This window comes from Budorcas taxicolor, chromosome 4 (genome assembly GCF_023091745.1).
Source record: "Budorcas taxicolor isolate Tak-1 chromosome 4, Takin1.1, whole genome shotgun sequence".
In the NCBI taxonomy this organism is placed as follows: Eukaryota; Metazoa; Chordata; class Mammalia; order Artiodactyla; family Bovidae; genus Budorcas; species Budorcas taxicolor.
The window spans coordinates 101347492-101491670 of record NC_068913.1 but is presented as its reverse complement, the minus strand read 5'-3'; the positions used below and the strand labels follow the sequence as shown (position 1 = coordinate 101491670).

The window sequence follows — 144179 nt, the reverse complement described above, 5'->3', positions numbered from 1 at the left end:
AATTTTTTAAGGAATCTCCACACTGTTCTCCATAGTGGCTGTACTAGTTTGCATTCCCACCAACAGTGTAAGAGGGTTCCCTTTTCTCCATACCCTCTCCAGCATTTATTGCTTGCAGACTTTTGGATTGCAGCCATTCTGACTGGTGTGAAATGGTACCTCATTGTGGTCTTGATTTGCATTTCTCTGATAATGAGTGATGTTGAGCATCTTTTCATGTGTTTGTTAGCCATCCGTATGTCTTCTTTGGAGAAATGTCTGTTTAGTTCTTTGGCCCATTTTTTGATTGGGTCGTTTATTTTTCTGGAATTGAGCTGCATAAGTTGCTTGTATATTTTTGAGATTAGTTGTTTGTCAGTTGCTTCATTTGCTATTATTTTCTCCCATTCAGAAGGCTGTCTTTTCACCTTGCTTATAGTTTCCTTTGTTGCACAGAAGCTTTTAATTTTAATTAGGTCCCATTTGTTTATTTTTGCTTTTATTTCCAGTATTCTGAGAGGTGAATCATAGAGGATCCTGCTGTGATTTATGTCTGAGAGTGTTTTGCCTATGTTCTCCTCTAGGAATTTTATAGTTTCTGGTCTTACATTTAGATCTTTAATCCATTTTGAGTTTATTTTTGTGTGCAGTGTTAGAAAGTGATCTAGTTTCATTCTTTTACAAGTGGTTGACCAGTTTTCCCAGCACCACTTGTTAAAGAGATTGTCTTTACTCCATTGTATATTCTTGCCTCCTTTGTCAAAGATAAGGTGTCCATATGTGTGTGGATTTATCTCTGGGCTTTCTATTTTGTTCCATTGATCTATAGTCCTGTCTTTGTGCCAGTACCATACTGTCTTGATGACTGTGGCTTTGTAGTAGAGCCTGAAGTCAGGCAAGTTGATTCCTCCAGTTCCATTCTTCTTTCTCAAGATTGCTTTGGCTATTCAAGGTTTTTTGTTATTTCCATACAAATCTTGAAATTATTTGTTCTAGTTCTGTGAAAAATATGGCTGGTAGCTTGATAGGGATTGCATTGAATCTGTAGCTTGCTTTGGGTAGTATACTCGTTTTCACTATATTGATTCTTCCGATTCATGAACATGGTATATTTCTCCATCTATTAGTGTCCTCTTTGATTTCTTTCATCAGTGTTTTATAGTTTTCTATATAGATTCCAACAACACGTTAAAAAGATCATACACCATGACCAAGTGGGCTTTATCCCAGGGATGCAAGGATTCTTCAATATCCGCAAATCAATCAATGTAATTCACCACATTAACAAATTGAAAAATAAAAGCCATATGATTATCTCAATAGATGCAGAGAAGGCCTTTGACAAAATTCAACATCCATTTATGATAAAAACTCTCCAGAAAGCAGGAATAGAAGGAACATACCTCAACATAATAAAAGCTATATATGACAAACCCATAGCAAACATTATCCTCAATGGTAAAAAATTGAAAGCATTTCCCCTAAAGTCAGGAACAAGACAAGGGTGCCCACTTTCACTGCTGCTATTCAACATAGTTCTGGAAGTTTTGGCCACAGCAATCAGAGCAGAAAAAGAAATAAAAGGAATCCAAATTGGAAAAGAAGAAGTAAAACTCTCACTGTTTGCAGATGACATGATCCTCTACATAGAAAACCCTAAAGACTCCACCAGAAAATTACTAGAGCTAATCAATGAATATAGTAAAGTTGCAGGATATAAAATCAACACACAGAAATCCCTTGCATTCCTATACACTAATAATGAGAAAGTAGAAAAAGAAATTAAGGAAACAATTCCATTCACCATTGCAATGAAAAGAATAAAATACTTAGGAATATATCTACCTAAAGAAACATCAGGAGTCTTAAATGTTCCTCAGGTGATTCCATTTGGCAGCCGAGTTAGAAAACCCCTGGTCTAGGTTCTTGATGCTTAGTAAAGACCTCTTCCTGTGGTTTTTCACTAAAGACTTGTTCCTGATTGGTTAAGGGACCTGGAGCTCTCCCAGTTGGCTGCTGCCTACTTCCAGCTACGTTCACCCCTGACTGGGTGCTCCATTCTCAGGTGAAAGATGCCCCATTCTAGTTACTGTCCCCAAGGGCTCCTGTCTCCTCCTTCTAATCCAACCCTCCAAGCTGCCAGGGTCCAGTCACCATCTCACTGTGCTCTCCACCTACCTCACGATAGAAACTGCTGCCTAAATCTCTTCTACTCCATCCTAACTTCCTCGCAAAGTATTAGGACAATGCTTTGCTCTCGGGAAAGGTCATTCCCAGTTCCTTGGCCCCATCTCTCTTTTAGGCCTCCAGCATCCAGCAGAGCAGCCTCTGAAACACCCAGAGGGTGGAAGCGAGGACATGGAAGGAAACACAGGAAAAACACAGCTGCCTAAGATCTTAAGAATTGAGAGGTTAGTTCCAGACAGTGTGTGTGTGTGTGTGTGTGTGTGTGTGTGTGTGCATGGGTGTTTTAAACTGCATGTGTAAAAAGTACAAGTGATTATCATTTTGAATAACTCATGGGAAGAAAAACTGTAACATCTCATCTTGATTCCATAGAAAGTAATACCAAATGATTTTCATGAATTGTTTTTTACTTGCATAATCATTGCATAACATGAATATTATATATAATTTTATGCTGCATAAATATGTGTATGTATATATCAGATAAACTTCACTTAACAATAACCCTTATAGCTCCTTGTATTACGTATGCTACAGGTTTTGGTTTGTAACATCATACAGGAAATTTTGGTATATGAGATTCAGTTTTGAAGTCCATTGTTTGATCAACAACATACCCATTTAATGCCAAATGAGCCCTGTTCTATCCAGTGATTCTTCACGGAGCTTGTTACAATGTTCTGTCTGATAAGATGCCACCTTTTCCTGTGACCTGGTGTAGAAACAAGACTGATTAACTGAAATATTTTCAGTACACTGAATAGGTACAAATAGTGTATAGAATATTCATTCTTCCAGCAGGGGGCTGTCTCACCATTATAAGTGTAGCTGGGAAAAATTATTTAAAATTATCCACTCCACTGTACATTCAGGTACCCATCCACCAAAATATCATTAAGTGCCTACTAACTGCCAACCTCTGTTACTTTCCAGGAATACAGTAGGAAGGCCTTGGTCTCAGGGAAATTAGAATCTAATTTCTAAATTTTAGCTACCCTTAATAAAAGTAATCATTGTTTCTTAAGTAAAGGCTGTTATTACTAGGACATTCATTTGGGGATTGGGTGATTCTGGTTGCTGAGAAAGTACTTGGAAAAGATTTGGAGTATACGTTAAATTTGATTTGGTTCTCCTCTGTGCTCTGAGAGATATACTTCCTGTGGCAACTAGAAAGAGAAACTGCCTCTGTTCCTTTGATATACTCTCCTGAGATCCAGTCAATGTTCGATTCTGAGAGAAAATGACTGAGCTAAAGGTAGAAGCTTCCTATGCCAACAATTTCAAATTGCTTGTTTTAGAATCAATTATTCTTAAGAGCTGGTGGTTTCCCTGGTGGTTCAGTGGTAAAGAATCTGCCTGCACAGCAAGGGACACAGGTTCAATCCCTGGGTGGGGAGGATCCCCTGGGGAAGGAAATGGCAGCCCACTTCAGTATTCTTGCCTGGAAAGTTCCATGGACAGAGGAGCCTGGTGGGTTACAGTCCATGGGGTTTCAAGAGTCGGACATGGCTTAGCAACTAAACCACCAACCACCACCATTCTAACAGCAATGAGAGAATGAGAAACAATATTCAAGATGCAGAGACCATAAACTTTCTCTAGTACAATGCTTGTCAAGCAGTTTTATATATTGACTAGTCAAGAAAACTCAAGATTTTTCAGGTTACATTTCTGTCTTCCTTCCCAGTGAAAATGGCATCATTGCTTCTTATGGGAGAAAACCATTCCTACAACTTGGATTTTCCACTTTAATGAGTTTTTTAAATGCAAATGAGAAGATTGGTACTGTTTTAACAACCAGTAAAACATTAACATGAGAACATATTTGAGAGGTAAAACATATTGGCAGCTTCTAATCTTCCTTCTTAACATTTCAGGCTGGATGCAGCTTCAGGGCCACAGAATGTACCTTGATCCCATATGCAACCATCTCATCTTGCAGATTAAGGTCTAGAGCCCAGTGACAACTCAGGATTTGTCCACATTGCACAGTGAGTACACAGGACATCATTTTTTTTTTTTTTCAGAATTAGTTCTTAAAAATTGTGAAACCAGAGATTCTGTGAGTTAAAAAAGCATCTTAGGAAGTCAACCAATTCAACCAGCCCAAAGTGAAAGCCAGTTCAGTAACCCCTCTGAAAAGACATCACTTAAAAAATGACAGATTGCTAACTGCCTTCACCCCCTCACACCCTGAGAATTCTCATCTTATAAAATCACACTTTGGGCCCAAAGACAACTTCTCATTGTTTCTAGTTTTGTTCTCTGCATCTGTATAAAGGGTTTCACTATAATTATTTAAGAACAACCATCATAACTTCAGTTCTCTTTTCCAAGTTCAGTTCAGTTCAGTTCAGTCGCTCAGTCGTGTCTGACGCTTTGCAACCCCATGAATCGCAGCACACCAGGCCTCCCTGTCCATCACCAACTCCCAGAGTTCACTCAGACTCATGTCCATCGAGTCAGTGATGCCATCCAGCCATCTCATCCTGTCATCCCCTTCTCCTCCTGCCCCCAATCCCTCCCAGCATCCAAGTTAAACATCCTCAATTTTTTCAGGCATTTTGCATTTCCAAAGTTTCTCCCTAAATCCCACCCAGATCCTAACATGTGATGTCTAATGTGAAGTTATTTCAGAAGAATGTGACAAGCAGTGAGTACAAAGCAGTGAGTGGGATAATCAGAGAAACAAAATATTTCCATTTCCCAGAAAATGTTTTATCTACAGATGAGAGAAAAAAGAATAATCACTCTGAACAACTAAAGGAAAAAATTTTGCCTTTCATGCCATTTCAATCAATAGAAGGGCTTTTTCAGTTTAGCCAGTTCTTCAACCTTAAGAATGAGGTTTTTTTTGGGGGGGGGGGGGGGGGGGACAAGACATTTCATCCATATGATAGCAATTTACAAATCAACCCAGAAATTCCAGACACCTCTCCTTCCACCCGAAAATCCCAGAGGGGTCCAAAGGGATCAATGTGTACCTGGAGGTTCAGTGCTCTTCTGGGGATATTACATTGTCCTGAAACACATAATCTCCACTGTCTGGGATATAAGAGGTCTTTGGATTAAAATAATAAGCATACCAGAAAAACCACCAAGGTGTCATCTTCTATTGGTAAGTAATTCTAGATGTGTTTATGCAAATCAATGAGTAAAAGATACTCTTTGCAACAATTTCCAAATACAGTTCCTAAAACTAGTTTTAGCTGATTAAATATGGTAAAAATGAATCCATTGTCCTCGGTCGGGCTCTTTCATCATTGAGCGAATCAATTGTCACTCAGAATAGTCCAGCTTAAGGCCAGCAAATCTGTATTGACAGGTGTTCAAATTTCACACTAGCCCCTAACAACTTACATGATTTGTCCTTTGAATATTTTTAATTAGAAACCAGCCATGTGTTCATCTTGTTACCTGTGTGTCAAAGCAGAGTTTCTTTTCAGAGACTTACAGTGATCATATTCACTGTACTGAATTGGAAGTCAGAAAACTGCATTCTAATTCTACCCTCCCCAACTACTCCTGTGGGTAAGTAATTCCTTGGAATCTGTTGCCTAACAGAAAGCCCTCACGTAAAAATAACTGAACTAGTTCAGTTCAATTCAGTTCATTTGCTCAGTCGTGTCCGACTCTTTGCGACCCCCTGAACTGCAGCACGCCATGCCTCCCTGTCCATCACCAACTCCCAGAGCCCACCCAAACTCATGTCCATTGAGTCGGTGATGCCATCTAACCTTCTCATCCTCTGTGCCCTTCTCCTCCTGCCTTCAATCTTTCCCAGCATCAGGGTCTTTTCCAATGAGTTAGCTCTTCCCATCAGGTGGCCAAAATATTGGAGTTTCAGCTTCAACATCAGTCCTTTCAATGAACACCCAGGATTCAGTTCCTTTAGGATGGACGGGTTGGATCTCCTTGCAGTCCAAGGGACTCTCAAGAGTCTTCTCCAACACCACAGTTCAAAAGCATCAATTCTTTGGCACTCAGCTTTCCTTATAGTCCAACTTTCACATCCGTACATGACTACTGGAAAAACCATAGCCTTGACTAGACAGACCTTTGTTGACAGACTAATATCTCTGCTTTAGAATATGCTATCTAGGTTGGTCATAACTTTCCTTCCAAGGAGTAAGCCTCTTTTAATTTCATGGCTGCAATCACCATCTGCAGTGATTTTGGAGCCCCCCAAAATAAAGTCAGCCACTGTTTCCACTGTTTCCCTGTCTATTTCCCATGAAGTGATGCAATCAGATGCCATGATCTTCGTTTTCTGAATGTTGAGTTTTAAGCCAACTTTTTCACTCTCCTCTTTCACACTTTCATCAAGAGTCTCTTTAGTTCTTCTTCACTTTCTGCCATAAGGGTGGTGTCATCTGCATATCTGAGGTGATTGACAATCTCCTGGCAATTTTGATTCCAGGTGTGCTTCCTCCAGCCCAGCATTTCTCATGATGTATTCTGCATATAAGTTAAATAAGCAAGGTGACAATATACAGCCTGACGTATTCCTTTCCTAATTTGGAACCAGTCTGTTGTTCCATGTCCAGTTCTAACTGTTGCTTCCTTACCTGCATACAGGTTTCTCAAGAGGCAGGTCAAGTGGTCTGGTATTCCCATCTCTTGAAGAATTTTCCACATTTTGTTGTGATCCACACAGTCAAGGCTTTGGCATAGTCAATAAAGCAGAAATCAAATTCCTAGAGTTGTTATAAATATGCAGTAAGAATAATATATGTGAAAAATATTTCTCAAAATCCTACATGAGACATTGTTATTATTATGCTTTGTATTTACTTGATTTTCTCCTTTATTTATAAGATATAACCACCTGGAATATTTTCACATTTCCATCTTTAGCAATGGCACCCCACTCCAGTACTCTTGCCTGGAAAATCCCATGGATGGAGGAGCCTGGTAGGCTACAGTCCATGGGGTCGCGGAGAGTCGGACACGACTGAGTGACTTCACTTTCACTTTTCACTTTCATGCATTGGAGAAGGAAATGGCAACCCACTCCAGTGTTCTTGCCTGGAGAATCCCAGGGACAGGGAAACCTGGTGGGTTGCTGTCTATGGGGTCGCACAGAGTCGGACACGACTGAAGCGACTTAGCAGCAGCAGCAGCATAACCAATGTGGAATATTTTCACATTTCCATCTTTATTATAGCTAAACAATAATAAAACATCAACACAGTGAAGTACTTTTCAAATGTTAATTTTCATAGTTTGCCAAAGTTATATAACAATGCTCTACCTTTAATGTTCCTACCATTTCATTTTACTTTTTCTAACAAGTACAGAGAATGATGAATTTAACTAAGAATGATTTCAGATTAACTTCTCTAACATAAAGCCCTCAACTTTTATAATATATGTAGAGCAAGTATAATAAGCACAGAAAAATGTAATTGCTTTTTAGGAAATATTTGTTTCCAATTTAGGCTTCAGAGTAATGTGGAAGACTAAATCATATCACTTTTAATGGCTATCAGGTAAAACTCTCAGGATCAGTAGTAGATTAAGAAATAGAAGGGCAATTATAGAAAAAAGAAAAATAAACTTTAAAAGCACTGGACCTTAGGCTCTACCATTATTCCATAAACCACAAGAAGACCACACCATTATTGCTGAAGTAATATTATCAGTCATGCTTTATAATATTCCTGTATACAGCTAGTTGTACCCTGTTATAACATTTGTAAGTGTAGATTTTAATCCCATGTTTTCATTTTTATAATCAACAAATAAATCCATATATGTTCATTTTGATGATAATTTATAATTTCTTTCATCCTGTATTTTATCTTCATTTTTTAAAAGTCATATTTAGCAAATGTTGTTCAATGTACACCTGTAGGGTCTTTCTGGCACCCAGGTTTGGGTGTCCCATTCCCATTTTCTCTGACTGAACTAAATTCTCAGAATTTCCTTACTCAGTGTGTGTTAGTCTCTCAGTCATGCCATCTGTTTACAACCTCATGGGCTGTAGCCCACCAGGCTCCTCCATCTATGGAGTTCTCCAGGCAAGAATACTGGAGTGGGTTGTTATTTCCTTCTCCAGGGTATCTTCCCATCCCAGATTGAACCCAGGTCTCCCACACTGCAGGCAGATTCTTTACCATCTGAGCCACCAGGGAAGCCCCAAATAATTAGAAAGTAAAAGCGACTAGGTTCCACCAAGACTTGAACTCAGATCGCTGGATTCAGAGTCCAGAGTGCTAACCATTACACCATGGAACCCCTCAGCTACTCAACTTCTGCTGTGATTTGTAGCATGCCCCTCCAGCCACTTCCTATCCTATTCCAGCTACATCCAGCTGTTTGGTGTGTGCATCTAGTTATCTGCAAGCCAGCTGCTCCCTTCATGGATCCAATGAAAGACCAGACAGGATGTCTTCATCCTCAAAAGAAAAATCTGAAAATACCCTTAGCATGCTCCTTGTCCAAAAGTAGGGACACCAGTTCAGTTCGGTTCAGTCGCTCAGTCGTGTTCGACTCTGCAACCCCATGAGTTGCAGCACGTCAGGCCTCCCTGTCCATCACCAACTCCCGGAGTTCACTCAGACTCATGTCCATCGAGTCAGTGATGCCATCCAGCCATCTCATCCTCTGTCGTCCCCTTCTCCTCTTGCCCCTAATCCCTCCCAGCATCAGAGTCTTTCCCAATGAGTCAGCTCTTCGCATGAGGTGGCCAAAGTTCTGGAGTTTCAGCTTTTGCATCATTCCTTCCAAAGAAATCCCAGGGCAGGGGGTCCTTAATTGTTTGTGCATGAGTTCATTCATTTAGAGATGTTGTAACAAAGTATCAGAGCACCACCTCTAGAACAGCTTCCATTCCTAACTCTGCTACTTATTAGCTATGATCTTGGGTGACTTACTTAAACTCTCTGTGCCTTAATTTCCTCAACAAAATGTGGGAAATCATTGGACTTACTCATAGAGTTCTTGCAAGAAGTAATTGAGTTAATATGTGTGAAATACTTAGTTCTTGGTACTTAACATGTGTCCTGTTTGGTCCTACTGGTCCCTACTAGTGCTGTTACTTGAGGCATTATCATACAACCCTGAGCAAAGGAAACAAACAACCCTTGTGGAACCTAGACAAATGCAACTCAAATAATTTCACAAATATATAATAACAAACATGATATAAATACATAAGGGAAGACTGCCCCCCCCCCCCCCCCCGAGAATCATGAGTCTTATTTACCAGCTTTCTTTCTTTTTTTTTAAGTTTATTTGGCTGCATCGGGTTTAAGTTACGGTCCGTGGGACCTTCTTTGCATCATGTGGGATCTTTCGTTGCAGTATGAGGGCTCAGTAGTTGTGTCTCACAGGCTTAGTTGTCCTGCAGCACAAGGGGTCTTAGTTCCTTGACTAGGGATCGAACTCACGTCCCCTGAATTGCAAGTAGATTTTTAATCACAGGACCACCAGGGAGGTCCCTACTGAATTTCTTAATACCTGCAGTTGTTCCATTTTTTCCCAGGTGACAGGAAGAAGCCTGTTCAGTTACAGACTAGTGAACTAGTATGACTTATCCTTTGTGCTCTAGTTCCAAGAAAAGGCCTAGTTCCCATTCCTCTCCATCTTGTTTTAGAATACGTCTATTTGATAGTACAACCCATATGTCATGATTCCTGCAACAGAGAACTCCCCTTTTGAAGCTCAGCCCAGGACCTGATTCTATTTAAACCAGCAGCCCTCCTGGGCTCTGCCACTCAGATAGCAGTGGACTCTCGTTGTTTGGAATGTTGCCCATCTTCCCACAACCTTCTACTGCACACACTTTAGGATACCTGTATCTGGCTTCAAGGGCTTCCCAGGTGTGCTAGTGGTATAGAACCTGCCTGCCAATGCAAGAGATGTAAGAGACACAGGTTTGATTCCTGGGTCAGAAAGATCCCCTGGAGGATGGCATAGCAACCTACTCCAGTATTCTTGCCTGGAGAATCCCATGGACAGAGGAGCATGGTGGGCTACAGTCCAGGGCGTCACACAGAGTCAGACATGACTGAAGTGACTTAGCACACAGGCATGCATCTGGGCTATGGTAATCATCTCTTACATGACCTACCTATTTCCCCCATTAAGCAATTGTTTTTTGAATAATCAGTTGTTGGTTATTATTTCCAACAATCAATTCTTCACATACCAAAGTGAGAGAGCATGAACACAAATCCTATCATGTTACTCCCTACTTAAGACTTCTGGGGCTTCCTGCTGCACTTAAAACATAATCCAAGCTCCTGACCCTGGACATGAGCCTATACCACTCGGCCCCTTAGCTCCCCTCTCCTGCCATACCTTCCACTCCTACTCCTCCTCTCCTCCTTTAACACTAAGCTCCCACCACACTGTCTTCAAACACACCACAATGGCTTCCACCCAAAGAGCTGCATGCATCTTACTTTCTCTGCCTCACGTCGTGAACCTGGTCTTGGCAAGACTGGCTTTCTCTTCTTCCTTCCAGTCATACTGAAACACTTCTGTCTCAGAGAAGCTTTCTCTAGCTTCTCATTTAGAAAAACAAGTCCCTCAAACTTCGCCAGTCATTCTCAGCAAAGTCCAACAGGACTTCCTGTGATGGGAATGTTGGAAATGTTCTATAATCAGTGCTAATCAATACAGGAGCCAAGACTCACATGTGGCTATAGAGCACTTGAAATATGGCTCCTGCAGCTAAGGAGCTCAGTTTTTTATTTTATTTCATTTTAATTTATATTAATATGAACAGTCCCATGTACACTATAGCGCCACTATATTTTCTTTTTCTCAGTGCATCAGTAACTACTTAAAGTTATGTTCATTTCTTTCATACTGTTGCAGGAAGAAGAGGGGCATGGGAGGAGAGTCATATCCCAGGACTTGAGTGAGTCCCTGGGACTGGCCGCCAAGTGTGGGTCCTTGGTTTCATGCCGGAAAGAATTCAAGAGTGAGCCATAGTAAAGTGAAAGCATGTTTATTTAGAAAGCTACATATTCCAAAAGCAGAACACAGTTTATCTCAGAAAGTGAGAGGACCCTTGGGAGAAACACATTCTACAGAGTGTGGACCATTTGAGAAGGCAAGAGGCCCCAGGGTACCTGGTTGTCAGTTTTTAATGTGCTCAGATGCTTGATCGTGTCCGACTCTTGCACACCATGGACTGTAACCCACCATGCTCTTCTGTCCATGAGATTCTCCCAGCAAGAATACGGCAGTGGGGTGCCATTTCCTTCTCCAGGGGATCTTCCTGACCCAGAGATCAACCCCACATCTCCTACGTTGGCAGGCGAATTCTTTACCACTAGTACCACCTGGGAAGCCCATAGTTTTTATGGGGGTAGGTAATTTCATAGGCTGTATGGGAGGATTATTCAAACTATTTTTGGAAAAGAGCAGGGATTTCCGTGAATTAGGCCATCACCCACTTTTTTGGCCTTTCATGGTAGGCCTTGGAATAGCCATGGTGCCTATAGATACGTCATTTAGCCTGCTGATGTGTTACACTGAGCAGATTCTGAGGTTCAAGTTCTAGCGGAAATTGACTCATCCACCATCATGGACTTAGTTGGTTCTAACCGGTTTATGTTGTGTCCTCAAAGGCTGTCATTCTTTTAAACATTGTGCCTCACCTCCTTCCTGTCTCAATAAGTTCCATAAGGGCAGGGATCTGGTCTACCTAGAAAAAGTGCTGGATACACTTTCTTTTACAGTATCAGTAGTCTATTTCTGCATAACAAATAACCACAAACTCAGTAGCTTAAAACAGCACTTATTTATATCACAGTTTCTGTGATTCAGGAATTCTGACATGACTTAACCAGGAAGCTCTGCTCCAGTGTCTCTCACAGGTCTGCAATCAAAGTGTTGGCCAGGGCTGGGGTCTCACCTGAAAGCTTGACTGGGGAAGGATCTGCTTCTAAGCTCATATGGTTGTCAGCTGAGTTCAATTCTTTAAGGGCTCTTAGAAGAAACGTCTGTTCCTAGCTGGCTTTTTGGAGAAGGCAATGGCACCCCATTCCAGTACTCTTGCCTGGAAAATCCCATGGACGGAGGAGCCTGGTGGGCTGCAGTCCATGGGGTCCACAAAGAGTCAGACACGACTGAGCGACTTCACTTTCACTTTTCACTTTCATGCATTGGAGAAGGAAATGGCAACCCACTCCAGTGTTCTTGTCTGGAGAATCCCAGGGCTGGCGGAGCCTGGTGGGCTCTCGTCTATGGGGTCGCACAGAGTCGGACACGACTGAAGTGACTTAGCAGCAGCTGGCTTTTTGCCTGAAAGCTGACCTCAGTCCCTGTCTGTGTAGGCAGCTCTTCCATTCCAGTTCACTTTATCAAACATGCAAGCCAAGAAGGAAACAGAGAGACTGTGCTAGCAAGAGAAAAGTTGCAATCTTACGTAAACTGATCATGGAAGTGACATCGCATGACCTTTGCTGCACTCTGTTGGTTAGAAGCCAGTCACTAGGCCAGCCTATATTCAAAGGGAGAGGAATATGCAAGTGCATGAATACCAGGAGGCAGAGATCATGAGGGGCCATTTGGGGGGGGGGGGGGGATCTGCCTGCTGCAGGAGGTTCTTAAACCTCTTAAGCCTCATTCACTCCTGAATGAGTGAATGAATGAAGATTCTATTCTGGCTGAGTGGTTGTTCCAGGTGTAGCACTTCTATTCCTCACTGTGGAGTGTAAAGTCTCTTGAAATGATCAAAGGAAAGATAAGGAATCCTTCCCTGAAGAAATATGAAAATTAAAAGAGCAATGGAAAAGGAAAGTTTTCACAAATTAGGCATATGTCTACTTTATTAGGAGGACAGGCCCTGACATCAAATAGCTCAGATTCAAAGCCCAGTACTGCATCTTCCCAGTCATGTCCTCAAGTTCTCTGTGCCTCAGCTTGCTCATAGCACACAGCTGTCAGGAATCAGTGAGTTAATAGATGTAGTGAATTTAGAACAGTACTCGGCAGAGAATAAGCACTCCAGTTACTATTATTATTATTACTGCTACTGCTACTACCAAGTTTTGTGTTGAAAATGAATTTTCTGCTTTTATAGTTGTTAATGAGATTCTTATAAGTTAATAATTATATCATTTAGGGTTCTTAGTTGCAGGCAACAAAACCCAACTCCAGCTGACTTAAACATGAAATGAAGTTCATTAAGGAGTGACTCCCTGATTCACTGGAAGAATTAAAGAAATGGCATGGGGCTATGTAATCAATAACAACACCCCAAATCATGAGGCAGAGCCTGTCTGGTGAGGCCCCTCTTACCTCTTTCCCCACTATGCCACTGTCATCTCTGAATCTCAGGTTTATGGCTTGCACTGCTGGCAGCCCCAGTTCCAGATGCTGTCCTGAGGAACTCAGTCTTCCTTCAGCTGTCACAGCCACCATATCACTGGCTGTGGGCTCCAACTGGCATCATCTAACTGATGGAGGCTAGGTCTCAGAGAGATCCCAGAAGAGCAAGGATATAGCATCTTCTTCTATGGTTGTGGCTAAGCCCACCTCCTTCCAAGATTCATTAGAAGGGGGATTTCTAAAACCTAAGATGAACATCTTAATAGTTGATGGCTAAAACCATTTTTAAAAGTGAATGTCCACTAAAGTGGTCATTAATGATTTCTCCCTGATGTTGTTCAGTCACCAAGTCATGTCCAACTTTCTGCAACCTCATGGGCTGCAGCACGCCAGGCTTCTCTGTCCTCCACTATCTCCTGGAGTTTGCTCAGACTCATGTCCATTGAGTCAGTGATGCCATCCAACAATCTGTCACCCTGTTCTCCTCTTGCCCTCAATCTTTCCCAGCATCAGTTTCTTTTCCAATGAGTTGGTTCTTTGAGTCAGGTGGCCAAAGTGAATGATTTTTTTAATACATGGGCAAATAATCTGCTTGCAATGCAGGAGACACAGGAAATGCAGGTCTGATCCCCAGGTCGGGATGGTCCAGTGGAGGAGGAAATGGCAACCCACTTCAGTATTCTTGCCTGGAGAATCCCATGGACAAAGGAGTCTAGTGGGCTACAGTCCTAAGGGTCACAAAGAGTCGGACATGACTGAGTAGTTAAACACATATTAAGATTTCAGGATGTTTCTGCAGGAAAGTTCTCTTAAGGATTTACATCCCTCTTTAGATTCTTTTCAAAGTTATAATGGTATTCTTGGAGCTGAAATGAAAGTTTGGATCAAAATACTAATTGTTTAATTTATTTGCATTACTATTTTTTCACCAATGGATTTTCCTTCATCAGGAAATCATTAATTGCATATTATACTTCTCCAGCAATCCTTGTGTTCTTTCAGCACTCAGAAGCTGTGATATTACAAGCCTCTTGCCCTGTAAAAATTAGGTGGTCTTTATTCATGACTTCCTTGGAAGAAGTTCAAAATCTTATTGCTTATGGTATTTTAATTTTATTTTTCTAGGAGACAGTCATAAGGGCATCTCTCATCAGAAACTTTGGAAGAGATGGCTCTGGGCTGTTGTAATTCAGTACTAAAGTTAAAGTTAGTCACGCAGTCGTGTCCGACTCTTTGTGACCCTATGGATTGTAGCCCACCAGGCTCCTCTGTCCTTGGGATTCTCCAGGCAAGAATACTGGAGTGGGTTGTCATGCCCTTCTCCAGGGGAATCTTCCCAACCCAGGGATCAAACCCAGGTCTCCCACATTGCAGGTAGACGCTTTACTGACTGAGCCACCAAGGAAGCCGTGATTCAGCACTAGTGAGCTTGATGTGAAGTAGAGACTCCACATGGTAAAAAAGGAGTTGCTGACACCAACATCAAGATCATTTTACATGCCTACCAACAGCTTACATTTAATGTAAAAGAGGAAGACAAGATATTTCTTCTCCAGGTAATATTCTACTGCCATTATCTCAAGAATCTGGAATTTTTCTCTAGTCTTTTACCTTGAGACCATAATTTCCTCTTTTATTTATACCTGATTTTTTGTTGTTGTTTAGCGACTTAGTCTCTAAGTCTTAGTCTCTTAGAGACTAAGTCATGTCCATTTATTTGCCACCCCATGGATTGCAGCCCACAAGGCTCTTTGGTTCATGGGATTTCCCAGGCAAGAATACTGGAGTGGGTTGCCACTTCCTTTTTCAGGGGATCTTCCTGACTATAGAGGGTCACCCAAAAAGCACTTGACAAGTTAATTGCATTGCTTTCAAAAATACTTTACAATAGTTTGAAGCAATAAAAAAAAAAATACTAAAATGCAGTTCATGTGCAGGCTGGTAAACACGAAGTTTAAATCTTCATTATTTAATTCAGCTTGACTCATCTTAAATAGTGGCTCAACCAAGGCAACTTTGTCCCTTGGGAGACATTTGGTAATGTATGGAGATATTTTGTCACAACTAGGGATATGGATAAAGCAGAAATAGATGTTTTTCTGGAATTCTCAAAAAAGCAAGAGAGTTCCAGAAAAACATCTATTTCTGCTTTATTGACTATGCCAAAGCCTTTGACTGTGTGGATCACAATAAACTGTGGAAAATTCTGAAAGAGATGGGAGTATCAGACCACCTGACCTACCTCTTGAGAAACCTATATGCAGGTCAAGAAGCAACAGTTAGAACTGGACATGGAACAACAGACTGGTTCCAAATAGGAAAAGGACCCCGTCAAAGCTGTACATTGTCACGCTGCTTATTTAACTTATATGCAGAGTACACCATTAGAAACGCTGGGCTGGAAGAAGCACAAGCTGGAATCAAGATTGCTGGGAGAAATATCAATAATCTCAGATATGCAGATGACACCACCCTTATGGTAGAAAGTGAAGAGGAACTAAAAAGCCTCTTGATGAAAGTGAGAGAGGAGAGTGAAAAAGTTGGCTTAAAGCTCAACATTCAGAAAACAAAGATCATGGCATCCGGTCCCATCACTTCATGGGAAATAGGCAAACATTGGAAAGTGTCAGACTTTATTTTTGGGGGCTCCAAAATCACTGCAGATGGTAACTGCAGCTGTGAAATTAAAAGACGCTTATTCCTTGGAAGAAAAGTTATGACCAACCTAGATAGCTGCGGGGGGCGCTCCGCAGAAAGAGAGAGGCAGTGGAACTTCCCTCAGCAAAGCCAAGGGGTCCCGAGGAGAGGTGAGCCTACTGCCCGCCAACCCAGCCCCTCGGCGAGCGAGAGACCATCAGACGCGACAGGGGGTCCATCTGAGCAGTTCCGCTTTATTGCCACAAACTCTTGGTTTATATAGACAAGCAAGGGGGTTCTGCGAGGGACCTCCCATAGTTGCACCAATCACGTTAAAGGTCAAATTACAATATGCCATAGTTACACCAATCACGTTAAAGGTCAAATTATAATAAGCATATAAGGTCAAGTCATCATGAGCTTGACAGGAGCCTATGGTAATCACGCACTGTCCACATGTATGGAAGTCAAGAGAGCCAATCAAAAACTTTAACGTAGACCACGCCCCTATCTCTTCCGCCAGACGCCATGTTGGCTTCCAACCGCAAAAGCTAGCCCCTTTTTTTTTAAGGTTTCCCACGTAGGGCCCCACAGATAGCATATTCAAAAGCAGAGACATTACTTTGCCAACAAAGGTCCGTCTAGTCAAGGCTATGGTTTTTCCAGTAGTCATGTATGGATGTGAGAGTTGGACCGTGAAGAAAGCTGAGCGCCGAAGAATTGATGCTTTTGAACCGTGGTTTTGGAGAAGACTCTTGAGAGTCCCTTGGACTTCTTCTGGAGATCAGCCCTGGGATTTCTTTGGAAGAAATGATGCTAAAGGTGAAACTCCAGTACTTTGGCCACCTCATGCAAAGAGTTGACTCATTGGAAAAGACTCTGATCCTGGGAGGGATTGAGGGCAGGAGGAGAAGGGGACGACAGAGGATGAGATGGCTGGATGGCATCACTGACTCAATGGACGTGAATCTGAGTGAACTCCGGGAGTTGGTGATGGACAGGGAGGCCTGGCGTGCTGTGATTCACGGGGTCGCAAAGAGTCAGACATGACTGAGTGACTGAACTAAACTGAGGGATGGGGAAGGGCAATGTTCCTGACATTGGTAGAGGCCAGGGATTTTGCTAAACACCCTACAAACAGCTGCCTACAACAGACAAAAAAATCATCCCACCCAAACGCCCAGGTCAAGAAACCCTAATATGAACACAGTGACTTTCCCCGGCATTTCCAGTTTTCCTTCCTCACGTCATAGTCCTCTCCCTTCCTGGTCTAGAGATATCTTGTGGCTCTCAGGTCTTTAAAGAAGCAAGATTCTCTCCAGATGGTCGCCCCAGAGCCCAGCGTCAAACTTGAACTGTAGTAGATGAAGCCTGCTCTTCAATTCTGAAAATTCTTTGGGCAAATTTGCCTCGGTAAATACCCCTTCAGTTCACTTCAGTTCAGTTGCTCAGTTGTGTGTGACTCTGTGACACCATGGACTGCAGCTCGCCAGGCTTCCCTGTCCATCACCAATTCTGGGAGCTTGCTCAAACTCCTGTCTATCAAGTTGGTGACGCCGAAAGATTTTTGCTGAATCAAGCAAAGACGCTGGGATTCTTGGCCACCCGAGAAGAATTCAATCCGGGGCCAGAGAAGAGGCTTGATCGCTCAGAGCTTTGTGTAATAAAGTTTTATTAAAGTATCAAGGAGACAGAGAAAGCTTCTGACATAGGCATCAGAAGGGGGCAGAAAGAGTACCCCCCTGCTAGTCTTCAGCTGGATGTTATATAGTCACTAGCAGTTTGTTAATGAAAGAAAGGAATGTCTTAAAACTCAGAATGGCACCAGGTCCTCAGCCATAAGATGTATTTTCAGATAATCTTGGCACCAAATGGTTCATCCTGGGCCATAAAATGATTAACTTGAATCTTAACGGACAGATTACCATACGAATAGTTTCATTTACATAGATTAGGGGAACAATATCTGAGTATAACATACTGGTTTGTCAAGTAGGTTCTGAGCCCAAAAGGCAGAACTGACTTGAAGACAGAGTTTGGGGTAAATGTATGGTACATTAGCATAGCTTAAGACAAACTTTTCCGTAAGAAAAATGCATTGATTATCTCAAGGTTTGAGAGCAGTTAACTTCAGGTGAAACCAGGTGTCATTATGGCAACACAGTATTTTAAGAGAAACCTCCTTTTAAATTTGTATAGAGAAGGAAAAAAATATTGCTAGTTTGTTTCCTTCTGTCGCTTAAGAGAGATAAAAATGTCTGACACTTGCAGGCTATTTCCTCCTTTAGGAGACCCCTGGCCTTCCTGCCTGTTACCCTCTCAATGCCAGTCAACCATCTCATCCTCTGTTGTCCCTTCTCCTCCTGCTTTCAATCTTTCCCAGCATCAGGGTCTTTTCCAATGAGTCAGTTCTTTGCATCAGGTAGCCAAAGTATTGGAGCTTCAGGTTCAAGACTAATTTCCTTTAAGATGGACTCCTTTAGGACTTAGGGGTAAGTAATACGGCTTGGTTTTGAGCCTTTTCTGAAACACTCAGTTATGTATATTTGAACCTGAGATTTAACACACTTAACTGCTGTTCTCACCAAAGATGCATGTTTGTACACCCACCCCTGCAGTTTCTCTGAACAGTATCATCCTAAAGCCCTGATGGGCTTCCAGCTTCTCCACCTAGAGCTCACGTGGCCTTGGAAAGTCAGACAAGCTCTCCCTGCTTCATTTCCACATCTGCAAGATAATATAATGAAACTATTAATAACTATTAACAACAAGGTAGTTTTATGGTCAGATGAAATAATACAAAAGCATTTCATAATCAGTGAAACAGTAGAATGCTTTTGCCATTATCCTTCTTTTTCTTGCCAGTTCTTTTGCATACCTTACTCCCCTGTGGTTAATCTGTGTAGCCTCCCTGATAAGGATGTCACACAGCATGCCAGTCAAACATTTCCTTTTAGCCACAAAATCAGCATATCTATAACATGAGTTTTTGTTGCTCTTGCTCCTACTCATAGAGACAATGAATCTATTGATACATAATTACATATTTTAAAGCATAGAACAGAGATGACAAGGGACTCACTTCCCTGGCAGCCAGTGGTTAAGACTCACCTTCCAAGGCAGAAAGTATAGGTTCAAGCCCTGATTGGGAGCTAAGATACCACATGCCTCCTGGCCAAAAAGACAAAACATAAAACAGAAGTAATACTGCAAAAGGACAATAATGAAATTGCCCCCTCCCCAAATCTAGCAGAAAAAAACATTATAGAGATGGTTCAGGATTTTTACTAAAAGATACCTGGGGATAGAAAATAAAATGAATTATCACAAAATACCATATTTTCTATTAGGCACAGTCTTATGATTTGTGGTTAGGGAAAAAAAGAAAAGCCACCATCAAATAAATCTAAGAAAGAACAAACAATAAACAAAATTCTATAATCTCTGAAACAGAAATTTACTCCAGCCCATAGAAAATAAACATAAATGTGTCAGACAGATCAATACATAATATTTGTGTTAGGCTTAACATTTATACGGAGAGGGCAATGGCACCCCACTCCAGTACTCTTGCCTGGAAAATCCCATGGATGGAGGAGCCTGGTGGGCTGTAGTCCATGGGGTCGCTAAGAGTCGGACACGACTGAGCGATTTCACTTTCACTTTTCACTTTCACGCATTGGAGAAGGAAATGGCAACCCACTCCAGTGTTCTTGCCTGGAGAATCCCAGGGACGAGGGAGCCTGCTGGGCTGCCATCTGTGGGGGTGCACGGAGTCAGACACAACTGAAGTGACTTAGCAGTAACATTTATAAAACTTTTTTCATTGATGACTCAGTTAGTTTATGTTATAAAAATACAGCTCATGGAAGTTTGAATTAGCGTCTTCCTTGTCCCTTAGGATGTTTCTCAAAACTTAGTATAAATAATCCATTTACCTTGGAAAGCCTTACAGTGTTAACACCATTGTTCATAGAGTCATTGCTGTATCTAAGCATTTGAAGCTTTTCCAAAGAACTTGAGTTCCCCATTGCCTCTGTCCTCCAGTATTGAATGGGAAAACAAGCCACATAAGGAAAACTATAAGAAAATGAGCGATGCAAAGGACAATCCCAGTCCGCTGGCTGTGAACATTGTGAACATTAATGAGTTGACTGTTGAAAAAAGGTCAGTTTTCATTCCAATCCCAAAGAAAGGCAATGCCATAGAATGCTCAAACTACCGCATAATTGCACTCCTCTCACATGTTAGCAAAGTAGTGCTCAAAATTCTCCAAGCCAGGCTTCCACAGTATGTGAACCATGAACTTCCAGATGTTCAAGCTGAATTTAGAAAAGCCAGAGGAACCAGAGATCAAATTGCCAACATCCGTTGGATTATCAAAAAAGCAAAAGAGTTCCAGAGAAACATCTGCTTCTGTTTTATTGACTATGCCAAAGCCTTTGACTGTGGATCACAACAAATGTGGGAAATTCTTCAAGAGATGGGAATACCAGATTACCTGACCTGCCTCCTGAGAAATCTGTATGCAGGTCAAGAAGCAACAGTTAGAACTGTACATGAAACAACAGACTGGTTCCAAATCGGGAAAGGAGTACATCAAGGCTGTATATTGTCACCCTGCTTGTTTAACTTATATGCAGAGTACATCAGGAGAAACACGGGACTGGATGCAGCCCAAGCTGGAATCAAGACTGCTAGGACAAATATCAATAACCTCAGATATGCAGATGATACCACTCTCATCCCAGAAGCGAAGAACCAAAGAGCCTTTTGATGAAAGTGAAAGAGGAGAGTGAAAAGGCTGGCTTAAAACTCAACATTCAGAAAACTAAGATCATGGCGCCTGGTCCCATCCCTTCATGGCAAATAGATGGGGAAACAGTGGAAACAATAAAAAGACTTTATTTGGGGGGAGCTTCCAAATCGCTGCAGATGTTGACTACAGCCATGAAATTAAAAGACGCTTGCTTCTTGGAAGAAAAGTTATGGCCAACCTAGAAAGCATATTGAAAAGCAGAGACATTACTTTGCCAGCAAAGGTCCATCTAGTCCAAGCAATAGTTTTTCCAGTAGTCATATATGGATATGAGAGTTGCACTATAAATAAAGCTGAGCGCCGAAGAATTGATGCTTTTGAACTGTGGTGTTGGAGAAGACTCTTGAGAGTCCTTTGGACTGCAAGGAGATCCAACCAGTCCATCCTAAAGGAGATCAGTCCTGATTATTCATTGGAATGCCTGATGCTGAAGCTGAAACTTGAATACTTTGGCCACCTGATGCAAAGAAGTGACTCATTGGAAAAGACCCTGATGCTGGGAAAGACTGAAGGTGGTAGAAGGGGACGACAGAGGAAGAGATGGTTGGGTGGCATCACTGACTCAATGGACATGAGTTCGAGTAATCTCCAGGAGTTGAAAATGGACAGGGACGCCTGGCGGGCTGCATCCATGGGGTCACAAAGAGCTGGACATGACTGACCGACTGAACTGTTAATGACAGAGCCTTTTGAGCAGCAGGTCTTAAAGACCCATCCTCTCCGCTTATCATGCTGCTCCCCTGAGTTACCTCCCAGACTTTACAGCAGCATGAAACACTACCTCAGAGACTGCAGAGTGACTGAGTCTATTCACGTCAAGGTGAATCCTGGGTGTCAACTGTCCAGCTACCCACATTTGATATATACTTGTATTTCCTAGTAAACCACCTTTCAATTTTATAAAATGTGATTCCTTCACACCATATGTATTCTTTGGTTCAGTTCAGTTCAGTCGTTCAGTCGTGTCTGACTCTTTGCGACCCCATGAATTGCAGCACGCCAGGCCTCCATGTCCATCACCAACTCCCGGAGTTCACTCAGACTAACGTCCAGCGAGTCCATGATGCCATCCAGCCATCTCATCCTCTGTCATCCCCTTCTCCTCCTGCCCCCAATCCCTCCCAGCATCAGAATCTTTTCCAATGAGTCAACTCTTCGCATGAGGTGTCCGAACTACTGGAGCTTCAGCTTTAGCACCATTCCTTCCAAAGAAATCCCAGGGTTGATCTCCTTCAGAATGGACTGGTTGGATCTCCTTGCAGTCCAAGGGACCCTCAAGAGTCTTCTCCAACACCACAGTTCAAAAGCATCAATTCTTCAGCACTCAGCCTTCTTCACAGTCCAACTCTCACATCCATACATGACCACAGGAAAAACCATAGCCTTGACTAGACAGACCTTAGTCGGCAAAGTAATGTCTCTGCTTTTGAATATACTATCTAGGTTGGTCATAACTTTTCTTCCAAGGAGTAAGCGTCTTTTAATTTCATGGCTGCAGTCACCATATGCAGTGATTTGGGAGCCCAAAAAAATAAAGTCTGACACTGTTTCCACTGTTTCCCCATCTATTTCCCATGAAGTGATGGGACCAGATGCCATGATCTTTGGTAAGTATGTATAAAGAAGACATTTCAGGATTACTTAGTCAGGAATGTTATATATGCAGATACTTTGATGTGTGTATCCTAAATGGAAATCCACTCCCCTGTAGCTACAAGCATGTTTTTGGAAATTATTCTTGATGTATATGAAGGGAAGTGTTAGACACTCAGTAGTGTTCAACTTTTTGCGACCCCATGGACTGTAACCTGCCAGGCTCCTCTGTCCATGGGATTCTCCAGGCAAGAATACTGGAGTGGGTTGCCATCTCCTTCTCCAGGGGATTTATCCAAACCCAGGGATCGAACCTGAGTCTCCCACATTGCAGGCAGATTTTCTTTACTGTCTGATCCCCCAGGGAAGTCAAATACTGTGTCTCTGTATTGTTACTGGAATCTGCACTGACAATTAATGGTGCCTGCTCTTGAACACATATTGTTGTTTAATAGTCCAGTGAGATTTCAGCTCTTCAATAGGTCATTAGTTGTATCATGGACTCAACCTAATGTGGCAGACTTTGCAAGCTAAATCTCTGATTCTTAATCCACCCTGCCTGGTCTAGTTCCATAAGGATCCATTTCAGCATTTGGTATCACTTGTGGCAGCATGACCTTTGCCTTTTCTATCTTAGGTTCAGGATTGCAAAATTGACGCCTCAGAGACTGTTCAGGAATATGCCTGAAAATTCAAGTGCTGCCAAAGCTGAGTAGAAGTCCCTGGCACTAGAATCCACATCAGTTCAGTTCAGTTCAGTTCAGTCCCTCAGTCGTGTCCGACTCTTTGGAATCCCATGAATTGCCGCACTCCAGGCCTCCCTGTCCATCACCAACTCCTGGAGTCCACTCAAATTCATGTCCATCGAGTCGGTGATGCCATCTAGCAACTCATCCCTTCTCCTGCCCTCAATCCCTCCCAGCATCAGAGTCTTTTCCACTGAGTCAACTCTTCACATCAGGTGGCCAAAGTATTGGAGTTTCAGCTTTAGCATCAGTCCTTCCAAAGAACACCCAGGACTGACCTCCTTTAGAATGGACTGGTTGGATCTTCTTGCAGTCCATGGGACCCTCAAGGGTCTTGTCCAACACCACAGTTCGAAAGCATCAATTCTTCGGCGCTCAGCTTTCTTCACAGTCCAACTCTCACATCCATACATGACCACAGGAAAAACCATAGCCTTGACTAGATGGACTCATCTCTTTCACTTTCAAGAAGAGGCTTTTTAGTTCCTCTTCACTTTCTACCATAAGGGTGGTGTCATCTGCATATCTGAGGTGATTGATATTTCTCCCGGCAATCTTGATTCCAGCTTGTGCTTCTTCCAGCCCAGCATTTCTCACGATGTACTCTGCATATAAGTTAAATAAGCAGGGTGACAATATACAGCCTTGACATACTCCTTTTCCTATTTGGAACCAGTCTGTTGTTCCATGTCCAGTTCTAACTGTTGCTTCCTGACCTGCATATAGGTTTCTCAAGAGGCAGGTCAGGTGGTCTGATATTCCCATCTCTTTCAGAATTTTCCACAGTTTATTGTGATCCACACAGTCAAAGACTTTGGCATAGACAATAAACAGAAATTGATGTTTTTGTGGAACTCGCTTCCTTTTTCCAAGATCCAGCAGATGTTGGCAATTTGATCTCTGGTTCCTGTGCCTTTTCTAAAACCAGCTTGAACATCAGGAAGTTCACGGTTCAGGTATTGCAGAAGCCTGGCTTGGAGAATTTTGAGCATTACTTTACTAGCATGTGAGATGAGTGCAATTGTGCAGTAGTTTGAGCATTCTTTGCTATTGCCTTTCTTTGGGATTGGAATGAAAACTGACCTTTTTCAGTCCGTGGCCACTGCTGAGTTTTCCAAATTTGCTGGCATATTGAGTGCAGCATTTTCACAGCATCATCTTTCAGGATTTGAAAGAGCTCCACTGGAATTCCATCACCTCCACTAGCTTTGTTCATAGCGATGCCTTCTAAGGCCCACTTGACTTCACTTTCCAAGATGTCTGGCTCTAAGTGAGTGATCACACCATAGTGATTATCTTGGTCGTGAAGATCTTTTTTGTACAGTTCTTCTGTGTATTCTTGCCACCTCTTCTTAATATCTTCTGCTTCTGTTAGGTATATATCATTCCTGTCCTTTATCGAGCCCATCTTTGCATGAAATATTCCCTTGGTATCTCTAATTTTCTTGAAGAGATCTCTAGTCTTTCCCATTCTGTTGTTTGCCTCTGTTTCTTTGCACTGATCGCTGAGGAAGGCTTTCTTATCTCTTCTTGCTATTCTTTGGAACTCTGCATTCACATGCTTATATCTTTCCTTTCTCCTTTGCTTTTCACTCCTCTTCTTTTCACAGCTAAATGTAAGGCCTCCCCAGACAGCCATTTTGCTTTTTTGCATTTCTTTTCCATGGGGATGGTCTTGATCCCTGTCTCCTGTATAATGTCACGAACCTCATAGGTATGAATTAATAAAAGGAAAAACAGCATATTTTCCACTTGGTTGTATTTTGTTCATAACAATATATTTGTTTCTATAAACCAAGGTAGTAACAATAAATTATCCTCTAATAATTAAATATAAAGTGAAACATAATTCAGAACAAGGAAGAAATTCACGCATCTCAGTAAATTCTCACAGATATCTGCAGTAAGTCAGGATCGTCCCATGTCTCTAAATATCTCTGTTTGGTCAAGTTATCTCACCACCTTCCTAAAATGGCCAAGGCTGTTTAATCTCAAATGACTCCCATTCTAAAAATGACTCTAGATCCTATGAAGTGGTGGTACCTAGCTCTAGCACTGTATTTGACAACTCAAGCTGTGTGCCCAGCCCAGACGTTGTGACCATCCAGATTCACAGCCATCCCCATTCACGCATCCACAAGCATACACAGCATGGTCTGTATGCTGCCCCCAGGCCCAGCTTTGACCTTGGATATCATCAACACTTGCTGATACCCAAGCATTAATTTGTGAGTGCTTAATTGGGACATGAAGAATAGAGTTCTTTGAAGCCTCATCTCTCTCTCTCTCTTTTTTAAAGGTATTTGAACCATATGCAAATATATCCATTCATATTTTTTATAAAATTTTTTATGAGTTTGTTACAATATTGCTTTTGTTGTTTATGTTCTGGTTCTTTTGGCCATGAGGCATGTGGAATCTTAGTTCCCTGACAAGGGATCGAACCTGTGCAGCCCATGCATTGGAAGGTGAAGTCCCAACCACAGGACCATCAGGAAGTCCACCTTGAAACCTCATCTTGAAATTGTTTACATATAAGGTTCTTAATTCTTCATGACGTGGAATCTAACTGAGGCATGCACACATGCTCAGTCACTCAGTTGTGTCCAACTCTTTTGTGACCCCATGGACTGTAGCCCACCAGGCTCCTCTGTCCTTGGGATTCTCCAAGCAAGAATACTGGAATGGGTTGCCATGCCTTCCTCCAGGGGATCTTCCCAACCCAGGGATCTAATCTGCAGCTCCTGCATTGGCAGGTGAATTCTTTACCACTGAGCCACCAATATAATCTAAATAAAAACTTGACCATAGCAAGAGAAATAGGAAACTGAATTTTATGCTCATTAGACTATCTGTGTGATGTTAGTGCCATCTTAGCACTGCATTGTTTTCACCACATTTTCAGTAATATTCTATAGGTCATTCTTTCATCTCCTCCAAGAAAACCCCCACAGCATGTTCAGCAATCCACAATATTGTTGGGACTTGCCCTGGCTGTTCATATTCACCTACCTACTAGCTGAGCCCACTCACCTCCTGATTCTGCCAACCCTATACCCACCTTGGCCTTTGCAATTGCTGTTCCTTCTTCCTGGAAGTTTCTCCCTGCAGAAGCTTCAGTGGCTCACTCCTTCTCATCCAAGTCTCAACTCAAATATTCTGCTTCAAAGAGGCTGCCTTTCATCACCCTACTTTGCAAACTTTGCCCCCCTCCAGCAACATTCACTATTATAACGCCCTTCTCTCGTTTCTTCATAGCACTAAACACTACCTAAATTAGCTTACTAATCTACTTGTTTATTATCCTCCACTAGACTATTGATCCACCTGAGAACAGGGATCTTATCTGTTTAGTTACCACTTCCTTCTCAATTTCCCAAACAGTGTCAGGCACTGAATAAATATTTATTGAATTAACTACTTGTTGTAAATTCATATTATGTTTGAATATCTGATAGAACTATGTCTACCTCATTGCTCTTTCTTGTCACCTACCTTTATAATATTTTTATATTGCAATGACTGCAATTCATTTAACTGAATTGGACATAAGCTCTACTCTAAATATTGAACATATGTAGATATGCTCTAGATATTAGATATCTGCTCTAGATATTAGATATTGTCACCCTGCTTATTTAATTTATATGCAGAGTACATCATGTGAAATGCCAGGCTGAATGAAGCTCAAGATGTAATCAAGATTGCTGGAAGAAATATCAGTAACCTCAGATATGCAGATGACACCATCCTTACGGCAGAAAGCGAAGCGGTATTAAAAAGCCCCTTGATGAAGTTGAAAGAGGAGAGTGGAAAAGCTAGTATAAGACTCAACATTAAAAAAACAAAAATCATGGCATCTGGTCCCATCACTTCATGGCAAATAGATGGGGGAACAATGGAAACAGTTAGAGATTTTATTTTCTTGGGCTCCAAAATCACTGTGGGTGGTGACTGCTGCTCTGAAATTAAAAGACGCTTGCTCCTTGGAAGAAAAGTAATGACAAACCTAGACAGCATATTAAAAAGCAGAGACATTACTTTGCTGACAAAGCTCTGTCTAGTCAAAGTTATGGTTTTTCCAGTAGCCATGTACAGGTATGAGAGCTGTACAATAAAAATGCTGAGCACCAAAGAACTGATGCCTTCAAACTGTGGTGCTGGAGAAGACTCTTGAGAGTCCCTTGGACTGCAAAGAGATCAAACCAGTCAGGCCTAAATCAAACCAGTCCTGAATATTCACTGGAAGGACTGATGCTAAAGCTGAAACTCCAATACTTTGGCCATCTGACATGAAGAGCCCATTGTTTGGAAAAGACCCTGATGCTGAGAAAGATTCAAGGCATGGGACAGCAGAGGATGAGATGATTGGATTGCGTCACCAACTCAATGGACATGAGTCTGAGCAAACTCCAGGAGATGGTGAAGGACAGAGAGGCCTGACATGCTGCAATCCATGGGTTCACAAAGACTTGGACACAACTGAACGACAAGAACAACAACTACTTAGATATATGACTTAATAAAGCTAATTCAATTTTTCTGATTTTTAAATTAATATTTGTTGATAGAAAACTTAGAAAATATGGGAAAATATACAGAAGAAACCAAGATATCAACCATACTCCCATAACTCAGAGTAACATGATTAATCATGACATGATTAATATTTGATTCCTTCTAGTTTTTTTATATGCATACACACACACAGTTAACGGTTTTGCACCCAATTCTATTGTATGTGGAGAAGAGACTGGGAGAGTGTGAGAGGGGTTTCTCCACACCAACAAGAAACGTTCAGATATCAGCTGGATGTCCTACAGCTCAACCCAGTTATGACACTATCTAAAATGGCAACCAACTCCAGTATTCTCGCCTGGAGAATCCCGTGGACAGAGGAGCCTGGGAGGCTCTCCCCACCTCAGTCTCAGATGCTAATCACAAGCCCAGGTTGTTATCTGTGCCTTTGAATGTTCCATCCCTCTAATCACGTGGTTGGTTTTACAGGCAACCAGCCCCCATCCATAGATGGGATCCCAAAGTTATTTTATTAACACTATAAAATTCACCTTTATAGCTCTCAGCACTTAGGAGATTCTAAAGGTTTTAGGAGCTTTGTGTCAGAGACAAAGACCTAATATATATTTCTAATGAAAAGTCACAATGGCACCATGATACTCCTTTTAAACATTTCTTTCTTTCTTTGTTTTTGACTGTGCTGGGTCTTCACTGCTTCGTGGGCTCTTCATTAGTTGCGGCGAGCTGGGGCTTGTTTCTGGTTGCAGTGCGTGGCCGCCTCATGCGCTGGCATCTCCTGTTGCAGACCACAGGCTCTGGGGTGCACAGGCTTCAGTAGCTGCGGGCACTTGGGCTCAACAGCTGTCATTCCCGGGCTCTGCAGCGCAGGTTCAATAGTTGTGGTGCATGAGTTTAGCTGCTCTGTGGCAGGGATTGAACCTTTATCTTCTGCGTTGGCAGGTGGATTCTTTACCACTGAGCTATGAAGGAAGCCCCCCAAATACTCTTATAAATCCATTTCTGTATGTTTTTATTGTCTCGAATTTAACACACATACCATAGTTCCCCAGTACTGCTGAACATTGTTAGTGCTTACCTGTGGGAAAGTAAGTGGCGTGGTTTAAGAGAGAGATCAGAGACTGCAATAAAGACTGTTTTCACTTTATTACTCTATGTGCAGTGGTGTTTCCTTAAAATTTTAAAAACAGGCATACATTCACATAGTACTTTTGTAAATGGAAATTGAACATGGCCCTCCTACGATCATGCTCTGGTAGCTCAGATGGTAAAGAGTCTGCCTGCAATTCAGGAGGCCCCAGGCTTGATCCCTGGGTCAGTAAGATCCCCTGGAGAAGGGAATGCCAACCCAATTCAGTATTCTTGCCTGGGAAATCCCAGGGACAGAGGAGCCTGCAGGGCTATAGTCTGTGGGGTCGCAAAGAGTTAAACATGACTGAATGACTTTACTTAAGATTATTCTTTTTATGTGTTATTTTGAAGCAACCTCAAAATTTGTTCTGAAAACTCTTTAGGCCTGTTTATTATTGACTCATCACCATGCAAAATTGAGGTGACTATTCAGACACAAATTTTGGCTAATCAAGGTCTTTCTTTAATTATGCTAAGAGATTTCACCCATATATTAATTCATGAAATATTTATTGAGCACCTACTATGAGCCTGTGAAATGAAAATATTTCCTGCCATATCAGGAGACAAGAAATGTCACAGGCATCAGTGATTTCTGGCCTCCAAATGTGAAAGTGTGTGCTCTGTGCTGTCACTTCAGTCTGTCCAACTCTTCACACTTCCTGCATTGGCAGGCGGGCTCTTTACCACTAGCGCCACCTGGGAAGCCAGGCAAAACGTTAACGAGGGCTCCCCAAACTGATTCAGCAGATGCTGCAACCCTCTACATTGATTGCTGAGGAGCGGAGGCAATGCAAGAAGCAAGGTGAACAAAGAAACAGGATTGGCCTCAGGTAGCTAAGGTAAACATGAAAGGAACAAATTCAGTGAGCCCAGAGAATTGCTTCTTCCCATACAAAGAATGCTAAATTCCTTAACTTGATCCTTGATTGTTCAGACTGCCTGCTCCCTTTGTTGCAAACTCATATATAGCCTGACTTGCCCTCCTGCCTCCGGAGCAGTTTCCTCAGAGCTACTGAGATCCTGTCTCCTGGGTTCAGAGTCCTAACCATTACCCACCAAATAAAATAGCTCTCTACTTTTAGGTTGTGACTATCGTTTTTAGTCAACAAGCCAGTGTTGTGATAAATATCTGGTATATACCTTACGGCAAGATAGACAGGATTCTTATCCTCATTAAAAGCAGACAATAAATAGGTATCATTCAGGATAGGCTAGATTATTCTGCAGTAATATACAACTCATTGATATGATACAACTCTACCACACATTGGCAGGGGAATCTGCTTCTCATAGTTGCTCAAGAACTCAGACTGAGGGTTTCTTCTCTACTGGAAAAGGAACATCAGAGGAGACCCCAACGGCAATTAAATGTTTGTGGGAATTCTCTGACTGTCCAATGGTTAGGACTCTGCACTTTCGCTGCTGAGGGCCTAGAATTAAGAGATCTCGCATGCCATGCTGTCTGGCCAAAAAAAAAAACAAAAACAAAAACAAAAAACTCTTAAGGCCCAAAAGTGATATATCACTTATGTTCCTGGCTCATTTGCTGAAACTAGTCACATACCCCTACCCAATCACTAGGGGGCCAGAAAGTGCTCCAAAAGGGGATGACTGCACAAGCAAGACCAATGACTACCACAGTCATCCCTGCTCATCAGATATTAGGTTTACTTTTCTTCCCATGTGCAAAAATACACGTATTCTCTTCCAGAGAAATAACACAAAAAATTTCATCCTATCACAACATCAAGCTCAAAGTCCAGGATCTGACAGTAGTCAAGCCTAGATCTGTATCTTCTCTGGATCTGGAGACATATGAAAAAAAGTTTGCGCCACACCCCTTACCTAATAGATAATGACAGAGGAGAAACTGGGTAACTGCCATAAACACTCCCATTTGAAATGGAGAAAAATGGGAGAGAGATAGCAATCAGTGTCCTGCAACTGTGGAATCCTACCAGGCAGACACTGCAAGGGTGTTGCCTCCTAGTCTTTCCACTAGGGTGGGGGGTGTTACTTGTTAGGCCTCAGTTCTGATCCATGGTACACTCCCCTCCCCCACTGCATTGTTCTTCTCAGATCCTTAGCTCCATCATCTACCTTCTAGGGAAGGTCTTTTCCTTCATTCCCCTGTGCCCTATAGACGTTGTTCAGTCACTCAGTCGTGTTCAACTCTTTGCAACCCCATGGACTGCAGCATGCCAGGCTTCCCTGTCCATCACCAACTCGTGGAGCTTGCTCAAACTCATGTCCATTGAGTCCAAGATGCCAGCCATCTCATCTTCTGTCGTCCCCTCCTCCTCCTGCCTTCAATCATTCCCAGCATCAGGGTCTTTTCTAAGGAGTCAGCTGCTTGCATCAGAGTATTACTTTGCTATTAATGGAGCTTCAGCTTTAGCATCAGTCCTTTCAATGAATAATCAGGACTGATTTCCTTTAGGATTGACTGGTTTGATCTCCTTGCAGTCCAAGGGACTCTCAAGAATCTTCTCCAACACCACAATTCAAAAGCATCAATTCTTTAGCGCTCAGCCTTATTTGTGGTCCAACTCTCATATCTATACATGACCACCAGAAAAACCATAGATTTGACTATACAGAACTTTGTTGGTAAAGTAATGTCTCTGCTTTTTAATATGCTGTCCAGGTTTGCCATAGCTTTTTCTCCAAGGAGCAAGTGTCTTTTCATTTCACTGCTACCACCATCTGCAGTGATTTTGGACCCCAAGAAAGTAAAGTCTGTCACTTGTTTCATTTCCCCATCTATTTCCCATGAAGTGATGGGACCAGATGCCATGATCTTAGTTTTCTGAATGTTGAGTTTTAAGCCAACTTTTTCACTGTCCTCTTTCACTTTCATCAAGAGGTTCTTTAGTTCTTCTTCACTTTCTGCCATAATGGTGGTGTCATCTGTATATCTGAGGTTATTGATATTTCTCTTAGCAATCTTGATTCCAGCTTGTGCTTCCTCCAGCCCAGTGTTTCTCATGATGTACTCTGCATTTAAGTTAAATAAGCAGGGTGACAATATACAGCCTTGACGTACTCCTTTCCCAATCTGGAACCAGTCCGTTGTTCCCTGTCCAGTTCTAACTGTTGCTTCTTGACCTGCATACAGGTTTCTTGGGAGGCAGGTAAGGTGACCTGGTATTCCTATCTCTTGAAGAATTTTCCACATTTTTTTGTGATCCACACAGTCGAAGGCTTTAGCATAGTCAACGAAGCAGAAGTAGATGTTTTTTTGGAATTCTCTAGCTTTTTTCTGTGATGTTGGCAATTTGATCTCTGGTTCCTCTGCCTTTTTAAATCCAGTTTGTACATCTGGAAGTTCTCATTCACGTACTATTGAAGCCTGGCATGGAGAATTTTGAGTATTACTTTGCTATCATGTAAAATGAGAGCAGTTGTGCGGTAGTGTGAACATTCTTTGGCATTTCAATGAAAACTGACCTTTTCCGATCCTGAACATAAAAAATAAGTCCTCAGGTTTTGAGCAGTTTTCTCAAACTACCCCCTGACCACAGAAAGCTGAGGACCAAGGGTCATTTTAAGTTTCGCTTACAGTTTCTTTTAGCACTCACTGGTAGAAATTTTGGCACTACCCTAAAAATTTTAGTCATCTTCTTTATTTGATTCAAGTCATCTGAGACACAAATTTTTATTTTATATCTCTCTTGTGGGTAACTTGAGCCCATGAGGCTTTGTTAACAGGAAGTGTATCCAACTTACTGGGCACCACTGTAATCCACTCAGAGGTTTAGTCATGAATGTGACAGGCATATCCTTGATCTGATCCTTGACATAAGACTGAGTTCTAATTAGCCTTTGTTGTTCATCTCATTTAAAGATGAGAATCATTTGTATCTTCCAACAGTGCAAGTTTCCAAATTTTTGGATTCTTTATAATCTCTTCCATTTCTAACTATAAACTCAACAATTACTCTCTGATTCGTCTTTTCCTATAATGTCTTATGTAATCAATAATTACAAACATTCAAGTGTACCTAACAAACATATACAGAATATTCTATCCGACAGTATCAAAATACACATTCTTCTCAAGTGTACATGGAGTATTTTTTCAGATAGATCATATGAAAGTGTTAGTCACTCAGTCATGTCCAACTCTGTGTGACCCCATGGACTGTCGCCCACCAGGCTCCTCTGTCCATGGGATTTCCCAGGCAAGAATACTGGGGTGCCTCACCATTTCCTCTTCCAGGGGCTCTTCCCAACCTGGGTTTCCCACATTGCAGGCATATTCTTTACCATATGTAAAGGGGAAGAAGCCCTTACGTAAGGCAACAAAACAAGTCTCAAAAAATTCAAGATAGAAATTATATCATGTATCTTTTCTAACATCAGTGGCATGAAACTGGTAACAGGAGGAAAGCTAGAAAATTCACAAATATGTGGAAATATTTTTCATTAACTTATTTATTTTAATTGGAGGAGAATTTCTTCACAATACTGTGAAGGTTTATGCCATACATCAACATGAATTGGCCATCAGAATACATATATTCCCCCTAAAATATGTGGAAATTAAACAACACAATTCTGAACAACCAGTGGATCAAAGAAGAAATCAAAAAGGAAATTTAAAATATCTTAAAACCAATGAAAATGGAAACACAGCATACCACAACTTATGGGATATAGCAAAGCAGTTATATGGAGGGCATTATGCAAGATGAAATAAGTCAGACGGAGAAAGACAAATACTGAATGGTCTCATTTAAATGTGGAACCTGAAAAATCCAAACCCACAGAAATAGTAGATAGGTGGTTACCAGAGGCTGTGAGGTGGGGGAAATGGGTGAAAATGGTCAAAGAGTACCAAATGCCAGTTACAAGATGAATAAGTTGTGGAAAATCTAATGTACAGCATGGTGATTATACTTAACAATACTGTTTTGTATACCTGAAAAATGCTGAGAGAGTAAATCTTCCAAATTCTTGCCACAAGAAAAAAAGTAACTGTGAAGTGACGGTTGTGTTAACTATCCTTGTTGAGGCAATAATTTTGCAGTATATACATATGAAATCATCATGCTTGTATATCATACACCTATTCAATGTTATGTCAATTATATCACAGTAAAGCTGGAAAGAAAATAAATAAAAACATGTCCTTCACCTCCCCAGCACCCCACCCCACCCTCACCAGGCAACACATAAAAATAGTTACCAACACATGCCACCAGCTTTCCATTTCCCATTCTCTTCCACCAGAGCCACAAGTTTACAGCATACATTCATTATCTGCCTTCCATGCCTCACCATGCTATCACAGGAGGTTGTTTTGCCAAATGTTTCTTTCCTGTGAATATGAATCACCATCCATATGGCTTCCAATATCACTTCCTTTGTTGTGTACCACCTAGTCCCAAAATCAATGCCATCTATTGAAGATTTTTGTTCTAGTAATAGCTCACCACTGTCAGTCGAGATTGACTCAGTGTTGCTGCAGTCATAAACACCACAATCTCAGTGGCTTGAAACAATGAAAGTTTAATTACTATTTTATTCATTATCGGGTGGCAGGGGAATTCTGCTCATTGTGGTCGCTCAGGAACACAGCTGACTGCAGCCACTGTTTCTAATGTTGCTGGTTGCTGCAGGAGAGAGAAAAGGGCCCTCTGAAGGGTCTTGCATTGGCAAGCCTGGAAGTGACTCATGTTACTTCTGCTCATAACTAATAGGCCAAAATAAGTTACATGACATTATCCAACCACAAGGAAGCCAGGAAGAGCAATTCTCTCTTGTGCCTGGGATGCCAGACGAAAGGAAAAATTGCTGAATGCCTGCCAAAACAGGTAACCAAAAAGCAATGAATATATATGTGATAAGTGAGCTAAATTTTAAAAGAAAAAGTAGGTTATAGGCTAGACACAATTGAGGGGCCTATTTAAAGCGAATAGTGTGGGAGGCCTCTCTGAAGAAGTCACATTTGCGTTGAGACCTCCAAGTGAGCATGAATTAAGAGAACATTCCAGACAGGAAGCAACAAGCTTAACAGCCCTAGGGTGGAATAGGCTTGATTTTTACTGAAACTGCCAGAAGATGAGATCTATGAGAAACAAAAAAGTAAAGGGATGTGAGGGGAGTGTTATGGATGGGAGAAACCATCAGGGTCAAATCACAGAGGACCCTGAATGCCACAGCAAATAAATAGAATTTATTCTAAAATGCAATAGAAAGTCATTGAAAGGTCTTAAGATAAGAAATACATGTTTGATTTATGTTTAAAAAAGTAACTGGCTCTGTGGTAAATTACTCGGAAAAGGGTGAGAGTGAAAATGGGCATGCCAGCTGGGATGCGATTGTAGCAGTGAAGAGATGACAGGGTTAGGAAGGGCCATAGCGGGGTAGTCAGCAGGGAAGATGCCAAGAAGTGAACCACTTAAGATATATTTTGCAGAGCTTACTGATGGATGAAATAAAAGAAAAGTTGGGAGTGGCAGGAGTTGTCTATGACTCGCATTGTCAAGGATGAACAAAGCAGGACATTAGTTAATGTGGTAAGGACAGATTTTTATTAGTAATAACTATTGCTGTAAGGAAAAAAGAGTCCAACATGAACTGAACAAAACTTCAATCTGTACAGAGATGAATAGGTGTTTTAAAGGGAGAATGAAGGAAAGGTGGGGGAGTCAAGTCAGGGAAGTAAAAAATTACAAAAGCTTAGTTAGTGTCAATGTGTCTGAGTCTTTCAATCCCATGCACTGTAGCCCGCCAGGCTCCTCTGTCCATGGAATTTCCCAGGGAAGGATACTGGAGTGGGTAGCCATTAGGAGGGCATGGCAACCCATTCCAGTATTCATGCCTGGAGAATCCCAAGGACAGAGGAGACTGGCGGGCTACAGTCCTTAGGGATACAAAGAGTCAGACTCAACTGAAGAGACTTAGGACACATGGACGCAGTCAGTTTTGATGCAATTAGGCCTGCTGTGTCTGCTAGTGGTGATGACTGGAGTTAGGATTCTACCCTCCTGTAGAAGCTGGGAGAGAGAGGTCCCAGTCTTGGGTGTTGACTGGAATAAACAGGGGCTTTGGCACCCTTGAATTTTCTCGTGCAGGCACTTTAAGAGGACTGGGATTATTTTAGGATGTGGCCTCGAGAGGACCTATGTTCCTGTTTGTTCGAGTCTTTATAGACAGAGGTTGAAGCCTACTCAAGAGGGCTCATAGGAGTCTGACTATAGTTTAGTCGAGGAGAGAAAATTTGTCACTATGTTTTTGGTTTTAGTGGCAGGGTGCTTGGTGATGTCATTCACAGAGAAGGGATGGTCTAGGGGACAACTAAATTTAGAATACCGAAGAGACCAAATCCTATTTTTGACACATAAAGTCTGAAACATTCAAATGAGTAAAAAGTTAAACATCAGAATGGATCACATAAGAGAAGTCTGGGCTAGAGATATAAATCAAGAGGTTTCAGCAGGATGTAACTCAGAGACCACACAGGTGGGAGTTAAAAAATACATAGGAACTTTAGGAGTTACCCAACAAACTCATCCTTGAGATTTGTTTCCAGAAATGTATCATCGTTAGGTATGTGAAATTGTATTTCTAATCGTCAGAAAGGAAAATTAACAGAATAACAATCAAGGTAGCTATTAAATATTTGGAGATTTTTTTCTATTTTTCTTTTGGTTTGAATCCTATCCCTATTTGCTATTGCTAAATCATAGGGCTTCCCAGGTGGTGTGAGTGGTAAAGAACCCACCTGCCAACTCAGGAGAGGTGGGTTCTATCCCTTGTTTGGGAAGATCCCTTGGAGGAGGGTACGGCAACCCACTCCAGTATTCATGCCTGGAGAATCCCATGGACAGAGGAGCCTGGCAGGCCACAGGCCATGGGGTTACAAAGAGTTGGACACAACTGAAGCGATTTAGCCACACACGCACAAATCATAGGTAATATATATGCATGTATTGAACACTGTTCTCATACCCACTTAACATACATGGAAAACTGTACAAAGAAGGGTTAAATAACTTGCCTGAGGTGACACAAAATTAATATAATTTGGGTCCTTTATTAAAACTAAGCATTCTGGTTCTAGTCTGCTTTCTGATCCCCTATTCTCTACAGCAAGCCTAGAAAAGTAGCTTGGTTTATCATTTATCAGTTTCAGTTCAGTTCAGTCACTCAGTCCGACTCTTTGCAACCCCATGAACCACAGTACGCCAGGCCTCCCTGTCCATCTCCAACTCCTGGAGTTCACCCAAACTCATGTCCATTGAGTCGGTGATGCCTTCCAACCATCTCATCCTCTGTTGTCCCCTTCTCTTCCTGCCTTCAATCTTTCCCAGCATCAGGGTCTTTTCCAATGAGTCAGCTCTTTGCATCATGTGGCCAAAGTATTGGAGTTTCACCTTCAACATCAGTCCTTCCAATGAATACCCAGGACTGATCTCCTTTAGGATGGACTGGTTGGATCTCCTTGCAGTCCAAGGGACTCTCAAGAGTCTTCTCCAACACCACAGTTCAAAAGCATCAATTCTTTGGTGCTCAGCTTTCTTTGTAACACAACTCTCACATCTATACATGCCCACTGGAAAAACCATAGCCTTGATTAGATGGACCTTTGTTGACAAAGTAATGTCTCTGCTTTTCAATATGCTGTCTAGGTTGGTCATAACTTTCCTTCCAAGGAGTAAGTGTCTTTTAATTTCATGGCTGCAGTCACCATCTGCAGTGATTTTGGAGCCCAGAAAAATAACCACTGTTTCCACTCTTTCCCCATCTATTTGCCATGAAGTGATGGGACTGGATGCCGTGATCTTAGTTTTCTGAATGTTGAGCTTTAAGCCAACTTTTTTACTCTCCTCTTTCACTTTCATCAAGAGGTTCTTTAGTTCTTCTTCACTTTCTGCCATAAGGGTGGTGTCATCTGCATATCTGAGGTTATTGATATTTCTCCTGGCAATCTTGATTCCAGCTTGTGCTTCCTCCAGCCCAGCATATCTCATGATGTACTCTGCATATAACTTAAATAAGCAGGGTGACAATGGGTCATAAATAATAGACTATACATATATATGTATAATATAATAGACTATATATAAATATATAGACTATATAAAATATATAATATAGTCTATGTATTATATATAATATATAGACTATTATATATATTGTATATATAATAGACCATATATATATACACATATAATTGTTCCAATAAGAGTTTTTATTGTCTCTCTCTCTGTTGGTATGTGCACGCCTGGATCATTAGGGTTAAAGCACAATTCACCTAGCGGCTGTGCCCCAGGTTATTAGAGTCAGTCTCTAGGAAAAGTGGAACCGGTTTTGCTAGAACGGTCCTGAAGCATCAAAGCAAAAAACAAAAATTCTTAAAACAATTTTTTTTTTTAAATACAAATTGCAGCGGTCATCAAACTAAGGCATCAAACTAAGGTCTTAAGTCTCTGGACAGCATTTGCCGGTTAGGGAGATGAGTCAATTTTCCCTCCACAGAACATTATGTGTAGTATTTACACACAGCATTCACTTCGTTGTCTTGAGTATAGAAGAGTTCCTTGAGGGCAGGAATTGTTTTATGCCACCTTTTTTTTTTTTTAATCTCCTTGGAAGAAAAGTTATGACCAACCAAGACAGCTTATTAAAAAGCAGAGGCATTAATTTGCCAACAAAGGTCCATCTAGTCAAAGCTATGGTTTTTCAGTACTCATGAATGGATCTGAGAGTTGTACTATAAAGAAAGCTGAGCGCAGAAGAATCCATGCTTTTGAACTGCGGTGTTGGAGAAGACTCTTGAGAGTCCCTTGGACTGCAAGGAGATCCAACCAGGGAAATCAGTCCTCAATATTCATTGGAAGGACTGATGCTGAAGCTGAAACTCCAATACTTTGGCCACGTGATGCGAAGAACTGACTCATTTTAAAAAACCCTGATGCTGGGAAAGATTGAAGGCAGGAGGAGAAGGGGACGAGAGAGGATAAAATGGCTGGAGGGCATCACCGACTCAATGGACATGAGTTTGAATAAGCTCTGGGAGTTGGAGATGGACAGGGAGGCCTGGCGTGCTGCAGTCCATGGAGTCGCAAAGAGTCCCACGCGACTGAGCAACTGAACTGAAGCTTTTTTTAAAAAATATTCTCTGTGCCTAGCGGAGCCTGACATGTAGTAGGAGCCCAAGGATGCTCGATAGTGGAGGAAGGAAAGGAAAGAGCAAGGAAGGGAAGGAAGGAGGGAAGGAGGGGAAAGAAAAGGGAAGGAATTCAATTTCTACTGAACACTCAGAAGGTGAGCAGGGTGCGCTCCAACATTATGAGTTGTTACTTTAAGTTTTTCCCATTCACGCTGCTCAGTTCCTCCACTAGCGCTCTGGCCCTTCTCGACCTCCAACCCAGTCGTCTGGTCTCCCAGACAGGCCCACTACTCCCCGACCCGCGTTCGCCCGGCGGCTCAGTCACTGCGTCTGCGCACGCGGAGCGCACCGCCGCGCGCCTTCGGGGCGGGGTCCCGAGCAGGGCGTTCCGCCGCGGGGAAGAGGAAGAGGAAGTTGGGGGACGGCCCTAGCCGGGAGTGAACCGGAAGTGCAAGCGCTCCTGCTGCTTTTCGGCCAGGCGGAACCTGCTCTGCTGGGCCCGGTGGCCGCAAAAAAAAAAAAAAAACCAACTTCTTTCTCCCGCCCTAACGGTCGCCGCGGCCAACTGCCTCGCCCGCCTGGCCGCCTACCCCGCCTTCTCTTCTGTGCGGCTACCGCGCGGCCCTGTGTCCCTCTCGCCCGGCGGGATCCGCTTGCTGCCACCGCCTCCTCGTCTTGCTGTCCGGCCAGCCGGCCCGCCCCGCCCCGCTGCAGTGATGTGCGACAAGGAGTTCATGTGGGCCCTGAAAAACGGAGACCTGGATGAGGTGAAAGACTATGTGGCCAAGGTAAGTGGGGGGAATGAGTGGAGTCGGCGAGAGCACGGAGGTGGGATGGAGAGGAGGCCGAGGAAGCGGGGGCGACCTCCTGGATGGAGGTGGCGCGGAGAGAGGGGGAGGCCGGGAGCGTCTAAAGCCGAAAACTGGGTCCACAGGAAACGGTCGCGTTCTGGGTCCGATAACTGCCGTGATGACACAGGGTCTTGTCTTCCTGGCTTCTCGGGGGAGGGGAGAGTGGGTGACCAGCTCTTCTAGAGTCGCTTAAGAGCACTGAGGACTTGAGTTCGGCCCTGTTCGACGCCAGCATTACTTCCAATCTTTGGATGAGGTAATTCTCCATCTTGGACCTGCCCACTAATGAACGAAGTAACTTAACTGATTAGAACCAGAGTAACGTTTTCTGTTTAACTTTGGGTCTGTTATGAATTTAAAGTATTCCTTGACCGTGAAAGAAAAAAAGGAGTACCGAAGATAGCAGTAGTTAAAATTCTGAAACTTGGTGTCACTTCACTGTGAACTCTTAACTTTGGGTGTGGCCTCTTTTCCTCTCCCCCGCTGCAACGAATAACTTAATTTGCTTACAGTGGTCAAGTTGTCAGTTAGCATCTGGGAGTGTTTATGATACTTGAGCAGTTTTCAAACCAGCGGGTTAACTTCAGTGATTACATCTTTCTCCTAGATTCCATCAGAAGTGCTTACATGTGTAATAAAAAGTAATGTAGTTTAGTCACAGTACATTTAGAGGGAAAATCATGATGAAGAAAGCTAGTCTCAAACCTAAACCCAAATGTGAATCCATGTTGTGATGGAGTGGTAAACTTAAAATTCCAACGGCCTACCTTTGGACCCTGAAATTACCCCTGGTGTAATTATGAGAGAACTTATATGTGATTCTAATATGGTGGTGATCTAAAAAGAAATCTTCCAAAATAAAATAGGACTTTATTACATAAATATGGAGCACATGTTGTTTCTGAAATGTGTAACTTTGTGATACGATCATGGAGGGCATCTTGCTCAACTTCTAAAAGCTTGAGAATCTGATCCAGCTTCTAGTTCTTCAAAGGCTGTGACCACTGGTATATGATGCTGTGTTTCTGCTTCACAGTGGACTGTTAGAAGCAAGTAAGCAAAAGCAGAGTTTCTTAAACTTACAGGATTGTGCAGGGCAAGCTACTGTTAGTTTTTACTCTGTTTAATACCATTACAATCTAGACTTTGAGAATGCAGATTATCTTCTTAGTCCTTTGAGGTGGATTTTTAGGATACTGTTAACTGCCTTCAGCTAGTGGGAGTCTGAAACCAGTCTTCTTGGATGTTTCAATGTAAGGTTAAAGGAAAAAAGTTACTTGGAACTTTTCATGGTATAATTCCAGTGGTGAGACACTGCATGCAGTACTCTGGAAGTGAGTGGCCTTGTTTTTCTGCTAATGGTGGCACCTAGTTTATTTTATATTCTTGAGATTTGAAAAGTTAAGGACTGAGCTTGCAGCTTCAAAAATAACATGCTTTACATAGTGTCTTCCTGTTACATTATCCTTGTGCATCTTGTGAAGTAAATCTTTTTATTAGTCCCATTTTACAGATAAGATTACTGAGATACAGGGTGCATAAAGGGGGGAAAAAAATCTAGTTACAGAGATAACAAAGGAAGGCAGAACTAAACTGCTGACTCCCAGACTTAGACTCCTTCACTGCTCCATGCAGTCTCACAGTCTAAACTGTGATTGTGAAAATTTATGATACCAAGATCTCTAGCAGGACATTTCCAAGGTCCACATCCAGGCAGATTATGCAGTTTTCAGTCACACAAAAACATTTGTGTAAAAATAAGTGCTAGTAACAATGGATTGATTTGTTTTCGGTTTTTAAGTTAGGTCATTCTATTCCGTTTAATTTTGATTTTTCCCTAATACAACCATACTGCCTACACTCATTAACAAAAAAGATGTACATAAGAGGGAAGGGTAGACATCAAAAGAAAGTATTGAGAACTGATTTATCCAAAAAAGTAATTCTTTGAACAGATCATGGAGCTTTTTCTTTTCTTAGTGTTTATCGAGTAAAAACTAAGAGACTGTTGAGTCTCTTAAAATATCTTTTGCTTTGTTAATGAAAAATGATAAAACAGCCAAAAACTAGCCCTCCATTTTTCACTGACTGAGCTCTCCTGTTGTGCCTTTTTATATTTCAAGTCCTCCTAACATGGTTTCTTCTGCCCAGCTTCCATCTTCCCTGCTTATTCATAGATTTACCTTTTTCATCTGATGGGCAGTCATTATTATTTTCTAAGTTGATGTGATCTGCATTTATCTGAGTTGTGTACAAAGAAAGTACTTAAAGAAACGTATTCTCTAGTTTTCCTTCTAAGGGGTGAGAATCTTTAAAATACTCTTCCTGAGTACACCTGTGAAGATCTCTCACATTGTTAATGTATAAGAATGGACCTGTAGGTGAAGCAGTTTAGTATTTTTCCTTAAAATTAATGTTTTAAAAAGCAATAATTGTACTTTTCTACTGACTTCTGTACAGAAGTCTGGAGTATGGATAGGCATAAATTGTTGGCTTGGGGTGAATTTTAGAATTCTGAAAAATAAATTCAAAGTTCCAAAACCATTGAAAATTATATGTTCCTAAATGAAAAAAGCAACATATAAAGAAAAACAGATTATTCCATGTTACATGCTTATCTGAATCATTATTAAAACAGTATCTGAAGCAGTTTGGTTTCTTGACTATAAGAAATTAAATAGAAAGACTATATTAATTCTTCCATTTTTATTGGGTACCGTGCAGGCCCCCAACACTTTGCTAAATTTGGCAGGATAGTGATGCTCAGAAAACTTAGACATTAATGTTCAGCTGACCTCGGGAAAAAGCATTCATACTGATAAGGTAGCATGTAGATTAAAAGTAACATCTCACATGTAACAGTTTGTTCAATTGGAAAACAAGTGAAAGACACAAAGTAGGATATTCATCAGCAGTGGTAGTAGTATTCACCGTTTTCAATCTGTGTGATTCATCTGAATGCCTTTTTTTTGCCTTCCATTTCTGCCTTTATGTTAATTTCTCCCATTGGTGTTAACTCAGCCTTCATTTGCACTGCAGACTTAGTAAATAACTGCATTCAGATAAATCCTGAATGTTTCTATTTTTCTTGTCCACCTTCTAATGACTTCATGACCCACCCATTTGCCCAAACTAGAAATTGGGGAATTTCCCCAAAGTTTTGAGTGGTATCAAGACTACCTTCTTAGTTCCTTTCTCTTAACATCATTACTTTAAATTAACTGCTACTTGACCACCTGGACTATATTTTCCTTGACTGTAGTTTCTCTCTCGTCCCTGGTCAGCTGGAACGTCTCAGCTGGAGGAATCTCTATGTAATAGGAATCTGAGCGTCTTTTTCAGCCATCCTCCTTCATTACTCTTATACTTTTGTGATTCCCCATTATTTATTTTTAAAAGGGCCAACTCCTCCTTGGTTTGGCATCCCAGATCATGAAGATCTGGCCTATGCTGGCCTTTTTAAACTCTGCTCTTTACACGTGCTCTGTTCCAGACCTCACCAACCTGTTTCTTACTTGTATATTTTCTTCACCTGTGATCTTTCATCCTTCCTGACCAAGTCAGTTCACCGCAGTCCCTAAGTCCTACCTGGTGATCTATTTATCCTCTTAGCTTAACTATCACCTCCTCCAGAAAGGCATTTTGACTTCAAATGGAGTGCTGCTTCTACTGTTTCACTTACCAAATTGCTATGATTTTGTTAGTGTGTCTGTCTTTAATTAAAGGCTGTGAGCCTCTGGAGGATAGTTACATTATCCTTTTTCATCTTTGTATCTCCAGTATGGTGCCAAGGAATCTCGCATATTAAAAGCATATGTTCCAAATAAATCCTTTATATTCTTAAGTTCACTGTAGTTTTAATATCCTGCATTAGTTATGTAATAATAATTATTGACAAGATGACTTATTTTGGCAGGTACTGGAAAGTAAGATTTGGCAGGTACTGTAAGATTTTTACCTCAATTTTTATTTGCCTTTTACCACAGCATTTCAGTGTAGATAATTGCATTCCCATTTTAAAGATGAGGAAATTGAAGCTAAAGAGAAGTAATTTGACAAGGTCACAAAATAAGTAGCATACCTGGGATTTAAACACAGAGCTGTCTTTACAGCCCATATATTTTTCACCGGATCGGTCTGTCATGGAATGGTTATCTGGCTTCTTAGCTCACAGTAACTTACTTAGCGTGAGCACCTTAGGAAGATGAGAAAGGGGCTTGCAAGAGGCAAGCACAAGTTATTTGATTGTGAATAAGGCAATGGCATCCCACTCCAGTACTCTTGCCTGGAAAATCCCATGGATGAAGGAGCCTGGTAGGCTGCAGTTCGTGGGGTCGCGAAGAGTCGGACACGACTGAGTGACTTCACTTTCACTTTTCACTTTCATGCATTGGAGAAGGAAATGGCAACCCACTCCAGTGTTCTTGCCTGGAGACTCCCAGGGACGGGGGAGCCTGGTGGGCTGCCGTCTATGGGGTCGCACAGAGTCGGACACGACTGAAGCGACTTAGCAGCAGCAGCAAGGATATAGTAAAACGGCTATAGTTTTTTAAAATTTTAGCTGTTTCCTTTTAAAATTGTTACATTTGGAAATAATTAGCATGGAGACTTCTCTATAAACTTTAAGTCTTGTCAGGTGCTGTCTTCTCAAAAGTGTTCCTAAAGAAACTGATAGCTTCTGGAAATGTGTGCGTGCACGTGCGCATGTTCAGTTGTGTCCGACTTTGCTACCCCGTAGACTGTAGCCCGCCAGGCTCCCCTATCCATGGAATTTTCCAGGCAAGAATACTGGAGTAGGTTGCCATTTCCTACTCCAGGGGATTTTCCTGACCAGGGATCTAACCTGCGTCTCTTGCATTTCCTGCATTGGCAGGCAGATTCTTTATTGCTGTGCTGCCTGTGAAGCCCTCATAGTCATACATAATCTTATCATTTGTATTAATAATTATCCTATGGAAAAAGTTAAGTTGTGTCTGTTTGCTTTAAGAAGAAACAAAAGTTAACTGAGGTATTGAGATTTCTATTCAGAATGGTTTAAACACATGGCACTTTTTTCAAAAAGTATGTTCTTAAAACTTTATTTGAATACTGTGAAGCCATGTGGAAGTGTAACTGTTTTTATTTATCGCACCAACCCATGAATGCAGTTGATTTGTTAACCCAATATTAGAGGTTTTAGAGATGAAGAAACAAAGCCAGAGGTTAAACAACTTGCCCAAGGTCATAGAGCTCTTGATTGACAAAGCTGAGATTTTAAGTCAGTCTCTCTGACGTCAGAGCTCTTATTACGTAAGCATAACATTGACTTTCATTTTTCAATGATGCTAGATAACTCAGGGATGATATATTATTGAGTATAATTAAGTATTAAAAATAATCACAGCAAGATGGTAATTATCCATTGAGACTACTTAGAGGTGAGCTTTGTGTTTAGTTTTGAGACTCCAGCTCTCAGGTGAACCCTTGTGAGTGGTATGGTAAGTAGTTACCTTAGACTCTCCAGCAGGTCTGATATATGTACTCTTGTTTACATGTGCTTCTGTTTCACTTGCTGTGAAACACTAGACATCAGGTCTCTAACTTCTTTTTCTCTGTGGTTTTCTTTCCCACTCCAGCCCCTTTCTAGTTACACCTGCCTTTGACATTCTGATAGGTTGAAAAGCAACAATTGTTCATCTTGTGAGAGAAAAGGATCTCTTGAACCTGAGGAAAAGTATCAACTCTAATCTTTAGAAATTGCATAACTTATTGGGATCATGTTTCACTTTCCTAATAAAATAGGCAATTGAAAAGAGGTCCTGATTCAAACTATCTTGCATATATCAGTTTTACATAGTTTCCTCTTTTTTGTTTCTTTTTTAAATTACCAGTTTGTTTCTTATAAAAATTTGTCACCATGTTTAGGCCCTTTCTGCAGTAGGGCTTGTGACCCAGTCAGAAAGCCAGTAGGTCAGCTTGTGTAAAAAGGTGCTCTCAGTAGATACAGAATAGTTTAGATACTTTTCTGTGTGTCTCTTACTTTGAATTTAAAATGAGACGATCTTTTTTACATTGCAGGAGGAGTGTTTACTCATATGTACATCAGCTATTTGTCATGTTGCACTTTGAGAATCTAAACATTATACAAAACTAGGGCAAACAAGTAAAAGTGTAATAAAGCTGATTTAAATTTTAAAATAATCTACTTATTATTTAAAGGATATAGCTGTATTGATAGAATTATCAGTTCAGTTGCTCAGTCATGTCTGACTCTTTGCGACCCCATGGATTGCAGCATGCCAGGCCTTCCTGTTAATAAAATACAAAAAAGTACCCCTTGCCCGTTATCCCTACTGGAGTGTTTTTTTATTTAAAATAAAGATTTTATTAGGTTTTTTAAAGACAGAAAAGTATAAAAGACAACATTTGGTCTGTAATTCTGCTCTCTAGATAATTACTGTTAACTTTAACAAGTGAAATTAACTCAGGTACAGACTAGAAAATACAGCACCTGTGGCTCTCTGTGCCAGTACCTGTGAACAAAGTTAGCCATTCTTAACAGCTTCCTGTAAGTAATTCCAGAAAAACATTGGGAAACCCACTTACTCATCCATTTCTCCACTTTAAAAAATTTCTAGGCACACTTCTGCACTTTGCTTTTTTTTTAATTCCCTAATAATTTATCTTAGGTTCTACATTACATTTAGTCATCCCTCCTTTTTAAGTGGTGCATATTATTCCATTTTATGGCTATACCAACTTTAACTAATGCTCCATAATAAACATCTTTTTTCTGGCTCATGTTATTGTGATTACCTTTATATATATATATATATATATATATATATATATATATATATATATATATATATAGACATGTTTGTATGTGTGAACTCACCTTGACAGTTTCTGAGGCCATAGCTCTATGACCCTCCGAATGAGTTTTATCAACTTAGACGCAAGTCAGTAGCACGCGAGACTGACCATTCCCTAATGACATTGCATTTTTGCTATTTGAATAGGTGATTTGCATTTCTTTAATGAGGAAATGAAACATCAGAACTTTTAGCATTTGTATTCATTTCCTCAGATTTCTTGTTTATACCTTTCTTTCATTTTTCTAGTAGGTTATCGGTCTGGTTTTTTAAATTGATTTGTATGAGCCTTTTATAAATTAAGTTAGTTTTTATCATACGTTTTGCAAGTGTTTTTCCCGGTTTGTCTCTTGGCTTTATCTTTTGTTTTCAGTTCAGTCGCTCAGTCATGTCCAACTCTTTGCGAGCCCATGAATCACAGCACGCCAGGCCTTCCTGTCCATCACCAACTCCCGGAGTTCACTCAAACTCATGTCCATCGAGTCGGTGATGCCATCCAGCCGTCTCATTTGGAATAAAATTCTGGCTAGCTTATTAACCTGATCACTTTCAGTGAGGTCGTTAACTGCTTAGAGCTTGAATTTCCTGAATTGGAGAAAGTGGGGATAATGATACCTACTTAATATATGTAAACTGTATACTATTTTCCCTGGATTATAGTGAGTGCCAATAAATATTAACCATTGTTATTAATAACAACCCAACATTTGTTTAGAAGTGAAACTACTCAAAGATCATCTAGTCTACCTTCCTCATTTTGTAAATGAGGAAAAATTAAGATATTAAAGGACTTGACTCAGATTATACTGCTAATTAGGATTAGGGCTTCAGTTCACTTTTTCTGTCCTGAACAGGTGCCTGTTTCATTGCATTGCACTGTTTTCTAATGAAGTGCTTTATATAGCTATTACCACTGTTATATTCTTTTTTTGTTCCACTCTATTTGCTTGGTAAATTTCTGCTTATTTTTAAAGTTTTTGTTTTGCATAACATTTCCTGTATTATTAATCTCTCTTTTAAGCCAGTGTAGTATGCTAATAATTTAGAGCTTTCTTATTGTATTATGTTTTAATGTAGAGTTGCTTTAACTTAAGACTTATGGGCTTTTGGCTTGACTAACAAGTCATTGGATTTGAGTTTGAAAAACTGTGTGTGGCTTAAGAAACCCTTTCTCTGTGGAATATATCTCTTAAGTTTTGAATGTTCCAAGAGTTTTGTCTTAATGAATGGTTAAAAAAGCAAAGGTGCCAGGTATAGGAGTTTATCACTTGTTATTATTTAAGTATTTGACTAATGCCTTTCAAACTGAGAACACAGAGACTCCTCAAAATATTTCTGCAAGTCTCGATTTAATTTACAGTGTTTGTAGAGAGGCGTTTGTTTTCCTGGGGGTGGACCTCGCAGCCTTTGAGCCCCTTCCTGTTTTTGAAGACTGCCCTGCTATGTATATGGCTTCCCTGGTGGTCCAGAGGGTAAAGCAGTCTGCCTGCAATGTGGGAGACCTGGGTTCGATCCCTGAGTCAGAAAGATCTCCTGGAGAAGGAAATGGCAACCCACTCAAGTATTCTTGCCTAGAGAATCCCATGGACAGAGGAGTCTGGTGTAGACTATAGTCCATGGGGTTGCAGAGTCAGACACAACTGAGCGACTTCATTTTCTTTTCTGCTATTTATATATAGTATGAATCTTAGTGAAATGCAAGGCCTAGCTCCCACTGCACAAGCAGAAAAGGACACATAAATTGCTTTCTTATTGCCCAAAGTTTAGGAAATGGGCCATAACCCAAATATGGCTAATTGGATGCTTTTATCTGGAGCCAATACTTAGGCACAGGAAAAGATGAAGTGTCTGCAGTAAAGCATCCAGTTTCCAAAAGGAGAAGTAGTGTCTGTTGTGGTATCTTTTCTCTACCCAGGTGGTTCATGTCACAAATTTTGATTTTGATTTCTTGCCTTTAAGCCTCCTCACTTGGTTCCTACCCATTTCCTGAGTGTGGTTCTTCAAATGTCTCAGCAATTCTGAGAGCTGCTTTTAATATCTGTACGTTTCTGTTCATCAGTGTAAATTGGTTTCTGTTGCTTGCAGTTAAGAACCCTATATTAATTTTGCCTGCCTGTCTACCCTGTTATGCTATATAGTTTTTGAAGTTAGAACTTATCTTTGTATTTCCAGTATTTATCGCATTATCTCTTACCCACCTGTAGCTTAGTTAAATTTGAAGTATCTCTAACAATTGACCCTTCCTTCGTTTTTTCCAAAGTTTTTTTTTAACCATATTCCTCTTTAAAACATATGTTCTTAGTATAAATATTTCTTCATTTCCTCACTTAAACAAAGCTCAGTTTCAAACTACTCTATTCACCTTTTCCTTATTACTATAATAGTTGTGAAAAACAATAGTAATGATAGCAGTTGTATAGGTATAAAACTAACTTCCGCCAATAACCTCTTATGACAATCATTTTAGAATTTCAGTTAAGTATTTTCAAATTCTTAACTTCATTACAGCATTATTTACAATAGGCAAGATATGGAAGCAGTCTAAGCATCCATCAGTAGAAGAATGAAGCATGTGCCATGTGTATATATGAAGGAATATTACTCAGCCGTAAAAAGAGAATGAAATAATGTCATTTGCAGCAACGTGGATTGACCCAGAGATTATCATATTAAGTGAAGTAAGTCAGAGAAAGACAAATACTGTATAGTTTCACTTATATGTGGAATCTAAAAAGCAAAATAAGTAATCAAAACATAACAAAACAGATGCATAGATAAGAGAACAAATAGTTGGTTGCCAGAGGGGAGGAGGGTGGGAGAGTTGAGTGAAATAGGAGATGAAGAGTTGTAATCTTCCAGTTACAAAATAAATGTGTCACAGAGATGAAATGTACAGTGTAGTGAATATAGTTAATATGGTAATAACTTTCTGTGGTGACAGATGGTAACTATACTAATCATGGGGATCATTTTGGAATCTTTATAAGTGTGATATCACTATGTTGTGCACCTGGAACTAATGTAGTGTTGTATGTAGGTCATTTATATTTCAGTTAAAAAATAAGATTACATACATGAAAAAAGCTTTTAGTAACAGCATTTGAAAATATTATTACCAAGAAAAACACTCAAATATATAAATAAGTCCTAAATGTGTTTCCGTTTTCAGTTCAGTTCAGTCGCTCAGTTGTATCTGACTCTTTGCGACCCCATGGACTGCAGCACACCAGGCCTCCCTGTCCGTCACCAACTCCTGGAGTTTACTCAAACTCATGTCCATTGACTCGGTGATGCCATCCAACCAACTCATCCTCTGCTGTCTCCTTCTCCTCCCACCTTCAATCTTTCCCAGCATCAGAGTCTTTTCAAATGAGTCAGTTCTTTGCATCAGGTGGCCAAAGGATTGGAGTTTCAGCTTCAGCATCAGTCCTTCCAATGAATATTCAGGCCTGATTTCCTTTAGGATGCACTGGTTGTATCTCCTTACAGTCCAAGGGACTCTCAAGAGTCATCTCCAACACCACAGTTCAAAAGCATCATTTCTTTGGCGCTCAGCTTTCTTTATGGTCCAACTCTCACATCCATACATGACTATTGGAAAAACCATAGCCTTGATTACCCCAACCTTTGTTGGCAAAGTAATATCTCTGGTTTTTAATATGCTGTCTAGGTTGGTCATAACTGTTCTTCCAGGGAACAAGCATCTTTTAATTTCTTGACTGCAGTCACCATCTGCAGTGATTTTGGAGCCCCCCAAAATAAAGTCTGTCACTGTTTCCACTGTTTCCCCATCTCTTTGCCATGAAGTGATGGGACCAGATACCATGATCTTCGTTTTCTGAGTGTTGAGTTTTAAGCCAACTTTTTCACTCCCCTCTTTCATTTTTATCGAGAAGCTCTTTAGTTCTTCTTCACTTTCTGCCATAAGGGTGGTTTCATCTGCTTATTGGTATTTCTCCTGGCAATCTTGATTCCAGCTTGTGCTTCAGCCAGCCCAGTGTTTCTCATGATGTACTCTTCATATAAGTTAAATAAGCAAGGTGACAATATACAGGCCTGACATACTTCTTTCCCTATTTGGAACTAATCTGTTGTTCCATGTCCAGTTCTAACTGTTGCTTCCTGACCTGCATACAGATTTCTCAAGAGGCAGGTAAGGTGGTCTGGTATTCCCATCTCTTTCAGAATTTTCCACATTTTATTGTGATCCACACAGTCAAAGGCTTTGGCATAGTCAATAACACAGAAATCTATGTTTTTCTGGACCTCTCTTGCTTTTTCAATGATCCAGTCGATGTTGGCAGTTTGATCTCTGGTTCCTCTGCCTTTTCTAAAACCAGCTTGAATATCTGCAAATTCATGGTTCACGTATTGCTGAACCCTAGCTTAGAGAATTTTGAGCATTACTTTACTAACGTATGAGATGAGTGTAATTATGCGGTAGTTTGAGTATTCTTTGGCATTGCCTTTCTTTGGGACTGGAATGAAAACTGACCTTTTCCAGTCTTGTGGCCACTGCTGAGTTTTCCAAATTTGCTGGCATATTGAGTGCAGCACTTTCACAGCATCATCTTGTAGAATTTAAAATAGCTCCAGTGGAGTTCCATACCTGCACTAGCTTTGTTCATAGTGATGCTTTCTAAGGCCCACTTGACTTCACATTCCAGGATGTCTGGCTCTAGGTGAGTGAGCACACCATCGTGATTATCTGGGTCGTGAAGATCTTTTTTGTACAGTTCTTCTGTGTATTCTTGCCACCTCTTCTTAATATCTTCTGCTTCTGTTAAGTCCATACCATTTCTGTCCTTTATCGAGCCCATCTTTACATGAAATGTTTCCTTGATATCTCTGATTTTCTTGAAGAGATCTCTAGTCTTTCCCATTCTTTCTTTTCCTCTATTTCCCTGCACTGATTACTGAGGAAGGATTTCTTATCTCTCCTTGCTGTTCTTTGGAGCTCTGCATTCAAATGGGTATATCTTTCCTTTTCTCCTTTGCTTTTCGCTTCCCTTCTTTTCACGGCTATATGTAAGGCCTCCTCAGACAGCCTTGTTGGTTTTTTGCATTTCTTTTTCTTGGGGATGGTCTTGATCCCTGTCTCCTGTACAGTGTCACAAACCCCCGTCCATAGTTCATCACGCACTCTAGCTATCAGATCTAGTCCCTTAAATCTGTTTCTCACTTCCGGTGTATAATCATAAGGGATTTGATTTAGGTCATACCTGAATGGTCTAGTGATTTTCCCCACTCTTCAATTTAAGTCTGAATTTGGCAATAAGGAGTTTGTGATCGGAGCCACAGTCAGCTCCCGGTCTTGTTTTTGCTGACTTTAAGACCTTCTCCTTCTGCAAAGAATATAATCAGTCTGATTTCAGTGTTGACCATCTGGTGGTGTCCATTGTAGAGTATTCTCTTGTGTTGTTGAAAGAGGGTGTTTGCTGTGACCAGTGCATTCTCTTGGCAAAACTCTATTAGCCTTTGCCCTGCATCATTCTGTACTCCAAGGGCAAATTTGCCTGTTACCCAAGGTGTTTCTTGACTTCCTACTTTTGCATTCCAGTCCCTTATAATGAAAAGGACATCTTTTCTGGGTGTTAGTTCTAGAAGGTCTTGTGGTGTTCTTAGAACGGTTCACGTTCAGCTTCTTTAGCATTACTGGTCAGGGCATAGACTTTGGATTACTGTGATATTGAATGGTTTGCCTTGGAAACAAACAGAGATCATTCTGTCTTTTTTGAGATTGCATCCAAGTGCTGCATTTCGGACTCATTTACTGTGATGGCTACTCCATTTCTTCAAAGGGATTCTTGCGCACAGTAGTAGATATAATGGTCATCTGAGTTAAATTCACTCATTCCAGTCCATTTTAGTTCACTGAGTCCTAAAATGTTGATGTTCACTCTTGCCATCTCCTGTTTGACCACTTCCAATTTACCTTGATTTATGGACCTGGTGGCTCAGAGGTTAAAGCGTCTGCCTCCAATGCGGGAGACCTGGGTTCGATCCCTGGGTCAGGGTTCGATCCCTGGAGAAGGAAATGGCAACCCACTCCAGTATTCTTGCCTAGAGAATCCCATGGATGGAAGAGCCTGGTGGGCTACAGTCCGTGGGGTCACAAAGAGTCAGACACGACTGAGTGACTTAACTTTAACTTTAACTTTATGGACCTAACATTCCAGGTTCCTATGTAATATTGCTCTTTACAGCATCGGACCTTGCTTCCATCACCATTCACATCCACAACTGGGTGGTGTTTTTGCGTTGGCTCCATCTCTTCATTCTTTCTGTAGTTAGTTCTCTGCTGATTTCCAATAGTATACTGGGCACCTACTGACCTGGGGAGTCCATCTTTCAGTGTCCTTTCTTTGTCTTTTCATACTGTTCATGGGGTTCTCAAGGCAAGAATACTGAAGTGGGTGCCATTCCCTTCTCCAGTGGATCACATTTTGCTAGAACTCTCCACCATGACCTGTCCGTCTTGGGTGGCCCTACACAGCATGGCTCATAGTTTCATTGAGTTAGACAAGGCTGTGGTCCATGTGATTCAGTTGGGCCATTTTCTGTGATTGTGGTTTTCCGTCTGTCTGCCCTCTGGTGGCGGAGAAGGCAATGGCACCCCACTCCGGTACTCCTGGAAAATCCCATGGATGGAGGAGCCTGGTGGGCTGCAGTCCCTGGGGTCGCTAAGAGTCGGGCATGACTGAGTGACTTCCCTTTCACTTTTCACTTTCACACATTGGAGAAGGAAATGCCAACCCACTCCAGTGTTCTTGCCTGGAGAATCCCAGGGAAAGAGGAGCCTAGTGGGCTGCCATCTATGGGGTCGCACAGAGTCGGACACGACTAAAGCGAGTTAGCAGTAGCAGCCCTCTGTTGGAGAAGGATTAAGAGGCTTATGGAAGCTTCCTGATGGGAGAGACTGATTGAGGGGGAAACTGGGTCTTGTTCTGATGGGCGGGGCCATGCTCAGTAAATCTTTAATCCAGTTTTCTGTTGATGGGAGGGGCTCTGTTCCCTCCCTGTTACTTGACCTGAGGCCCAACTATGGTGGAGGTAATGAAAATAACTCAACCTCCTTCAGAAGGTCCCATGCATGCACTGCTGCGCTCAGTGCCCCCAACCCTGCAGCAGGACACCACAACCCACGCCTCTGCAGAGACTCCTGGACACTCCCCGGAAAGTCTGGGTCAGTCTCTTGTGTGGTCCCTGCTCCTTTCTCCTGGGTCCTGGTGCACACAAGGTTCTGTTTGTGCCCTCCAAGAGCCTATTTCCCAGTCCTGGGTAAGTTCTGGCAGCTCTGTGGTGGGGTTAATGGCGACCTCGTCCAAGAGGGCTTATGCCATACCCAGGCCTGCTGCACCCAGAGCCCCTGGCCCTGTGGCAGTCCACTGCTGACCCGTGCCTCCACAGGAGACACTCAGACACAGTTCTGTCTCAGTCTCTGTGGGGTCCCTGAGTCCTGGTGCGCATAAGATTTGTTTGAGCCCTCTGATCGTCTCTGGCAGGAATGGGGTTTGATTCTAAACGTGAATCCACCCCTCCTACCATCTTGCTGGGGCTTCTCCTTTGCCCTTGGGCATGGGGTATCTCACAGCCGCTCCAGTGCCTGCCGTCTTACTGGGGTTTCTCTGACCTTGGACGTGGGGTATCTCCTCACAGCCACTGCTCCTGACCTTGGATATGGGGTATCTCCATTTTATTTACTATGTATTTATTAATAATTGCTTTAAATTGTCATTTAATCCCAGTAAAACTTGTTTTTAAAAAATAAATAAAAATTAAAAAAAAAAATTTTAAACCATACAGTCTCAGTAAAAGTAAAGGTAGTTTTTGTGCTCATTTCTTGTGAAAAGTAAAAATCATTTTTCTTTCATTGGTATTAGTGGGCAGATATTAAAATCTATACTTAATTCCATGCTTACATACTAAGTAGTACTTACTACTACTACTGCTACTTATAAGTAGTAGTACTTACATACTGTTTACAGTATAAAAGCATGTGGACCATCAAACCAATAAAATTGAAAGCTTTCTAGCCACAGACTAAGTCCTTGGAAAACACCTTTAGTGTTATTTTTAAAACCCCCTGAAGAAGAGTAATTATTCTTCTACTCCTGTTTCCAGTAGACCTAGGTTTGACTCCTGGTCCGCCTGTTAACTTTGACCAGACCTCAGCTTTCCCATCTGAAAACCGGAATTATAATAGTACCCAATTCATATGTTTTAACCATAAATTTTATCCAAAAATTTTACCCAGTTTTTAAAGGAGATAGTTAAGGTAAATTTTAACAAAGCAATGCCTAATATATTGTAACTGTATAGTAAATGTGTGCTGTTTTTGTTGTTTTAGACCCTTTTCTTAGTGTCTCTTTTGGCTTAGGTTTTGTAAGCCTTACAGTCTCTATCGCTTTTCATGTCTGTTATTGTTTAAAAGCAGCTATAGATGAAATGTAAACAAATGAGCGTGTCCAATAAAATCTTATTTACAAAAATAGGCAGCAGCCTAGATTTGGCACATGGGACATAGTTTCTTCACTCCTGTGTAACACTCATGTTCCCAAAACTAGGTTGTCTAGTAAACTAAATTTCATTTTTTCCCCTTGAGTTTTTGAGAACTAAAATAATTAAAAGATATGATCAAATATAAAACTTATTTTGGGGATCAGCCTTTCCAAAAAAATTATCTTTATGATTTAGATACTGAACTATAAGGAAAAGCAAGTCATGGAAAGCCATGTGTAGATTGGGATAAGAGAAGAGAGGCTGAATGAAGTTCTCTAAAAGTATTGAGCTTTTATTGTAAATTTGAACCTTAGGCAAGAGACCGTTACTTATAAACATGCCAACAAGCTAATTTAAATCTTAAAACTGAAAGGGAATTTTACAAAGTCTTCTTGGCTATCAAAGGTCACCCATCCTCAGAAATGTGCCAGATTCTTCTCTTTCCAGCATTAGTGCCAGTCACATGACCTGGCTTGATTTCCAACTCTAGAAGTGAAAAAGAAGGCTAGTTAGCACAGTTCTCACTAGTTCATTCACAGTTCCTTCAGCCAGTATCATTTGAGACCTGCAGTGTTGGCCAGTGTATTCAGTAACTGTTGAGGATGAGTTTTCCTGGGTAGGTTCTGATAAGAGGGTGTATGAAACGGAAAATCATCCAGTTGTGTCTGACTCTTTATGACCCGATGGACTGTATAGTCCATGGAATTATCCAGGTCAGAATACTGGAGTGGGTAGCTGTTCCCTTCTCCAGGGGATGTTTCTGACCCAGGAGTTGAACCGGGGTCTCTTGCATTGTAGGTGGATTCTTTACCAGCTGAGCTACCAGGAAAGAACAAAAAGGGTGTTTAGCACCAACAACAAATAAGGTAGATAGTTATGTAGGTTTTCAATGAATTATTTCCCTGTTTAATACATGGTCTGTGAATAAAACTTAGCAACTGTAAAAATGCTTTAAGAAAACATACAGCTGTATAAAAAGAATAAACAGCCTTAAGGGCCAAGGTGTTATGTTTGGTTGCAATATAGAGGAGAATGAATGCTATAGAACATCAGATTCAGAAGGGAAGATAGTGAGAATATATGCCTTCTCTTTGAGTACTTACGCCAGCTATGGTCCCACATAATTAATGAACATACAGATGTGTATGAAATTTAATCCTTATATCTATGCATGTAGGTCTTGTCTCCATTTTATAGTTAGGGAAATGGAAAGTAAGTAAATTGCCTGCAATTCTACAACTGATAAGTGGAAGGATTGGATTTGGTCTGACTCATTCTAGCAGAGTATTCTTTCTGCATCATTTGCATTGAAATGTTTCAGAACCACTTTTGAAATACATCAGTTCAGTTCACTTCAGTCCAGTCGCTCAGTCGTGTCCTACTCTTTGCGACCCCGTGAATAGCAGCACGCCAGGCCTCCCTGTCCATCACCAACTCCCGGAGTTCACTCAGACTCAGGTCCATCGAGTCAGTGATGCCATCCAGCCATCTCATCCTCTGTCGTCTCCTTCTCCTCCTGCCTCCAGTCCCTCCCAGCATCAGAGTCTTTTCCAATGAGTCAACACTTCGCATGAGGTGGCCAAAGTACTGGAGTTTCAGCTTTAGCATCATTCCTTTCAAAAAAATCCCAGGGCTAATCTCCTTCAGGATAGACTGGTTGGATCTCCTTGCAGTCCAAGGAACTCGCAAGAGTCTTCTCCAACACCACAGTTCAAAAGCATCAATTCTTCAGGACTCAGCCTTCTTCACAGTCCAACTCTCACATCCATACATGACCACAGGAAAAACCATAGCCTTGACTAGACGGACCTTAGTCGGCAAAGTAATGTCTCTGCTTTTGAATATGCTATCTAGGTTGGTCATAACTTTTCTTCCAAGGAGTAAGCGTCTTTTAATTTCATGGCTGCAGTCACCATGTGCAGTGATTTTGGAGCCCCCCAAAATTGTTTCCCCATCTATTTCCCATGAAATGATGGGACCGGATGCCATGATCTTCGTTTTCTGAATGTTGAGCTTTAAGCCAACTTTTTCGCTCTCCTCTTTCACTTTCATCAAGAGGCTTTTTAGTTCCTCTTCACTTTCTGCCATAAAGGTGGTGTCATCTGCATATCTGAGGTTATTGAGATTTCTCCCGGCAATCTTGATTCCAGCTTGTGCTTCTTCCAGTCCAGCGTTTCTCATGATGTGCTCTGCATATAAGTTAAATAAGCAGCGTGACAATATACAGCCCTGACGTACTCCTTTTCCTATTTGAAACCAGTCTGTTGTTCCATGTCCAGTTCTAACTGTTGCTTCCTGACCTGCATATAGGTTTCTCAAGAGGCAGGTCAGGTGGTCTGATACTCCCATCTCTTTCAGAATTTTCCACAATTTATTGTGATCCATATAGTCAAAGACTTTGGCATAGTCAATAAAGCAGAAATAGATGTTTTTCTGGAACTCTCTTGCTTTTTTGATGATCCAGTGGATGTTGGCGATTTGATCTCTGGTTCCTCTGCCTTTTCTAAAACCAGCTTGAACATCTGGAAGTTCACAGTTCACGTATTGCTGAAGCCTGGCTTGGAGAATTTTGAGCGTCACTTTACTAGCGTGTGAGATGAGTGCAATTGTGTGGTAGCTTGAGCATTCTTTGGCATTGCCTTTCTTTGGGATTGGAATGAAAACTGCCCTTTTCCAGTCCTGTGGCCACTGCTGAGTTTTCCAAATTTGCTGGCATATTGAGTGCAGCACTTTCACAGCATCATCTTTCAGGATTTGAAATAGCTCAACTGGAATTCCATCACTTCCACTAGCTTTGTTCATAGTGATGCTTTCTAAGGCCCACTTGACTTCACATTCCAGGATGTCTGGCTCTAGATGAGTGATCACACCATCGTGATTATCTGGGTCATGAAGATCTTTTTTGTACAGTTCTTCTGTGTATTCTTGCCACCTCTTCTTAATATCTTCTGCTTCTGTTAGGTCCCTACCATTTCTGTCCTTTATCGAGCCCATCTTTGCATGAAATGTTCCCTTGGTATCTCTAATTTTCTTGAAGAGATCGCTAGTCTTTCCCATTCCGTTGTTTTCCTCTATTTCTTTGCACTGATTGCTGAGGAAGGCTTTCTTATCTCTTCTTGCTCTTCTTTGGAACTCTGCATTCAGATGCTTATATCTTTCCTTTTCTCTTTTGCTTTTTGCTTCTCTTCTTATAGGTGGAAAAAAATTGAAGATTGAGTGTTACAATAAATAAAGCATTGTAACTAGTTTTTGCTGTTTAGGGAAGAACTTATAAGTTTGAATTGATTGATAGAGATACAAGTTTGCAGAAAAAAGACCCCAGATTGGAAATAAGAGGGTCCTTGTATTTCTGTTTAAAATTAATAAGCCCAAATGAGGAGCAAGATAGATGATGCTGGCTAAAATGATTAACTGAACTTTGTTTTTTTCTTTTTTTAGTCTGTAAACTTCTGGGCAAAATAACATTAATTGCTAAGAGGTTAACCTTTGTATTAGCTATGATGTTACTAGAAAACAGTGAAATAAGCAATTCTGTCAGGAATAAAAGATACAAAGAAATATATTTAAGTTGTCATTCACATATGATGGTGACAAAACAGTCTTAAGAAAGTATATACCGCCCCCACTTCTCACTCAACAAATTTCTACAGAGACCATGCCTGAAGTTGTAGAGAGATAATTTTTCTTTCTTCTTTCTTGCCCCGCTCTTTTCTGTCTTTTCCCCGTCTCTCTTCCTATCATAGGATTATTTACAGATGCTGTTTTTAAGAATGTAGACCTTTAGAACAGAACACAGGGTCTTTCCCTGGCTCCATAAGTTTTTGGGAATATATTCCAATTACAGAGCCATGAATTAGTTTATTGAAAATGAAGCTACTTTTTTCATACTTATCTTTTTTCCACATTCAGTTACTGCTGTACTGTTTTGGATGGACTTTATTAATTTTGGTAGTTTTTATTTACATAGAAAAACGTATTTTGTTAAATTAAAAATTTTATACCACCAGTTAAGTCGCTTAGTCATGTCCAACTCTGCGACCCCATGACCCACAGCACGCCAGGCCTCCCTGTCCATCACCAACTACCGGAGTCTACCCAAACCCATGTCCATTGAGTTGGTGATGCCATCCAGCCATTTCATCCTCTGTCGTCCCCTTATCCTCCTGCCCTCAGTCTCTCCCAGCATCAGGGTCTTTTCAAATGAGTCAGCTCTTCTCATCAGGTGGCCAAAGTATTGGAGTTTTAGCTTCAACATCAGTCCTCCAATGAACACCCAGGACTGATCTCTTTTAGGATGGACTGGTTGGATCTCCTTGCAGTCCAAGGGGCTCTCAAGAGTCTTCTCCAGCACCACAGTTCAAAAGCATCAATTCTTCAGTGCTCAGCTTTCTTTATAGTCCAACTCTCACATCCATACATGACGACTGAAAAACCATAGTCACCAGTAAAAAATTCTAATAGTTCACATTTTCAGTTATTAGGTTGGTACAAAAGTAATTGCAGTTTTGCATTGTTGAACTTTGCTGTTTGATATTAGAGTACATTTCTGAGTAAATGTGATTATGGTATACATCATTTTAATTTGCATTTCTCACTTTATGTTTTTGCTAATGATTTATTACTTGGCTGTGTCGTTGTTCAGTCACTAAGTTGTGTGTCTGACTCTTTGGAACCCCACAGACTGTAGCAAGCCAGGCTTCCCTGTCTTTCACTGTCTCCCGGAGTTTGCTTAAACTCATGTCGTTGAATCGGTGATGCTGGCCAACCATCTCGTCCTCTGTCACCCCCTTCTCCTCCTGTCCTCAGTCTTTCCCAGCATTAGAGTCTTTTCCAGTGAGTTGGCTTTTCGCATCAAGTGGCCAAAGTACTTGGGCTTGAGCGTCGGTCTTTCCAGTGAATATTTAGGGTTGATTTCCTTTAGGACTGACTGGTTTGATCTCCTTGCAGTCCAAGGGACTCACAAGAGTGTTCTCCAGCACTGCAATTTGAAAGCGTATTTTATATTTATTTTAGACTAGAGAAATGATTGGAGAAGGCAGTGGCACCCCACTCCAGTACTCTTGCCCGGAAAATCCCATGGATGGAGAAGCCTGGTAGGCTGCAGTCCATGGGTCTTTGGAGAGTCAGACACGACTGAGCAATTTCACTTTCACTTTTCACTTTTGTGCATTGGAGAAGAAAAAGGCAACCCACTCCAGTGTTCTTGCCTGGAGAATCCCAGGGACAGGGGAGCCTGGTGGGCTGCCGTCTATGGGGTCGCACAGAGTCGGACACGACTGAAGCGACTTAGCAGCAGCAGCAGGGAAATGATGTTAGAGCAGATTCGAGTCATTTTCTTATTCGAGTTCAAAATGTGTTGTAAAGCAGCAGAGATAACACCCAACATCAACAACGCATTTGGCTTAGGAACTGCTAAGGAATGTACAGTGCAGTGGTGGTTCAAGGAGACAAGAGCCTTGAAGATTAGGAAATGCAGTGATGGGCCATCAGAAGTTGACAACAACCAGTTGAGAGGATCATTGAAGCTGATCCTCTTACGGCTATAGGAGAAGTTGCAGAAGAACTCAACATTGACCCCTGTACAGTCATTCAGCATTTGAAGCAAATTGGAAAGGTAAAAAGGCACAATAACTGGGTGCTTCATGAGCTGACCACAAAAAAAAAATTGTCGTTTTGAAGTGTCATCTTCTCTTATTCCATGCAAGAACAGCGAAACATATATTGATCAGATTGTGACCTGCAATCAAAAGTGGATTTTATACAACAACTGGCAACAACCAACTCAGTGGTTGGAGTGAGAAGACACTCCAAAGCATTTCCCAAAGCCAAATTTGCACCAAAGTAGGTCATCGTCACTGTTTGGTGGTCTGCTGCCCATCTGATCCACTACAGCTTTCTGAATCCCGGTGAAACCATTACATTTGAGAGGTCTGCTCAGCAGATTGATGAGATGTACTGAAAACTGCAACGCCTGCAGCCGGTATTGGTCAACAGAAAAGGCACAGTTCTCCACAACAGCACCCGATGACTGCATGTTGCACAACCAGTGTTTCAAAAGTTGAATGAATTGGACTACAAGGTTTTGCCTCAATCATCATATTCACCTGACCTCTCGCCACTGACTATTACTTCTTCAAGCATCTCGACAGCTTTTTTGCAGGGAAAATGGTTCAACAACCAGCAGGAGGCAGAAAAGGCTTTACAAGAGTTCATTGAATTCCAAAGCACGATTTTTATGCTCCAGAAATAAACAGACTTACTTCTCATTGGCAAAAATGTGTTGATTGTAATGGTTCCTATTTTGACTAACAAAGATGCGTTTGAGCCTAGTGAAAGTGAAAGTGGCTCATTCATGTCTGACTCTTTGTGACCCCATGGACTGTTTAATCCCTGGAATTCTCCAGGCCAGAATACTGAAGTGGGTAGCTGTTTAATCCCTGGAATTCTCCAGGCCAGAATACTGAAGTGGGTAGCTGTTCCTTTCTCCAGGGGATCTTCCCAACCCAGGTCTCCTGCATTGCAGGCGGATTCTTTACCAGTTGAACCACAAGGGAAGTCCAAAATTGAATTACTTTTTCACCAGCCTAGTAGAAACTATCCAACTCTAACCTATTGCTTTTAAACCTTTGCTTCTTTCAAAGAAGAAAAGTGTGCTTTTAATAAGTAAATCAGCTATTTAAAACTAATTTAAATGCCTGAAGTAGTCATTTTGAAAAGAAAAGAAAATTTGAAGATTCTGTATCGGTATATAGATGGTATGTATGGAAACATATGGTAAGATTTGAGGCCTTAAATTATTGCAGGATTCCACTTTAAAGTGTTTTTTTGTTGTTGTTGGAAAGATAGATGCTTAACACTTTAACTGATTAAAAATACTTAAAAAGACTACACATTTGCGCTTAACATGTTTTCTGGCACACATTTTATTGATATCTCTTTGCCTTCTCTTAGTTCTGTGTGATGCTAATAAGTCAATTAATGAACATAAAGCCTGTAATTTGAATATATACTTTCAGAACCTTGAATAGTCCTAGGTTAAGAATCCCAGAGATGGAGATACATAATTATTTGTAAAACTGTTAAAAACACAGGACTTATTTTGTAGTTCTCTGATTCTTAAACAAGGCATATGTTTTTTGTTTTTTACTGTGAACAGTTTTGTTTTTTCTTTTTGGCCAGATTCTCAGCCGTTGCTGCCATTGCAGTATGTCCATTACAAGTGAACTGCAAGTGGTAGTACCTCTACAAGTATTAGTAATTTTGTCAGTGAAAATAACCCTCAATTGGGAACATGTCTGAGGTGACTGATCCATTGGATTTTAGAAGGTGATCACTTTCATCAGGATCAGCCTAGTATTTGTAGCAAGTAACAAAAAACTATTGTTTAAAACACATTCAAAGTGTTTTATGAAACTGTGTCTTCATATATTACATTTATTAAACAGGTGTTCACTAAATGATTATTTGTTATGGATGTCAGTGTTCATTATTTTGAAATGAATTCATATTGATAATATTGAGAGTTCAGTGCATTTGGTGTGAGAGAACTCTACTGTTAACTTTGTAAAAACTATGTAGAGTAAGGGCAAGTTGATCTTATTTTATACTTCTCAGGCTTTCTACCTTTTTGTTGTACCATCTGTTTTTCTTATATCATAAAGTTCCATGTAAAGTATTTAAAGTACTGATATTATACATTTGAATCCATAGCTATGTTGTAATTTATAACTCTGGTACTGTTTTACCCACTAATGTCACCAGTGCAGTAATACATGATTTTTCTTGCAAAGTAACGCCCTTAGGAAAATCCCATGGACGGAGAAGCCTGGTGGGCTGCAGTCCATGGGGTCGCTAAGAGTCGGACACGACTAAGCGACTTCACTTTCACTTTTCACTTTCATGCATTGGAGAAGGAAATGGCAACCCACTCCAGTGTTCTTGCCTGGAGACTCCCAGGGACGGGGGAGCCTGGTGGGCTGCCGTCTATGGGGTAGCACAGAGTCGGATACTACTGAAGCGACTTAGCAGCAGCAGCAGCAGGGACTTTTAACCTTGAGTGGCAGGGGAGGGAGGAGGACAGGAGATTCATAGGAAAGGAGAATTGATTGCATCCATCTAGTTCTCAAAAGGATCTGTCATCATGACAAAACTAAACACTCAGCCTACAGACTCCTGAATTCTGAGTAAGGAAATGTAGGGTTAGCTGTAACTGAATTACTGGGGACATTGACTCAACTAGTTAGGATTTAAATATAATAGTTTTACCACATTCTATAATCAGTCAGGTGTCTAGTATTAATTTACATGCTGTGCTCCAAAATGGTCACACCTGTGCTAATTTACTCTGTTAAGGAGCTTTTCAGCATACTGATTTCTTATGACAGTACAGTATGTACTTTTGCTTTAGAGCTCAGCAGTGTGTACATATCTTATAGATCAAAGGAAGATAAATAGTTTCTTTTTACCTGAAGAAAGACCTAAAAAGAAACCATTCAAGTGAACTATACGCTGTGTAGTAGAGGCCTGTAAGAAGTACTGGCTCGATGGTAAATATCTCCACCAAACTACACTTTTGAGATGCATTTTAAAAATTTTACCATTAAGGGTAGGAAATCTAAAACTATTAAAAATACATTTTTATTCCATATTAAAGCCATTTAGAAGAGTGAGGAAGGCAAAGATGGAAACAAACTGGAGGAAATTTAGTGAAAGGAAGTGAAGTGAGTGAAGTTGCTCAGTCGTCTCTGACTCTTTGCAACCCCGTGGACAGTAGCCTACCAGGCAAAATCCATGGGATTTTCCAGGCAAGACTACTGGAGTGGGCTGCCATTTCCTTCTCCAGTGAAAGGAAGAGTGAGCTCTAAAAAAACAGAAATACTAGGTAAACTAGACTCTTCTTGATTTACTCTGTATTTGGATTGTGGGTGTTAGAATAATTCTGATCATAAAGCTCCTTGAACTTGCCTTTTCTTCACCAGTGTACCTAAACTGTTGCCCTTTGTTTGCCTAACTCATAGCTGCATTTACAATGAAATAGTAACAGCAGTCCAACAGGAGAAATTTTTCTCTTTGGACCATATGTGATTAGAATAGTAATATCCTTAGAACACAGATTAACCAAACCAGAGGCCTAATTTTTTATTGAAATATAGTTGATTTAAAATGTGTTTGTTTCAGGTATACAGCTGAGGCATATATATTTGTTGTTCAGTCATTCAGTTGTGTCTGACTCTTTGCAACCCCGTGGACTACAGCACGCCAGGCTTCCCTGCCCTTCACCATCTCCTGGAGCTTGCTCAAACTCACATCCATTGAGTCAATGATGCCATTCAACCATCTCGTCCTCTTTCTTTTCCATTATAGGTTATTATGAGATATTGACTATAGTTCCCTATGCTACACAGTAAATCCTGTTGTTTTATATATGGTAGAGAAAGTCAGTGTTAGTTGCTCAGTCATGTCTGACTCTTTGTAACCTCTTTGTAACCTGTAGCCTGCCAGGCTTCTCCATCATGGAATTCTCTAGGTAGGAATACTGGAGTGGGTAGCCATTCCCTTCTCTAGGTATCTTCCCAGCCCAGGGATTAAACCCAGGTCTCTTGCATTGCAGGCAGATTCTTTACTGTCTAAACCACCAGGGAAGCCCATGTATGGTAGTGTGTACCTGTATTGTGATTATTGTTATTTCATAGCACAGGGCAAATCTTAGGTCTCTAGTCATAGAAAACAAACCAAAAAGGGGAGAGAAGGGGGTAAGGGATAAATTGAGAGTATGGGATTAACAGGTACCTGGACTGGAGGCTGTGGTCCCTGTTTAATGTGAGGTTGTTTACTTAGTGCTTACATTTTTGTGTCAAAATTTTGTTTCAAAAAAACCATTAAAGATTGTTTTTTCAGATGAGATGAATGAGACTTGGAGAAATTCAAGTAACTTGCCTAGGATAACCAAGCTAATAGACAGCAGAGCCAGAATTTGTTTTTGGACCCATTAGATTCTGGAAACCACTCTAATTCCATTACAGGAACATGAGTATTATTATTTTTATTTAAGATTAAGAGGGGAGAGGAGGAATAGAGTTTGAACTTTTGTTTGACTTAGCACAAACCTATTGTCAAAAGAGAAACTTTTAGAACTTCAGTGACCACAGTCCAGCTCATGCTGAGTAGGTTACAGCCATGACTTGACCTGATGAACTTTGCCTTTTTCGTTCATGTCTGTATTTCTATCACTGAGGATAATGCATAAGCTCATAATGGGAGCTCATAAATCCTTGAATGACTGACTGACTAAATGACGAGTGACTAATAATAAGCTCTTTAAAGCTTCAAGGTCTTAGGAAAGATCTAGAGCTGTGTATACCAGGGTAAGAGGAGTGTGTGTATAGAAAGAGCTTGCAGCTCTTCTTTATCCAGAAGGCAGAATGGAGATCAGATTAAGGAATATCAGATCGAGGTGAAAGTCATTGGCAAAATTTGGAGCCTCAATAACAGGGAAAGAGGAGCATCCACAGTCTGAATAGGAAAAAAAGCATTAGCAGAGTTCGGATTTAGCAAACTGGCAGATAGGGTGTCTGGATGGGTAGGGATGGAGGAGGTAGGAGTGGCATCCTTACAGGATTTGATTCTTGTCAACCAGTTGATTACAAGGCGGGTGGGTTGAGGGGAGAGTGGTTCTGAGTTCTTTGATACTTTTAACTATTTTTACTCTGCTAAGGTGAAAGTAAACAAAGGACAGGAGATCAAATAAAGATACCAGACTGCTTTGACTTAATCATGTGAAAAAAATGGTTCAGCATTTCAGCCTTCGTAATTAAATAATAATTTAACTTAAGTCATTGTAAATGTCTTTACCTTTGGCACAGAATGTTGCTCTTTTTATTTTTTCCTAATTGTATTTCAAGAGAAAACAGTCAAATTGCTATACAGTACCACCAAAGCCAGATATTAGTTTGCAAGTTTTATTTAAAGTGAAATATTAATTCAGCAGCTACTTTGGCCCAAAATATTAATATTTGTATTTTTAAATTAGCTTGGAGATATTCATCAGTTAGTGCTGTAATTGCTACGCTAAGTTGCTTCAGTTGTGTCCGACTTGGTGCAACCCCATAGACGGCAGCCCACCAGGCTCCTCTGTCCCTGGGATTTTCCAGGCAAGAGTACTGGAGTGGGGTGCCAGTGCCTTCTCCGTGTTTCTGTTTAGAATACTTATTTTTATAAGGATATATTTTGAACAGTGTCAGGTTTGGGAATAATTATTTTAAAGGAAATATTGATGGAATGTATTATTTTGTATGTATGTGTAGATATATTTATAAATATATATATAAATACTGGGGTTTTTTCTCAAGTATTAAGAACTCTATTTAATGAACTCTTCTTATTAACACTGATTTTCCCAAAACTGGAAGGATAGATCTTTGAAGTCAGATGTTTTTGAGGTTAATTTTCAATTTTCTTAGGAGGGAAGATGGATTGAATGATGTTTCTGATCACTTTGTTATGGATTTTTAAATTTGTAAAGATTGTCATTACCTTTCAGTTAATATGAAAAGTTATCACAGTATACTTAAAATTTTTGTCAGATTTCCCTAGTGATCCAGTGGTTAAGACTCCATGCACCCACTGCAGAGGTCACGTGTTAGATCTCTCATCAGGGAGGTTCCACCTACTGCACCGTGCAGACCCCTCTGCCCACCAATATTTAAAAAATGTTTTTTGTTGTTTCAATACTTAAGCAGAATTAGAAATGTTTCTGAAATCTAATGTGAAATAAAAGAACTATGACAGACTTCAAATTTGTACTTTGGATTTAACCAACCATCTCACAAAAACTCACTTGGTTTTTTCACAGTCAGTTTTGGTTCTGACTATAAGTAATATTTTGTAATATAATTAATATTTTTTATTTTCAAAAGAGTCTGTAATTCTAGTATTGTGTTCCTTTTTACTCCATCAGTAATTTAGGATGTTATGTTTGTGCTTTGTTTTTTGTGTTATTTTTGTTCTTTGTTCTCTTGGTTTTTGTTCTGCTTTGTATTTGTGCTAAAGCTTTTGGTATTAATTTTTAGTTTTATTGCATTGTGATTAGGGAATAGGTTCTGTAAGCTTCTGAACTTGGGAATGTATTGAAGTTTTCTTTGGTCTGTGAATTTTAATACTCCATGGAAATAGAAGGTGTTGTTTCCATAGAGTCCATAGTTTAATATATACTCATGCAGTCTCATTAATTATTAATCAGGCCCTGCTATATTCTTACCTACCAGAGACTCGGATTATTATGATAGAGCCTCACTACAGTGCTGTTTTTTTAATGTATACTTCTTTTTGTTGATTCCTTCATCTTTCTTTAACAGGAGATTGATAGATTTTTTTGAAGTATAGTTGCTGTACAATGTTATATAAGTTACAGATATACAACGTAGTGAATCACACTTTAAAGGTTATGTGCTATTGCTACTATAAAATATTAGTTCTGTCCCCTGGTTGTGCAGTATATTCTTGACGCTTACTTTATGCCTAATGGTTTGTATCTCTTACTTCCTTATGCTTCCTATACCACTCCTCTCCTGCTTCCTCTCCCCACTGGTAACCATTAGCATGTTCTCTCTGTCTGTGAGTCTGCTTCTTTTTTGTTATAGTTGCTAATTTGTTGTATTTTTAGATTATTCATATAAGTGGTATCATGTAGTATTTGTCTTTTTATGTCTGACTTATTTCACTTTACTGTAATGCCCTCTAAGTCTGTCCATGTTGCTGCAAATGGCAAAATTTCAGTATTTTTAATGGCTAAGTAATATTCTACATACATACACACATACACACATACACGCATATATATATATATGTGTATATATATATATATATATGAAAGTTGCTCAGTTGTGCCTGGCTCTTTACAACCCCATGAACTGTAAGCCTGCCAGTCTCCTCTGTCCATGGAATTCTCCAGGCAAGGATACTAGAATGGATAGCTGTTCCCTTCTCCAGGCACCTTCCTGGATCTTACTTCCTTATCCTAGAAGATCTCCAGGGGATCTTCCCAACCCAGGGATCAAACCCAGGTCTCCCTCATTGCTGGCAGTCTGAGCCACCAGGGAAGATACATACATAAATCTCTTTTTAATCTTTTTTATCCATTCATCTGTCAGTGGGCATTTAGGTTGTTTCTGTGTCTTGGCAATTGTGAATAGTGAGTGCTGCTATATACATGTGTCTTTACAAGTCATTGTATCTGGTTTTTTGGATACATACCCAGAAGTGGAATTTCTGGGTCATATGGTAGTTTTATTTTTAGTGAGAAACTTCCATACTGTTTTCCATAGTGGTTGCACCAATTTATATTCCCACCAATGATGTCCGAGGGTTCCCTTTACTCCACATCCTCGTCAGCATTGGTTGTTTGTGTTCTTTTTGATGATAGCCTTTCTGACGAGTGTGAGGTGCTACCTCATTGTGGTTTTTGATTTGCATTTCCCCGGTGATTAGTGATGTTGAGCATCTTTTCATATTCCTTTTGTCATCCTTATTTCCTCTTTGGAAAAATGTCTGTTCAGTTCTGCCCATTTTTTAATTGATTTTTTTTGATGTTGAATTGTGTGCACTGCTATTTATGTTGTTTTATTGATATTTTTCAGATAAAAATTCATGACTACTTTCTACATTTTAAAAAATGTAAAATAAACATCTTTTTCCCATTTACTTTCCTTTGTCTTTAATTCTACTTTGTTGTATATTAATATTAGTCTTCTTAGTTTTTTAGATATATGTGCCTGATATGTTTTGCCCATTCTTTTAAAGTCTTTCTCATATTACTTTGTTTTTAGTTGTGTTTCTCAATATCAGCTTCTATTTGGGTTTTTTGTTTGCTTTTCTTCCTTTTGTAATTTAACAAAATCCAAGATTGATTCTTTTTATCTTCAGTAGATAAACCTATTCACATTTAAAATTTCTGCTTTTTAGACTTCGTTTTCACTTTGTTTAAATTTGCTTTCATTTTTTAGTTGTAGGAATTTACTTCTTTTTCTTCCATGACTGGAAAGTGTACTTAAGTCTACTAGAACTTTAATTTCATCAGGAAAAAAATGTTTCGGTCTAGATTTTGCTAAGCAGCAGCCTTTAGTTTTTCAAAAGAAAAATGTCTATCTTGCTTTGACTAAAAGTAATATGTGCTCATTTTTAAAAATAGAGTAGTATTACTGAAATACAAAGGTATAAATATTCTCATAATCCTCTTATTAAAGATAACTACTAATAAATTTGTTGTATGTATTCTCTGAAATTTTATGATTATAAGCATCATCTGAGTTTTGAAATAAAGGGGATCATACCTCCTTTACTGACTAAATAGCGTGGTCAGCTCACATTTCAACAATATGGAACTTGGATGAGTTACCTTGTCTGTGCCTCAGTTTTCTTTTCTTTTTTTTTCTTTTTTTTTGCCTCAATTTTCTTATACAAAAGGAGTACTAACTTCCTAAAGCTTTTGTGCTTATGAAGTGAATTAGGAATTAATACCCAGAAAGTACTTACAACAGTGCCTGGCATGTTGTAAGCATTCAAGGAGTATCAGCCATTCTCATTTTCATTTTGAATGATTCCGCATAGTATTTCAGGGAGAATATGCTGTATTTATCTAAAAACCTCCCATGTACAGCATTTAGCTCAGTGTGTCACTTAATAAGACCTTATATCTGACAAAATCTAATAGGCTTTTTATTTTCTACCCATTACTACTTTATATAGATGTGTGATTATTTATACTTGTTACATGGTATATCTTCTCTCTCAAGATTTATTTTTTAATCACATTTGCCTAAGTAAAGGCTCACTTAGCTTTACTTTTCATTATTCTTTTATGTCAAACTCCCCATTTTTGTGTTCTAATTTTGAATTCCTCTCTTTTGTTTCACTGGATTAGCAGTTCTCAAAGTATTATAGATCTCCTGGGGCCCCAGAGACCTTTTCAAGAGATTCATGAGGTCAAAACTCTTTTCATAATAGTATTAAGACTTTTATTTTCTCTTTTGATTGTGATACTTTTACTGATGGTGCAAAAACAAAGGTAAGTATACCTGCTGTGTGAATCAAGGCAGTGGCATCAAAATGTATAGCTGCCAGTTGTTGTGAACTTTACCCACACACATGTGTTGTTGAAAAACAGGCCCTTGTTGAAGTGAGTGAGTGTGTGAGTGGAGTCGCTCAGTCGTGTCCAACTCTTTGTGACCCCATGGACTAGTAGCCTACCAGGCTCCTCCCTCCCTGGGATTCTCCAGGCAAGAGTACTGGAGTGGGTTGCCATTTCCTACTAAAAATTTATTTCTATTAAATGTTTGTTAAAATTTTATATATTTATTTTTGGCTGAGCTGGGTCTTTGTTGTGTGTATGGGCTTTCTTTAGTTGCAGCGAGTGGAGGCTACTCTAGTTGCCGTGTTGAGGCTTCACATTGCAGTGGCTTCTCTGTTGTGGAGCATGGGCTTTAGGTTGTGTTGGCTTAGTAGTCGCAGCGTGTGGGCTCAGTAGTTGTGGCACGTTGGCTTAGTTGCCCTTCAGCATGTGGAATCTCCCTAGACCAGGGATCAAACCCATGTCTCCTGCCTTGGTAGGCAGATTCCCAACCCCTGGACCACCAGGGAAGCCAGGCTTTTATTAAATCTTGATTGTGGAGTGCACATCTTTACTATTCTGTGTGCAAATGTCCTACATTTGTTGGATTTGCAACTTAAACTAGCTGCTTTTATATGAAACTTTTAAAAATATATATATTTTTTATTGAAATAGGGACTCAGACAGGAGAGAATCTGCCTGCGATGCAGGAGATTGAACCCAGGGTTCAATCCTGGGGTCGGGAAGATGCCCTGGAGAATGGCAACGCACTCCAATATTCTTGCCTGGAAAACTCCATGGACAGAGGAGCCTGGTGAAATACAGTCTATGGGGTCACAGAGAGTTGGACACGACTGAGCGACTAATACACACACACACAGAGTTGACTTACAGTGCTTCAAGTACACAGATGATTCAGTTGTACATATACACATTATTTTTGAAATTATTTTTCATTTTAGGTTATTGCAAGGTATTAACTATAGTTCCCTGTGCTATACAGTAAGCTTTTCCTGCTTGTTGCATATCTGTTTTGTTTTTTTTTTTAATTAGAAATCTAGCGTTCTGTTCATGCTTAGTCAAACAAGTGGAATCAAAATGTCATAAATTTTTTAGGCAAAAATTCATGTTTTCTAAAATATATATTATATATATGTATATAAAACCTTTTTCCACTATGCTTGATAAAGGCTTGAGAAAGAACATAAAAAACAAGAGATGGAGAAATAAATGAAATGAAATGGGAGCACTGAATATGAAATAGAAAAAGAGAAACAAACTACATAAAAGTAAAAAATCATCATATAGTCCAGTTGTTTTTAAACATGGCTGGCTCACTAGAAACATATCTGGAACTTTGGAGGAAAAAAAAGCAATACTTAGGCATTTGTATTTTTCAAAAACTTCCAAGATAATTCTGATAGGCATCTGGATTTTAAAAAGTGATTAAAGGTTTTCCTATCAATGGTAGTTTTGGTGTTATAGAATTCTGTTATTTTCCTGTTGATCATGATACAGTGGTATTAAGTGAGTAATAGTTACATAATCACAGTAGTAAAGTATGTTCATCTGTTTTCACAATCCATAGCCATACAAAAAATAAAATTACAGTTGCAAGCCATAATAGGAACATAATTAACCTAACAGTATAAAATAAATGCATACATTTGGAGGGGGGGTCAAGGAGAGTGATGTGGTAAGTGAAAGAGCATAAATGCCTGTTTTCATACAGCCTGTCTTTGTGTTGTGGTTGATACATTTAACCCGTTTACATTTAAGGTAATTTACAATATATATATGGCTCCCCTGATGGCTCAGATGGCGAAGAATCCACCTGCAATGCAGTAGACCTGGGTTTGATCCTTTGGTTGGGAAGATCCCCTGGAGGAGGGCATGGCAGCCCCACTCCAGTATTCTTGCCTGGAGAGTGCCCGTGGACAGAAGATCCTGGCAGGCCACAGTCCATGGGGTTGCAAAGAACTGGACACTGGTGAGCAACTAAGCACAGCACATTATCCTATTACTGTTTTCTGAATTGTTTTGGGTTTATTCTCTGTCCATCTTTTTCTTCTTTTGTTTCCTGTCTAGAGAAGTTCTTTAGCACTTGTAAAGCTAGTCTGGTGGGGCTGAATTCTCGTTTGCTTCCCTGGAAAGCTTTTGATTTCTCCATCAAATATGAATGAGAGTCTTGCTGGGTAGAGTATTCTTATTTGTAGGTTGTTCCTTTTTATCACTTTAAATATATCGTGCCATTCCCTTCTGGCTTGTAGCTTTTCTGTTGAGAAATCAGCTGCTAACCTGATAGGAGTTTCCTTGTTTGATGTTTTTCCCTTATTGGTTTTAATATTTTATCTTTGTCTTTAATTTTTGTCAGTTTGATTCCTGTGTGTCTTGGTGTGTTCCTCCTTGGGTTTATCCTGCCTGGGACTCTGTGCTTCCTGGGCTTGGTTGATATTGCCTTTCCCATGTTATAGAAGTTTTCAGCTATTAACCTCTTCAAATATTTTCTCAGGTCCTTTCTCTCTCTCCTTTCTGGGACCCCTATAATGCAAATATTGGTGAGTTTAATGTTGTCCCAGAGGTCTCTTGGGCTTCCCTTGTGGCTCAGCTGGTAAAGAATCCACCTGCAGTGTGGGAGACCTGGGTTCAATCCCTGGGTTGGGAGAAGGGAAAGGCTACCCTCTCCAGTATTCCGGCCTAGAGAATTCCATGGACTGTATAGTCCATGGGGTCACAAAGAGTCAGACATGACTGAGTGACTTTCACTAAAGAGGTCTCTTAGGCAGTCTTTTTTTTTTTTTTTTTTTTCATTCTTTTTTCTGTATTCTGTTCTGAAGCGGTGCTTTCCACCATTCTATTCTCTGGATCATTTATCCATTCTTCCACCTCAGGTATTCTGCTGTTGATTCTTTCTGGTGTATTATTCATCTCTTTTGGTTCTTTAGTTCTTGTAGGTCTTTGGTAAACACTTCTTGCATCTTCTCGATTGTTTTTCCAAGATCCTGGATCATCTTCGCTGTCATTATTCTGAATTCTTTTTCTGCAGGGTTGCCTGTTTCCGCATAATTTTGTTGTTTTTCTGGGATTTTATCTTGTCCCTTCATCTGGGATGTAACTTTCTGCTTTTTCATCCTGATTAACTTTTTGTAATGTGGTTTTCATTCTAGCCACTGTGAGACTGTGATTCTTCTTGCTTCTGTCTGCTCTCTAATGGAGGCTAAGAGGCTTGTGTAAGCTTCCTGATGGGAGGGACTGGTCATGGGAAAAACCAGGTCTTGTTCTGGTGGGCAGGGCCTTGCTCAGTTATGCTTTAATCCAATTTTCTGCTGATGGGTGGGGTTGCCCTCCCCCCCGCCCCATTTGTTGTTTGGCCTAAGGCAACCCAGCCCTGGTAGCTCTATGAGGGCCTCTGCCAAGGGGGACCTTCCAGGACTGCTGCTGCCAGTGCTCTTGTCTCTGTGGTGAGCCCCTGCTGACCCCTGCCTCCGTGGGAGACCCTCCGGCACTAGCAGGTAGTTATGGTTCAGTCTCATGTGCGGTCATTGCTCCTTTCCTCTGGGTCTTGGTGAGTGCAAGATTTTGTTTGTACCCTCCAAGACTGGAGTCTCTTTTTCCCCCCAGTTCTGTGGAAGTTCTATAATCAAATCCCACTGGCCTTCAATGTTAGATTCCCTGGGGATTCCCAATCCCTTTGTTGCTTCCCCAGGCTGGGAACCCTGACTCAAAACCTTCACAGCAGTGGAAGAGCTTCTTTGGTATTATGTTTTCTAGTTTGTGGGTCACCCACCCAGCGGGTATGGGATTCGATTTTATTGTGTTTGCACCCCTCCTACCATCTCACTGTGGCGGCTTCTTTGTCTTCAGACATGCAGTATTTTTTTGGTGGGTTCTAGTGTCTTCCTGTTGATGGTTCAACAGCTAGTTGTGATTTTGGTGCTCTCACAGGAGGAGATAAGCACATGCCCTTCTAGTTCACCATCTTGAACTGGAAGCCCACATCAGTTTTTTTTTTTGTTTGGTTAGTTGGTGGTTTTTTTTAACCAGTTGATTAAATTATAAGTTCAGTTATTCAGACTTGGATATTTGGCAGATACTGTCTTGAGGATGAATTTAATAAGACTCAATTCAAGGAAAACAGGTGATAATTTTTATTGCCAATGACAAAATTCAGATTTTCAGAGAAAACTAAAATTTTGGAACATTTATATCTGCCATTCTGAGCTTGACAACTTCTCAGTACTTAAAGACTTTTTCAGTGAAATCTGAGATGATATCAATGAATGTGATGTTTTGCTGTTGTATAAAGAAAATTGTCAACATCAGGAAGATTTGCATAACTCTAAATATAAACCAATGTATTCTAATATATTGAAAAACCAATATTGGTAAACCAATATATTCTAATATATGGGTAATCCAGTATATTCTAAATGGCCAGGGCATGAGATTACAGAATCATGCTGCGTGGATAGCTATTCAAAGTGTAAGTAGACTGACTGATGGATTTTAATGTAACAGTATGAAGTTCATTGATACAGTTTCAAATTGCACATTGTAAATAACCTTTAATAAACTACCATTTGTTTAGTTTTTATTATAATGTCAAAGAAGAATATCCATAATTGACTAAAAAGACTTTAAATTTTTTTTACTTTGTTAAACTGTGTATCTTCAGGAGGCCACATTTTTCTTCATATATTTCAGCCAAAACAGTATGTCAAAATAAATTGAATGTGGAAGCAGATATGAGAATTCAGCTGTCTTCTGTTGAAGCAAGCATTTTAAAAATTTCCAAAAAAAATATACAGTACCACCCTTCTCAGTTTTGGGGTGGGGGAAATATGGTTATTTTTATTAAAATTGCATTTACATTAGCATGTAATGTCATTATTTGTATATGAATTAATAAACATTTAAAAAGCTTTCTAATTTCACAGTCAATAAATACCTACAGATATAATCCCCTTTAAAAGAAAAAGTTCTTTGGGATCTTGGAACTGAAATGTTGGCGAATACTGCACTAGAAATCTTAAGATTTTCCTCACCTTTTTCTCCCACTCTCAAGGGAGCACAGGTGATCTATTTTCTGATTTGCTGATTCCCAAGACTGCCTTTACACATGAATATTGATTTGCATAACGTATTCTTTCCAAACTGGAGATCAGAGATTCTCAACCTTCTGCCAACCCTCCAGCACCTCGCACATCTCCCATTAGTATTAGTGTCAGTAACTCCTCAGGGGATTGTATCTGATATCCAAGCCTCCCCTGGATACCTTTGTTGTAGATTGTTCCTCTCTCTTTAGAACTCTGTGTTGTGGAGAGGTCAAAATAAGATCGGGCTAATTTAATTTTCTTTTGTATTAATGTGTTTTTCTTTTTTACACTTTTTGTTTTTGCTTTATTCTTATAAAAAATTGAAAAGCTGTATTGATGGAGAGGATCTGTTCAGCTTTGTTTGTAATATAATTAGACCTTTTATGGTCAGCAAACTCAGGTCTTTCTTGAGCTCAAAAAAACTTACTTTTATCACAATTTCTGCTCCCTGTTTCTGTGTTTATAGGTTTGAACTTTAGACATACCAATTATTCTTTTTTTAATTAATTTTATTTCTTTATCATCTTTATATTCTTGAAGATAAGCTTGTTCTCAAGTCTTTATTTAATTTTTCTTAACTTGAGTAGTGCTGCCCAATACTACTGACTTTGGTGCATATTTTAGTTTTGCTATTACGGTTTTCATTTTCTTGCTACATTTTACTTTCTTAGCCAACTTGCTTTTCCTATCAGCTGGCGTCTCAGTTTGTTCACTGTGTATGTTTGCCTGTTTTCTTCTTAAAATACCTGTTTCAAAGAAACCATGTCTTTTGGATTCCATTTTGGTCACACTATAAGTGCTTGCTAAAATTAAGTTTCTTGAGATTTCAATGTGATGCTCCTTTTCTTTTGCTATATGATTAATTTTTATGCATTCTCATATTGTTTTTCTTCTGTTACTTACCTTTTAAAGTGGGAAAGCTGTCCAGTTTCAGGGTATGTGAACAGATAGGATGGGATGATTGCTTCTGCCTCGTGTGCTAGAATTCTAGTTTGAGGTGACTTTGTTGGCCTGATATGAGATATTTTATACTTTATATTGATATTGCCTGCTTCTAATAAACTTCAGAAAGAAATTCTTCAGACAGGAGTGTGCCTTAGGTCTCTTTGACTCTGCATAAGACGATCCGTTGTGAGTAGAGAAATAGTAGATCACTTTTTTTCTCTCTCATGGGAGCAGGCTCTGCAGCTAAGAATGAATATGCAAGTAGTTTTCTGAACTTTTTTTTGGATTGTCTTTTCTTGCTTGTTTTCCCAGAAGTTAGGACAGGCATATCAGAAAATGTTTCCCTTAGAATATGTTACTTAAACTGGAGTTCAGTTTACTTTCCTTTTAAGTCTGTGGACATAATTCAGATAATGTCAGAACTTGTAAACATTTATATTAGCATTGGGGTTTAATGTGTCCTTTTGGGGTTTAACTTGAATCTCTTCATTATGTCAAAATCATATAAAATTACTTTCAAAGTATGAAATATTCTATTCTCTTTTTTTGCAGTTCTTGACTGTTAGATAAAGGAAATCTCAAGCATTTCATTGAAACTATGGATGATAGAATGTTATGCTTGGGGCCATATGGGAAAGGATGGTTAGAAGAGAGTGTGATGAACTAGATCTAAGATAGTTTGAATGGTAGTACGCAAATACAATACCTATCTCTTTATGCAGCAAATAGAAGGAAGTTTTCTGACACTCGTGGGGCTCATTCTCTAGTCTTTTTCTTATTTAATTTTTTAATAAATGTCTTTAGGTGACCATAATGAGGATAGGTGAGATACAACTGGAGGGAGGGGCAGATGAGGGCTAATAAAACTCTTTAATAAAATCTAGAAAGAACTTGGGAGCCTGGAAAAAGAAGATGACTGTTTTAAGATGCAGTTTAATAGCAGTTTATGTCCACCATTTATACTCAGAAAGTAACTGAAATTCAAGATGACAGCAAATCATATAGAAAAAAATCTCATTTTAGTACCGTGGCTGCTGTTGCTGCTGCTGCTGCTGCTAAGTCACTTCCGTCGTGTCCGACTCTGTGTGACCCCATAGACGGCAGCCCACCAGGCTCCCCTCGTCCCTGGGATTCTCCAGACAAGAATACTGGAGTGGGTTGCCATTTCCTTCTCCAATGCATGAAAGTGAAAAGTGAAAGTAAGGTCACTCAGTCGTCTGACTCTTCGCAACCCCATGGACTGTAGCCTACCAGGCTCCTCCGTCCATGGGATTTTCCAGGCAAGAGTACTGGAGTGGGGTGCCATTGCCTTCTCCGAGTACCATGGCTACTAAACAGTAATCTAATGAAAGGGGGAACTCCTTGTTCCATGTGTCCCCAAAGAATAGGTTCAAAACCAGTAAGCAGTGAATTTTCCAGCATTTAAAGCAGGGATAGACTGACTTGTAAGGTCTTGAATTGCCTTACTTTAGAGAAATTCAGTTGTATGCTGGGCATACACAAGCAGGGATTCAGATGCAATACGGGTGGTTGAATTAGATGACAGAGTCCTTTCCAACAGTGAGATTAGGTGGCTTTCATACACTCTTAACAGTGTTTTTTAAATGCCTCTTTATATTTGTTTTGTATATGTTTTGGTAAGCAAAAGGTTACATAGTGTGACAAACGTGGTATAAATGAGTACACTAATTCTTTAAATTGGACTCTTATGTACAAGTCACCCATAGACGTAGTAGGTAGGCAGTGTATACATAAGGCATTGTCCTTTCTTTAATGGCGTTATCATCGAAATGACATACACCTAATTAAATAAAGGTAAATGTAGTAAAAGACATATAAATAAGAACTGTAAGAATTAAACGGAGGAAATTGTTTATCAAGAGTATCAAGGGTGGAAGGCAGGGAGAGTATCAGGTAAAAGTTTCATAGATAAAACAGATCTTCAAGGGCAATGGAATTTCAGTAGACCAAGAAGAGCAACAAAGTGAAGTTTCCCAGATACGTTGGGAGCAGAGTGTCTGAGAATAAAAAAGTCCAGAATGGTAAGTTGGTACTGAAGATGCCTTGAGTATCGTGGCAAAGATTTTCTGTTTAACAAAAGGGAGCAGGTGAAATTTTTTTGTGTGAGAAAGAGGTGTGATCAGTGTTCCTGTGTTACTCTTCAGGAACATTGATTTACATTTTTTAAATTGTTGAAAGTAGGAAAATTGATTGGAAAACTATTCAAATGAGAACTATTGAAACCTCTGATAATATTATCAGTTAACATTTATTGAGTGCTTCCTGTTCCAGATACATTACCTTATTTCAGTGAAGCCTCACGGCAACAGGGACTTCTCTGGTAGCTCAGCTGGTAAAGAATCTGCCTGCAGTGCAGGAGACCCCAGTTCAATTCCTGGGTCAGGAAGATCCTCTGGAGAAGGAATAGGCTACCCACTCCCTTGTTCTTGGGCTTCCCTGGTGGCTCAGACGGTAAAGAATCTGCCTGCAATGCAGGAGACCTGGGTTCGATCCACTGGTTGGGAAGATCCCCTGGAGAAGGGAAAGGCTACCTACTCCAGTATTCTTGTCCATGGGGTTGCAAAGAGTTGGACAGGACTGAGTGACTTTCAGTTCAGTTCATAGTGACAGTGTATTGTAGGTGCTTTCCAAATGAGCACCTGGATTTCCTAAAGGTTTAGAAGAACCATGTTTAAAATTATGGTACAAATGAAAAAGTATAAGATGTGGTGTCTGACCCCTAAGGCCATTGAATTAACAATACAAGATATAAATAGATGAAAAGTTAAATTGCAGTAAAAGATGAATTGCCAACAAAGTTGTCGAACATTCAGTTCATTAAGGTTCCTCTGTATTTTGTGGTACTTAACTAAATGGCATTCATTTATTTGCATGCTAGCTTCCCAGGAAGGTAGCAAATTCTTTTAATTAGAGTTCGGCCGTCCTATTTTATCCCAAGCAAGTAGCACGGTGCCTAACTTATATATAGTAGGCTCAGTAAATGTTGAATTAAATTGATTGCAAGTAGTGTGTCTTTTTCAAATACCATATTGCATCTTTTTAAAAACCATTGCCTACTTTTGTTAGCAAAACAACTCTTAAGAATAGGTTTGAAAAAAAGATTTTTACTTTGAAATGTAGATGTATTTTTTACATGATTCGTGTTGTTGTATTAAACCTTCATGCTTGGTCCGGTTTGTGTGGAAAGTTAAATGTACCTATGTAGCAGCCATTTCCCACTTCCAGTCTCCTAAGCTACTACTCTGTTTTCATGGCCAGAAGTATAGAAACACCTGTTTTCTCAAATATGAGGGGGAACAGTTGTAGACTTAAGAGGCCATCTGCTCCAGCTGCAGAGTTTTCAGTGAGGAAACTAAGGTCTTCCAAGCTTCTTGCTTCCTCATTGTGGGCAGTTGCAAAGGTAACTTAGCACTAAGGGTTTCTGTCTGGTGGTCTTTCCACTGTTTAAATACTACTTCCCATCATAAAATAGAAAAGTTAAAGGAAGGGGTTCCTAACTTCTCAGGGATCATGGTACCCTTTGAAAATCTGATGAAAAGTAACCTGGGCTCTTTACCTAGAAAATGTATACACACAAAAGAATTTGTAAGCTTTTTGAAAGTCTTTTCAGTGATTGTCAAGTAGAATATATCATATTTAGAAACAAAATAGCTTCAAAACAGATTTCTTGGTACAAGAAAAATATAGTAAAAAGTATAATTTTAATGTAACAAAAATCTGTTGTATATTTAACAACCAACAGGCTTCACATTGTGATGATGGAAAGGAGAGTAAAATGATACTAGATAAATTATTCTTGCTAAAAAAGGAAAAGTGAAGCTAAACCAGCCTGGATATGTTGACAAGTTAGATTTGTCAGCCTGCTTTACCTGAACTGTATGTGGTAAACAGAAGCTGTGTGCAGTTATTTGTCACCTGCCTGGTTATTTACACACCCATAATGATGAGAATTTATTGCTGCAACTCTGACACATGATATGATACTATTGCATGATGTTGCTGCATGATGTCTTTAAAAACATGGAAACTATCACTGAAGAAGTAATCAAGATGTATACTATTACTGGACTATAAAGCTAACCAGTTTTTATCAACTGAATTATATATGATAATCAGAATTCATAACCAAGGTCTCAAAAATTAGTTTTAAACATCTGCTGCTGCTAAGCCGCTTCAGTCGTGTCCGACTCTGTGCGACCCTATAGACGGCAGCCCACCAGACTCCCCCATCCCTGGGATTCTCCAGGCAAGAACACTGGAGTGGGTTGCCATTTCCTTCTCCAATGAGTGAAAGTGAAAAGTCAAAGTGAAGCCACTCAGCTGCGTCCAACTCTTCGCGACCCCATGGACTGCAGCCTACCAGGCTCCTCCGTCCATGGGATTTTCCAGGCAAGAGTACTGGAGTGGGGTGCCATTTCCTTCTCCAAACATCTCCTAGAAGTGGACAAATCAGAAGAGGAAACAGCAAAGAAATAGCAGAAGGAAAACTACTATAATGTGGTGTCCCTAAAGCCAGGGGAAGAGAGGGTACTTTAAGAGGGGAGAAGGGATCCACTTTGTCATGTTGGGACCTCAGTTAAGGTGAGGGCTAAGAGATAACCTTTGCATTTCACAACATGGAGGTCTTTGACCTCAGTAAAAGTGGCTGTAGTATAATAATGAGGATGGAAGCCAGATTAGAACAGAAAGTAAGAAACTGGAGATAGCAGATACTCACAGTTGTTTTGGCAAGTTTAGCTATGAAAGGGAGGAGAAGGAATAGTAACTAAAAGTTGGTTTCAGGCCTAAGGATAGATTTTTATGTTGCTGTTGCTTTTTTAATGAAGAGTTGTGAGTGGCATATTCTGATGAAAGGGAGCAAGTAGAGCAGGAGAGGTTGAAAAGACAGGCAAGAAAAGGGATAACAAAGGAATGAGTTTTTTTGTAAGACAACAAAAAAGGATGATATCCAAAACTTACGTGAAGGATTGTCTTTAGATAAGAAAGGATTTGTTAGTTGCAGGAAAGTACAGAGAAATTCAGGAGGAAATTCACGTCTGAAGACCATTTTCTGCTTGGAGAAGAATACAAGGTTAACTGCTAAGAATAAAAAGAAAGGAGGAGGCTTACAAAAAGTGGAAGAGATTTAAAATAGTCTCTGTGCAACATGGAAAAGCAAGAAAAACAGGAACGTGGTAGGATTGCCATGTAATGCTAAGGGAACAGTTGAAATTGTGCATCTCTCACTTCTAGCACCAGAATCTGGGTGACAAAATTAGGGTTAGATTTTTCTCCGTAGCTGGTAATGTTTCATGAAGTTAGAATGAAGGTGAAGAATATGTCTGACGTCCTCTCTTCTGATCGCTGATGCCGACCAAGCGTGAGGAGAAAGGAACTAGATGGAGCACTGCCTTCCTTCCCTATTTCAGCACCACTACTGAAGTTAACACCTCTCCAGCTGCTGGGGAGCTGATTAAATTGTCATTCCAATCCCTCCGTCAGTAAACAGCACTGGTCTCAAGTTACTGCTGCTGTTACTGGATAAGTCATATCAGTAGTTGCTTGAAGTAGAAGATGGTGTGTATGACTTACTTCCAAGTCTGTCACTTGAGCAACTTCACATTTGTTCAGTAGAGAAGCTTCTATTATGTAAAATTTACTATGTATCAGAAACTGTATAGGCATTAGAGCTGCAAAAGTAACTAATAGTGACATGATGTGTGACCTGCGTTCATAGAGGATACAGATAGAGGCAGGTTGAGTTGAATGTGACACAGGGAAATAAATACAAGCTGCTTTGGGCACCCCTGTGAAGGTCATATTACTCAAAGATGACTTTTCAGAGGAAGTGTGATTAAAGCCTGATTCTAAAGGATTAGTAGGAATTAACTGAGTAAAAGACAGTGGAAAGGAATGGGGTCGGCATACTGGGGCTGGAAGTTGAGGTGCCGAGTAAGATTTTTTTTTCCAGCAGTGCAGACAATTGTTTTGCTATCTGAAGCCCACCCAGCTAGTAGGGGCCATACTGATCCACACTTACTCCACCTTAAAGCTTTTCTTCCATCTAGTTTGTTGAGTTATAGAATACAGAGGTCGGGAGCTTTTCATTAAGCATTAACAGTGAAATAACTTGACCCCAAGTAGCTTTTCCTTTTAAGTCTCCCATGAAGGTACTATTAGTCATTACTGCCCCTCTTCTACATCAAATTTTAGTTAGCATCAAGAATAGAGCCACAGAGACTTGATTTACGAAAATCTATGTTATTGAGGTATAATTTAAATGCAAGAAATTGCAGATATTTAAAGAGTGCAACTGGATAAGTTTTGACATGTATATAATCATGAAACCGTTGCCACAATCAAGATAATGAATTTGGTGGATTCCATCACCCTCAAGTGCCCCTTCATAGTCCCTCCCTTCCATAATACCCCAATAAGCAACTACTATTCTGGTTTTTTATTAGTATATATTAGTTTCCATATTTTATACCTTAATGCCAGTACCATGCTTTCTTGATTACTGCAGTTTTTAATAATTTTTGAAGTTGGATATTGTTAGCTCTCCAGTTTGTTCTTTCTTTTCAAAGTTGTTTTGGCTGTTCTAGATTGTTTTTCCACATGAAATTTAGGGTCAGTTTGTCAATTTCTTTTTTTAAAAGCCTGCTATGATTTTAATTGGTATTGCGTTGAATCGGTATATCAATCTGTGGAAAATTGGCATCTTTGCAATATTCAGTCTCCCCACCCATGAATGTGCTTATCTCTCCATTTATTTATTTAGATCCTCTCTTAATTTTTCTCAACAGTGTTTGGTGATTTTAAGTATATAGGTATTGTATTTTTTGTTAAGGCTTATTACCAGATGTTTTATAAATTTGTATGCTATTGTAGATAATACTGGTTTTAGTTTTGATTTGTAATTATTAATTGCTGGTGCTATATAAAAATGCAGTTGAGTCGGTATATTGATCTTTTGTTCTTTAACATTGCTAAAATTACTTATTCTGGTAGCTTTTTGGTAGATTCCATTGGACTTTCCTCTACATAGCTATCATCATCTATAAACAAAGACAGTTATACTACTACTTTTTCATAATGGATGAGGTTTGTTTGTTCCCTAGTTGCACTGTTCAGAACCTCTAGAACAGTGTAGAATATAGGTGGTAGAAAAAAGATGTCCTGGTTTTAGGAGAAAAGCATTCATTCAATCTGTCACCAGTAAAGTATGATGTTAATTGTACTTTCTCTGTAGAGGCCCTTCATTAGTCCAGAGAAATGTCCTTTTCCTAGTTTGCTGAGCTTTTATCAGTAAAGGATGTTGGATTTTGTCAGATGCTTTTTGAGATGATTGTACGGTTTTTCTTTTTTCAGTTTGTTAAAATGGTGAATTATGTGGACTGTCTTAAAATATTCAACCAACCTTGTATTCCTGGGATAAATACTACTTAGTCATGGCCTCTTGTACTTTTATACGTTATTTGATTGAATTTGCTAAAATTGTTTAGAGTTTGTGTTCGTGAGGAACATTATCCTGTGCTGTTCCTGACTTGTAACTTCTTTGTCTCAGAATCAGAGTATGTTGACCTCAAAGAACACATTTTGGCCTTCCTATTATTTTGGAAGAGTGTACAGAATTATTATTATTAATCATTTTTTCTTAAGTGTTTGGTAAAACTTACAGTGTTTCCATCTGTGACCCGGGGAGTTTCTTTGTGGGAAGATGGTCTGTAAAATCTGCTATTAGCACTTTCTGTCCTTTTTTTCCCCCTAATCATTCTAGCCAGAGATCTATCAATGGTATTGATCTCAAAGAAATAGCTTTTGATTTCTATTATTTTTCTGTTTTCAATTTCATTGATTTCTGCTCACTTTGAATTTAATTTTTTTTTAATAGACTTTATTTTTTAGAGCATTTTCAAGTTTGCAGCAGGGTACAGAGATTTCCATATGTCTTTTTCCCATGCATTTTCTTACTGTAAAAGGACAAAGATGGTTAATTTGAGACCTTTCTACTTTCCCAATATAGGTATTTAGTACTATAAAGTCCTCAAAGTCCTGCAGAAGAAGATGCTTTCTTTCCTGTCAGTCACACTAAGCCTTTCCAGTATTGTCATTTTTGTCTGCTAAAATAAGAATTGTAAAGGCAGCATCTTCAGGGATAAAGGGGAATTTAAACTCACAACTGTTCTTTTTCATATGCCTTTTGCACATTTATACCAAGTTGAGAAGGACGGTATCACATATTTTAATTAAGGAAAACAACTTTTGACAAAGCTATCTTACTGACTACTTACTGCAGTTATTTCTTTACTTTGTCCCACTAAAAAGGCCTATCTAGTTAATCCTCTCCAGTTAATATTAACATGAATAATGGAAAGGAAGTGAAAGGAAAACTAGTTTTATCTAAATCATTTTAAGCAATACTTCTTTGCCTCAAAGCCTCACATTTCTGCAGTTGTGAATAAAGATTAAGCTGGTACTCCAGGTTGGCCTTACTTTTAAATTTGCTTCTGAATAAAAAGTATAGTAAGTCATGATATTTCAGCCATTATTCTGAACCTTCATTAACCTAATTTTGGATAGTCTTTTAGAGCTAGTGTGAATCAATCCACAGCAATAATACTTAACCTTTATTAAACACACTACCTTGTCTAGTACTGTGTTAGATACTCTGCATGGATTATTTCATTTGATGATACACTAAAATCCAGTGAGGTGTGTTTTAAGTCCCATTTTATAGATGGGAGTAAAAATGGAAAGAAGACAAAAATTTAGAAAGTAGTCTAAGGTCCTGCAACTCAGTGGTAGAATTGGAGCTCTCACCCAGTCTCCAGTGATATTAAGTATGTTGTACACCTTCTTTCTACTAATGTGTTAATTTACTGTATAAGGAGCCCTGTTGTTGTTCAGTTACTCACTTGTGTCGGACTTTATGACCCCATGGACTGCTTCGTGCCAGGCTTCCCTGTCCTTCACCATCTCCCAGAGTTTGTTCAAACTCATGTCCCTTGAGTCAGCGATGCCATCCAACCATCTCATCCTCTGTCATCCCCTTCTCCTGCCTTCAGTCTTTTCTAGCCTCAGGGTCTTTTCCAGTGATTCGGCCAGTGAATATTCAGGGTTACTTTAACATTGACTGGTTGGATCTCCTTGCAGTCCAAGGCACTCTCAAGAGTCTTCTCCAGCACCACAGTTTGAAGGCATCAGTTCTTCGGCACTCAGCCTTTTTCATTATCCAGCTCTCACATCCCTACATGACTACTGGAAAAACTATACAGAACTTTGTAGGCAAAGTAATGTCTCTGCTTTTTAATACACTGTCTAGGTTTGTCATTTTCTTCCAAGGAGCAAGTGTCTTTTAATTTTGTGGTTGCAGTCACCGACCACAGTGATTTTGGAGCCCAAGAAAATAAAGTGTGTCACTGCCGTTGTTTCCCCACCTTAATCTTTAGTTCCTCTTCGCATTCTGCCATAAGGGTGGTATCATCTGCATATCGAAGATCATGGCATCCAGTCCCATCACTTCATGAGAAATAGATGGGGAAACAGTGGAAACAGTGTCAGACTTTATTTTTGGGGGCTCCCAAATCACTGCAGATGGTGATTGCAGCCATGAAATTAAAAGATGCTTACTCCTTGGAAGAAAAGTTATGACCAACCTAGATAGCATATTCAAAAGCAGAGACATTACTTTGCCGACTAAGGTCCGTCTAGTCAAGGCTATGGTTTTTCCAGTGGTCATGTACGGATGTGAGAGTTGGACTGTGAAGAAGGCTGAGCGCCGAAGAATTGATGCTTTTGAACTGTGGTGTTGGAGAAGACTCTTGAGGGTCCCTTGGACTGCAAGGAGATCCAACCAGTCCATCATAAAGGAAATCAGTCCTGAATATTCATTGGAAGGACTGATGCTGAAGCTGAATACTCCAGTACTTTGGCCACCTCATGCGAAGAGTTGACTCATTAGAAAAGACTCTGATGCTGGGAGGGATTGGGGGCAGGAGGAGAAGGGGACGACCGAGGATGAGATGGCTGGATGGCATCACCGACTCGATGGATGTGAGTCTGAGTGAACTCCGGGAGTTGGTGATGGACAGGGAGGCCTGGCGTGCTGCAATTCATGGGGTCACAAAGAGTCGGACACGAGTGAGCAACTGAAATGAACTGAACATCTGCATATCTAAGGTTATTGATAGTTCTTCTGGCAATCTTGATTCCAGCTTGTGCCTCACCCAGCTCAGCATTTTGCATGATGTACTCTGCCTGTAAGTTAAACAGGGTGACAATATTCAGCCTTGACATACTCCTTTCCCAGTCTGGAACCAGTTTGTTCATTGTTCATGTCTGGTTCAAACTGTTGCTTCTTGACCTGCATACAGGTCTCGCAGGAGGCAAGTAAGGTGGTCTGGTAATCCCATCTCTTGAAGAATTTTCCACGGTTTGTGTGATCTGCGCAGTCAAAGGCTTTCATGTAGTCAGTGAAGCAGTTCAGTTCAGTCGCTCAGTCGTGTCAAGACTCTTTGCAACCCCATAGACTGCAGCACTGCAGGCTTCCTTGTCCATCACCAACTCCCGGAGTTTACTCAAACTCATGTCCATCCTGTTGGTAACGCCATCCAACCATCTCATCCTCTGTCGTCCCCTTCTCCTCCCGCCTTAATCTTTCCCAGCACCAGGGTCTTTTCCAATGAGTCAGTTCTTTGCATCAGGTGGCCAAAGTATTGGAGTTTCAGCTTCAGCATCAGTCCTTCCAATGAATATTCAGGACTGATTTCCTTTATGATGGACTGGTTGGATCTTCTTGCAGTCCAAGGAACTCTCAAGAGTCTTCTCCAACACCACAGTTCAAAACCATCAGTTCTTCAGTGCTCAGTTTTCTTTATAGTCCAACTCTCACATCCATACATGACTATTGGAAAAACCATAGCTTTAACTAGATGGACCTTTGTTGGCAAAGTACTGTTTCTGCTTCTTAATATGCTGTCTAGGTTGGTCATAACTTTTCTTCCAAGGAATGAGCGTCTTTTAATTTCATGGCTACAATCACCATCTGCAGTGATTTTGGAGCCCCCAAAATAAAGTCTGTCACTGTTTCCACTGTTTCCCCATCTATTTCCCATGAAGTGATGGGACCAGATGCCATGATCTTCGTTTTCTGAATGTTGAGTCTTAAGCCAACTTTTTCACTCTCCTCTTTTACTTTCATCAAGAGTCTTTAGTTCCTCTTCACTTTCTGCCATAAGGGTGGTGTCATCTGCATATTCTGAGGTCATTGATGTTTCTCCTGGCAATCTTGATTCCAGCTTGTGCTTCAGCCAGCCTAGTGTTTCTCATTATGTACTCTGCATATAAGTTAAATAAGCAGGGTGACAATATACAGCCTTGGCGTACTCCTTTCCCGATTTGGAACCAGTACAGTTCTAACTGTTGCTTCTTGACCTGCATACAGATTTCTCAAGAGGCAAGTCAGGTGGTCTGGTATTCCCATCTCTCTCAGAATTTTCCACAGTTTATTGTGATCCACACAGTCAAAGGCTTTGGCATAGTCAATAAAGCAGAAATAGATGTTTTTCTGGAACTGTCTTGCTTTTTCGATGATCTAGCGGATGTTGGCAATTTGATCTCTGGTTCCTCTGCCTTTTCTAAAACCAGCTTGAACATCTGGAAGTTCACGGTTCACATACTGTTGAAGTCCGACTTGGAGAATTTTGAGCATTACTTTATCAGTGTGTGAGATGAGTGCAGTTATGCGGTCGTTTGAGCATTCTTTGGCATTGCCTTTCTTTGGGATTGGAATGAAAACTGACCTTTTCCAGTCCTGTGGCCACTGCTGAGTTTTCCAAATTTGCTGGCATATTGAGTGCAGCACTCTCACAGCATCATCTTTTAGGATTTGAAATAGCTCAACTGGAATTCCATCACCTCCACTAGTTTTGTTCATAGTGATGCTTCCTAAGACCCACTTGACTTCGCCTTCTAGGATGTCTGGCTGTAAGTAAGTGATTGTACCCTCGTGATTATCTGGGTCGCAAAGATCTTTTTTGTACAGTTCTGTGTATTCTTGCCACCTCTTCTTAATATCTTCTGCTTCTGTGAGGCCCATACATTTCTGACCTTTATTGTCCCCATCTTTGCATGAAATATTCCCTTGGTTTCTCTGATTTTATTGAAGAGATCTCTAGGCTTTCCCATTCTATTGGTTTCTTCTGTTTCTTTGCATTGTTCACTTAAGAAGTCTTTATCTCTGCTTAATATTCTTTGGCACTCTGCATTCAGATGACTTGAATAAATAATCCATTAGAAGTTACTGCTGTAAATTACTCATGTCTTCGTAACTGCAAAAGGTTGTTTTATCATTGAGGAATTAAAAAGGAGAAAAATTATTTTTGATTAAATTCTTGACATAGAGACAATATATTTAAAACATACATCAGGCCTGGAACTCAGAAACACTGTGTGTAATTTAGTTTCCTGACTTAATGCTCTGAGGCCTCCACTGATGTGACAGGCAGGTGGTTTTACCTCTTGGAATGCCTTTTTTTTTTTTTTAATGTACCAGCCCTTGAAAAACAATATGATAACGCTAATACTTTCTGGAGGATGTAAAACCCTGGAGGTAAACTTTTTCCTTAAGGGAAAAAAATACCTCTATATATTTTATGATTTCAAATTGTTTGAATTCAATGATTTTATTGTTTGTAAAATAGATGCTTTATCTATATAATGACCCTTGGAACTAAAAAGCCTCTTGATGAAAGTGAAAGAGGAGAGTGAAAAAGTTGGCTTAAAGCTCAACATTCAGAAAACGAAGATCATGGCATCTGGTCCCATCACTTCATGGGAAATAGATGGGCAAACAGTGGAAACAGTGTCAGACTTTATTTTTGGGGGCTCCAAAATCACTGCAGATGGTGATTGCAGCCATTAAATTAAAAGACGCTTACTCCTTGGAAGGAAAGTTATGACCAACCTAGATAGTATATTGAAAAGCAGAGATACGACTTTGCCAATAAAGGTCCGTCTAGTCAAGCCTTTGGTTTTTCAGTGGTCATGTATGGATGGTGAGAGTTGGACTGTGAAGAAGGCTGAGCGCCGAAGAATTGATGCTTCTGAACTGTGGTGTTGGAGAAGACTCTTGAGAGTCCCTTGGACTGCAAGGAGATCCAACCAGTCCATTGTGAAGGAGATCAGCCCTGGGATTTCTTTGGAAGGAATGATGCTAAAGCTGAAACTCCAGTACTTTGGCCACCTCATGTGAAGAGTTGACTCATTGGAAAAGACTCTGATCCTGGGAGGGATTGGGGGCGTGAGGAGAAGGGGACGACAGAGGATGAGATGGCTGGATGGCATCACTGACTCGATGGACGTGAGTCTGAGTGAACTCCGGGAGTTGGTGATGGACAGGGAGGCTTGGCATGCTGTGATTCATGGGGTCACAAAGAGTCAGACATGACTGAGCGACTGAACTGAACTTTAAAATAAAAATACTGAGTAATGGATTTGACTCAGTATTTAAATAAATACTTATTTATATAGGTAGCTTATAATAATAGCTAATCATATATCTGCTAATTTTAGCTATACCACCTTATTTTCAGTGCTTTGCATGGATCAGTTACTTTAATTCTCACAACTCCATTAAATGTATGTTTAATTATGTGATTATTAGATTACTATCTGCCTCCCACACTGGGTGGTAAGCTGTGTGAAATCAGAAACCATTTTTTATTTTGTTTACCATTGTTCACTCTGTCCACAGAGCTGACCACACAGTAGAGCTTAAATTTGAATGAATGAATGAAATGAATTCTTAATAGCTAATACTGATTACCTTTTGATAGTGATGTCTGCCTCCATCAAAGTAGTGATGCTTTCTCTGAAGTATTAAAATACATGTCATATGATCTGTGTAAAATCTTAAGTATTTAAACTCAACATTTTTTCTTTGCTGGTTACATCTTGACATCATGGTGATTAAAATTCCTTAGAAATGGAACACAGTAATATATTTCATTACATTTAGCATTTTTTAAAAATTGTTTTCAGCTTAACTAATGGTTTGAATTGCAGTCATACTGTGTGCTAACCATTTTGCGGAATTTAATTTCAAGTTCTTGGTTGCTTGTTTTCACTTGACAGGAAATGTAATTCTTTGACGAAACCCTTGTAGCTTTAAGAAAGTAAAGCTACCAGGTGCCTCATTTCCCTTCTTCAGTCTACCATCCTTAGGAATACTGTTTTCATTTGGCTTCTAAGGGAGAAGATGTCAACCGGACACTAGAAGGTGGAAGAAAGCCTCTTCATTATGCAGCAGATTGTGGACAGCTTGAAATCCTGGAATTTCTGCTGCTGAAAGGAGCAGATATTAATGTATGTAAAGAACATTGTCATTCTAGAAAAAAGATTCCTGTTGTATGCTTTTGGGTAGTTGTTTTCAGTAGATTTGTAAAATAGTTACTGGTGGAAATTTCATGTGAATTAAGAATATAGTCTGAAATTTTGCCAAATTTCTGTAGCTTAGAAGTACATGTTTGTGATTTTTTTTTTTTAATAAGCAGAACAAGTTTATTTTTTTAAACTGATAAAACTAGGGGGTGGGGGACACAGGATAGATAGATTCATGCTTCCTTTTCATGTTCTAAAGCATTTTGAGAGTTAGCACTTATCTGTAGGTGGCAAATGGCTATCACCCAATGGAGGATAGGCCCTGTAGTCATACGAAAAATCTAAAAGTGGATTTTTGGACAACCGTCAGGCAGCAGTTATCTCTTGATTCTTGCCTTTTGTAGCTTCTGCATTTTAGAGTTTCAGAAAAATGTTTAACCATAACAGCAAGTGAGATGAACTTTTCACATCTCAGGGGCTGCCATGTCACCTGGCCCTACTGTGGGCATCTGTTAACCTCTTCATACTGGCGTGCCTACAGTAGTGGGGAGTTCAGGCTCAGAGAGGTTAAGTAACTAACTAGTCACACAGTTAAGTGCCAGAGTCCAGATTTGAGCAGGGGTCAAAGTCCTGCTCCTTCTGTTTCACTGGCTTCTAAGGAGAAACTGCTTGTGAGCCTAGGCCTCTGTCAGCTCTGTAAGAGGCTAAAAATGGGAGAACATTGATTTTCAATTATTTATAAGCATTCCTTAATGATCTAGAGAGAAGGAAGAAATGAAAAATGGATAAAGTGATCTATCTCTCATTCTTTCATAGGCTCCAGATAAACATCATATCACACCTCTTCTGTCTGCCGTCTATGAAGGTCATGTTTCCTGCGTGAAATTGCTTCTGTCAAAGGTGAGGTCAATTGCTGATTTTTATTGCTTTTTCTATTGTTTTATAACCAAGTAATTGGTTATTAATTTACTTAAATTTTGTGTGGCATCAGGAACAGAAAAATTAGAGGTAAATTAGCCAAAATTGAAGTCTAGAGCAATGTTACTTGAAAGAGCCGATCCACACGCTGTTACCGGTTCTTGGTGGGTAAAGAGCCTGAGCTAGAAAATAAGTCAACACAGTCTCCTTCATCAAGAATATCTTGCAATTTTTTTTTTTAAGTTAGCTGAACTAGACATTGTACTTAAAATGTTGTCCTGTGCTAGTAACAATTTGCAGACTGGTGCCACATTCACATACCACATTTTTATTAACCTTGCCTTTGACATTTGTAAACTTCTTTGTATGTAGTGATCTTTCTGAGCAAGATTATTGAGGATTGCTGTAAGGGCTCTCCAAGTCATTTGGTTTCTTGATGTGATTGAGATCATGGTACATTTGGAGTTTTCCAGTGTTTTGTCTTTGATTACAAGCTCTCAAATGAAGATCAGAGTCCAGCCCTAGAAATTAACCAGTCAGTTGCAGCCATTCTAACTGTATTAGATGGAAACTGCAAATGTTGGAAGACAAGTAGTCATAAAATAAGGCACTCACATTAATCCCAAGATTATCTTTTCATGGCCATATTCTGGAAAATGTTCATAATGTTTAATTTGGAATTTTCAAATAAGTCCTGCTAAAAGAAGCAAGAAAGAATTAGAAATAAAATGAGTAAATATATATGAAGCATTTTGCACAGTACCTGACACATCATAATAGTCAAAAAATAGTAGCTTTAGTATGCTTAAGACTAAAGAGGATTTTATGCTTCATAGATTCAGTTTCAGTAGGATTTGGAGAACATTGGGAAAGAAAGTAGTACTTTTGCCCCAACACTTTATTGACAACTTTTCAAAGGTACTATCTGAAAGCAGTTAATCCAGGTCCTTTAAAATTAGTGGATTTTACCCATACCTTCAGCACAAATACCGGATTTCTTGAAGTGTGTGGTGGTGGTGGTTTTTGCAAGTTTTGGAGAGTTGGGAGGTTTGGGGTAATTTTTAGATATTATATACCACACTGATTTAAAAAGCCAAAATAAAGGAACACATTATTCTTTGCCACTGTAATGGATGCAGCATCTTTGGTAGGATGTGGTCATGAAGATTTCCAGCCACTGTATCTTTCTCCTGTCTTCCTGTCCCCCACACCCATGTAAAGATTAAAAAGAACCTTTGAGAACTATGGATAATTTCAGCCTTGGGGGAATGTTTTTGTATTATGTTAAAAACTGGTTGTCACAGGCTACAAATACTAGTTTACAATTCATGAAAGATTTATTTAATTGTAATATTTTATTGGTTAGGACTCTGTTGAAAGTAACTAAACCCAGCTTAGACAGGCTCAAGCAATAAAAGAGATCATGTTGACTCACATAGTTCTAGGTTGAGGCACAGCTTGTCCGTGGGTTTAAGCAACATGACCAGCATCTGATTTCTTTGTGTGTATCTCTCAGCTCTCTTCCTCAGGGTTGGCTTAATTCTCCCACCTCAATATGTCTTCTGAGTGTAGAGCAAAGAAGCAGCAATACTATATTATATTTGAGAGTTGCTTAGAGCTTAAAAGTTCTCAGAGGAAAACGTTTAAACTATGTGAGGTGATTTTTATTTAAACTTATTGGGGTAACCATTTCACAGTACATACACATATCATTTTGTTGTATACCTTAAATTGTTATTAAACTATAAGTTATATCTCAATTATAAATTAATGTCAGAATAAAAACAAGAAATGAATGACTACTCCTCCTCCTTTCTCCCTCTTTCTGTGACCTTTTGTACCTAGCCAAGGGTTTTTGTTCTCTGAAAATAAAAACCTCCATGGGATCCTCTTTTAGCTTAGGGCTCTGGTCATTTACCAAATGAGGTACCCCTAAGCCAGCTCCTTCTTTGTAGTCAGATCTCAAACTGTAGATCAGAACTGTATTTCTTTGTGATAAGCCTTTCTTTCCACCTGAGTTCAGTTCAGTTGCTCAGTCGTGTCCAACTCTTTGCAACCCCGTGAATCACAGCACACCAGGCCTCCCTGTCCGTCACCAAGTCTGGGAGTTCACTCACACTAATGTCCATCGAGTCAGTGATACCATCCAGCCATCTCATCCTCTGTCATCCCCTTCTCCTCCTGCCCTCAATCCCTCCCAGCATCAAAGTCTTTTCCAGTGAGTCAACTCTTTGCATGAGGTGGCCGAAGTATTGGAGTTTCAGCTTCAGCATCAGGCCTTCCCATGAACACCCAGGACTGATCTCCTTTAGAATGGACTGGTTGGATCTCCTTGCAGTCCAAGGGACTCTCAAGAGTCTTCTCCAACACCACAGTTCAGAAGCATCAATTCCTCGGCACTCAGCTTTCTTCACAGTCCAACTCTCACATCCATACATGACTACTGGAAAACCATAGCCTTGACTAGGTGGACCTTTATTGGCAAAGTAGTATCTCTGCTTTTCAATATACTGTCTAGGTTGGTCATAACTTTCCTTCCAAGGAGTAAGCGTCTTTTAATTTCATGGCTGCAATCACCATCTGCAGTGATTTTGGAGCCCCTCAAAATAAAGTCTGTCACTGTTTCCCCATCTATTTCCCATGAAGTGATGGGACCAGATGCCATGATTTTCGTTTTCTGAATGTTGAGCTTTAAGCCACCTTTTTCTCCTCTTTCACTTTCATCAAGAGGCTTTTTTTAGTTCCTCTTCACTTTCTGCCATAAGGGTGGTATCATCTGCATATCTGAGGTTATTGATGTTTCTCCCGGCAATCTTGATTCTAGCTTGTGCTTCTTCTAGCCCAGTGTTTCTCATGATGTACTCTGCATATAAGTTAAATAAGCAGGGTGACAATATAAGCCTTGACTTACTCCTTTTCCTGTTTGGAACCAGTCTGTTGATCCATGTCCAGCTCTAACTGTTACTTCCTGACCTGCATACAGATTTCTCAAGAAGCAGGTCAGGTAGTCTGGTATTCCCATCTTTTTTCAGAATTTTCCACAATTTATTGTGATCCACACAGTCAAAGGCTTTGGCATAGTCAATAAAGCAGAAATAGATGTTTTTTTGGAACTCTCTTGCTTTTTCCATGATCCAGCGGATGTTGGCAATTTGATCTCTGGTTCCTCTGCCTTTTCTAAAACCGGCTATCTGGAAGTTCACGGTTCATGTATTGCTGAAGGCTGGCTTGGAGAATTTTGAGCATTACTTTACTAGCATGTGAGATGAGTGCAATTGTGCGGTAGTTTGAGCATTCTTTTGCATTGTCTTTCTTTGGGGTTGGAATGAGAACTGACCTTTTCCAGTCCTGTGGCCACTGCTGAGTTTTCCAAATTTGCTGGCATATTGAGTGCAGCACTTTCACAGCATCATCTTTCAGGATTTGAAATCGCTCAACTGGAATGCCATCACCTCCACTAGCTTTGTTCATAGTGATGCTTTCTAAGGCCCACTTGACTTCACATTCCAAGATGTCTGGCTCTAGGTGAATGATCACACCATCATGATTATCTGGGTCATGAAGATCTTTTTTGTACAGTTCTTCTGTGTATTCTTGCCACCTCTTCTTAATATCTTCTGCTTCTGTTAGGTCCATACCATTTCTGTCCTTTATCGAGCTCATCTTTGCATGAAATGTTCCCTTGGTATCTCTAATTTTCTTGAAGAGATCTCTAGTCTTTCCCATTCTGTTCTTTTCCTCTATTTCTTTGCACTGATTGCTGAGGAAGGCTTTCTTATCTCGTCTTGCTCTTCTTTGGAACTCTGCATTCAGATGCTGTATCTTTCCTTTTCTCCTTTGCTTTTTGCTTCTCTTCTTTTCACAGCTATTTATAAGGCCTCCTCATACAGCCATTTTGCTGTTTTGCATTTCTTTTCCATGGGGATGGTCTTTATCCCTGTCTCCTGTACAGTGTCATGAACCTCCGTCCATAGTTCATCAGACACTCTATCAGATCTAGTCCCTTAAATGTATTTCTCACTTCCACTGTATAATCATAAGGGATTTGATTTAGGTCATACCTGAATGGTCTAGTGGTTTCCCCTAGTATCTTCCATTTTTGTCTGAATTTGGGCAATAAGAAGTTCATGATCTGAGCCACAGTCAGCTCCTGGTCTTGTTTTTGCTGACTATATAGAGTTTCTCCATCTTTAGCTGCAAAGAATATAATAAATCTGATTTCGGTGTTGGCCATCTGGTGATGTCCATGTGTCGAGTCTTCTTTTGTGTTGTCGGAAAAGAGTGTTTGTTATGACCAGTTTGTTCTCTTGGCAAAACTCTATTAGCCTTTGTGGTGCTTCATTCTGTACTCCAAGGCCAAATTTGCCAGTTACTCCAGGTGTTTCTTGACTTCCTACTTTTGCATTCCAGTCCCCTATAATGAAAAGGACATCTTTTTTGGGTGTTAGTTCTAAAAGGTCATTTAGGTCTTCATAGAACCGTTCAACTTCAGCTTTTTTCCACCTAGGACAAACAAAATAAGGAGTGATTACTCTTAAGATAGCAAGAGCACAGACCATTGTTCCATATTTCTTATTCCCAAAACACTATGCTGTACATCATTAAGACCTTAAATCTTCTACTTAGATAAGTTCCTGAAAAGCTGGCTTGATTTGAATGTATTGTAAGCCATTATATGTTATCCCAGAAGGGTCTTCATAGATATATACTATATTGCTGAATTATCGGTTATAAGTTGAGTCCTGACTTTAAAGTAGTTTTTAATTTTATTTGTGCCTATAATTTTGTCCTTTCATTATATCTGAGCCTTAATTTTTGTAGCTAAATTAGTGACATTCAGTGGTGGCTATATTGATGGCAAACCAATTGTAACCATGTAGAGTTGTTATTTTAGATGAAAGAAATATTTTCTTTTTATGTTTTTGAAAGCAACATATGACCTTTTTAAAGCAATGTAATACAATGTGGTGGTGGTTTTTTTCCCAAAATTAATTATGTTGATTTTATTTTTGCATAAGCTTCTTAATGGATACCCAGTAGCTCTGTTAACAGAATTTTTAAAGGAGGAAATTGTGCTCTTTCAGAAATCCTTAATTAACTAAAGTAAGGCTATTCCAGTGCATTTATTTAAAGTCCAGTCAGAGTTTATATGTAATCTGGTTTATCCTGCTTTTTATCAAAGTTAGAATCCTTATCAATTACTATGAATTCATTTGAAAGTACATAGTTTTAGAAGTTTTCCAGATTTATTGACAGCTCTAATATACAACTGATTCTTGAACAACAAAGGTTTGTATTGAACCAGTACACTTACATGCAGATTTTTTTTCAGTAGTAAATGCTGAATATACTGCAAGATGCATGGTTGAGTGAATCAACAAATGCGGAGGAACCACAGATACGAAGAGCCAGCTATAAGTTACAAATGGATTTTCAGCTACACAGAGGGTCAACTGTATTATTCCACTGGTATATCATTAGCATAAGGGAAAAGCCAAAATAATATTTTAAAACTCAATATGATCACAAGTAATGGTACAAACAAAAATTACAAAAACAAAAAAGTTGCTAGAATGTATAAAATCAAACTACGTGATTTGATTTTATATTAAAACAAGCTGTTCCAGTTACTGGACAGTTTTTATTTTAATGCAGTAGAAGATGAAGTTGTGACACAAGTAGGAATATAAGATGTTTAATTCTTTATTATCCATATGGCAAAAACAGAAGGTAACATCTATGGAAAATATAACTTTTGTTTATGAAATCTCCAAATACTTAAGGTGACCATAAAGGAAGTTAAACAACTTCCTAAAGTCTAACAGAAAGTAATAGAATCAAGATTTTTTCCAAGACATGACTCCACACATGTTCTTTCTCCTTAAGAGTTCCTTTTCAGACTTATCATCATGGACAGTTATGAGAAATAATGATTATATTTCTGCAGGTAAAAGCTATTTGGCCTGATTTTCTATTGTTACAACTCATGATTGAAAAAAATGTAGAGATCAACACTTGTGATCCTTTCACTTCAAGACCGAGGTCTGAGCATGGGCCAGGGTATCCCCCTTTAACCCTCTGATAATAGAAAAGAGATTTTTTAAAATAAATGAATCAACATCTGCTTTAAACCATAAGATGGGATTTATGAGACAATAAATTATCCTTGAGAGACAGAAAACAGGTGAGATGAAGCTGAAGAAGAAGGCATTCCCAAACATAAGCAAGAGAGGACTGTTGCAAGTTACGAGTCGATCCAAGGCAGCTTGAAGCCCAGAAGTGGTCAGCACCCTGGAGCAACAAACAAGTGAAAAAACAAATTAAACCCAAAGGAGAAGACTGAGATGTAAAAATGAATACACAAGAAATTACTACGTGAATAAAAACAATTATTGAAATATAAAATCAACATGAATGTTTAAAAATATAAGCTAAAACTATAGAACTGCTAAATAATACTAAATAAGATTCAAGGAATGTGAATAAAACTCCTGGTACTCACCAAATCCAGAGTACCTCAGAAACAGTGGTAAAACTGGTGAAAGGAGACAGATGAAACAGATTCAAAATTCAGGCACCAGAAGCATCCTGGGGAATAGGGTAGTCTTAAGCCCATGTGAGGGTATGAAACAGAAGTGGCAGCAGCCCCACAGTCACTAAAAGGACCAAACCTAACAGACCTTGACCTAATGTTATGAAAGCAAAAACAGACCATCTAAGCAGCTGTCATTTTAAATTGTAATTATCTCACAGTTGAATAAGATTTTTTTTTTTTGCCTGAAAAAAATCTTAAAAGGAGACTTTTGAAATAAAAGATGTATAAAAATATTACTGACTGCCTGAATAATAGTAATGTTGCAGGCACACATTATGTAGAAGAGAGTTAATCACAAAATGGTACTCTTGAACTATGTTATAGCTGATGGATATTTGTAAGTCTAAATTTTATTTATTTTTCACAGTTACATATAATTTGGCAGCATCTAATTTCTGTGTGGTTAAAAAAAACAGTTCTCTGTGAGAAGTAATTGTTTGCCTATAACATTAATACACTATCAGGCTAGACATTTCCTCTAATATTAACATTTCCTCTAATCTAGTATATAGTATTTAATATATATATCAGATTTCTATATTTATACTTACTAAAATTCTTTATGTAATTCTCTTGATAATAAAAGATTTTAAGAAGTCTTGTTAAGAAAACTGTTTCTAAATAATCCACTCTAGGGTATTGTGGGGAAAAGGGAAATACTTAACATCAAAGTAACATTTAAGTTTACTATCATTTAGAATTCAGACAGATAAGCATTCATTACTCTAGTGTATGTTTATACTCTGTCCCTTATATGCGATATACTGCTATTAAAAATGACCACTCAACTTCCTATTAAATAAGAATTCTTTTAAACAAAGAGAAAAGGCACCCTAGCATGAGAGAATCACAAATCTTATAAAATTTAATGAGTTTTTAAACATAATTACTGTTTTATTATTACAGAATCAAACTGACAGTATACTTGTTATTATAAATTCATTTGTTGGTAGAGACAGCATACTAAGCTATATCTGAGAGAGAAAAGTCCAGAATAAACTTGGCTCTTTTGTTTTCTGTTATTTCTCTGCTTTACACTGTGTCACAGAATTTACCTCCTTAGGACGTCTCCTGTAACCTTTCAAGAGAAATATGTAACCACTGATGTTTGTGCAACTCTGATGCACAGCTGATTCAGACCACTCTATGTTCATTGTGTGGATAAATGAGTGAAAAACAGATTTACTCAATGGCCTTCCTTTTATAAAAAGGAAGTTAAAATGATTAACATCTTATGTACAACTGCTGTAGAGAATAAAAAGTACTAAAACTGCTAATATTAGAAAAGCTCCTTACCTGATAATGCTGAAAATTTTGCTCAATATGTTTTCTGTGCTGTACTTGAAAAAACTCAAGCAGCCAGTTGGTAATAAAATTTGAATATCCCTCTCAAATAGCAGCATTGTTAAAAGAGTTGTCTGTGGTACAGATTCTGCTGCTTGAATTGAGAATCAAGATAAAAGGGCTTAGAGGTCAACCCCTTTTCAGCTTAAGTAGATGTGTGGTAGGTAGAAACATTTTTTTACTCAAATTACTCACTATTCCACTCCTGGTAAAATCTAAACAGTTTTGCATATTCTCAAAGCACACATATTATTGATTATTGCTTTAACCCCCAGAGTTCTTTCCCATGTAACATGGGCAAGTTTAGTTTCAAAAAATTTTAGGACTAGTGACCTGCAAAGAACTGAGCAATACCTTTTCTGAATTGCCTTATTTTTAGAAACTGCATGAGGAAAGAACTAGCAGGCTTGATATAGCTAGAATAGTACCCCCCAGAGACTGTAGAAACCAGTTGTTACACTGTTTTGATAGACCTTACAAATCTCATCCAGAACTATGTCCTTTGTAAGCTTTTTTTTTAACCTATTTAGCTCTTTCTGACTGGAGTGCATTGTTATTTTAGATAGTTTCTGTTAGTGACATAAAGTGTGTGCTGTGATGTCACACACCTCCAAGTTTGGCTTTCAGTTCTCCTTAATAACTTTGTGGCTTTAAGTAAATTCCTCATCGTCTCAGCCTGAATGTTCTCTTCTGAGACATGGGGCTAGTACTTACCACATAGAGTTGATGAGAAGGTAAATGAATTAGCTCCTAGTTAAAATAGTACTTATACCTAAGAAATGTCATTTAAGTGCTTTACATATATTGATTCATTTAATCACAGTAATCCCAATGAAGTGGGTACGATTTTTAATCCCCCATTTTACAGATGGGGAAATTGAGGCACCAAGCATTGGGAAGCTTTCCCAGGATCACACAGCTCATTAGGAGGAGAATGAGGATTCAAGCCCCACTACTTTGACACCAGAGCTATAACATAAGAACAAATCCAAGATCATTATATATGCAGCTGAAAATGAACTGTAGTCGCCGTCTCCAAATGAGAAGTACAGTGAAACATAGACTGTCTCATTGCTCCGGGGGTGGAAAAGGGGCTTCATTTGTTAGGTTTTGTTATGTAAATAGGTTGGAGTGGCTACTTTTCTCTGTAAGAGTTAATTGAGGTTATAAGAATGAGTTTTTTATTTTTTTTTTTTCAAACTAAAAGGTTAAAATAGCAACACAGCCCACCACATAAATTAGAAGTCCTCGCAAGTATTGCGAGGACATGCCATTTCCTGTTGCTTGTTTAGCACATTGTTTAGAGAGGCAGACAGGGTGCATGGTCCTGAAGTTAGCAAAGACAGATTTAATACCTGGTCCTATGACTTCCCCGGGTTTGATTCCTGGGTTGGGAAGATCCCCTGGATAAGGAAATGACAACCCACTCCAGTGTTCTTGCCTGGAGAATTCCATGGACAGGGGAGCCTGACAGGCTGCAGTCCACAGGATTGTCTGAGTGGAACATGACTGAGCGACTAAACCACCACCTGTGACTTCACAGCCAATAATAAAGCACAGTTAGCAGATAATTAAAGACTGTGACAAACACTCTTAAGAGAAGTGGAATTCAACTGTAACAAAACTCCTGCTACAGAGATTTAAACAAGAAAGTGGCTTCCCCTTTTGTGGCTGAATAATATTCCACTATTTAACTCTTATTTTTAAGAGAGATTAACAGAATTTTTGATGGAGGACTTTGTGCAGAGGTCATGTAAGCCTTACCATTTTATTTACAGATTGTAAAGCAAATAAAACATCTGCAGAGAGGTTAAGGATTGCCTAAAGTCACACAGCTACTTCAGGGTAGAACTGGGATCCACACCACCTGCTTGATTTTTTTTTTTTTTGAAGTGTAGCTGTACAATGTTGTATAAGTTACAGGTGTACAGTATTTTTTTTTAATGAAGTATAGTTGACTTACAATATTGTGTTTGTTTCAAGTGTACAGAAAAATGATGAGATTATACATATATATGTGTATATCTGTTCTTTTAAAATTCTTTTCCATTATAGGTTATTATAAGATACTGAATATAAACCCTTGTTTATATATGGTAGTGTGCATCTGTTACAGCTTATCCCTCCCCTCCCCTTCCACTTTGGTAACCACAAATTTGTTTTCTACGTCTGTGAATCTATTTTTGTTTTATATATAAGTTCATTTGTACTGTTTTTCAGATTCCACCTGTAAGTGATACCATATAATGTTTGTCTTCGACTTGCTTTATTTAGGATAATCTCTAGGTCCATCCAGTGATTCACAATTTTTTAAGATTATATTCCATTTATAGTTATTATAAAATATTGGCTATATTCCCTATATTGTACAGTATATCCTTTCCAAAATTTGTGACAGCATGGAGGGACCTTGAAGGCATTATGCTGAATGAAATAAGTCAGAGAAAAATACCATATGATCTTATTTACATGTGAAATCTAAAACAGAACTCACATATACAGAGAACAAATGATGTTGATGGTTGCCAGAGGTGGGAGGGTTCAAAAGATACAAGCTTACAATTATCAGATAAATAAGTCCTGGGGATGTAACATAAAACATAGTAACTATAGTTAACAATACTGAATTATACATCTGAAAGTTATTAAGAGAGTAAATCTTACAAGTTCTCATCCTAAGGAAAAAACTTTGTAACTCTGTGTAGTGATAGATATTGACTCGTCTTATTGTGGTAGTCATTTTGCAGTATATCCAGGTATCAGATCATCATATTGTACACCTGGTGTCATGTTCTGTGTCAGTTATATCTCAGAGGAAAAGTGGCCTGCAGGTATGACAGTCCAAGGCTAAATGACTGGCTCCCCTTGTCCTTTCCCCTAGTCCTTACTGTCTCAGGACAACTAAGTATTCTCTCGTCCCTGGGGCTTTATGGAGAAAGAAAGCTGTCCACAGGAGAGGCCAGCTCTGTGCCAGAGGGCCGCCTGCAGCTTTAAGGGAGTCTGGGGATTCAGTTTCTTCTGTGTAGGGGAGGAAAGCACAGAAAAAAAAGGGGGCTGTACTAGACTTTAGATAAGCCAAGCTACAGTGTCTGCCTTGAAGTGTGGTCGACAACATGCCCTTGCATACAGGAGGAGAGAAGCCAAGCCAAGTCACTGTCTGGAAAATTCCAGAAGGGCTTCACAGAGAATAACAGTTGAATAAGAGTTAGTTGAGTGGTTAAAGGGAGAGGACAAAGAATTGCTTTGTTCCTTTACATTTTAAGAGTCCTGTGGGACATTTAATACCAGATATTCAGGCATTCGTTTTGTATTTGATTCTAACTCGCTTTCTTTCCAAAAGTGAGTTGAATATATCAAATCACGGTTGCTAAGTTTTTATTTAGTGGTTATAGATCCATGATATTAATATACTTTACGATTAGATTGAATTTTTGTTGCTGTCTCGTTAGTTGTATTTGAAGTAGCATCAGACACGACCGAGCGACTTCACTTCCACTTTCATGCATTGGAGAAGGAAATGGCAACCCACTCCAGTGTTCTTGCCTGGAGAATCCCAGGGACGGGGGAGCCTGTTGGGCTGTCGTCTGTGGGGTCACAGAGAGTCGGACACGACTGAAGCGACTTAGCGGTAGCAGCAGCAGCATAGTGGTTATATTCTATCAGTTCAGTCACTCAGTCGTGTCCAACTCTGTGCGACCCCACGGACTGCAGCACGCCAGGCCTCCCTGTCCATCACCAACTCCCGGAGTTCACTCAGACTCACGTCCATCGAGTCAGTGATGCCATCCAGCCATCTCATCCTCTGTCGTCCCCTTCTCCTCCTGCCCTCAATCCCTCCCAGCATGAGTCTTTTCCAATGAGTCAACTCTTCGCATGAGGTGGCCAAAGTACTGGAGTTTCAGCTTTCGCATTATTCCTTCCAAAGAACACCCAGGGCTGATCTCCTTCAGAATGGACTGGTTGGATTTTGCAGTCCAAGGGACCCTCAAGAGTCTTCTCCAACACCACAGTTCAAAAGCATCAATTCTTCGGCGCTCAGCTTTCTTCACAGTCCAACTCTCACATCCATACATGACCACTGAAAAACCATAGCCTTGACTAGATGGACCTTTGTTGGCAAAGTAATGTCTCTGCTTTTGAATATGTTGCCTAGGTTGGTCATAACTTTTCTTCTAAGGAGTAAGCGTCTTTTAATTTCATGGCTGCAATCACCATCTGCAGTGATTTTGGAGCCCCCAAAAATAAAAGTCTGATGCTGTTTCCACTGTTTGCCCAACTATTTCCCATGAAGTGATGGGACCAGATGCCATTATCTTCGTTTTCTGAATGTTGAGCTTTAAGCCAACTTTTTCACTCTCCTCTTTCACTTTCATCAAGAGGCTTTTTAGTTCTTCTTCACTTTCTGCCATAAGGGTGGTGTCATCTGCATATCTGAGGTTATTGATATTTCTCCTGGCAATCTTGATTCCAGCTTGTGCTTCTTCTAGCCCAGTGTTTCTCATGATGTACTCTGCATGTAAGTTAAATAAGCAGGGTGACAATATACAGCCTATGCTTCCATGTCCTAGCTATTGTAAGCAGTGCTGCGATGAACATTAGGGTACATGTGTCTCTTTAAATTCTGGTTTCCTCAGTGTGTATGCCCAGGAGTGGGATTGCTGGGTCATATGGCAGTTCTGTTTCCAGTATTTTAAGGAATCTCCACACTCTTCTCCATAGTGGCTGTACTAGTTTGTATTCCCACCAACAATGTAAGAGGGTTCCCTTTTCTCCACACCCTGTCCAGCATTTGTTTGTAGACTTTTTGATGGCAGCCATTCTGACTGGCATGAGATGGTACCTCACTGTGGTTTTGATTTGCATTTCTCTAATAATGTGATGTTGAGCATCTTTTCATGTGTTTTTGAGCCATCTGTATGTCTTCTTTGGAGAAATGTCTGTTTAGTTCTTTGGCCCATTTTATGATTGGATCATTTTTCGATTGGATCATTTTTCTGGTATTGAGCTGCATGAGCTGCTTGTATATTTTTGAGATAATTCTTTGCTTTCAGTTTTTCACCATTGAGGATAATGTTTGCTGTGGGTTTATCATATATGGCCTTTATTATGTTGTGGTATTTTCCTTCTGTGCCTGCTTTCTCAAGAGTTATCATAAATGGGTGTTGAATTTTGTCAAAGGCTTTCCCTGCATCTGTTGAGATAATCATATGGTTTTTATCTTTCAGTTTGTTAATGTGGTGTATCACATTGATTGATTTGCAGATATTGAATCCTTGCATCCCTGGGATAAAGCCCACTTGGTCATGATGTATGATCTTTTTAATGTTGTTTGTTGGATTCTGTTTGCTAGACTTGTTGAGGATTTTTGCATCTATGTTCATCAGTGATATTGGCCTGTAGTTTTCTTTTTGTGTGTGGCATCTTTGTCTACCCAGAAGTAATTTAAGCATTGTTTTTATATTTTAACTGTAAAAGTCTATCAGTATTCAGGACTAGATAGCTTTACTGGTGAGTTCTACCAAACATTTAAAGAAGAGTTAATATCAGTCCTTCTCAAACTCTTCCCAAAAACATCAGTACAGATGGGACCACTTCCAGTCTCATTTTACAAGGCCAGCATTTCCTCATCCAAAACCAGACAAGGATGCCACAAGAAAATTGCAGGCCAGTATCCCTGATGAACATAGATAAAAAAAATCCTCAACGAAATGTCAGCAAACCAAACCTAGCAATATATTAAAAGGTTCATACTCCATGATCAGATTATTCCAGGGACACAAGGATGATTCAGAATCTGCAAATCATTGTGATATAATGCAATAACAAGGAAGGATAAAAATCATATGATTATTTTAGTAGATGCAGAAAAAGCATTGACATAATTTAACATTCATTCATAATGAAAACACTCAATAAATCGGATGGAGAGGGAATATACCACAGCATAACAAAGGCTGTATTATGACCACAACCTGTATGTCATACTCAACTGCGAAAAACAAAGCTTTTCCTCTAAGATAATGAATGAGATGAGGATGCCCACTCACACTGCTTATTTAACATAGTACTGGAAGTCCCTAGCCAGAGTGGTTAGAGAAGAAAAGAAATAAAAGGTATCCAGTTTGAAAGAGAAGAAGTAAAATGTTCTCTATTTGCCAATGACACAACATATATTATAGAAAACCCTAAAGACTCCACTAAAATAGCTGTTAGAACTATTCACCTAATTCAGTTAAGTATCAGGATACAAAACCAGTATCCAAAAATCTGTTGTGTTTCTGTATACTAATTACAAATTATAAGAGAGTTTAAGTTCCACTTAAAATAATTGCATCAAAAAGAATGAAATACCTAGGAGTAAATTTAACCAAGAAGGCAAAAGATTCATTCGTATGCTGAAAAATACATTGATGAAATATATTGAGAAGACACAAATAGATGGAAAGATACTTTGTGCTCATGCATTGGCAGAATCAGTATTGTTAAAATGTCCATAATGCCCAAAGAAGCTTTAATGCCGTTTCTATCAGAATTCCAATGGCAATTTTTATAGATTAAACAGTGCTAAAATTTGTATGGAACCACAGCAGATCCTGAATACTCAAAGCAATCTTGAGAAAAAAGAACAAGGCTAGCGGTGCCACACTTCCTGATTTCAAACTATATCACAAATATGTAGGAAGCAAAATTGCTCCCCAGGTGGCCCAGTGGTAATAAATCTCCCTGCTGGTGCAGGAGACACAGGAGATGTGAGTTCAGTCCCTGAGTTGCAAAGAGTAGGAAATGGCAACCCACTCCAGTATTCTTGCCTGGGAAATTTCATGGACAGAGGAGCCTGGTAGGCTATGTCCATTGGGGTCACAAAGAGTTGGACATGACTGAGCATACATGCATAAGAATCAAAACAGTACAGTATTGACATAAAACGAGGTACATAGATCAGTGGGACAGAAAATAGAGAACCCAAAAATAAACCCACATATATATATATATATATATATACACACACACATATGAAATTAAAAGATGCTTGCTCCTTGGAAGAAAAGTTGTGACCAACCTAGACAGCATATTCAAAAGCAGGGACATTACTTTGCCAACAAAGGTCCATCTAGTCAAAGCTGTGGTTTTTCCAGTAGTCATGTGTGGATGTGAGAGCTGGACTATAAAGAAAGCTGAGTGCCAAAGAACTGATACTTTTGAATGTGGTGTTGGAGAAGATTTTTGAGAGTCCTTTGGACTGCACAGAGGTCCAACCAGTCCATCCTAAAGGAAATGAGTCCTGAATATTCATTGGAAGGACTGATGTTGAAGCTGAAACTCCAGTACTTTGGCCACCTGATGCAAAGAACCAACTCATTGGAAAAGACCCTGATGAAAAAGATTGAAGGCGGGAGGAGAAGGGGATGACAGAGGATGAGATGGTTGGATGGCATCACCCACTCAATGGACATGAGTTTGAGTAAACTCTGGGAGTTGGTGATGGACAGGGAAGCCTGGTGTGCTGCAGTCCATGGGGTCACAAAGAGTCGGACATGACTGAACAACTGAACTGATACACATGCACGGTCAATGAATTTACCGTTAAGCAGCTAAGAATATACCATCGGCAAAGGACAGTGTAGTCAATTAATGATATTGAAAAGTGGGCAGTTATATGCAAAAGAATGAAACTGGACCACTATCTTACACCACACACAAAAATTGACTCAAAATGAATTAAAGACTTTAAAATAAGACCTGAAACCATGGAACTTCGAGGGAAAAAAACATGGTTGATAAGCTCCTTGCCATTCATTTTGGTGATAAGTTTTTGAATTTGGCGCCAAAAACAAAAGAAACCATCAACAAGATGAAAGGGCAACCTATAGAATGGGAGAGAATTATTTGCAAATCATATATATGATAAAGGGTTAATATCCAAAACAAAATATTCACATAACCGGAAAAAAAAGTTTAAAAAATCTTGTTTTAAAATGGATAGAGGATCTGAATAGACATTTTTTACAAAAGATACTCAGATGGCCACCAGATACATTAAAAGGTTCCTCAACGTTAGTAATCATCAGGGAAATATAAATCAAAACCACAATGAACTGTCACCTCATACCTATTAGAATGGCTGTTATTACGGATATAAGAAACAGTAAGTGTTGGCAGGGATGTGGAAAAAAGGGAACCCTTGTGCACTATTGGTCAGAGAAGGCACTGTCACCCCACTCCAGTACTCTTGCCTGGAAAATCCCATGGGCGGAGGAGCCTGGTGGGCCACAGTCCATGGGGTTGCGAAGAGTTGGACACGACTGAGCAACTTCACTTTCATACATTGGAGAAGGAAATGGCAACCCACTCCAGTGTTCTTGCCTGGAGAATCCCAAGGACGGGGGAGCCTGGTGGGCTGCCGTCTATGGGGTCGCACAGAGTCGGACGTGACTGAAGGGACTTAGCAGTAGCAGCAGCGCACTATTGGCAGGGTGTAAGTTGGTGCAGCCTCTGTAGAAAACAGTATGGAGGGGCCTCAGAAATTAAAAATAGGACTGCCATATGATCCAGCAGTTCTACTTCTGGGTGTTTATCTGAGGGAAACAGAAATCCTAACTCAAAAAGATATCTGTACTTTGTGTTCACTGCAGCATTATTTACTGTGACCAAGACTTGAAAATAACCTGTGTGAATAAAGAAAATGTGATATATGTGTGTGTGTATGTGTGTATATATATATATATATATATACACACACACTGCAATGGAATATTATTCAGCTATTTAAAAAAAGAAAATCCTGCCATTTGCAACAACAGAGAGGCCTTGAGGGCATTGTGTTAAGTGAGATATATTGGAGAAAGACAAATACTGTATTATTATCTCATTCATATGAATCTCAAAACTCATTTGGGTGTGAGGAATGGGTGAAGGTAGACAAAGTATCTTACAAAGCAGAGATACTGTCAGAATTGATGAAACAAGAAACACAGGTTTAAATAAATACATCACAAATTTACAGAGAAACAAAACTGCTGTTTTTAAGTATAAGAAATTGGGAGGATCTGGGGTAGAAGGTGGTAGTGTGTTAGAGCCGCATCTGTGTAGTGGGGAATCAGAAGGTAATATCTAAAGTTAATAACTCTAGTGGCATGAGTGTATTAGTTACAGCCATGAAACGATCCTTAGAACTAATAACAATTGATTGAAAATGGTTTCCTCAAGGAAGGGATGAGGCCAGATGTTTAAGTTCTCCAGTCAGCTACCAAAAATCATTTTCTTTTAATATCTTTTTCCATGTTGACAGAACTGCTTTATCACTTTTAGAAGAACTGGTTTGAGTTAATTAAATTTATTCCTAACATTTATTTTTGATGCTATCATAAATGGAATTGTTTTCTTGGTTTTATTTTTAAATTTTGGATATTAAGCCTTTTAATAATATGAAATGTCCCTCTTTGTCTCTGGTAATACGTCTTTATCTTAAAGCTTCTTTTGTGTGGTGTAAGTCACTCTGTTTCTCTTATGGTTACTCATTTATTTTTAAAAGCAGTACATGCACATACATATTTAGGACATGAGTAGATAGAAACACTAGAATGTTAATGTTAGTTGTATTTGGCTTGTAGAATAATGAGTATTATGGGGGCTTTTTTGGTGTGTCTGAGTTCTGTGATTAGTTTGTGTTATAATTAGGAAAAAAGAGATGGCTTATATAAAATTTTAGATACTTTTATCAGCCAGATTTTGGGGGTTGCAAATAGCAGAATTTCACTCAAGTAGAAGATAATTGGCCTAATCATAGAATCAGTTGGCAAGTTGGAGTACTGGGCTGAGAAGAGGCCAGAACTGTGCCAGCTGTGAGACTTTAGATAGGAGACACTTCACTCCTTGCTGCCTTTTCTGGGTGACGCCACAGAAATAAGAGAGCTCTGACTTCTTGTTGCCTTTCTTTTGCTCTTTTCAGTCAAGATTCAAAATCCAGGAGTGAGTGTCCTGCTCTGATGGTTGGCAAGAAAAGTACCTGGCACCTTAAGTTATAGTTTGAGGAGTCCACACAGTGGTGACAAATGATTCCCTAGAATGAAATTAGGATGCTGTTATCAGAAGAAGGGACGTGAACTCTGGCAGCTGAAAAGCAACAGATGTTCACTGTGATATTTGACTTTTTGTTAATGCAGAATTACAGTTTACAATGCTAGTCATAAAAAGTTAACAATAAGAATAAGAAACATTGTTTTGTTAAAAATAGAACCACCATATGATCCACTTCTGGCCTTATAAGCCAGACGAAACTATAATTCTAAAGAAGATAAATGCACCCCTCTGTTCACAGCAGCACTGTTTAGAGTAGCCAAGACATGGAAACAGCCGAAATGTCCACCAACAGATGAATAAAGATGTGGTGCATATATATACAGTGGAATGCTCCTCAGTCATAAAAAGGGATGAAATTATGCCATTTGCAGCAACATGGATGGGCCTAAAGATTATCATACTAAGTGAAGTAAATCAAAAAGAGAGAGACAAATACCGTATGATATCACTTATATGTGGGATCTAAAATATGACACAGATGAACCTGCCTATGGAGCAGAAACAGGGACACAGAATAGACGGGTGGCTGCAGAGGGATAGTGATGGGAAAGAGGCATGGATTCTGAGTTTGGGGTTAGCAGATGCAAACTGGTACGTATAGAATGGTGAACAATACGGTCCCACGTAAACCATAATGGAAAAGAATATGAAAAAAATGTATGTACATATAACTGAGTCACTTTACTGTACAACAGTAATTAACACAACAGTGTCTTTCAACTAGACTTCGGTAAAAAAACATTTTAAAGAATTTGTTTTGAATACAACTGACCCAATTATTGTCACCAAACCTGGATGTGAGAGTTGGACTGTGAAAAAGGCTGAGCACCGAAGAATTGATGGTTTTGAACTGTGGTGTTGGACAAGACTCTTGAGAGTCCCTTGGACTGCAAGGAGATCCACCCAGTCCATTCAGAAGATCATCAGCCCTGGGATTTCTTTGGAAGGAATGGTGCTAAAGCTGAAGCTCCAGTACTTTGGCCACCTCATGCGAAGAGTTGACTCATTGGAAAAGACTCTGATGCTGGGAGGGATTGGGGGCGTGAGGAGAAGGGGACGACAGAGGATGAGATGGCTGGATGGCATCACTGACTCGATGGACGACGTGAATCTGAGTGAACTCTGGGAGTTGGTGATGGACAGGGAGGCCTGGCATGCTGCGATTCATGGGGTCGCAAAGAGTCGGACACGACTGAGCAACTGAACTGAACTGAACCTCTGTTGGCATGCTCGCCACTGAAGTTCTCACTTGCAGATTTCTCTGTCACTTGACTGTAAGTTCCATGTGTCTCATAGTGCAGTTAAAATCACTTAGAAAATGAGAAAGCAAACCTTTATATTCGTAATGGGAGGACTTTGTGATAATTTAACACTTGCTAGAATTTCTGTCATCTCCTTCCTGGCTCACTTAATCAGCTTGTACTTACTCATCAAGACCCAGCTCAAGCATTACCTCATCCAGAAAGACTCCTGCACCCTCCTTCCTCATCCCGTTCTGGTTTATGGGCCACTCACCACTGTGCATAGTGCTCTTTTTGCTCTCATCCCATTGTATCATATTTGACCATTTGTTTGTCTCTCACACTAGCCAGACTGGCAGAGTGTATCTTGTTTTTCCTTTGATTCTCCAGCCCCTTACGCCTGGGAAATCCCATCGAGAGAGGAGTCTGATTGGCTACCATCCATGAGGTCACAAGAGTCAGACACGACTTAGTGACTGAATCACCACCAGCCCCTTACACAGTGTCTATACTTCAGGCATTCAGTCAATATTTGTTGAATGACTGAATGGGTTCCCCAGAGAAAGGAGGCAGGGCATTCCCTATGGAACCCAGCAATGTAAAGGTATGGAATGGTGAGACATTCTAGAGGATCAGCACAGTGAACGATGAATGGGGGCAGAGACTGGTGAATTTGACTGACATTGGTCTCTACAGGACCATGTACTCCCAAGTTTAGACAGTTGTATAGGCCTCAGGAAGAGAAGAGCCTTGGCAATGGTAGGAAGACAGGAGACTAGAGGTTATGTGGTGAATACATCCTGGTTGGGCTGGAGCTGTCAGAGAGCCCTCAGACGGCAGAGTGTTGCTGTCACTGGGAGTTAGAGAGCTCAGACCTGGTTTGGGAGCAAATCCACCTCCCGTGTACCAGGCACTTGTTTAAATACTGGGGACACAGTAGTGGATAATATGAATAAGGTTTCTACTTACATTGAGTTTTTTTTCTAATAAGGGAAGATGGATAAGAACAACAGACACCAACCAAAGCAAACGTACACATTCTCAAAACCGAAGTGCCATGTTGCAGGTAAAATGTCCAGAACAGCACTCTCCTCCAGAAGCACAAGGGAGCAAACTGGAGAGGATCTGTCTGGAGTATAACAGGGACCCTCCTTTGCTGGCTCACATTCCAGTGGAAGTATAATGACCAGTATCATACATGTTCTTTAGGAATTTGTCTAAAAGATTTATAAGTTCTAGATTTTAAAAATATGTAATATTTATGCACTCTCCAAAAAGTGTTGCAAAGAAGAAAGTGTTGTCACAGTAATGCTTTTTTTAGCAAAAGTGTTCTCTCCCCACCCTCATTATATACTACACACAGGAATCTTCCTGTTTAAAACTTAATTGGTTGGGTATTATAAATAAAAACCAGTCATTGCCTATATTATTGGCAAGTTGTGTTTGTGGTTTGTATATTTCTAGTGCCTGAAAAATAATCTGATACTTTTACAGCTTAATCTGTATCCTTGACAACTTGGGGCTTTTTCTTCAAGGGAACAGATTCCAGGAGCAAGAAGTTTTGTATGTGCCAAGTAATCTAGCCTTTCATTCTCTTCTCTTGGTTGTAGGCTTGTTTAATGATAAAGGTTCTTTTCTCTGTTTTCCAGGGTGCCGATAAGACTGTGAAAGGTCCCGATGGACTGACTGCCTTTGAAGCTACTGACAACCAGGCAATCAAAGCCCTTCTTCAGTGATGGACGGATGGGCCAACAGCTCTGGAAGAATGACTCTCCTGTGGCCTCACACTGCTGCCTGTCTGTCTGTTACTCTCTATCTGCCAGCTTCTTCAGCTAAAATACTTTTAGAGGGGTGAGGGGAGAGAGAAATTCATAACAAATCAGACTACCAGGAACAAAAAAAACAATGAACACAAAAAAAAAACAAGATCAGGCTTTTACTAGGATTCCTGATCAGGTCAGCCTCTTTTCCATTTCCAGTTTAAAAAAAAAACAACTGATACCCATGGGAGAGCAAAGACAAAACATACCGTTAATATTTGACCTTTTCAGCTCCCTAGCTAATTTATTAGATTGTGTTGAGGGTCTGATTATACCAAGGCCAACTATACATTTGGTAGCCCTATCTGTGTGAGCAGTAGTGGCTGCTGTGACGAAACTTAGGGTGCTGAGACAAGCAATTAGCTCTAGCCTTCTGCCTTAAGATGCACTCTAGTGGGGATTTCCCGGCGTAGTTAAGAGCGCTGCCTGTGGTTGGTGACCAAATCTCCCCTGGTGACTTCCAGCTTTACATGAGAGCTCGGTTAAGGCGAGGGGGCACATACTCCTCCGCTGCTGGACGGCTGGACTTTGGGTTTCCTCTCCCTCTTCACATGGATTTCATGTATCTTTAGGTAAAACTGACTAGTTATATTTATAAAATCTCAAATTTTGGAAGTCTAAAGGAGAAATCATTCCAGTCTGCATTTTTTTCCCGTCCTCTAGATTCACACATAGATCATTGAAACACTTTTCCAACTCCTGCTGGTAGTAAAAGGGGATTTAAAAATAGAATCATAGCCATAAGCCTGTTAGATAAAGAGAGAACAGTTGTCTTAGTACCTATGGATTTTCTTCATTTGCTGTTTGAATAGATTGGCCTCAGTTCTGTTTGGAGAATCAAGGAACATTCTTTTGGAATGCCTCTGTCAGACCCACCTTGGATGCTGATTACTTACTACACCAAAGCTCTCACTGGGGTGAGATATACTGTTCGGACCAGTTTAACCCCATCTCTTAAAAATACGCATGTCACCAGGTTTCCCAGAGTTGTTGATAGGCTTGTGCTGAATGTATGCCAGCCCACCTGCCTAATATATTTTTCTTTTCTCTTTTATGCACTGCATAAAATGGGACACCTTCAAATTATATTCTGTATTAAAAATACAGTGCCCTAAAACGGTGTTCTGACCTGCAGAAAATAGGCACATTTTCTAATGTTTATTTCTTGAGCAGTACAGCTAATTAAAACATACATATACCCTTAAATTTGCTGTCCTGCATATAAAATAAGATTCATTTGACTTGCCATCCATATATGCTTACTAAAAATACTAGCATTTTTCCTTAGCCATGTCATGCAATAATTGAATGTACCTCAAGTTTTTAAAAGTGGGGGGAGGGTGGGTTAGGGACTTATATTCAGATTGTGGTTAATAAAGAATTAATGACAATTTTTTAAGGCCATGTAGCATCCTAACAACAGGGTTAAACTAGTACCAAGAACAGTCAGCCTGGCCAATAACAAATCTTACCAGTTGCTGATTGGTTGGTTGATGTGTGGGTTTGTTTGTGTGTATTTTTCCCCGGTGAACCCTTTTTTTATCCTGTGGCTTTTTCACTTAAAACTAGCCTAACCCTGGAATTTTCCTGCGTCCAAGAAAACAATCACAGAATACTGGTTTAAATACTTTGATACCTGTGGCTAATTCTGCTGTCTTGATGCAGGCTATTAGAGTTGGATTAGAAGTCAGTAATTAGTGCTTTATGACATCACTGAACTGAAACACAGTGATCCTCGCTGAAGATGGAGGGCACTCTATCAGGTGTTCTGATATCTTTGTTTCCGCTTCTTGGCATACTGCTGTTTAAAAGGCTCGACTTTCACTCTCTGCACAGTTTTCACCTTTACTTTCTGAGTGTTTTCTGTAGTGGGCTACTGTAGAGAGTGTGCTGTTCTACCGTTCCTAAACCTGCTCTGCTTCCTCCAGTCACCTGGTCCAGAGACCATGTGATTCTTTGTACAGTTTATCCTGGTGTTCCTTGTAATGCAGTAGAGGCTACTTTGCCTTCCTTCTTTCTCAACCATTTTGTAAACCCCGTAATTATGAAGCGGTTGCTTGAGAAAATAACAGATAAACATAGAATAGACTGACCAAGATGGTTTAGAGTTTTTTTTTTAACTAGGTTATTTATAATGTATTTCTGAACCACTTGGCAGAGAAATTTACAACACTTAATGTTCATATTTTGAATAAAGAAAGCTAAAACCTTGTCTGCTTTTTTGGTACTACATGCATTAGTAAAAGGTTAAGTAAGTTTTGTTCTCCACTGCAGTAATATTTAACATCTCAGAAAAAAATCTTGCATGTTCTGTAGTTTTGTATTAAGTCAGTCTTTTCATATGCACTATTTCAAGTGAAAACAGGTGGTTTACCTGTCTACATTAGTATCCTAACAGATTCCCCCTTGCAGCTTCAGACTGGTGTCCGCAGACTTACAGGTCAGCTAACAGCCCCGGAATCGACCCAGTAGTTCTCTGCACAGCTCACCTTCTAAACCCAGTGGGGCCTGAAGGAGAAGTAGGTGGATGCCATGGGTGGAAGCTGCCAGCAAGCAGGCCCTTCATTCATTGATTTCCTTCCCCCAAATAATGGATTTCAAATCTATATGTACCTATTTGATTTTTTTCCCCTAAAACTTCAACTAAGCTGCTGTTTTCTTCCATGCAATATTGTATACTCAATTGTGTATAGAAGAAGCTGGTGAGAGTGCCCTCCTACATAAGCAATTGCAGTGTTTGCATGCAAAATTTTAAAAAATTTAAATTGTCCTGATTCTATTTTGTAAATGGAGAAACAATCATATCTTTCTAAGCAGTAATGGAGGAAGACTAGTGCGTTGTGCATTTTGATATATTTGAGTTCATTTTTCCACAGTGTAATACATTTGACACAGTTGGGTTTCTCATATTATCCTAGTTCATGTACATCAGAATGCTAAATAATACTGTGTTTAAGTTTTGTGTTGCAAGAACAAATGGAATAAACTTGAATTGTGCTACAGCCAACGTGTCAGGGTTTTTCATTTTTCTCTTCCCTTGGTTACTTTGGGTTATTATCACCTTCCTCCTCTAGTCTTCTTTATAACTGTATTGGTACTTTGCCTTAAACTTTAACTAATCTGAATTTCCCCCCTTTATTCCACTTCCAGAAAGAAAATAAGACTAGGAAAGATTTAACTGAAATAAACTACTACTCATCTCATTGAGAGGTTCTGCTCATCTGTCAGTTTCCCAGTACACAGTGTTTGTAACAAATGATGAGTTTTATGAGCAGGCTGTAACTGGGAAACATCGGAGTGTCAGGATCTTAATAGGTGTTAGAATAGCATCAAGCTAAACCTCATTAATCCTTTCACACGCTTATTTAAGCTATTGCAGAACTTTCACAGTATATCAGACTGTTAGATTTTGTCCTCTTTCTGTAAGATCAGTTATTCTCAAAATGTGGCCCCTAAACTAGCAACTGTAACCTGGAAACTTGATAGAAATGTCCAGCCTGGGCCCAGCAGTCTGTTACAATGAGCCCTCCAGGTGAATCTAATGCACATGAGTTTGTACAAGACAATGAAGAGAAAAACAAAAAGCCTCTAAACAAGATGTCATCAAGGGTGGCTTCCTGGAGAGAAAGTAAACAGAAGCTGCTAACACATGCAACAGCAAAACCGGACACCCGAGAGAATTTTAAGATAAGCTTCAAAGTTATGTTCTGGATAAAAAGATTAAGATAGAATAGCGGTTCCAAAGATGTAACACTGTAAGAATGATGTGTGTATTCACTTAGTTGTGTCCAACTCTACAACTCTATAGACAGTAGCCCACCAGGCTTCTCTGTCCATGGGGATTCTCCAGACAATACTGGAGTAGGTTGCCATGCCCACCTCTGGGGGATCTTCCCAACCCAGGGACTGAACCCAGGTCTCCTGAATTACACGCAGATTCTTTACCATCTGAGCCACCAGGGAAGCCCAAGAATACTGGAGTGGGAAGCCTATCCCTTCTGCCGGGGATCTTCCTGACCCAGGAATTGAACCGGGGTCTCCTGCACTGCAGGCTGATTCTTTACCAGCTGAACTGTGACCCTTCATTAGGATTTTTCCCTTGAAGGATTAGGGAAAATAGGATAGGATTAGGATTGTCCCATCAATGCCTGTGGACAGTATTTCCATGGTCTCCAGCAGCAACTCATGGTTACAGTCCTCATAGCTGAATTGCTGAGGCTTGAGCCTTGTCCAAGCCCTTTGAATTCCTGAGTGAGGGGAACATGCAAGGAATTTGGGGAGATATGTCATAAATCTCATGCTTATGGCACAGGTCACAGGGATGGCTCTAGTCCAGCTGTGTCCCTGCTGGCTTCTGCCTGGCAGTCTCCTACATCAGGAGAGCCCTCTGGGAGAAAAGGTGCCTTCTCAACTCTGGTGTCCTATGGAGGTATCAGTGCTTTGGATATGGATTCGCTACTGCAGCGGGTGTACCACCAACTCGGAAACAGCCACCCTTGTGCCAACAAACCATCTCCTGTTTTAGATCCACCATCTTCCCCAGACACTAACTGGATCATCACACGTCTGCCATAGGATATTTTTCTAGAGTCAGACACGACTGAAGAGACTTAGCACACACAGTAGAATTTATCAGCAGCTTTAGGAATACCTGATACATAGCAGACTTTCACTGTATTTGCTCTGAACCACTAAGGTCAAATCATTATACAGTCAAACGCAAGATAAACTTTCTTTTAGTAAATCCTAGCTAAAGGATTACTGGCTATTAGGATCGTGGGGCTACACCTAAGTGTCATTGTACTCAAATATTGGCCAAGCAGCCTCAAAAGTACCACTGAACTTACAGACCCAAATCAATTACATGCTGAGGAAACGCTGACCATGGGGTCAAATGCAGGTCACTGAGCTATTTGTAGTCTATACTAAAACACAGCTGTAAATAGAGTAGCAACACAAAGGATGGTCTGGCCACCCTAGCAACTTCTACGCATTCAGCAGCTGCAGCAGAGCAGCCTCATTCACATTATTTGGATAGAACGATGGGTCACAGGTCTGGCAGTGTTGACAGGCCACAGCATCTTATCACACAAAGAAAAATAATGTATAGACAGTTCTTAGCCACTGGATGCTGATTTTGAAGACACTATTAGATAACTTTCTTTTTAAAAAGAAGCTGTGTTTCTCTAAGGTTTTTCTAACAAATCTAAGGCTGTATCCGATATCTGTGTATCTTCTTGATATCTAATAATGTCCTATATGTTTATGCACACCCACCAAGTCTAGCCATGTACCCCTGTTGGTGAATTGTGAGTCCAATTTCAGTAGGCTTGAAAGTACTCGATCTAAGTTAATTTAATTTTACTAGTAGAATTTTAATAAATAAATATTGTGTTACAGCTAGGAGTTGTGCTGAGAACTTTTTACTCTGGTGGTGGTTTAGGTGCTCAGTCGTGTCCAACTGTTTGCAACCCCATGGACTGTTACCCTTGCAGGCTCCTCTGTCCATGGGATTTCCCAGGCAAGAATACTAGCGTGGGTTGCCATTTTCTTCTCCAGGGGATCTTCCCAACCCAGGGATTGAACTTGGGTCTCCTGCATTGCAGGCGGACTCTCTACTAACTGAGCCAGCAAGGAAACTGCCCTTTTATATTATCTTATTCAATTTTCATAATAATCATGTTAAAAATATATGTTAAGGAAAAGAGAGTATAAAGTTAAATAACTTGCTCACAGCCAATAGTTCTGTTTGATTTTAGAGCCCACACTCCTTCAAATTAAATGAAGAAGAAAAACTATTCTCTTCCAAAACCAGAGCTTATACCTAGGTGCTCCCTTGCAGAAAGTTCAAGGAAGCCTAGCAACCCTGGTACCTCTTTTTCTTAATAATAGGTCTCCAGAACTTATTTTGTATAACAGAAGATTTATGGGGGAGGGAAGGGCTGGGAGTTCAGGATTAGCAGGTGCAAGCTATTATATATATGATGGATAAACAATAAAGTCTTACTGTATAGCACTGGGAAATATGTTCAATATCCTGTGATAAACCATAATCTAAAAGAATGTGAAAAAAAAAATGTCTACATCAAACTAGGCAATCCTAAAGGAAATCAACCTTGAGTATTCATTGGAAGGACTGATGCTGAAGTTCCAATGCTTTGACCACCCAATGTGAAGAGCCAACTCATTGGAAAAGACCCTGATGCTGGGAAAGATTGAGAGCAGGAGGAAAAGGGGGTAAAAGAGGATGAGATGGTTGGATGGCATCATTGACTCAATGGACATGAGTCTGAGCAAATTCCAGGAGATACTGAAAGACAGGGAAGCCTGGCGTGCTGTGTAGTCCATGGGGTTGCAAAGAGTCAGAGATGACTGCACATGAGATGGCTGTGTATAACTCAGCCACTTGGCCATACAGTAAAGACTGGCACAACACTGCAAGTCAGCTATACTTCAGTGAAAAGATAAAATTATAAAAAGTAGATCTGCCTAACTTATTTATTTTGCATAACATGAACTTTGTAACCTTTAGCCAACACCTCCCCACTTTCACCTCCCCTAGCGGTTGGCAGTGTCCATTCTGTCTCTGCTGCTGTGAATTTGAATCCTTTTGATTCCACACACAACTTGTTTCTGACTTATTTCACTTAGCGTAACACCTATCTTGCCGCAAATGGCAGAATTTCCTTTTTCCAGGGCTAAATAATATTACCCCTATATCACATTTTCTTTGTCCATTTGTATAGCAACAGATATTTAAGTTGTTTCCATGTCTTGGCTATCATGAATAATGCTGCAAGGAATGTGGGAGTGCCTTCAACTATCATTCAACTATCTCTTTGAGATCTTGGTTTTACTTTCATTGGTTATATACCCAGAAATGGAATCACTGAATCAAATGGTAATTCTATTTTTAATATTTTAAGGAACCTCAATATTGTTTTCTGTAATAGTTGCATGAATTTACGTTCTCACAAACAATAAGGGTTCCCTTTTCTCCACATCCTTACCAACATTTGTCCTTTGTGAGGTTTTGTTTTGATAACAGCCATCCCAACTGGTGTTAAGGTGATATCTCATTGTGGTTTTGATTTGCAGTTCCTTGATTAGGGATGCTTCCCAGGTGGCTTAGTTGTAAAGGATGTGCCTGCCAATGCAAGAGACTCAAGAGACACAGGTTCAATCCCTCGGTCAGGAGGATCCCCTGGAGTAGGAAATGGCAATTCACTCCAGTATTCTTCCATAGGAAATCTCATGAACAGAGAAGCCTTGCAGGCTACAGTCTATGGGGTCACAAAGGAGTTGGATACAACTTAGCGACTAAACAACAAAAATGATGACTAGTGACATTGAGCTCTTTTTCATATATATGGTGGCCATTTGTATGTCTTCTTTGGAAAAATGTCTATTCAGACATTTTTTATCAAATTATTTGGGAATTTGCCCATTTTTAAAATCAAATTATTTGGGGTTTTTTTTTTTTTTTTTTTTTGCTATTGAGTTATAGAAAGAAAGTGAAGTCACTCAGTCATGTCCTACTCTTTGCAACCCCATGGACTGTAGCCTGCCAGGCTCCTCCATCCATGGTGTTTTCCAGGCAAGAGTACTGGAGTGGGTTGCCATTTCCTTCTCCAGGGAATCTTCCCGACCCAGGGATTGAACCGAGGTCTACCCGCATTAAAGGCTTTACTGCCTCAGCCACCAGGAAGATCCCATTGAGTTATATAGTTCCTTATATATTTGAATATTAACCCCTTATCAGCTATATGGTCTACACTATTGCAAATGGAATTGTTTTCTTAATTTCCTCTTTGTTTTTGGCTACACTGCACAGCTTGTAGGATCCTACTTCTCTGACCCAGGATTGAACCTGAGCCTTCAGCAGTAAGAGCACAGATTCTTAACCACTGGACCACATTAGAATTCCATTTTCCTTTTTGGATAGTTGTTTGTATATAGAAATGCAACTCATTTTTGTAGACTGATTTTTGTATCCTCTGACTTTACTGAACTTGCCTATTATTTCTAATAAAGTTAAAATTAAGTTTTTGAAACTAAACACTATGAACCTGGAAATCCTATCATGTACCCAGGCTTATCAAAAATTACTGTTTAAGGGAATTAGAATTTTATGACATTTTGATGTTTGTTTCACATTTTAACTGAGCATCTATTATGGTCTGGTCATATGCTAACTATTTCCTATGAACTAACTCATTTTCACTTCATAAAACTATAAGGTAGGACTATTTTCAAATGAGAAAACTAAAGCTCAGAGAAGTCAGGTAACTTGCACATACTCAACCTGCCATATACTAGTGGTAGGCTGTGCTTTCTACATAAATTGCCTCTCCAACTCTCAATGAACCAACTTATGACATGTTATTCAGTAAATACACACTTTCCAAGTTCTTAAACATTTTATGACTCTATAAGAAAACATTTTATGAGTTTGTTTATGATGTTAAGCAATTATATGAAAAGTATCATGTAACATGCCTTGATCAATCACTTCTCATGACAAAATCAAATTCTGCAGAGATGACATTCAATTTTTCGTTTGAAAAATAGCACTACTTGAATGCACTGTTTTTCTGGTATCTAGAATTAATATATAGATCAAGAATCAGCACACTATGTCCCACAGACCTAACCTGCCTGGCCCACCACCTGTTTTTTTATAAATACAGTTTTTTTATTGGAACACAGTTTTACATCCATTCACTTGCATATTATTTATGGCCTCTCGCACACTTCAAAAGGAGAGGTGAGTAGTTGTAACAGAGACTTGATAGCTCACAAGGAAGGAAAGCCTAAAATATTTACTCTCTGGCCCTTCACACAAAAAGCTTGCCAACTCCTGATATACTTGTTTAGTTCCAATAAGTTAAAGAAAACTCTGTAGGACTGACCAGGACCTAATTAGAGAGTGATCAGCAAGTCATTGGAGAATGTAATGTGTTAAATGAAACAAATTATTAATAAAAGCCAAGCCTATAAATGGGCTTCCCTGATAGCTCAGTTGGTAAAGAACCTGCCTGCAATGCAGGAGACCCTGGTTCAATTCCTGGGTCAGGAAGATCCCCTGGAGAAGGGAAAGGCTACCCACTCCAGTATTCTTGCCTGGAGAATTCTATGGACGGGTATAGTCCATGGGGACAAAGAGTCGGACATGACTGAGCAAATTTCACTTTACTTCAAGCCTATAAATAATGCACCTCTCTTCATACCTAGAGTAGATTATTACAGTAATGGTCTCCAGTGAGTCATGTCTGGGTATGTAGGCTTTGGGGCAACCCTTTCTCACACTGACACTTAGGGATTGGCCATGTGACCTACTGGGGCCAAATGGGCATCGAACATGAAACCAGGAGAAGCAGGAACAGGTGTTGCCTTGTTGGGGCTTGCCTCCTTAGGGCTTAGCAATCTCAGCATGGAAAGTAATCCAGAGTTATACCTCAGGAGAGACCACATGAGGAGCTGAGGTATCCTAGTCCACAATGCCAGCTACCCACCAGACAGATGAGTGAGACCATCTTGGACTATCCCACCCCATTTGGGCCCCCAGAGAACTGTAGCCATGAATGACCTCAGGTGAGATAAGCAGAAACACCAACTAGACCTAGCTCAAATTGCAGAATTATAAACAAATATATATGGTTGTTTTAAGCCACTAGGGTTTGGGGTTTTTTTTTTTTAATGCAGCAAGAGACAATGACACCCCACCCTAGATGGAGGAAATCTGTTGATGAAACATCAGGAACGTCACCTAGGGACAAAAAGATATGTCTCATTAAAAGGAAAGCATCATCCTTTTAATCATGACCAGATCACGACCTCCTTATTGCAAAATTCAGATATAAATTGAAGAAATAGGGAAAACCACTAGGTCATTCAGGTATGACCTAAATCAAATCCCTTATGATTATACAGTGGAGGGGATAAATAAATTCAAGGGACTATATCAGATAGACTGAGTTCCTGAAGAACTATGGATGGAGGTTTTAATATTGTACCAGAGGCAATAACCAAAACCATCCACAAGAAAAAGAAATGCGAGAAGGCAAAAAGCTTGTCTGAGGAGGCCTTACAAATACTTGAGAAAAGAAGAGAAGCAAAGGCAAAGGAGAAAGGGAAAGATACACCCATCTGAATGCAGAGTTCCAAAGAACAGCAAGGAGAGAGAAGATATTCTTCAATGAACAATGCAAAGAAATAGAGGAAAACAACAGAATGGGAAAGATCTTTAAGAAAATTGGAGATACCAAGGGAATATTTCATGAAAAGATGGGCATAATAAAGGACAGAAATGGTATGGACCTAACAGAAGCAGAGAGATTAAGAAGAGGTGGCAAGAATGCACAGAAGAACTATGCAAAAAAGTTCTTAATGATCTGGATAACCATGATGGTGTGGTCACTCACCTAGAGCCAGATATCCTGGAGTGTGAAGTCAAGTGGGCCTTAGGAAGCATTACTAAAAACAAAGCTAGTGGAGGTAATGGAATTCCAGTTGAGCTATTTCAAATCCTAAAAGATGATGCTATGAAAGTCCTGTACTCAAATATGCCAGCAAATTTGAAAAACTCACCAGTGGCCACAGGATTAGAAAAGGTCGATTTTCATTCCAATCCCAAAGAAGGGAAATGCCAAAAAATGTTCAAACAATTACACAATTGCACTCATTTCACATGCTAACAAGGTAATTCTCAAATTCCTTCAAGGGAGGCTTCAACAGTATGTAAACCAAAAACTTAAGAGAGATACAAGCTGGATTTAGAAGAGGCAGAGGAATCAAACTGCCAATATCTGTTGGATCATAGGGTTTCCAAGGTGGCACTAGTGATAAAGAACCTGCCTGCCAATGCAGGAGGCATCAGAGACAAGTGTTCAATTGGGAAGATTCTCTGGAGGGGGGCATGGCAACCCACTCCAGTAGTCCTGCCTGGAGAATCCCAAGGACAGAGGAGCCTGGTGGGCTACAGTCCATGGGTCACAAAGAGTCAACACAACTGAAGTGACTTAGTACACACAGTACACACACTGGATCATAAAAAAAGCAAGAAAGTTTCAGAAAAACATCTACTTCTGCTTCACTGACTACACATTTGACTATGTGGATCACAACAAACTGGAAAATTCTTAAAGAGATGGGAATACTAAACCAACTTACCTGCCTCCTGGGAAATTTGTAGGTAGGTCAAAATGCAACAGTTAGAACCAGACATGGAACAATGGACTGGGTCAAAATTGGGAAAGGAGTACATTAAGGCTGAATACTGTCACCCTGCTTATTTAACTTACATGCAGAGTACATCATGCAAAACACTGGGCTGGATGAAGCCCAAGCTGGAATCAAGACTGCTAGGAGAAATATCAATAACCTCAGATACGCAGATGACACCACCCTAATGGCAGAAAGCAAAGAGGAACTAAAGATACTCTCGTGAAGGTAAAAGAGGAGAGTGAAAAAGCTGGCTTAAAACTCAACATTCAAAAAACAAAGATCATGCCATCGAATCCCATCATTTCATGGCAAATAGATGGAGAAACAATGAAAACAGTGACAGACTTTATTTTCTTGGGCTCTAAATTACTGCAGATGGTGGCTGCAGCCATGAAATTAAAAGGCGCTTGCTCCTTGGAAGAAAAACTATGACAAACCTAGAGAGCATATTAAAAAGCAGAGACATCACTTTGCTGACAAACATACATCCAGTCAAAACTATGGTTTTTCCAGTAGTCATGAATGGATGTGAGAGCTGGACTATAAAGAAGACTGAGCACCAAAGAACTGATGTTTTCGAATGGTGGTGCTTGAGGAGACACTTGACAGTCCCTTGGAAAGCAGAGATCAAACCAGTCAATCCTAAAGGAAATTAACCCTGAATATTTATTGGAAGGACTGATGCTGAAGCTGAAGCTCCAGTACTTTGACCACCTGATGTGAAGAGCTGACTCACTGGAAAAAACTCTGATGCTGGGAATGACTGAGGGCAGGAGGAGAAAGGGGCAACAGAGGATGAGATGGTTGGATGGCATCACAGACTCAATGGACATGAGTTTGAGCAAACCCCAGGGGATAGTGAAGGACAGAGAAGCCTGGTGTGCTATAGTCCATGGGGTCGCAGGGTCAGACAGGACTGAGTGATTGAACAACAACCATGAAGGGTCCAGCATTTCCTTTCCTTTCAGCTCTTGAAGAAAAGAAAAAACACTCTAAAAGCAAAATACTTTGGCTTTCTGTCTAAGAAAGGTTGCTGCTGCTGCTAAGTCACTTCAGTCGTGTCCAACTCTGTGCAACCCCATAGACGGCAGCCCACCAGGCTCCCCCGTCCCTGGGATTCTCCAGGCAAGAACACTGGAGTGGGCTGCCATTGCCTTCTCCAATGAATGAAAGTGAAAAGTGAAAGGGGAGTCGCTCAGTCATGCCCGACTCTTAGCAACCCCATGGACTGCTCGACCCCACGGACAGCAGCATGCCAGGCCTCCCTGGCCATCAGGGAAGAGCTCTCTGTAGGGAGCCGCTAATGCTTCCAGGTCCAGGGAGAGGTTGACCAGTGCTTGGCTTGCTTTACCAAACAGGAGTGAGGTCCTCAGGCTTTGTTGCCCCAAGAAGGATGTGCCGTCTAAATATCTACTCCTTACATTCAGCACAAAACACTAGAGAGTGGCTTGCCATCTTTTTCTTACTCTGCCTTTTCTTTTTGAATGCGCCGTCAATCCCGAGTTCATCTCATTTCAGTAGCTGTGAGTTTAAATCTTGGTTTCACGTCTTTATTGGCAATTCTTCTCATGATGATGAGAATCAGTACAAACCCCAATTAAAACCTGGACATCTGCCACCCAGTTGCCACAGGCAACGAAGCCCGTCACTCAGGAGGTTTGGCCGAGGTTTGATGATGTGGAAGAAAGAAGGGAATTCTCCCTGAGGATAGCCGAGCCGGAAACATGTATTTTGATTGTGTGACCCAGTGGATTCTGTTTTAAAAGTTTAAACTCCCTCATTTAAAAGAGAGATGTGTGTGTTTTTTTAAAAGGAGGTCTTATAGAGTACAGACTTGTGGGTCCAAGCAGGAGGGGTGAAGGGGAGGGATAGAATGGGAGGCTGGGGTTAGCAGACATAAGCTATTATATATGGAATGGATAAATGACAAGGCCTACTGCAGTAGCCCCCAACCTTTTCGGCACAAGGGACCAGTTCCAAGGAAGACAATTTTTCCTGGGGGCGGGGGGTGAGGTTGGGAGAGGGATGGTTTGGGGATGATTCAAGCACATTAGAGCATCATGTGATTTATTTCTATTATTATTACATCAGCTCCACCTCAGATCTCAGGCATTAGATCCTGATGGTTGGGGACCCCTGTTCTACTGTAGAGCACAGAAAATGATATTCAGTATCCTATGATAAACCATAACGGAAAAGAATATTTTAAAAAAGGAATGTACATATAGATATAACTGAATCACTTTGCATACAGAAATTGACATTGTAAATCAACTATGCCAAATAAATAAATAAATGACTAAATATTAGGGAGTTTAAAAAAATCTACCACCTCTGGCTCAGAATGTTTTCATTTAATTCAATTTCCTTTTTTCTGAGATAATCACTATCTTTTTTTTTTTTAAACTATCTTATTATAATATAAAGTCAAGGACACCACTTAATGTGCCTTCCAAACTGTGGAGCGTTGAACAAAAAGAAAATATCTTTATTACAAGTTTTCTCCTGCCACAGTTATTTGAGTTATTCTGCCTTGTGCTTCCCGACATATTTTAGGAAAGAATTATGTTCAGTGCCTTGCCGTGCCTGTGTGCGTACTAAGCTGCTTCAGTTGCGTCTGACTCTTTGCCACCCCATGGACTGTAGCCCACCAGGCTCCCATGTTCATGGGATTCTTCAGGCAAGAATACTGGAGAGGGTTGCCATACCCTCCTCCAGGGGATTTTCCCAACCCAGGAATCGGACACTCGTCTCTTGTGTCTCCTGAATTGGCAGGTGGGTTCTTTACCACCATGTCATGAGTTAACTTGACAATCTTTTTTGCCAAAAATCACATCCACACTTTTAGCCCTATTCTTTCTCTTTGAGGTTGTCGTCTCCTTGTTAAGAAGGAAAAAAATAGGGGCTTCCCTGGTGGCTCAGTGATAAAGAATCTGCCTGTCAATGTAGGAGACAGGAGTTTGTTCCCTGGTCCACAAAGATCCCACATGCCTCAGAGCAACTGCTGGGCCTGAGCTTTAAAGCCCGGGAGCTGCAACTACTGAAGCCTGTGCTTCAGAGCCCGTGCTCCACAGCCAAAGAAGCCAGCACAGTGAGAAGCTGGTGATCCTTTACAGTGAACGATGTCAGATTCGTGATCTCCGAAGATTTAGCTTCAGGACCAGGGACCAGGCTAAATTAGCATGAAAAGGCACAGAAAAAGCTTCTGACATAGACAATCAGCAGGGGGACAGAGAGTCCCCAGCCCCTCACCTTACCCCCAGCCCCCTACCCCCCACTGCTAGTCTTAGCAAAGCCTTATATACTTTTATCAGACTCACTCCCACAACAGACATCTTAAGATAACAGGATTAGTAAGATGGTTTTTGTTAAGGAGAAACATATCCTCGAGCAAGATACATTGTTATGTATCTTGCTAAGATAAAGACAAAGCAATGTAGAAAAAAAGTGTTTGTCCTTTTCTCAAGAGCCTTGGACCCCTTTCTCCTTCTCAGGGACCTGGACTTCTCAACCTTCCTAGGAATTAACTCTCTCACCAGCACACTGCAACCAGAGTAGCCCCCGCCGACTGCAACTAGAGAAAAGCCCATGCAGCGTGGAAGACCTGACACAAACAAAAATAAATAAATCAAATTTTTCAAAAAGAAGGAAAAAGTATATGCTTCCATAACCATGTGGGCTAACATGTCAAAGGGGAGGCCATGGAAGCCGATTCCAGGTGGCGGAACATGAGGCTGCCCGAGGCTGATTTCAAGCAGAAGTCTGCAGCCGAGCACTTCCTTTGCTCATGCTGTGTTCTGTCCTTTCCTGCACACGGTGACAGTTAGCATGCAGATGAGCTTGCATCCTAGATGAACCTTTCCAGGTGGTCACACCTGGCTGGTTCCCAGGAGGTCAGACACAGTACTGACACCAAGGACAAACCAGGTTCCTCATGTCCCAAAGTAAATCCATCCAACCAAATTTGAATTAAGAGGTCCTCATTGCCCAATCCTGCTTCCTCCCTTAACGATGCTTAATGGGTCTAATAAAGTTTCATTAGGACCACTCAGGCCTCCAGGGACCACGGTAAACAGCTGACGAGCAGTACTGGTCAGCCAGGTTTAAACTGGATGACTAATGGAGGCAAACACGTGGGTAATCAGGCAAGAAGAAAGTGCTGAGAGCCCTGCTGATTCTGCAGCACAAGATGGTCACAAAACGATTCAAGGTGTTTAAACACAGTGTATTTTGAGAAAACAGTTGTGCCAGGTTTCAGGAAACCTGAAGATATCCTGTTTCCAGTCACAACAGAGAGGGTTCCAGGAGTGTGGGGGCATGAACAAGAACATCCTGGAGATAAGTTTCAAGCCAACTTGATAGAGTCCTTCGGCATCCTAACTCCTAAAGCACTTTTAATCTCGTCTCATTCTCAAGGAGACACCTCCACAAAAAGCCTATCACACCATCAACCCAGGAAACCAGGGTTCATTTGTCATGACAGGAGTCCCCACCCTGCTGGAGAGAGAAGTTGTGCAGGCCTAGAAGAGTTCCTTACACAGACCTTTAATACCGACACAAGAAATGGCAGCTCCAAAGCCAGTTCAGGGATACAGACAATAACTTAAGGGCTCCAGGAGCCACCCCCGTCCACCAGAATGACTCCCAGATTTACATCTTTCTTGAAATCTCCCCCAAGCTCTGGGCCCAGACCTCCAACTATCTTCAACATCCACAACTAAACCTATGATCCTCACTGCCACCCACTCACAAAAAGAAAACATTTCAGTCCTGCTAGGAATGTTTATGAAAATCCATTAATTGACTATATACCACAATATCATTTTTAAAATCATAATGATCCAAAACTTCATCAAAATTGCTTGATTATACACCCTCAGTTTCAGCTTTTCTCGTAGTCATTTCTTCCTTAAAAACCCTCCATGGTCAGAGTCTGCCCTAGCGGTCCAGTGGCTGACTCTGAACTCCCAATGCAGGGGACCTAGGATCGATGCCTGGTCAGGGAACTAGATCCCACTTGCCATAACTAAAGATCCTGTGTGCTGCAGCTAACACCTGGCATAGCCAAAGAAATAAATAAGTAAAAATAAATATTAAAAAAAAAAAAAACTTGGCCAAGCTTAACTCTCCATTCACACTCATGCAGGTTGGATACTGTCACAACCCCCAGCAGAAAGGCCCTCTCACTCCAATCAACCAACACACTCCATTTAGACTAACCTTATCATTATCTCACTCTTCACTGATTCACCCCCGTTATGGGTTGAATTGTGTTTCCCCAAAAGGTAAAAGTTGAAGTCCTGACCTCCATACCTCCTAATGTGAATTTGGCAATAGGGTTACAGGTGTAATTAAGATGAGGTCATACTGGAGTAGGTGGTCCCTTCATCCAGAGTAACTGGTGCTCCTACAAGATGTTTAGCTACGAGAGGAAGATACCGCATGAAGACAGAGGCAGAGACTGGACTGAGACAGCGCAAGCCAAGATGGACGGCCACCACCCTGAAGTTAGGAAGGGACCAAGAGGATTCCACCCAGACCCAGAGTCTCAGAGGGAGTAGAGCCCTGCTGACAACCTTGATTCCTAGCCGGAACCATGAGACCATAGATTTCTGTTAAGTGATCCAGTCGGTGCTGCTTTGTGATGGCAACCCCAGGAAACGAATACAAGCCCCGTTCCCTTCTGAAACCTGCGTTGATTCCTATTCCTTCATTATATCAAGTTCGATTCATCGGCCTGGCTCCTGAGGCCCTTTCCCACATCACCTTCCCTGAACAAATATATCTCCCACTATTTCTTCAACACTTTTTCTAAACTTCAGTCCCTGAGTACTGTTGCTGTTGAGTCACTAAGTTGTGTCTGGCTCCTTTATGACCCAACGGACTGTAGCTCTCCAGACTCTTCTGTCCACAGGATTTCCCAGGCAAGAATGCTGGAGTGGATGGCCATTTCCTTCTCCAAGGAATCTTCCCAACCCAGGGATTGAACCTGCATCTCCTGCATTGGCAGGCAGATTCTTTACCACTGCGCCACCAGGGAAGCCCCCCCGAGCAAGAGATACTCTATAAGTACTCATAGATTAATTAATCTAGTAGCCTTTACACATGCTTTGCCCTTGGCCTGAAATACCCAAGTAGGCTGTGAGCTACGTGCCAGGGACCATTGTTTTAATCTTTGTGTCCCCAAAGTCTCACACCATATCTGGCATTTCATAAACTTTCAACAACTATTTTTACTTAATTCATTTAAAAAAACCCTGTCTCCAAGCATATCTGTTTTGGGAGTAATATCTGCCTCCTTTTAAAGAAATGACTAATGAGAGGCCTTGAAGTTCTTCAGACAAAAGCGGCTGAATTCCACTTCTCTCATGGCCCCACTATGGAGTCATTAGCTGGGCCCCTGCCTGGAGCTTCAGGGAGCCTTATTAGTCCCCTGCGACCCATCCAAAAGGGGTGTCTTCCTCCCCGTTATCAGGCTTCCTGTTTAACAATACATGACAGGGTTTGTTCTTCTACCCCATTGTTACCTGTGTTTCCAAGAGCCCTTTGAAAGCATAAATAAATAATTGTTGACTGATCTCCTTTCCCCGGGATTTTGCCAATGCTGAGAATCCTGAAAGCTTTCCAAGGCATGATTTGTCACTGAAAATGCCAAGCTGGGGAGCTGTTGTCCTCTCTACTCATAGGGGTGCTTGATAATTCAAAGTCCCCGTTTCTTCCTACAGAGTCGGGCAGACTAATGTGCTATCACAAATTCTCCAGTGATAGAGCTGTGCAGGGGGCTTTCCAAACAGCGTGAGCCTCTGCAAGGTCAGGGAGACCTCTGCTGGGCAAGGAAGTCATCCAGACTTCCAAGATGCTACATCCAGAAAGCCTGCAGGGGCCACCCAGTGACTCTGAGGGTCAGAGTCAGGGAAGGTACCTGCACGAAAAATACAGCTGTTCCAACGCTGTCAGCCTATCAGTGCCCCTCCCCTGCCACCTTACTACCCACTTTCTCTAAAGCATATGAATTAGCCTCCCTAACAGACAGCATATTAAAAAGCAGAGACATTACTTTGCCAACAAAGGTCTGTCTAGTCAAGGCTATGGTTTTTCATGTATGGATGTGAGAGTTGGACTGTGAAGAAGGCTGAGGACCAAAGAATTGATGCTTTTGAACTGTGGTGTTGGAGAAGACTCTTGAGAGTCCCCTGGACTGCAAGGAAATCCAACCAGTCCATCCTAAAGGAAATCAGTCCTGAATACTCATTGGAAGGACTGATGATGAAGCTGAAACTCCAATACTTTGGCCACCTGATGCGAAGAGCTGACTCATTGGAAAAGACCCTGATGCTGGGAAAGATTGAGGGCTGGAGGAGAAGGGGACAACAGAGGATGAGATGGATGAATGGCATCACCGACTCAATGGACAAGAGTTTGGGTAAACTCTGGGAGTTGGTGATGGACAGGGAGGCCTGGTGTGCTGCAGTCCATGGGGTCGCAAAGAGTCAGACACGACTCAGTGAACTGAACAGACAGCTAAATATTTTCTTGGTCATGACTCTCAGAATACGAAACCTCTGACCATCCACTGGATACTTACAAGGTTAGGTCAGGGGAGGAGAGGTGCAGTATGGAAGGTTGAAGAAGCCAAAGAAGAAAGAGAGGAACTTCCAGTTTCCAGGTCCATATGTAAGGAGTTTAAAGTCACCACTCCACTTTGAGAAATGGAATGTGTGCTTGCTTACTCAGTCCTTGCAATCCTATGGGCTATAGCCAGCCAGGCTCCTCTGTCCAGGGGGATTCTCCAGGCAAAAATACTGGAGTGGGTAGCCACGCCCTCCTCTAGACAAATGGAATATGCCTGCCATATCAGTAAACAGAGGGTCACCATCATCAGCAATTGCTGCCCTCCAACATGAGCCAGTGAGCTCCGAGGAAACTCAGGATGTGAAAACAGGATACTGGCCTATTTACTGAGGTGCCTATCAAAGGAATAGTTTCAGTGAGCCCAGACTCTTGCCTCTTCCCATACATAGAAAAGCACTAAATTCCTTAACTTGGGAGATCTGGTTTTCTTTAATTAACAACAATCTTTCGAAGTTCAGACTACCTGCCCTTTGTTGCAACACTTTTATATAACCTGGCTCATCCCCTTGCCTCCTCACAGCAGTTCTCTCAGGGTTACTTGAGATGCTGTCTCCCAGGCTTGAAGTCCTAAAAATTTCTGGTCGAATAAAACATAACTCCCAACTTATAAGGTTGTGAATATTTTTTGAAAAGAAAATCCTGGCCACTTGATGTGAAGAGCTGACTTATTTGAAAAGACCCTGATGCTGGGAAAGATTGAGGGCAGGAGGAGAAGGGGACAACAGAGGATGAGATGGTTGGATGGCATCACCGACTCAATGGACATGGGTTTGGGTGGACTCCAGGAGTTGGTGATGGACAGAGAGGCCTGGCGTGCCACAGTTCATGGGGTTGCAAAGAGTCAGACACGACTGAGCTGAATTGAACTGAACAACAAGTAGAAAGCCGAACAGACTGAAAAATCAACAATACTTCTTGAATCTTGTTGGAAAGCGGAGAACACAAGGCAGACCACTGCCCTTAAGTTTAGAGAGACAGATAGGAGAATATAGGAGTCACAACTTACTTGAGCAGAGACTTGGGAGAAGAAACAGCAGCAACCAGGGCTCAGCCTGGAAACAGGTACTGTTGGAGGCTCATGTGGACAAGTCTGACGGTTAAAAAACTAGCGTGAACAAGTCATGGCCAGCCAGCAGCACTCTGCGAGACTTCCCTCCGGGAGGGGGGTGGCAAAGGAAACATTTTTAAATTGACCACAGCTGCCGATCATCTCAGTGAGGCCTGCCCTCAGGTGAAACCAGTTAACCAGAGCCTGACCCACTGGTGTATTATCATCAGAATCTAACTGACCTGGGGAAGGGGGATACCCAGCTCCAACTGGCTCTCCGTGGAAGAAAACATATACCCAGCCCCAGCCAACTCGAGCCTTCATATCCCACCTCAGAAGGGAGCAGAAAACTGAGAAAAACTCATGAAGTTCACAGTCCAGAGGCACAGGCTCCCTAAAACATGGAGATGGACTTATGGGACAGAGAAGCCTCCTCTCCCCGTACTCATCGCCACCACATTGCTGTCACTGTTTAGTCGTTAAATCGTGTCCACGTCTTTTGAGACCCCATGGACTGTAGCCTGCCAGGCTGCTCTGTCCGTGGGATTTCCCACGCAAGAAGACTGGAGTGGGTTGCTATTTCCTTCTCCAGGGGATCTTCCCAACCCAGGGATTGAACCCACGTCTCCTGCATTGGCAGGTTGGTTCTTTACCGCTGAGCCACCGGGGAAGATAAGCCTATTACCAGGACTTCCTTTCACCTGGTATATCATGTCCAGCTAGCAAGAAAACATTAAAAGGCATACCAAAAGGTAAAAACACAATTTGAAGAGACAGGGCAAGCCACAGAATCAGATATGCAGGGGTGCTGGAATTATCAGGCCAGGAATTTAAAACAACTCTAATTATTACACTAAAGGGCCTTCATAGGTCAAGCAGACAGCATACAAGAACAGATGGGCAATGTAAGCAGAGAGATGGAAATCCTAAGGAAGAACTAAAAAAGAGATAGAGATTTAAAAAACCTCTGCAACAGAAATGCAGAATGCCTTTGATGGGCTCGTTAGTAGATTGGACACAACTGAGAAGAGTATCTGAGCTCCAGCCTGCCATCAACAGAATTCTCAAACCAGAAAGCAAGAGAACAAAGACTGGAAAAAAAAAACCCAGAATATCCAAGGATATGAGACATTTACAAGGGCATGATATACACATAATGGGAATATCGGAAGGGGAAAGGAACAGAAGACATATTTGAAATAATAATGACTGAGAATTTCCCATTAATGTTAAACACCAATAGTAGTATCAAAATTAATATCAGACATCAAACCACTGATCCATGAAGCTCAGAGAACAAACACCAAGCAGGATAAATGCAAATAATAACAACAAAGACTACACCTGTGTGTGTGTGTGTGCACCTACCAGGCTCCTCCGTCCATGGGATTTTCCAGGCAAGAGTACTGGAGTGGGTCACAAAAAGTGGATATGACTGAAGCCACTGAGCAAAGCAAAGCAAAAAAAAAAAAAAAGGCTCCTTTCAGAATTTTTCTTTATCTTCGATTTTCTGCAATTTGATGGGCCTGGCAACCCACCCCAGTATTCTTGCCTGGAGAATCCCATGGACAGAGAAGCCTGGCAGGCTATAATCCATGGGGTTGCAAAAAGTCAGACACAACTGAGCTGAATTGAACTGAACAACAAGTAGAAAGTTGAACAGACTTAAAAATAAACAATACTTCTTGAATCTTGTTGGAAAGCTGGGTAAAGCGTGTCTGAAATGTTTTGGGCTGTCTTTGCAACTGTTCTCTAAGTCTAATATTATTTCAAAATAAAAATCTTCTCTGGGACTTTTCCAGGAGTTTTGGTTAAGACTCTGTGCTTCCAGTGCATGGGGTGTGGGTTCAATCTCTGGTCAGGAGCTAAGATCTCCCCTGCAGTTTGGTGCAGCAAAAAAAAAAAAAAAATTTAATCTTGAAAATTTTTCTTTTTCTCTGAACGTCCCTTTATATCCCATTCTTTGCAATAGGGGTGAGAATAGAGAACTAAATCATCGACCATGTTTTCTCTGGGGGTGGCAGAGGGGGGCCATGGTGCAGGACTCCCCGCAGTTCCTCCACCCCACAGGAGGAGAGGGAGCCAGGAGCTGGAAAGTTTCAAAAACGGAAGACAGATTTTAAAAGCTAATTTCATGGAGACTGATGTGGAACATAGAATCTGCAATAAGGGAGATGAGCATTGGCCTACTTCCAGGTGCCTGGTGCAAAGACAGGCCAGGCGCCTTCATTTGAAGACTGTCAGCTGTTTGTGTCCACAAAAGAGAGAGGACTCGGCTACCATGTGAGCAGCCCAGGGCTGCCCTCCCCTCCAGCTAGTCAATTCTGTGGCTCTGAGGGCTTCGAGCCTGATTATTGTGGGGATTAGCACCTGACAGCCTGGGAGGCCTAGATAATTCTGCTTATTTAGGGCAATCCGCCATAAAGTGGAAGGCCAACACCCTCCCCCACCACCCAGCCACCTTCCAACTTTGTGGTTTTAAGTGCTTCTGTTGATGATGTTGTTCATTTTACAAAAGCTCCCTTTTGAGCACCTCCCCTGATGAAGGCATAAATAAGTCCCAGAAGACAGAAAATACCTCTTGAACAAGAATGAAGCACTAACACATAGTAGGCTTTCAATACAGATTTTGCTGAATTGACTAGAGAGCCCTCAATGAGTAACACCCAGAAAGATGATCTATGAAATTGTGGTGTTTCTGGCCATTAACCTCTGATGCACAGTTATGAGCCAGACTATCGTGTAAATTGCGGGGCTGAGTAGCTGCAAACATTTCTAAAGATGCAGTCCTTAATGGAGTGACTCCTTTGTACAAGATGCACCATGAACTCCAGATAAAAAGTAAAAACACTAATAATAATAACAGCTTATACTGCATGTTTACTGGGTACCGTGTACATAAACCTCCCAAGAACCCTATGAAGCACGAACTATTATAGTTCCTGGTTGGCAGATGGCTAGTAACTGGTACAGCCTAGAGGCAACCCAGGTACTTGGAATGGAGTCCATGCTTTCAATTCTTCTGCTGCCATTTTTCACATTCCTCAGTTCTGGTCCAACTTGAATGAGGAACTCTGGGCAAGTATGTAAAACTCTGCGGGACCCCGATGATCTGCTTATAAGAAAGCAGGTAATAGTTCCATCTTGCCTCCATCAAAGGATCTACTACACAAGAGAATATTTACAAAAGTTGACCATATGGTAGGTCACGAAGCAGTTCCCTAAAATTTCAGGGACTCTATAGAGCGACCATATCTTAAGCCATAAAACCGTCATTTATGGTTTAGGCCATCTTTGGCAATGAAACCCAATTAAACCCAAAATCAGACCCCCGAAAGATAGTTGAAACTTATTTCAAACCTGTGTGTGTGTTAAGTCGCTTCAGTCGTGTACGACTTTTTGTGGCCCTATGGTCTGTAGCCCGCCAGGCTTGTTTGCGATTTTCCAGGCAAGAATACTAGAGTGGGTTGACATGCCTTCTTCCAGGGGATCTTCCTGACCCAGGGATTGAACACGTGTCTCTTATGTCTCCTGCACTGGCAAGTGGGTTCTTGCCACCAACACCACCTGGAAGGCCCAATTTTAAACCTGCAGGCACTCATAAATAAGTCATGGGTTTAAAAAGTTGTCTCATTAAAACAACAAGCTGATTATACATTTATCCACAAAATCTAATTCCTAAGTGGGGAAAAATTGAGAAGCAGCCTATTTTAGACTTTAGGATTCCCAAAAGATCTAGACATTACAGGAACCAGGAAGCTCCGAAAGCGAGGATGGGGGAAGGTCTGAGGATTGACTGGAAATCAGCTTAGGAAGCATGTGGCCCTCAGGGTGCTTTCCCCTCTGCACAGCCAGTGACCGTCTCTCCCATCCCCTCCTGCCCAGACAACCCAGGGGAACAGCAACGTGCATTTTCTGGAGACAGTAACTTGCGGGTCTCTGGCCCAGGGAACAGCAGGCATGGTTGACGGTTTTGATCCTGAAATACAGTGCAGTGGCATTAGATTTTGACCTTCAGTCAAGACTTACACTGAATACTGACACCCTCTCATCTCAGCCTCAGCTGTTTTCCCTCATTCTCGCCCAGAATGCCAGCAGCCAGGTTTGTAGGCTTTCGGCAAGACCTTGAAAGAGGCTTCACTGGGGAATCTCAATCTAAGGTTCTGAAATACAGGTTCCCCCAGGAACTGGCCTGGCCAGAACTCCTGACAGTCAATAAGCTCCAGTGAGCTCAGGGCTGCCAATCATCTTTTATTTTTCTCATTGTGGTAAATCACAGTTTATATAAAATGTGCCATTGTAACCATTTGTGAGTTTACAGCAGCGGCATTAAGTACATTTGCAGTGTTCTGCAATTACCCCCACTATTTCCACAATTTTCATAACCCCAACAGAAGTTCTGTGCTCATTAAGCAATACTTCCCACTCATTCCTCCCCCTCAGCCCCTAGTGACCTCTACTCTACTTTCTGTCTTGATGAATTTGTCTATTCTCAATATTTCATATAAGTGGAATCATACAGTGTTATATGTCCTTTTGTGTCTGGCTCATTTCCCTCAGTATGTTTCCAAGTCACATTCATGTTGTAGCATGTGTCAGAGTTTCATTCCTTTTATGGCTGAATAGTGTTCTGTTGCATGGACATATCCCACTTTGTTATTCCGTTAATCTGTGAATGGACACTTAGGCTGTTTCCACTTTTTGGCTATTATGAATAGTAATACTACAATGAACACTGGCATACAAGCATCTGAGACCATCTTTTCAATTCTTTTGGGTATTCTAATCTTTTTTTGGGCGGCGGGGTTGGGTGGCTGTGTAGCATGTGGAATCTTAGCTCCCAAACCAGAGATTGAACCTGTGCCCCCTGCATCGGAAACACAGAGTCTTATCCACTGGACCACCAGAGGAGCCCCTCTGGTCCATTTTTAATGCCTCGTGAGGTGACTACCAAGGATCGCCAGACATTCGAGGGAAGAATTTATAATGAAAAGCAAAACACAAACAGGAGAAAAAGAAACCTGGAGGAAAAAAAGACTATCTGCTGCTGCTGCTGCTAAGTCGCTTCAGTCGTGTCCGACTCTGTGCGACCCCATAGACGGCAGCCCACCAGGCTCCCCCATCCCTGGGATTCTCCAGGCAAGAACACTGGAGTGGGTTGCCATTTCCTTCTCCAATGCATGAAAGTGAAAAGTGAAAGTGAAGTCGCTCAGTCGTGTCCGACTCCTAGCGACCCCATGGACTGCAGCCCACCAGGCTCCTCCATCCATGGGATTTTCCAGGCAAGAGTACTGGAGTGGGGTGCCATTGCCTTCTCCGAAAGACTATCTAGAGAAAAGAAATCAAAGCAAAAACGTTTGAATATCATAAGATAAAAAGAAAACATTGCAACTATAAAATAAGAATAGTATGCTCTAAAAATGGAAATTTCAGAGAGAACAAAACAGTAGTTCTTAGGAAATAGATGTATAAGAACAGAAATACAAAGCTCAATAAGTAAACATGTTATAAGTTGGGGAATTTGCCCAGAAAATAGAAAGACAAAGAGATGAAAACAGGGAGGAAAGAGAATGAAGATAGAAACTCTGAAGAAGGGAGGTAGAATCTGAGTAAACAGAAGCTCTATAGTTGAGAGAGGAAACAGAAAATTAAATAAAATATTAATAAATTAATATAAATAGTAACATAATAGAAAATAAATTATTATTATTATAATAATCAAGAAAATCTCCCAGTACAACATTTAAATCAACTATACATCAATAAAAACAGAAAATTTCCCAGAATCTTTGCACATGGTTGGTAAGATTATAAACTGGTTCAGCAACCATGAAGCACCATATGGAAGTTCCTCAAAAAACTAAAAATAAAACTTTCATATGATCCAGCTATCCCATTTCTGAGTATATATTCAAAGGAAATGAAAACAGATTACCCAAGAGACACGTATGCACTCCCATGTTATTGCAGCATAATTCACAACAGCCAAGATGTGGAAATAGCCTAAGTGTCCATCAGTGGATGAGCAGATGAAGATGACACTGTATATATACATAGATATATAGATACACACACACAATGGAATGTTATCCAACCATAAGAAAGAAGAAAATCCTGCCATTTGCAACATATATGGACCTAGAGGATATTATGCCATGTGAGGTAAATCAGAGAAAGACAACTACTCTATGATATTTTTAAGATGTGAAATCTAAAAAAATCTAAAATCATAAAAGCAGAAAGTAAAATGGTGGTTACCAGAGGCTGGGGGCTATGGGAAGGAGCAGGAAATGGGAGAGCTGCTGTTTGGGGTACATACTTGTAACTGGTATCTCTGGGATTTATTTATCCCAGAGATTTTACGCAAATGGTCCCCAGCTTGTGATGGTTTGACTCACAATTTTCTGACCTAATGATGGTGCAAAAGCAACAGGCATTCAGTAGAAGCTGTACTTCAAATTCCAATTTGGATCCTTTTGCAAGCCACTGATATTGTATGATACTCTCCTGCGATGCTGGACCACGGCAGTGAGCCACACCTCCCAGGGAGCCACGCGAATGCAAAAGTGGACAGCCAAGACACTTGCAACCATTCTGTACTCAGGCAACATTCCGGTTTTCACTTTCAGTCCAGTGTTCAATAATTTACAGGAGATTTTCAACACGTTACTGTAAAATAGCCTGTGTATTAGATGGTTTTGCCCAAATGTCAGCTCATGTAAGTATTCTGAGCACATTTAAAGTAGGCTAGACTAAGCTATGCTGTTTAGTATGTAAGTAAGGAAGCACTAACTGCTCAGTGAGTCCCACTCTTTGCGACCCCATGGACCGCAGCCCACCAGGCTCCTCTGTCCATAGAATTCTCCAGGTAAGAATAACGGAATGGGTTGTCATTCCCTTCTCCAGGGGATCTTCCTGACCCAGGGAATGAATCCCGATCTCCTGCATTGCAGGCAGATTCTTTACCATCTGTGCCACCACGGAAGCCATCTAATCCGTTCAGTAGGTTAGATGAATTAAATTATTAATAATTTTTGACATGATATTTTCAATTTATTATGGGTTTATCAGAATAAACCTTATCATAAGTCAAGGAATATCTGTACACAATACAGTGATTAGAGACAGCAAAACTATCCTAAAATCATTAAGCTTGCTAACAGACTAGATCTTAATTGTTCCCAACAGTAGAAAAAGTGATAATTATGTGATGCAACAGGGGTGGTTGGGTAACGTTACAATGGCAATCACACTGCAATCTAAATGTATCAAATCAACATGTTATACACCTTCAACTTACATAAGTTGTAAACTAAACACATCTCAATTTTTAAAAAGTAAAGAAAATACCCCAGTGCTAACACAGATGAGATGGGCTCACATCAAGGAACATCATCATGGAACTTCAGAGCACAGAAGACTAAGGGAAGATCCTACGATTTCCAGAGACAAAATCAAAATCACACACAAAGCATCTGGAGTCAAGGTGACTTTTGACTTCTCCTCAGCAACTCTGGAATCCAGTGGACAATGGAATAACCTCTTCAAAACAGTTATGGACAGTGATCTCTGACCTAGAAATCTTCTCTGCTATTAAAGGCACTTGTACTCACATACATGTGAGATTTCACTGTGGCAGTATTTCCCCCTGACCAAATTCAGTCATTCACACACTACCTTCATGATTTTTGCCATAACCACAGTCTGTATACCTTTTTATTAATTTTCCTTAAATTAAGTCACTTTTTTTTAACTTTTATTATTTGCGATAAGTAAAAGACAAATATAAAAATTAAATCTGCCTGAAATGCAGGAGACCTGGATTTGATCCCTGGGTCAGAAAGATCCCCTGGAGAAGGGAATGGCAACCCACTCCAGTAATCTTACCTGGAGAATTCCATGGACAGAGGAGCCTGGCACAGGCTACAGTCTATGGGGCTGCATGAGTTGGACACAACAACTAACACTTTCACTTTTATATAGACACAGGCCCCCTTGTCATTCCTGAGACTTGCTAGTGAGTGGGGTACAGTCTCTGTGTCCTTTCAGTGCAAAAACTTTTAGAATGGTTGGGGGCTGGGGTGGAGGGTGGTAGGTGGTACACTGAGGGGGCGTTGTATAACCTTGACTCATAGAGACAATTAGTCCTTTCAAATATCTTTCAATCTTCTGGATTACATCAAAAAAGTTATGGTGTGGGTCTTTAACACCTCTCTATCTTTGCTAATCTTCCTTTTTCATGAAGAGAAAAGCTCTAGGATTAGAACCTTGGGAGGCCAAAAGGAGCCATTCAGAACTTGAAATCATTGCTTTTATTTTTTTTAATGTATTTTATTTTCATATTTGCCTTTTGTGTGCTGTGCTTAGTCGCTCAGTCATGTCAGACTCTGTGACTGCATGGACTGCAGGCCACCAGGCCCCTCTGTTCATGGAATTCTGTAGGCAAGGTTACTGGAGTGGGTTGTCATGCCCTTCTCCAGGAGAGCTTCCCGATCCAGGGGTCAAACACAGATCTCCTGCATTTCAGGCAGATTATCTTCTCTCTGAGCAACAAACAAAAGCACTAAAGGGCCCCACCAGGCTCAACAGCTAAAACCGGACAAGAACACTAAACCCTGTTTCGGTTTTTTAAAAAATCTGCTTGTCTCTGTTCTTCAAAGCTCTGAAACCAAAGGAGGCCCTCCTGCAAAAGGGCAAGTTTCCTCTTGGGGACCAAAACAAGAACTCATTGCAACCAACCCCCCACCTGCATCTCCAAATTGACTTCAGTCATCTCAGTTTGCCACTTCAGAGTGGCTTCTGCAGACCTCTCCCTCCAGGGTTGGGCCACATGTAAATGGTGGCCTCATGGGGCCTCTAGCAACACTTGTGGTTTCCCTCTGTTAACACAATCACTGAGGCTGGTCTCCAGAGGCTTGAAGACTGACTAGTCCATGACTAAGATGGGCAACTTCATAACTAATTCTGTTCAGAACACTCTCTGGCAAAGCTAAGCCATGTCTCAGACCCCAAGACTCTGTGTGGCCTGCACTGTCTGCCCTCCATGGCCCACTCCAGCCATGAGACAGGTCTGAGCAAGGTCTGCTAGTCAAGAGACCAAGGACAGTTTCTAGGAGTTGTGGTTGTACTAAGTCCACAAGAAAATTTTTAAAAATTCAGTTCAGTTCAGTCTCTCAGTCATGTCAGACTCTTTGTGACCCCATGGACTACAGCATGCCAGGCCTCCCTGTCCATCACCAACTCCCAGAGTTTACTCAAACTCATGTTCATTGAGTCAGTGATGCCATCCAACCATCTCACCCTCTGTTATCCCCTTCTCCCACCTTCAATCTTCCCCAGCATCAGGGTCTTTTCCAATGAGTCAGCTCTTCGCATCAGGTGGCCAAAGTATCGGAGTTTCAGCTTCATCATCAGTCCTTCCAATGCATATTCAGGACTGATTTCCTTTAGGATGGACTGGTTGGATCTCCTTGCAGTCCAAGGGACTCTCAAGAGTCTTCTCCAACACTATAGTTCAAAAGCATCAATTCTTCGGTGCTCAGCTTTCTTTATAGTCCAACTCTCACATCCATACAGGACTACTGGAAAAATCATAGCTTGGACTAGATGAACCTTTGTTGGCAAAGTAATGTCTCTGATTTTTAATATCACTGTTCTGAACAGAATTAGCTATGAAGTCGCCCATCTCAGTCAGGGACTAGCGAGTCTTCAAGCCTCTGGAACTCTCTTGCTTTTTCAATAATCCAATGAGTGTTGGCAATTTGATCTCTGGTTCCTCTGCCTTTTCTAAAACCAGCTTGAACATCTGAAAGTTCACAGTTCACGTACTGTTGAAGCCTGGCTTGGACAATTTTGAGCATTACTTTACCAGCATGTGAGATGAGTGCAATTGTGTGGTAGTTTGAGCATTATTTGGCATTGTCTTTGTTTGGGCAATTTTAAAAATTACTCTTGGCCTAATAACAATAACTGCTCACCTAAAGCATATAACTTGGAGAGTCCAAAGGAATATTGCCCCTAAAGGTCTCTTTCATATGGATTGTTTTCTATAAATGTTGGTGAACCCTAGAGTCCACCTTTAGACAATCTCTCATCTTTTCCGTTTACCCTCTGTCTCTTGTCAAATTATCCAGTCTTATGGTTTAAATGGTTATAGAGCTTGTTCAAGGTCATATTACCTAGGAAATGGTCAAGTATTCAACAGGAGTCCATTTGTTGTCAAAGGCTGTGCTTTTAACCACTATTCCTGAAAGATGATTATTTTGGGGGTCTCATATCAATTCAAAATAGTCACCCTCTTGGGCTCTCCTTGGCTGTTCTGCTCTGATGGGCTCTTTCGTCCTTCCCAACCCAACAAACATAAAATCCATTTGAGCTTCAGCTCCAGAGAGGTAGTCTCCCACTTTTTCCTACATGCCAGCCTCTGTACACTGGGCTCCTGGGCAGGGTTATGCAGCCCTGAGGCTGCCAGTCCTTATCCACCAGCATGGGAGGGCTGGCGAGCTCTGTTGAAAACTGCAGAAGTGCCATTTTGTCCCCAGGATGTGAAAGTGCTCAGGGCCAAAACAGGGCCCTGGTGGACACTGACCAAGGGCCAGGAATAGATAATTTCACAGGGGCTTTTGGGGAGGAGGCGCCACAGTCATTTTGAAACAACCTTTGGTAATATCTATGGTTAAACCCAAGTATCATGGTGAAGGGTGCCAGTCACCCACAATATGTGTTACTTTTTAGAGCTGGTTGTTTGACACCTTCTGATACTGAGAATGAGTCATGACTGAGGACAGGAAGCAGTGCAGGAGCACCAAGCGTGTATCTCCTCTCTGTTGACACTTACAACATCCAAGGACACGGTGTTTAACGAGAGCCTACTATATGACAGGCATTTTATCCGTGCATTTCATCTCTACAGCCCTGTGATGTAAGTAGTGATATCCTTGCTTTAAAAATGGTGAAGCTGACACTCTGAGAGTTTGCAAGCAGTGAGGCCTAGCTTCAAATCGAGCCTGCCTATACCCTAAGCTCATCCATGAACTTTGTCACACAAATGTGCCTTAAGGGAAGACAAGCACCCTTTAACTAAGAAAACTTTCTATCTCAGGAGAATAGCATGTTTCTAACCGGTTATGCCCATAGTACTAGCCAAGTTACCAAAACAACAACAAAACAACTTCCTAGCTGGATGGACTTTATTTATACTGGGGAGTGCTGAGCTCAGAGCAGATGGATGGCCTGAGTTGTGGCAGCTGGGGGGATAGGGGTGGGAGGATGGCTTACAGAGGTGGCACCCCCACTGTGGTGGAAAAAAAATACAAAAAACCTTTACCACCCTAGAAAGCTGCTCCTAATATCTTTCCCTGCCTCTGAGAGGTATTCCTTTATGTTGTTTAAAAGGTTTATGACTGCAAGCATCTCTGCAAATTTCTCATGTTAAACTTACCTGGGGGAAGGGATTGACCAATCTGGATTCCTCAAGGCTGTGATGCTGGGAAGACT

The 144179-nt window shown here is 40.5% G+C and overlaps 1 protein-coding gene, 1 long non-coding RNA gene and 1 other non-coding gene across 3 annotated transcripts; 1 reads left to right on the top strand and 2 right to left on the bottom strand.

Annotated features, from left to right (window-relative positions):
• Positions 1–8334: 8334 nt before the first annotated feature.
• On the bottom strand, positions 8335–8406 carry TRNAQ-CUG (transfer RNA glutamine (anticodon CUG)). The gene has a single exon. It is a non-coding gene; the product is annotated as a tRNA-Gln (tRNA).
• A 31123-nt stretch (positions 8407–39529) lies between these two features.
• Positions 39530–115772, top strand: MTPN (myotrophin). Its single transcript, XM_052638810.1, has 4 exons — positions 39530–39834; positions 90651–90764; positions 91596–91679; positions 112607–115772. Exons 1-4 carry the CDS (start codon positions 39763–39765, stop codon positions 112691–112693), a joined length of 357 nt encoding a protein of 118 aa, XP_052494770.1. The 5' UTR covers positions 39530–39762; the 3' UTR covers positions 112694–115772.
• On the bottom strand, positions 97884–101125 carry LOC128046649 (uncharacterized). The gene is made up of 3 exons (XR_008199271.1): positions 100992–101125; positions 98200–98285; positions 97884–97988 (listed from the first exon to the last, which is right to left on the bottom strand). It is a non-coding gene; the product is annotated as an uncharacterized LOC128046649 (long non-coding RNA).
• Positions 115773–144179: the final 28407 nt, after the last annotated feature.

Bases quoted from the DNA above. Each gene is read 5' to 3' on its own strand.
- MTPN (XM_052638810.1), top strand. From the start codon at position 39,763: ATGTGCGACAAGGAGTTCATGTGGGCCCTGAAAAACGGAGACCTGGAT. The intron at 39,835-90,650 runs GTAAGTGGGGGG...TTGGCTTCTAAG, and splicing joins TGAAAGACTATGTGGCCAAG to GGAGAAGATGTCAACCGGAC. The intron at 91,680-112,606 runs GTGAGGTCAATT...TCTGTTTTCCAG, and splicing joins TGAAATTGCTTCTGTCAAAG to GGTGCCGATAAGACTGTGAA.